Genomic DNA, 144,179 nt, shown 5'->3' on the forward strand with positions numbered 1-144,179 from the left:
CATTCCAGCGCATGACGCAGCTGAGTGCCCCAATCTGCTTGGACGCATTCCATAGGTTCTTGAGGCATTCCAAAGATAACTTCCTTAATTTCCTGTAGAGCTTCATCGATGCTTGCGAAGCCATCTTCAAATCTAAAGGTCAATAAGAACCCTTCCCTTAATATATCCCACTCTACAGTGCCATGGCGGAGCTCCATTTCTAGATACCAGTTCATGGGATTTGTATCCAATGTATGGAAAAATATGTGTACCAACTCTGGCTGCAGCTCTATTCCCCATGCTTTAGTCAATTTTTCTAAGTGATCTCATAGACAATCCTTCCCATTATATTTTTAAGCCAATTGAGTGTTAGGATGTCCAAACTGTAATCTCATCATTCTTTGGTAATCTCTCCATTCAACAAAACTGTCTTTCTGGGTCCCCCATCATCCTGCAAGTGTAGCACGTAGTGCCAAATATATTGCTTGGAAATGGTGATCCTCGGGGACTTCATGTTCAAATTCATCCAAAAAATTATCTACATCAGTTAAACCAACATAATAGGTTAGTTTTCTTACATCCGACAAGGCACAACGCAACGACTTTGTCATCATGTTGCACTGCAATGTGGATACTTCATGCAACTAATTTTGCCAATGTTCCAACTCTTTGTCTGAATCAGAGGTGCAGGAACTCTCCCAGTCCCATGCAATCTATCCATCTACCATCAGGGTGATCCAATCTTGGTCTCACACTATTATTTTGTAGATTTGATCCAGTTCATCCTCACTTTCTTCATAATCGCACACTAGTTCAGTATAGCGCGCCCCTTCTCTAGGGTCCAACGACACTACAACCTGAAGTGATTTCCTTTAAAATGACATTGTCCTCTTCTTCAGATTGATGACCTGATTCATATCAATGGCTTAGTCAATTCCCAGGGGCATGGGGTATGGATTACTCTCATCAATAATCTCTATAACTTCAAAGTCGGCCATCACACTTTCACCTTTTATATCAACTACAACTCCATATAATCATCTCATGGGGATGATATTCTGTTGGTTTTCCATTATGAGTTAAATCTGAGACCACTGGAGCATAGGTCTCCCCATCCTTTCCCATGTTTGTTTTGGCAAAATGATCGCATCAGATCCCAGATCCAAAATGACCTGATGCATGGTGAGCCTCATCTCGTGCCTTGTTCTCGCCTTATGTTTGACAATTGTTTTGACTACGTGGTGTCCATCATGGGCTTTCTCCTTGCTAGTGCATTTGTTTGGTAACTCCTGCATGTCTTCCATAGCTTTGCTGTCCTGCAAGAATATTATGCAGGTCTCCAAAAACGTAGTAAGCACAGAGGGATCAACCTCTGCAGGCGCACTGGTTTCTTGCACTTTGTTCTCGCTTCTTGAGGTGGAGGCCTTGGTGAAGGTTTTCTTGGCTTCCATAAAAGTTTCCTTAGCATGCTCTAGGTCAAAACCAACTTCCTTCTCTAGGGCCTTGCGGACCCATCCATCGTCTTCAAGATGTTTACCTTTATCATTGCCAGTTGTTATTCTACTTCTCAGCACTATATTCATGTTTTGATCCTCCTCACAGGGCTTAACTCTCATAATTTGTATGTTTTGCGTAGGTTTCACTTTCTTCTGTTTCATTTTAGCTATCAGCATCGAGCATTTTCTATAGTATGGTCAAACTGGCTGTATTATTGACATGACGGACATGTCTGATTCTGGCAGTCTCGTACATAGTGGCCTAACATTCCACAATTATAGCAGATGAGATGACTGCAGCCTCTACCAGGTCCTCCTCCTCCTCGGCCTCATCCTCATCCCTGATAACCTCCTCATGCTCCCCCTACACACTGATCTAGAGGCTGAGTTTCCGCTTTCATCCAATATGTAGGCATTTTTTGCATCATCAGCTCGTAGCTTTGATAATGGCGCAAACCATGGACCACATATTTGCAGAAGTTATAGAACAACTATTGAGGTGTCTGCACAAATTTTTGAAGCAGATGGAAATTATCCATTGTGTGTTGTCAAACAACCTGGAAAATAGCACACTATATCGCGGCTCCCATGCTTGGTCCTGTTGGAGCTTTCGATTTCATGGTTATTGGCCCCCCTCCGGTAATATAATTCATGAATACGAGACAGTGGTCTTTATTGTGCCCCTGGCTCTTACACTTTAGACACCATACTTCCACGCACACCTCTGGTTTAGTTTCCTTGTCTTTCTCCAAGCTCTGCAATTCTAAGCATAGGCTTTGTAATTGAGAGCGGATCTATTGTATCCCCAAGGTTGCATCCTGAATAGGCATTGCATGTAACCTCATCGTGATTTCTAAGGCTTCTTCCTAACTCCCTATCTTCTATTGCGATGGAGAAATTATTAGGTGGGGCAGAAGAAAAGCTATAAACCACTCGTGATGCTGACCATCTGTGAGTTGCATCTTAGCTTCTTGAATCTGATGCTTCAGCCTTTGATCTAATTCCCAAGGCATCTCATTGACCCTCATCATCATTTCCTTAAATCCAACTACTGACTACGAGTTAGACTTTGACGTACTAAACTCTTTATTTAAAGCATCCTTAGTCTCTGCCAGTGATGGGAGAGGATTATCAGAATAGTACTTAATATACCAAGCTAGCACACGATCCTGTATAGTGGTAACTAACTGTGCCTTCTTTATATTGTCATAAGTAATATGTTTTTACAATCCACATAGCATTCACAAAAAAGAAAATTTGCTCTGTATCTTTACTCCCTATGCCCTTGCAAATCAGTAGCTTCATGGTGTTCACAATGTTGAATGGTGGGGTTGGAGGTGGAGATGTGGGTGAAGGCACATACGGTGGAGGTGGAGGCGGAGGCGGAGAGGCTGGATGATTTATTCGAGGAAAGCCTTGGGTGATTAGCTGAATACTGCTTCACGGTGGAGTTCGTTCCACCCCTTCATCGTCACTTAAAGGAGCTCCAATCAATGGACTATATTACAGTCCTAATCCTTCACGATTTATAAAGTGGCATCAACTTTGCGTAGCTCCAAACATCAAGTTAAGGTCATCACCCATTTTTCACATAACAAAATTTTAATATAAGTATTCAAAGATCTTAAATACTTACCTCACGGTCCTTTGAAAAATCTTTGCTCCGCTTCGCTATAGCTAACTGAGGTATCAACTGCAAATTCTGTAACAAATCCTGCTATAATTCGATCAAGCCAATGATCGACAGCTTGTGTGATCTTGTTTTCAAAAGCTTCTAACCATCGCACTAATTCTGGAGTCCACACTATAGTATTATCGAGCTTCCACCTTCCTTGACTATTTGTCAATTTAGCTAACCACTCATATAGATCAATGGAGAAGGTGCAAAAGCAAATCTCATGTATCTCTGTATATAGATACCTATTCAACCACTGTTCCTTTGACATGCATGGATTCTTGTTTCTTGCGTCATGAACTAGTGAATTTTCTGATCCAACCACTTTTCAATTTCTTGCTTGGTCGAATTCCAATGATGTGACATCACACATATCTTTCAAGAAAATCTCAGTCCCGACAATGAAACCATTTGTTGGCTTAGGGAGTCCTGACCCATGTTCAAAGTTAGTTGTGTCAACCAACAAATCCCTACACTACTGGACCTTTCGGCAACAATCCACATAGCGCAGGCTGTAGTCTCACCCGAAGCAGTATGGGGGATGCAAGAACTAAGTTTCTGCATCTAGAGACTAGTGTGATGTCTTTTAGTGCCTCAGATCTAACTTCACACAGATCGATAAACTCTTAGGGCATGTTACTAAAACTTTGTAAAAATGGTCTTAATGCTCTGCGAAGGTCTATGATTGGTCTTTGCGGACCTTCAACAATCGATTTTTCCACTTACGCGTATCAGAGAACAACCCTAAATTAGTGTTCATGTAGATTTACTTAAGTTATTTAATAACATAACATAATTTGTCAGAGTCTTCATGAAAGTACTTAACATGCATTGCGTACATTTCTTAAGACCTATTCAAGGGAATCACACATCATTAGATCAATATTTCATAAACACATTATTCATCATCATCAAATAATATTAACAACAATAATAGATATTACAATAATTCTTCAGAAACCGTATTTATTTATCTTCAATTTAGGGTTATAGACTCAAAACTACCCTGCGCACTCAACTACGGACTCTACCTAGGCCTCTACGCACTTAGCTATAGAACCTTTCTTCTCCTATCTGGCCCACTTCTCTTTTCAATCACTTCTAAGATTCCATCCCTTATCATAAAATCCATGCCTTAGACTCTGTAAGACACACCTATTCATAGACTTTTGCATACAATCCCGTGGTCTACAAACCGTGGGCGGATCTCAAAACCGACTCAAACTTTACATAAACAAGGGGCTAAAATCGCTTTGACTCCTCATAATATGCACGCTCCGTATCCAAAAATCACTGAGACTTTACATTAATTACACAAATTTATCGAAACTTGGGTTAACTTAACCCAAAACTAACCCAGGGGACCCCATCCAAATAATTGCTGATTGTTGAGTGGCTGGGAATTTTTTTTACAAATTTCGTGTGTTTATCAAAGTGATCAAAACATAAAAACTTTCTCATACGAACTCAATTTTCAACGAAATAGGTTGCATTAGGATCTTTTTTCCGAGATAGACACAGTCATTCAGGTTTCGAGACATTCTAACAACCTTTATTTTTGAGCTAAATACTAAGAACCTGATCTATCACACATTCAAAAAATCAGTGGAGGAAGGACAAGCTAGTGCATCAAGCATCTAGAGTGCCACCGAGGAGTTTGAAACCCTACCTACATAATGCTACAAGATAAATCTACAAGCAAGCCTGCAGTTGCTATAAGAGGGATGAGAGGATCTACAGGAAGAATTACGAGGAGAAAAAGGAGTCACAGTGGCTCAATACTATCGAAAAATATTCATGCATACCCATAATTTCTCTGATGAGAAGTAAGTGATACCCTCCTTAGTTCTTTCTACAGCCAACTTCATGGATAGTCTGCTTGAAATTAAGAACATATAGTAGTCAATTGATCAGTAGGGGATCTTTTTGGAAGTTGTTGTGGTTAAGATAAAATAAAATAGCTTGGTGAATATAACTTTGAGCATTGTTCTTCCTTACTATAACCAAGCATTGTGCCATTATTTTACCATTTTTGTTATGCCATTATTTCACCACTGAGACTACTTGAATTTTTGAAATTGCACACCTACATAGCACTAAGGAGTAATAGAGAAGAGATGGGGGGTGATTTAAGAAAAGGGAACCCTCAAACATTGGGATAATTCACCAACACCCTCATGTAGTTGACGTCTTCCAAAACCTCCAGTGGTTGTGTTTCTTTGAGCTACTAAATAGGTATGATGAAGATCTTGGCCATGAATTTGCCCCAACATTTCAATCTCAAGGGAAAGGCAATGCCACAATTGTTTTCAGAGGGTTGGCCATTTCTCTCAGTCTAGAAACTATTAGCAGAGTGACCACCTTGCCTTTAGGAATGATATGGAGAAAATAAGACAATCAAGTAAGTGTCACAGCTATGAAAAACTTCTCCCTTTCAAAAGAGAAACCCGTAAAAGATAAGAATGGAGTGAGGAGAGAAATTTTTCCTCACCCTTGGGATGAGGTAGCCTATCATATCCTTAAATACATATCTTGTAAAGGGATATTAAGTGTATTTTATGCCTACCACTTCAGGCTGCTCCAAGAGCTAAGATTCAAGGCAGACTTACCCCTTTCTAAAAAACTTAGTGTACCTCATTTCCTTCTGTAGTCAATAATGGAGAGGAGTCATAAGATAATGGAAGGAAAATATCATAATTTAGCTCACCATGGCCTCATCGAATTGATAGTGGTATATGCTCTGAACCATTTGAGAATCCCTATCCTATGGAACAATTTTGTAGACATGGATAGTGGGAATTTCATAGAAACAAAATCCCTCATGCCAAGAGAAAATCCAAACTCTATTGTTGGAGGAAGAGAGGGAAAAATAGTGGAAGAAGAAGGAGAAAAGACAGAAGAGGAAGAGGCAACAAGATCAGAAGAGGAAGAAACAAATACAGAGGAGGAAGGGGAAACAATAATAGAAGAAGAGGAAATGAAGGTAGAAGATATAGAGGAAGTAGAGACAGAGGAAGGAGAAGCATAGATGAAAGGAGAATAGGAGGATAAGAAAGGAGAAGAAATAATAAGCCTTAGGAATACTTCTCCACCCAAAGGAACACAAGACACTAAATAGGGAGTAGTTGCAATGTTAGCTACATTGGACACTCCCGTTAGGCCCAAGAGGAAGAAATTAAGACCAAGTCAAATTTATTTCACAATCATGAAGAGAACTATAATTAGACAAGGAAAGCGACAAACTCCTACAAGGATTCCTATAGTTATTGATGAGTGACCAAGAAAAAAGGAAGAAATAGGACCTAGTGAGGGAAAATTGAGGAGGACACTCCTCCAAGAACCAAAGACAAGTCACCCCTAGAACATGTGAGTAGGCGTACCACTAGGTTTTTCACCTTCAAGAAGCCAAGGACACAATCTACCTTTGAGGAAGAGGAAAAAGATAAGCTACATGAGAGACAAGATTTGCTATAAGAGGGGCAGAATTTGCTATAGGTAGAACATGGGAAGCTATAGGAGCCCAAGAAAGATTCACAAGTGGTAGATACCACCTCAAAAATAATTGGAAAAGACCTACAAGAGATCCAAGAACCTATTCCACAACCCATATAGAGCTCCTACTACAAATTAATTAAAGGAGGGAGGATTATCCCTGAAAATTTTGCAGTCCCACTCCTTTATTGGCTAGAGTTAGAAAGAGTTAGAACCCACAAGTGGATGAAAATTGCTAAATATAAGACAATAGAGGATGTAGCCCTCATGGAATAAAAGGTCATTGAAATGAGCAAAGAATTAAGTGAGTTGAGAATGAGAGAGTCTATAATGAAGGAGCAGCTACAAGAAAAAAACATGAGGTTGAGAGAGAAGCTATAGGAGAGATAACCACAACTTGCTACCATGGAAAGTCTCTCGATGGAAGCATTGGAATTCAGACAACCATCAAAGTCTTATGCCTTATTTCTCAAAAAACAATGGTTTCAATTCCAAATCAAAACCTTGCCACATGGATCTATTCCCTTTTAGGATTACAAACAGTTTATGGAAATTTGCAGCCAAGCTAACATGGAAGACAAAGGAAAATTGGCTAAATTTTACATGAAAAACCTCACTTTGACAGATACAACTTTTTGAATCCCAATGCAAGATTGCGAGCTATTCAGGTGATGGCCTTAACATCTTGGATGACTCAAGAGGAGACAAGAGATGAAAAAGTTAAAAGGGTAATGACAAAGGAAGAGAATGAACCATTGTATGTCAGGGAAGAGCTATTGAGCCCAAGGGTTGTCACTAGAAATCATGGTCTCATTTCCATTGATTTTTCTTTAGCACCTAAATAAATTTCTACCTAGGCGAAATCAATTCTACACTTTGAGGACACATTTAGGTTGTTGGGAACAAAAATTCTTCAAGCTTTCCAGAGGAGATGGCATACCTTACCCCACAGTCTATAGATCAGAGAATATCACTCTCCTGAAAGGCTAAGGAATTCTTTGGAGAGAACACCATTATACAAAAGGATCATGCAGAGGATGAAAATCAAGTGGATAGGACTCAAGCTCAGTCCACCCTTACTGCTAGGCTTACAAGAAGGAAGAGATGAAGCATGAGAGTGGAAGGAATGGAAAAAAATAGAGAAGAATGTAGGTTTTTATCCCCAAGAGGGAAAACCATATGAGGAGCCTTGGGATGTCAGGGAGGCCACCAAGGCCATGAAAGAGCTGCATAAAGAAGAATGAGTTTCTCATAGGATGAGCAACACCTTCAGTAGGGTGGTGATGATGAGTCCCATCAATTGGTACATTTTGAAGATTAAAATACCATCCTCCAACCTTAAAACTATCCTTCTCTTGCATTAATTCAAGTTTTTTCATTATATTATGGTTAGTAATAGGAGTAAAAGGTGTTTTTAATAGTATGTGGTCTAATGCGGTTTAATTTCAGGAAAATGAAGCATTTTTTAGGTTATTACTATGCAGGGGCTTAAAGGAGAGAACTAGGAGAAAATCTAGGGGGTTTGTCCACCTCCTTAACTCCCTAAACTATACTTGGTATCACCATATCCTCTCTCACCACTTTGAGTTCATTGGTAGGTAAGTGACACCTTGTCCAACTAAAGATCAAGAAGGACAAGATCCACCATTTTCGATATCAAGGAGGCAACCATTCCTACTTTCAAGGGAGTTGCTTCAGCTGCCCTTTCTTATAAATAAATTAGAAGAACAACTCATTAGGATTCAAAGTGTTTGTTTAGTTAGGTGTATCTATTGAGGTCCAAGCTTGATATTGTTATTTTCAACTTTTACGTGATGTATTAGACCTGCACTTTTTGATAATGAGAAGTTAGATTTTAAGCTGCATCTGAGTTGGTATAAGAGGGTTGAGACGCTTGGGTTTGGGCCCAACTAGAAGCTTTAGCCCCTCTTCTTGTACTTATCTGTTGGGCATGAAATCCCCCCAGAGCATGTTTTGGGGCTCAAAGCCCAATTTTTGGTCAAAGGTTTTGTAAGACTCTGTGAATTGCGGGCGCGGAGCGCGAAGTAAAGGTCAAGTCATAGGGTTGTCCACCTAAAGTAATGTAATGTAATGTAAAGTCATGTCAGCCTACCCATGGTCCGCGGACCATGGGATTGTATAAATAGAGCGAGGCTCTAAGCTGTAAAGAGAGTTAAGAAGGAGGAAGAAATAAGAAAGAAGAGTGTGAATGGTTTGAGCTTAGAGTAGGATTCTAAGTGTATTGGGTCATAGTAGTAGGAAGAGGCTTTGCAGCTGAGTGTGCAGAGACCTAGTAGAGTCCGCAGCTGAGTGTGCGGACCCCTGCAGCTGAGTTTGCATGGCGTTGTTGAGTCTGTAATTGAGATTGAGGATTAACAAAAGAGAAGTTAATTATTATTTATGTGTATTTTCTATACATTTCCTTTGTTGTGTTGTGTTATATTCTTTCCATGACTAGCCCACGTAGTTAACCAGGGGGTTAGAAGGGGGGAAGAACCCCCCCTTCATTGCACCGATTGCGTAGCGGGGGGAGTCACAAGGGGTTTGAGGGGTGCAGGTAATCCCACTCTATGGGGTCCGGGGAAGCGCCCCAGAAAATTTTGGTTTTGGACCCAATCGTAGGTTAGGCAGACCCACCTATTATTTTGTGCATGATTTTTGCACATGGTTTTGGAGGCAATGGTTTTCGGTCCATAGTTTTGGATGCGATGGTTTTCGGCCCATGGTATTAGATGCTAAAGCATGTATAAATATGTATTGTAACATTGAAAGGAACATAATGAAAAATCAAGCTGGTAGAGTCGGTTTTGGGATCCAGGGGAAATCTCTGTGTATATGTGTTTTATGTGTTATGCTCTCACATTGTTTATTTTATGTGTTTTAGAATTCATATGCAGGTAATTTCTATGCGAGTTTAAAACCTACATTTGGTATCAGACTTGTTTTTACTTCAAGGGGATGCCTTTTCTGTTGAGGGGTTTCCCTGGGCTTGTGGAAGACCCTGTTCAATGGGAGATCTGCAAGATTGATTTTGGAGGTGAAAGAGGATGGTGAGAATTGGAAAGATAGAGATCGAGAAATTTAATGGTCACAGTTTTATGTTGTGGAAACTCAAGATGGAGGATCTATTGGTGGATAAAGATCAGTGGATCGTGGTAGATCCGGGTATTAAACCAACGGGAGTGTCTGATGAAGAATGGAATAATTTGGATCGAAAGGCATTAAGTAGAATATGATTGTGTGTCTCAGATTCAGTATTGCTGAATGTATTAGGGGAAGCTACAGTGAAGGCTTTGTGGGACAAGTTAGGGACCTTGTACCAATCTATGTCTCTCATGAATAAAAAGTTCTTGCGGAAAAGGCTGTATAACCTGAGGATGAAAGATGGAGACTTGGTGACAGAGCATCTAAACACATTTAATACTGTGGTAAGTCAGTTAGCATCTATTTATATTAAAATTTCATATGAAGATAAGTGCATCAGTTTGTTTTCTTCTCTATCAGATTCATGGGATAGTCTGGATATTGCAATAGGTAGCACTGCAACTGCCTTGCAGTTTGATGAAATAGTCTCATCCTTGCTGACGGAGGAGATGAGATGGAAAAATATGGAGAGCCAAAATGGTGATGCCTTGTCTGTACAAGGACGGTCCCAGAACAGGAACAAAAATAAGTCATCGAGTGGGACATCTAAATCTAGAGGGAGATCTAAATCTCTAGGAAAACCTGTAAAGGTGGTGTGCTGGAAATGTGGAAAGGAAGGTCACTACAAAAGGGATTGTAAATATAAAGCTCCTGATAAAGGAAATGGATCTGATGATGCTCCTTCTACAGAGGCAAAAACCACCTCAGATGAAGGTGCGGATGTGTACTTGGATTCTTCAAGTACACATGTAGATCATGAGGCATGGTTGATTAACTCAGGTGCATCCTTTAACTTCACTCCCCATAGAGAGTGGTTCTACGAGTATGAGAAATATAATGGTGGTGATGTCTTCTTAGGGGATGATAGGAAGGCTAGAATCATTGGTCACGGAAAATTAAAGTTGAAGTTGCAAGGTGGAAGGGTTAGAACACTTCTTGGTGTTCTACATATTCCTGCATTCGATAGAAATATGATTTCTATAAGCAAGTTGGATGATGCAGGTGTAAAAACAGTGTTCGAGAAGGATACCTGCAAGATGGTTCAGGGAGTGTTGGTATTGATGCAGGGAGTTTGGATTGGAAATCTATACAAGCTGCAAGGTAGCACGGTTGTTGATGGGTGCAACAATTCTGTGGTTCCTTAAAGTGGAGCAGAAGATATAGTGGTCTCTGGAGAGAAGACCATGTTGTAGCATCAAAGGCTTGGACATATTGGAGAGAAGGGCCTTCGAATACTTCATGGTAAAGATATGGTAGAAGGTATGAGTAATAGCTCTCTGGATTTTGATTTCTGTGAAAATTGTGTATATGGGAAGCAAAATTGGTTGAGTTTCCCCTCTAGTAGTGTCGTGCGGAAAAAGTCGTTTGTGCGGACACAACTGACCTCCCTAGGAGTCTAAACTCTCTAGCGACAAACAAGACAAAATGGAGTGATCTTTCTCTAAATATACCTTTTAAACATGAAAACTACAAGTGTTTAGGCTTACCTTATTCCAAAACGCTGTTGTTGTAGTCCGTCCTTGCCGATCCGGATGAGCTCCTCCTTCAAGTCAATTCCTGCAACCACAAACAATCAAACAATTACCAAGCACTTGCATTTCATATAATAAAACATATATTCAACATGCAGACCAAGGAACACATGAAATAACTCATTAACACAAGCTATTGAGAAAAATAAACCAGTTTGTATTAATAACGAAACAAAGAAACTCTTACAACCTGGCCTTGGTGTTGTGCAAGTTCCTCCCAGGGTCCATCAAGGGTTTTCCTCTACTTTGACAAAGCTCACCCACTTCCAAGTAGAATCAAGCAAAGACATTCTCTCCTCACAAGGTTCTAAATGGGAGTCCTAATTCCTGCAGCATTTACCCAAAGAAAATGTATAGCTCCAACCTCTCCTCCCTCTGGCTCAATGTCTTTATTTATAGTGCTGTAAAGAGGTTATTCAGGTCCACCATCAATGGGATAATCCCCCCCTTTGGGAGGGATAGCTCCCTTATTGATGGGATAAGTTCCTCCTTAATAGAGATACATGAACCAACTGGAGGCGCATCCAATTCATCAAACCGACCTCTAGAAAGTTCTAGAAGTAACCACAAGTAACTTTTTTAAGATGAAACTCGCGCATTTTGCCTTTTACAGAAGGACGCACCTGTCCCTTAACATACAGAGCGTCCAAGGACGCAACTTTTGTGAACATTGTAAGCGTCCCCGCAGGTAAGGCTAGAGAGAACCTGCGACCCCAGAGATAAACATATTTTTGACAAGACTTTCTCTCTTCTTTGAGTTTGAGATGGATAGCAGAGGCATAAGACTTGCCTAAGAGGGTAGCATGACTGTTGATTTGAGCCATACTAACTGTAAGTGGTCATGGTGACATTTTTTAGTGTAACAGATTGCCCCCTAAAGTGCGAAGCCTGGAATAGATTAGGGTTTTGTAATTCTAGGAAGGGTGAAGCGCTTTATCATTTCAAGGATTGTCTTGTGGATAACCTGGTTGGAACCTGCAATTTTCAACACAAAATACATGTATAAGATTATATCATCACTGAGGTAGGCATTCCCATACTCAGATTTAAAACTTTAACTAATGGACTAACTACTCTGATACAGGAATGATCTTGCAATACATCATTTTTATAGACTTTTGTAGACACAGTATGGACGCAGCCATCTGTTTATGATTAGTCTACATAGATAATGAATACAAAACTCCTCGCAGCCTGGATGGTAGAAACTAGATCCAGGGTCTTCACTTCTACTTCCCGAATTGGTACGATTCTAGCCATGTGATTAATGATTCGATGTCGAACATGTTAGAAACCAGTTGATTACCAGTCGATGATGTAAACTGTTAACAAGCGTGAGAGAGACCACCAGTAATGTCAATGGTTCTCAAAGTACCAAGCACAACCCGTGAAATGTGAATAGATGTTTTGATGTCGAACACTTCACGGAATCCTTTGATCGAAAGTCAATGATGTAAACTGACGTCAAAGGCGAGAAACCTGCCATTGATGCATGCAGACTTCAAGGTACTGTCGATTCCTAAGTCATCTTTCTAGATAATGTGTCGATGTCGATAGAAAGCGACCCGTTGCAGGCAAGCCCGCAACACGAAATCATTGTTCAAGTTGAAGAAATGTTGCTGTAAGGACTGACTCAGGGATGGTCAAATGGATGACAAGTATTTTGCAGATGAAAGTTTTGCTTGCAGACCTCTTGAACACATAACGACACGACAGATGGCTTGGTGACGAATAACTCAAAGTTAATCCCGAAACCCGGTTAAAGACTTTCAAAGTGGTTTGGTCAACTGTGAGGTAAAAGATTTCCCAACCCAGGTGAATGAAAAAGTGTCGTGTTCAAGAGTGGTAATAAAGTTTCTTTTGAGACAAAAGGTGACAAACAGGTTCATTCTTCTCTCTTTTCCCCCACCATTTCTGGCAAGTACCTCTTTATTTTTAACAAGCTTGAGGAGGATAACATATGCTTGATTATAAGCTCATCCTTCGGACGAGTCCAACCTAGTTTAAATTCGAACCCTAGGAAGGAGTGGTTCGTTCCTGTTTGTAATTGAACAGGTCCTTTACTGTAAAAGTTTAACGAGCCCAGTATAGGAGAAACTCGGCGTTTTTCATTTTTAGAGAGTCTGAAAAAACAAAAGGAGACTCCACGTTGAACTTTTTCGTATATTTGTGTCCCTCAAGCCCGAAAAAGTATAAAATAATACCTGGGGGAACCGCTTGATCTTGCGACCAAGGAGTACTTTCATAATAGTGTCGTTGACCTGAAAAGTAAAAAGCGATCAAGGACACGTCGTTTTATTTCCTTATCGAGTTCGAAACGACAAAAACCCGGCAATCTTTTCCTGATTTTGCGGTCAGAAAAGAGCTAAAAGGGGACCGTCTTTTAATTCCGTTTTAACGAGTGTAAAAGAAACGCTCGGCGATCTTTTCATGTTTTAGGAGTCAGAAAAGGGCTTAAAAGATGACTCTGATATTTTTGTTTGTGAAAAATTACAATTTCCCTCGAAATCCCTTTGTCCTGCACAAAAGCAACACATTACTCATACCTGTTTAAAATAGGCAAAAATACATCGAAAAACATCTTTTCATGGTAAAAAATGAACTAATTCATCCAAAAAACCTATAAAAAGACCTTTTACCATGTCATTTTTACCGTTTCACTGTTGAGGTTGAAAAAGGAGCTTTTGACAAGAAACTTCCCGTGGTTGCTGCGGAAAATCCGACCGTCGGAATCGAACGCCGTCTTATCCAGGTATTTTACACATCCTACTCTGCATTTCTATCCGTTTAGAATCAATTTTTAGGTCTTAGTTTCATTTTTTGGGGGGTTTTGGTTTTGGAATGCGCCTCTCGGCGGACGCGGGTGCCCTTCGGGTGACCCGCGTCCCCCGACTTTTTCTCATACGAGAAAATGGTCGGAAGACGCAGCCCGCCTTCAGGCCAGCCGCGTCCGGGCGCCCTGTGCTACAAAGCCGGGGTGTGTCTTCCGAGAAGTGCGCATTTCAAAACCCCAACTCCCTCAAAAAAACTACCAAAAATTCCCAAATCAATTTCTAATTGCTATTTTTGATGTGCAGGGTATTAATCATGTTAGATTGGAGAGAAAGAGAGCATGTAGAGGATGATGAAGCTGCAATAAATCATCAACCTTCCCTGGATGCCCTAAGAGCATGCGGATTATACAAATATTGGACCATACCGGGCATGAGGGGCCAGGTAAGATTCTTGGAATGGCTGGTTGAGCGATGGAACGTTCAAGAACAATGCTTTTACATAGGAGGGCACCAGCTCGAGATAGAGCCCTCGGATGTATACTTTCTCACTGGCTTGCCGAACAGAGGTGAGCAACTCAGTCTTGCGGGGACTAGGCCGGGTGGCCAATCCCTTGATAGTCTCCGCGACGAGTGGTGCACACCTGGGGCTCACCATTCAAAAGGCATAGAGATAAAACACATCACTCTGCCGGAACTCAAAGTCATAGCGTTCACGGTTACCAGAATTTGCGGCGCGGCCGCTTTACACATTGCTTCCGGATCCCAAATGCGGATGGCAATTGACTGTTACCAAGGCACCATTTTCAACTGGTGTGAAGCTGTGTCGGCTCATATGAAGAGCCAACTGACCAAGGCAAAGAACGGACGACTAAAGACTTTTGGATATGGGCCTCTAGTCGTGAGCTTTGCCTTGGAGAGAGTTCCAATGCTGATCCCTCAGCAACTCACTGTTGATATCTTGGGTCCTCGGGAGCCAAAGCTGATACGATGGGTTGCGGTGATGGCCCGGCATCCTGACGAGGGTGCGACAGTGGTTCGATTCTCAGATAGTTACTTTCACTGGTTAGAGGACCAGGTTTTTTCGATACAGGACTTTCCGTATGCCGGAGTGGATTTTAGAGGTGATCCGGACATGGTTCTTCCACAGGGAGAACAATGGGATGACAGAGGTACTTTTATTTTCACAAGTTCTCTAATTATGTATTTTTTTTATTTTTCATATATATCGTCTCAAAACTAACAGTAAAATTTTCAAAATGCAGATGTTGGTCCACAGCGTCCAGCCAACCTCCGGCCTTTTGATAGACTACATCCAGCTGCACCGGTACCGGCCCCACAGGACGCGGCTGCAGAAGTACTAGCTGAGTTGGAGCATGATCTAGAGCGTCTCACGGCAGATATACCTGAGACTACTATGGATGACATTCCTATCAGGCTTCAGCGCTTCGTAGTCGCGGTCCCTGGACCGTTTAGGAGATTTTTGCGTAAGGTAGCCCGCGCAGTGGTGTCATACAGAGAGCACCACCAGTGATTGACTAGTCACTTTTGTAGTCACATGTGACATTTTGACTTTTTGTACTATCATTTTGCCGATCATAAGGTGTTTTCAACCTATGATCGAAGACGATGTATATATTTTTTGACACACTTCTATCTATATATATCACTATTACCGGCTTATCTTGTTTAACATATGTGATGAAATGTTTTTAAATTTACTTGCATGATTATCGTAAATGTCTGTCCAACATTCGAGAAGCAATTGCATCTGCTAATGTATTCAAAGACCTTGGAATATGTTGATATTCAATGTAATCAAATTCACGTTCCAAGAGACGCACTCTCAAAAACAACCTTAATAACACAGGATTCCTAATGGCATAAACTCTATTAAGCTGTAATACAACAAGTTCAGAATCTAACCTCACTGTCAAACGTCGAATTCCAAATGAAATAGATTCGAATCTAACCTCACTGGAAGAGATGTTCCGTGTACTACGACAAGCACCATCATCAAATCCAATGTATGTTTGGAGAGGCGTCGACATCTGCAATATCAAGAGTAAAACCAAGATAAGCCAGAATAACGACGAAAAACCACACTCTCTAAGCTAAGCACACTGACTAAACTAACACACTTGCTAGCTAGAAAGAAAATCTAACCTATCTAAAAATTTCTCCATTCCCATCATTTAAGCATAATACCTCTTTAGGTAAAGTCCATTTCTGGGTTTACCCAAAGAGTCCCCATCAAAGTCAACTAGCTCATAAGCCCCTTTTGCTAGCTTTCGCTTTACAATGTAGGGCCCATGCCACATGGGAACGAATTTTCCGGCACCTAGCTTATCGTTAGCTTGATCATATAATAGTACTAGGTCTCCTTCCGAAAAACTTCGAGGGGTTACATTTCTATCATACTGAGCTTTCATTCGTTTCGCGTGAGTCTCGATTGCCAATGTAGCGTCACGTCGAGTCTCATCTAATTTAGCCAAGTACAATAAACGTTTCTCCTCTTCGGAAGTAGCTGGAAGTAATTCGACAGCCATTTGAAGTGATGGGATTTCGCATTCAATGGGTAACACAGCTTCTAAGCCATAAACTAGCTGGAAAGGAGTGAACCCTGTTGAATTTTTCACTGAGGTTCGGTATGCCCATAGCGCTGAAAATAACATGTTGTGCCAATTCGACCGATGAACACCAATGGTTCGTCGGATCATGATAACTAGAACTTTGTTGATAGACTCAACCAAACCGTTGGCTTGCGGATAATAAGGAGTAGAGCTATCGTGGCGCAAACCAAGCTGGCTTGTAAGCTCAGTCATCATGACGTTTCGAAAATGGCTCCCATGGTCAGTAATGATTGCTTGTGGGACACCAAACCTAGTTATGATATGATTGAATACGAAAACTGCAGCTGTTTTGCCGCTTGCGTCGAATGTAGGCATCGCCTCGGCCCACTTAGTAAAATAATCAACCGCAAGGATGATATACGCATGCCCCCCGGCCGAGTGAGGGTTACAAGTAATAAAGTCGATACCCCATTTGGCGAATGGACCAACGGCAATTATAGGGTGGAGAGGAGCAGGTGGAGCGCGCATCTTTCGATCAAACACTTGACAGTTGTGGCACTTCCTGACTGCAATGATACAATCTTTAAACATAGACGGCCAGAAATAGCCAGCGCGCAACACCTTCTGAGCTGTGGCATACCCAGACATATGACCGCCACATGCTCCAGAGTGACAATCATTCAAAACCCTCTCAGCCTCTTCGTGAGTTAAACAACGTCGAAAAACTAAGTCTGCCCCCCGGCGATAAAGTGTATCTCCAATAATTTTGTATGGCTGGGATTGAAACCGAATTTTTCGACGTTCCGCTTTGGAAGCTTCAGGCCGAAAGGTTTGGGTTTGGAGATAAATGATTATATCCCCGTACCACGGATCTACAGTACTGATAAGAAACAAAGATTCGTCCGCAATGGACTCCTCTGCCACAGTCTCTGTGTCAGCACTCGGGAAATCACACATCAATTCCGCAAAAACTAAGGATTTCTTAGACTTGGACTTCTCGAACTCCAAGTCGAACTCTTGCAGGATAACAATCCATTTAGAGTACTTGCCCCCTAGCAGTTGTTTTGTCAAAATATAAATCATAGGGTTGCAATCCGAAATAACTGTAGTTTTGCGGAGAAGAATGTAGTGACGGAAACGCTGGACAGCTTGAACGGCTGCCAGGGCCAATTTCTCCACATGCGAATATTTTAGCTCAGTTGGATTCAAGGTCCTACTAAGATAATATATCACATGCTCCGCTCCGAATTCATCTTCTTGAACTAACACCATTCCAATGGTGGAATGCGAAGCTGCGAGGTATAAGAAGTAGTCTTGGTTGTAGTTGGGAGGATGCAATAACGGTGCATGGGTCAACGCGTGTTTAAGTGCATCAAAAGATTGTTGGGCAATCTCGTCCCAAAAGAATTGTGCATTCTGTTTCAACAACCGTGTAAAACCTTTAGTGACCTCGGCGTAGTTTGGGATGAATCGGCGTAAAAAGTTCGCTTTCCCTTGCAAACTTTGGAGTTGGCGCAAACTCGAAGGAGGAGGCAATTTGATGATAGCCTCGACTTTCGAGGGATCGACGCGAATGCCGGCTTTTGAAACAACAAATCCCAGCAATCGACCTGTTTCTATACAGAAAACACACTTGTGGGGATTCAACCGAATTCGATAATGCCTACACCTCATAAAGATTGCTCGTAGGTGGACAAGGTGATCAGCTCGATGTAAAGAATGAGCAGGCAAATCATCGAGATAGGGTTGCACAATGTGCTTGATGTCATGAAATGCATAAGACATCGCCCGTTGAAAAGTGGCCCCGGCATTCTTAAGCCCAAAAGGTAACTTGCAATAAGCAAATGTCCCCCATGGACAAATGAATGCCGTTTTTGGTTGGTCGGCAGGTAGAATATTGATTTGATTATAGCCCGAAAAACCATCCATGAAGGAAAACATTTCACTTCCGGCACAATCATCAATAATTTGATCGATATAAGGCGTAGGATAGTTGTCTTTTGGACAAGCTCGATTTATATCCCTATAGTCGATACAGATTCTTATTGTTCCTTGTTTCTTGTTGACCGGAACAATATTCGATACCCAATCCGTTAACGGGATCGGATAAATGAAACCTGCTTTCAACAGCTTTTCGACTTCTGCTTTAATCGCAGCCGCTTTTCGAGGGTGAATTTGACGCAACCGTTGCCGGACGGGTTTAGCATCCGGGTAGGTCTTTATTTCATGAACAACAATGGCAGGATCAATTCCCGGCATTTCCTCGTAAGACCAGGCAAACACGTCGCGGAATTCTTGGAATAGGGCCTTGTAAGTTTGGATTTCTTCTTCAGTACATGCGGCACCTATATGAATGTTTTCCTCGATTCCGGGCTTCACTGAAATATCAATGGGAATAGTACGAGAAATATTCCCTAAATTCAACTCTGAATCAGAATGTTTCGTTGGATCCTGAGCGTCTTTGACATATTCAGCGGTAAAGATAGATGAAAAATCATTTTCAAATGCATCATCCTTAGGTAAAAACGAAGATCTGTGATGGAGATCTTCCCATGGTAGATCGTCTACACTTAGGATTTCGCGAAGTTGTTCGTCAGATGACACGACTTCGGGAAACGTTATCCGTTCTAAAGGTGAGGTGAAAAGTGACTCTTCACTGACCACATTCATTTGGTCGACTTCGGTTGAATGAAAGTCAGTAAAAGACATGAGAGCTTCATAAGCAATTTCATATGGACTCAAAGGCATAACATCACCGAGTGAGTCTATCTCAGAGTCAGATGGGACGAACCAAGGATCATCATAAATAATGTTTTCTGATGTAATCATATGAATGGTTGCAAACGAAGGATCTGCGCTGAGTGGAGGGAGAGGAAAAGTTCCCAGTAAACCGGAATCCTTAACTAAACCTACACCAACGTCCCTATAAGGGATTGTCGTTTTACCAACATGCTGGATACTCTCTGAAGAGGCTGGGTCGGATGAAAAGTATGTCAGCTGATCAATAGTCACGATCTTACCGTTATGTGGAAACTTAATTACTCTGAAGACCGATGAAACGACCGCTGTCATAGCATATGACCAACTTCGACCCAAAAGAAGGTTGTAGTCTAGAGGGGCATCAACCACTTCCACATCCAGACTAACGGTTTTACCTTCAACCCCTATAGGCAATTCTTGTAGAATACCAAACGGACGGAACCCACGGCCATCAAAGGCCTTAAGGATGGTGGGGGATTGGTTCAACGAAGGAGAACCAAGCGATCTCCAACATTGAATCGACATAATACACGTAGAAGCTCCCTCATCAATCACAGTCCGATGAATAGGCCTGTTTTTGACTATCACTGGAATTTGGAAAGCCATTTGATGGGGGAGACGTGGTGTACTATTTTCTAGATCAAAGATCATTAGGTTCGGGTCCTGAACATCGACAGCTCCGATAGCCGACAAAAGCAATTTCCGTTGTGCTGGGCATGATTGCAGCACTTCGAGTGCCGACATTGCTGAAGGTGAAACAGCTAAGTCCTCAACAATGTTGTAATTCTGGGCTGCTCTCGCATGTGGATTGAAAGCAGACCTTCGAAGTACACCCTTGGCGGGCGGCTTAATCACTAAGTCTGGGTTAGGTTTTTCGATCTGTAGTGGATCGGAACCAGGAGCTGAGGTTGATGGGTTAGAGTGAGAAGATTCTGCTTCCTTGCCATCAACAGGAGCCTTACTACCATAATCTTGCGATCGAGTCGCAATCCTCACATGAGACATCATCAAAATGGGTTCTTCACTGGCATTCGAAGAAGAACCTATCATCTTATTCTCCTGCTCTGGAAATGGATTCTTTAACACAGCAGGAGTGGGAGAACCTTTGACTATTTTTACAACCTCGGCCCGATGAGGGCAATCTCTCGTAAAATGATCCTCTTCACAAATAAGACAAGGATATCGAGGTTTGCGTTTTTCGTCATTGGTTTCCGACTTTTCAGTTTTCTCCTTTGGAGCCTTGTCTGCTTTAGCCTTCTTCTTTCCACCGTTTTTTGGTTTGGCCGTAGATGACTCTACAGCGTGAATGTCGGCGGTGAGTTCAGGAGAAGACTCTCCTGTCGGAGAATCAGGCAAAGTGATAATTGGAGTAGTTGAAGCCTTGGAAGACTTCTTCTTGCTCTTCGTAGTCACGATACCAATCATACCATCAGCGGCATGAGATCCCGAAGGAGCAGCAGCGATTTGATTCGACTTTGGAAGATCCGGAATCTTCTCGTGTAACGTACCCGACTGAGTGTAAACTAAGTCAAGGTATTGTGCCTGAGCAATGACTTGCTCCTCAGTAACTACTCCGGCCTTAGCTACATCTTCAGTAATCTTCGGTAATAATGATTTGACAAACCATTCAGCTAAGATTTGGTCCGGGATAAAAACTTTCACTAATCTCCTTCGACGTCTCCACTCATGAATGTGATCAGAAATATACGTGGACGTCGATTGTTTTAGTGAAGTTAATAACTCCGTGCCGTTATCGTATCTGACCGGCAACTGAAAGTGAGTTAAGAACGAGGTAGCTAACTGGCTAAAGTTGTAAAAAGAGGCCCGTGGTAACTCAATGTACCACTTGGCCGCGAGACCAATGAGTGTACGCTGGAAAAGACGTAAGCGGATGGAATCATCTGAGATAGAATTCGAAGCACACCAGAGGTGGTAAGTCATCACATGATTGGACGGATCCTCTCCAGACTTACCTTCGAACTTGGGTATATCGCTGGGCAACTTATTTGGCATTGGCGGCCAGAACTGAAGATATTGAATTGGATCGTTCGTTAGGCGCGTCAAGTCGGGTAAATCCAAAGTTGCAATAAACGGTAACTGCCGGTTAGGATCTCTAAAACTCTGGGTCACAATACCAGCCCCAGGAGGAGGATATCCAGGATAACTAGGAACAGGAGTCGCATTTGGGATATTATATCCTCCTGGAAAACCAGGATTAACCGGACCGTACTGGGGTTGTTGAGGTTGTTGATAAGTGTACCCAGGATACGGTTGATACTGGTAAACCGGTTGTTGGACAGCTTGCCCAGGTTGGTACTGTCCCTGGTACGGAGGTTGAACAAATTGAGGTTGAGTAGTCACAACCGTACTTATACCAGGCTGACCTACAGGCATCTGGACCGTGGTTTGAATCGTAGATCCAGACAACGGTAAAGATGTCTGAGGTGTGGTAACAGGGACAGTAGAAACTGGAGCCGTCGATACTCCAGAAGTAAGTATGGTAGATGTAGCGATAGTTGCAGCAGCCGTTTGAGATGGAGTACTAGGTGCAATTGACGGCTGAGTAACTACCGAAGCTACAGAAGTTTGAACATTTGGCTGGACAGGTTGCGGTTGCTGGGTTGGACCAGAAACTACGGGTTGTCCAGCTTGAGGAACCATCTGTACACTTGGCTGCAACACCTGTTGACCCTGTGATGGATCCCACACTAACATTCCAGGGTATTGACCCGTAACAGGTTGAGGGTACTGAGATCCATAACCAGATTGAGGGTAGGATTGATAATTGTAAGGTGCAGTTCCCATACTTGGAACATATGACTGACCTTGAGGCGGTTGATAACCTTGACTTGAGTATTGACCTTGAGGTTGATAACCTTGAGGTAAATACTGATACTGGGGTTGACCTTGACCTTGAGGTTGGTACCCTTGAGGTTGATAACCTTGGGGTTGATACCCTTGAGGTTGCCATCCTTGGGGTTGCCATCCTTGAGGTTGATATTGATACTGAGGTTGACCTTGGGGTACATATTGAGGCTGAGGTTGACCTTGAGGCAAGTATTGCACCATAGGTACATACTGACTTTGAGGTTGCCCCCCAGACACGATTTGTGTACCTTGAGGTTGCCCCCCAGGCGTTAACTGCGGTTGCCCCCCAGGCGGTAATTGGCCACCTTGAGGTTGGGAAACGGGAACTGAACCTGACATCATGTAAATGTCTCCTACACCCAATGGTATATTACCACTGTTTCCAGCAAATAACCCATGATCAATGGGTTGAGGAGATGCCCCCGCAAAGGTACCAGAAAGTGACTGATACCCAGTGGGAACAGAAGGACCGCCGTGTAAAAAAGATTCAGGACTTTGTGTAAACACGGACGACTGACCAGACATATTTACAGGAGTATGAATACCTCCAGGTGGAAAAGGAGTACGAGGTGTGGAAAAACCGACTGAGTTGTCTAAAAAATTGGTTAACGCAAGGTACCAAGAAGTACTTCTAGGAGGACTGTAAAAGATGGATTCACGCTCCCTTAGATCAATAGTAAGTTGACCTTCAAGGTGAGAGACACCTATATCTTCTTCTGGAGCAAGTTCTTCTATAGCAATCAAACCAGAAGGTAGATTTTCGGTGATAATTCTTTCTATTCTGGGTGAATCAAGGACACTAGAAGTTGGAGTAACAGGTTCGGAAATTTCAGGTTCTTCGCCTGTTTCACTGGCAGATGAAAAACTACCAGCAAGCTCGGAAACTGTAACAGTTTCGGGATTGTAACCTGTTTCTAAACTTTGGTAATCTGGATGGACTACCAAGGAAGATTCTCCTTCTTCAGGTGAACCTACTCTACTGTCACTAGGAGGAGTTACAAGGACCTTTAACCCTTCTAAATTACCTGGGTCGTCTCGAGGAGGGGATCCCCTAAGTCTACGGGATCTTCTCAACAATTCGGCCACAGAAACAACTTCAGGAGACTGGCCCCGAAGTCTACGGGACTGTCTCGGTAATTCCGCCACAATTAAAGATTTTTAACTACAACACACGAAAACAAAGTAAAAATTTCAAATCAAACCACCTAAAGTCTTCTAAAGAAGCAAACAAATTTGAAGCACACGCCTAAATAATCTAGAGCGTCAAACCACACACAAACAGTAGTCTTCCGGACCAAAAGCGCTAGTTGGTGATTAGGCCCAACCTCGCAGGATTCAGTACAGAAATGGCGGGTGGAACAGTTACCCCGGCAACCTGCTTAATGAATAGACCAGCACAAGTTCCTCCACTTTAACCGTCTCGAAGTGAAGTGAACCCCCCGGAAAATCCAAGTGAGTATAACCGACGTCTGCTCCAGGTACAGTGGGACCTTCCCTCCACCGTCACCTCGGTAGAACCCTAAAGATTATGGTCACTAAAGTTACCAATCACAACAATTACACCTGGGGGAACAGTCTAAACTCCGACAGCACGCAAGGGCAGAGTAACAAGCTCAATCCCCTTACCGGCTCCTTGACAATAATCCAAGGTTTACCGATAAGTGACCCCTGGCTCCTCGACAATGGTTAATCCGAGGTTTACCGTTTGTAATACGTACTGTCTGGCGTCGTTCCCAACGAGGGAGGAATGATCCCCTCACTGGTTCGGACACGAGCTCGTGCTTCTCCTTTAAGAGGAGCTTTCCCAGAGTATAACTGAAACAATTGGATTTAATCTACTCAAGATAAACTATCTGTTTGGTTTTGTAGTCTTGGAGAGTTAAGTACTCACCTACTCCAAGACCCTAGCCTAAGCTATGTTGGTGTTTCAGAGCCCTAGAAAAATAAAAATTACTAGATTGATTTTAATTTAAGCGTTACTTTTAAGGTTGTTTCTTAAGTCAAAAGGTGATGGAAGTGAAACCAGTGGTGTGTTGACTCGACTCGAAACCACTACAAAATGCACCTAGGATGATTTACCCACTACTTTACTTTTTCGATGAATTGCTTAACTAAAAAGTTGAGAGAATGCAATCTTTATAAAAGCAACTTCTTAATTGAAGACAATCAAAGAAACAATTCGTTTGTCTTTTCCAAGCATAAAAAACATGACCGCTCTTTACATGCACGAAAAAACTCTTTTTCTCTTTCAAAAACAAAAGCTACTTGAAACAAGACTTTTAAAGAAGATGTTTTTGTATTTTTCTTTTAATAAAGCAAATAAATCTAATATAACCAAAAATCAATCTTAACAACTATTAAAATCTATGAAAATTGACTCATAAGCAAACTAAAAGGTAAATTTACTCTAAGCAATCTTAACGAGGCCAAAACCAACAATGATTATTCTAAGGTGTTTTACTTGATCACAATCAAATCAAGGACTAGCTTATTGCAGAACCAAAAACTAGCCAAAACAAAACTCTAATCTTTTTGTTCTTTTGTAAAATGGAAATCAACACTTTATAAACAAGTAATTCGAAATTTGACCCAAAACAACTTAAATGGCAAGCTGCTCACACAAGGAGACTTTACGACAGGCCCGACTTCTAAGAAGGCTGACTAACCAGAGAGATCTAAGGCTGGACAACTTTCTACCGTCAAAGTCACTACAGGACCTATTGAAAAATCAAACCCTAGGCCTAAACTTCGTTGAAATCCACTAAAACACTCAAAGCTCACAAAACAAGTTCAGGTGAAAATTCTTGACAGGGTACTAAAGGATCTGGGTAGAAAACACTAAGAAAAATCAAAATCTAAAAGCAATTAAAGCAAAAAATGGAATTTTCCTAAATTTTACAGGAAGACGCAGGCAACCCGTTATAACAGGTGCGGGCCCGCTCTGTGCAAACGGCAACAGCGCGTCCAAAGACGCACTGTGCAGTACTCAGAGGGTGCGTCCTTCTGGAAAAGTTGAGAAAAACCAAATCTAACTAAATCTAAAGCTAAGCCACCCAAATACTAATTCTCACAGTCAAAAACCAGAAAATAAAAGTGATTTTCACAGAGCAAAGTTCACACAAAGGAAAAGACTCTCTCATTAATGGATTCCCCAGTGGAGTCGCCAATTTGTCGTGCGGAAAAAGTCGTTTGTGCGGACACAACTGACCTCCCTAGGAGTCTAAACTCTCTAGCGACAAACAAGACAAAATGGAGTGATCTTTCTCTAAATATACCTTTTAAACATGAAAACTACAAGTGTTTAGGCTTACCTTATTCCAAAACGCTGTTGTTGTAGTCCGTCCTTGCCGATCCAGATGAGCTCCTCCTTCAAGTCAATTCCTGCAACCACAAACAATCAAACAATTACCAAGCACTTGCATTTCATATAATAAAACATATATTCAACATGCAGACCAAGGAACACATGAAATAACTCATTAACACAAGCTATTGAGAAAAATAAACCAGTTTGTATTAATAACGAAACAAAGAAACTCTTACAACCTGGCCTTGGTGTTGTGCAAGTTCCTCCCAGGGTCCATCAAGGGTTTTCCTCTACTTTGACAAAGCTCACCCACTTCCAAGTAGAATCAAGCAAAGACAATCTCTCCTCACAAGGTTCTAAATGGGAGTCCTAATTCCTGCAGCATTTACCCAAAGAAAATGTATAGCTCCAACCTCTCCTCCCTCTGGCTCTATGTCTTTATTTATAGTGCTGTAAATAGGTTATTCAGGTCCACCATCAATGGGATAATCCCCCTCTTTGGGTGGGATAGCTCCCTTATTGATGGGATAAGTTCCTCCTTAATAGAGATACATGAACCAACTGGAGGCACATCCAATTCATCAAACCGACCTCTAGAAAGTTCTAGAAGTAACCACAAGTAACTTTTTTAAGATGAAACTCACGCATTTTGCCTTTTATAGAAGGACGCACCTGTCCCTTAACATACAGAGCGTCCAAGGACGCAACTTTTGTGAACATTGTAAGCGTCCCCGCAGGTAAGGCTAGAGAGAACCTGCAACCCCAGAGATAAACATATTTTTGACAAGACTTTCTCTCTTCTTTGAGTTTGAGATGGATAGCAGAGGCATAAGACTTGCCTAAGAGGGTAGCATGACTGTTGATTTGAGCCATACTAACTGTAAGTGGTCATGGTGACATTTTTTAGTGTAACAAGTAGTAAGAGGGAAAAATAGATATTAGAGCTTGTGCACAGTGATGTGTTTCGACCTGTGAAGGTTCCATCACTGGGTAAGTCTGTGTATTATGTATCATTTATAGATGACTTCTCGAGGAATACATGGATATATTTCCTTAAGAAGAAATCTAAAGTCTTTGATAGGTTTAAATAATTTAAGGCTCTGGTGGAATCCCAGACAGAGAAGAAGATAAAGGTGCTGAGGACAGATAACGGTGGAGAATTTTGCAAGAAGGAATTTTGAAGAATTCTGTAAGAAGTGTGGTATAGCACAATAGAAGACTACTCCATATACACCTTAGCAAAATGGAGTTGCAGAAAGAATGAAAAAGATGTTGAAGGAAAGGGCAAGAAGCATGCTTAGTGGTGTCAAGTTAGGATAGGAATTCTAGGTAGAAACGGTGGAGACAGCATGTTACATGGTCAACAGATCACCTTCATCAGTGTTTGAGGATAGGACTCCACAAGAGGTATGGACTGGTAAGAAACCCTCTCTTTCACATCTGACGGTATTCGGATGTTATGCATATGTACATGTTCTAATGGAAGAAAGAAAAAAGTTGGATAGCAAATCTAAAAAGTGCATCTTTATTGGGTATAAGGATGGTTTAAAGGGTTATAAGCTTTGGAACCTCGTAACAAGGAAGGTTGTGTACAACCAAGATGTGGTGTTCAGAGAGGTGAAAGATGTTATTAAACATGAAGTCCAACCAAAGGAACCTTAGAAGAAAGAGTTTGAGCTAAAGGAGGAAGAATCAGACTCTACATTAGAGGAGGAATCAGAAGATGAAGAGCCACAAACTCTGGGTGTGAGAAGATCAGTTCAAGAAAGAAGGTAGCCAAAAAGGTATAGTCCATCTGCTTTCTGTTAAAATTTGGCTTTATCTCTTACTGATGATGATCCCATAACTCTGAAGGAAGTAGTAGATTCAGAGGATGGAAAAATCTGGAAGGAGGCCATGGTTGATGAAATGGCATATTTGCACAAAAATGAGGCTTGGGATTTGGTGGAGTTTCCAGCGGTAAGGAAATCCATTGGCAACAAATGGGTGTTCAAGAAGAAGACAAATGTAGAAGGAAAGGTGGAGAAATACAAAGCTCGGTTGGTAGCAAAAGGTTATTCCCAGGTGCTGGGAATTGATTTTGGTGATATTTTTTTTCCTGTTTCCAAGGTAACTTCTATTAGATTACTGTTATCTGTTTCTACTGCTTTTGATTTTGAGGTAGAATAGATGGATGTGAAGACAACATTTCTCATAGGGATCTGGAAGAGGAGATCTACATGAAGCAACTTGAAGGTTATTTGGTGAAGGGTAAGAAAGAACTGGTATGCAACTTAAAGAAGTCTCTGTATGGGTTAAAACAATCACCAAGGATGTGGTATCAGAAATTTGATACATTTATATGGGGACTTGGCTTCACCAGAAGCAAAGAAGATCACTGTGTGTATTTTAAATTAATTGGTGACCGTGTTATTTATTTGGTCTTGCATGTGGATGATATGTTTCTAGTTGGAAATGACAAAGAAATTATCCATGATTTGAAGAGCCAATTGTCCTCCAAATTCGACATGAAAGATCTTAGTGCTGCAAACTATATTTTGGGCATGGAAATTAAAAGAGACTGAGAAAAGAGTAAACTTTGATTAAACCAGAGAAAGTATGTCGAGAAAATACTGCAGAGGTTTAATATGCAGGATAATAAACCGATGAAGGTTCCTATTCATGTAGGTGTAAATTTATCTGCTGAAAAGTGTCCCAAGACACAAGAAGAGGAAGAGGACATGTCTTGTGTTCCATATGCAAGTGTAGTCGGAAGCCTTATGTATGTGATGGTCTGTACTAGACCAGACATTGCACATGCAATGGGAGTATTGAGCATGTTTATGTCAAAACCAGGGAAGGAGCACTAGACAGCAGTGAAGTGGGTTTTCAGGTATTTGCATGGCACTAGTAATTATGGTTTGTGCTACCAAGGAAGACCACGATTGGACATAGTGTTGGATATTCGTGGCTTTGTTGATGCAGTCTGGGCTGGAGATCTGAATCAGAGAAGATCTACAAGTGGGTATGTGTTTAACCTATTTGGAGGTGCAGTTAGTTGGATGAGTAAGAAACAATGTGTAGTGGCACTATCAACTATAGATGTAGAATACATGGCAGCCACTCATGCAAGCAAGGAAGCAGTTTGGTTGTAGAGATTATGTTCAAGTATGGGGTTAGTACAGGGAGCTATAAGGATAGACGGTGATAGCCGAAGTGTAATTTTCTTGGCAAAGAACCCTACATATCATTCAAAGACAAAGCAAATTGATGTTCAGTATCACTTTGTGAGGGATATGATAGAAGAAAAAAAGGTGTTGTTGGTAAAGGTTGACACTTTGAAGAATACTGCAGATGCATTGAAAGAATTTGTGGTCTCTCAGAATTTCTCTTGGTGTAGAGAAACAATGGGTGTTGCCGAGCTAGATAAATGACTAAGCTCTCTTGTGGCCCCCTATGGAAAGAAAGAAATAAGTGGGAGAATGTTGGGTTGTGTTATATTCTTTCCATGACTAGCCCACATAGCTAACTAGGGGGTTAGAAGGGGGATGAAGCCACCCCTTCGTTGCACCGATTGCGTAGCGGGGGGAGTCACAAGGGGTTTGAGGGGTGTAGGTAACCCCACTCTATGTTAGGTTGGGTGGACCCACCTGTGGTTTTGTGCATGATTTTCGCACATGGTTTTGGACACGATGGTTTTCGATCCATGGTTTTGGATGGGATGGTTTTCAGTCCATGGTATTAGATGCTTCGACATGTATAAATATGTATTGTAACATTGAAAGGAACATAATGAAAAATCAAGCTAGTAGTCCCGATTTTGGGATCCAGGGGAAAATCTATGTGTATATGTGTTTTATGTGTTATGCTCTCACATTTTCTATTTTATGTGTTTTAGAATTCGTATGCAACTAATTTATGTACGGGGTTAAAACCTACAGCCTTCTTATTTTTATATTGGTTTATTTGTCACGCGCTCTGATATGATTGATGAGTATGTTGTAACAGTCATTAGTCTTACATAAACAAGTTAATTAATCAGATAATCACAGGTTAAATAGCAAGGAACTTGGGTATTATATGGGTTGCGTCCCAACGAGGGCTGCGCGGAAGCATCACCATAGGTCGCGAAGGGATAGCAAGTGCGCATAATGACAGGTCAGACCACGGACCTCTAGAAGCCCATTAGACATCCCCACGGTGTAGAAACCTAGTTCTAGCACCCTCCCATACTACCTCAAGTGAGACCTCAGTCTGTGCTCTGCGGACTGTTGCCGAAAGGGCCAGTAGTACCAGGATTTGCTTGGCTAAATCACCTATGAACCTGGGTTAGGCCCATACAAGCCAACAAATGGTTCCATTGACGGGACTGGGATCTGCATAAAGGATGTCTCATTTCGTACCACTGAAATCCTACGAAGAAAGAAATTGAAGAGTGGTTGGACAAGAAGATTCAGAAGTTCACAGTGCAGGAAAACAGGAATCCGTGAGTATCTAAGGAATAGTGGTTGGAGTGCTACTTGTATACGAAAATCCATGAAATTATCTTTTCATCCCTTTCTTCTGAACTTTATGAGGGATTGCGAAGTTAGCAGACAACCAGGGAAGGTGTAGGCTTGACAAGCCATTAGTGTGGACTCCGGAGTTAGTGTGAAAACTAGAAGCATTAGAAGATAAGATAGCGCGAGCTGTGGACCATTGGCTCGACTGAATAATAGGAGGATTTATCACTGAGTTCACGGTTGACACAACCGTCAACTACAGTGAGGCAGAACGACATTTTCTCAAAGGACCGCGAGGTAAGTATATTAAATCTTTGAACACTTGGATTAAGATACTATTGTGTGAAAAGCAGGTTATGTGACTAAATTAATGCTTGGAACTACACGAAGCGTGAAGATCTACAAAAGTGGAAGTAGTGAAGAGTTGTAAAACGATCCCTTATTTTCACCCTCACGGGAAAGTGAATAAGAGCTCGTGAAAGTTTCTCTGAGAAGCATGGTTAGTTTAATAAGGTAGCACATTCCGTTTTTACCACCTCCACCCACATCGCCACCAGCCTCAGCCCCCTCACCTCCATCTCCACCCACCCCACCTCTGCCACCACCACAGTTCAGTATGGTGAGTGCGATCAAACTACCGGTGTTTAGAGGAGTAGGAAATGAATATCCAGACCAATTCTGGTTCGTGGTAAGAGCATTATGGGAAGCACAATGCGTCGTGGATGACAATATTAAAAAGGCTATGCCAGTGAGCACGCTGTGGGATCACGCATTAATGTGGTATATCAAGCATTCTAATGACCACCCGAACGCAGGAATTGCAAAGATCCATGCCGCGCTGAACAGGGAATTTAGTAGGCCATAATCATAAACATAATCAATCATCAGGTTTAAAGAGATCGTGATTCTCTTGAGCGAGACCCCCTGGGATTTGGACCAAAGGCTAAAGAGTACGATCCGCGAAGCAAATATGACGTTAAGAGATGCATAGCATCATGCATGGTTTGTGGCCTCACTTATGCCACACTTAGGGATGGCACTATCACAACAAAAACTTTCCACCCAGGCCAAAGCATTGGAGGTGGTGATGAGATTACACGAGATCCCTATACAAGACCCTGTGTTGGGAGTCCAAAAAATCCATGTGCAACTACAGAATCTATGTCTAGAAATGCAAAGTTTGAAACAGGACAGGACACCTCGGCCGAAGGTGCACGAGGAAGTATGGTGCATAAAATGCAAAGGCCAAGGGCATGACAAGGATCACTGGCTAGTGTTCGTGAACTACTTGGCAGGAGGAGGGCCGATGCCAGTAAGACCTGAGGCACAGGTAGGGCCAAGCATAGGGTCTGCATTATGGTGCACGATCTGCCAGATAGTAGGAAAACACACCATGGATAATTGTAATCTATTGCAGAAGTATACGCAGGCATCCTAACAATACTTTTGTAATTTTTGCAGGTCAGTATGCCATGATGAATGCACCTACTGAAGCTACAAACCAACGATCGATTAGACTCCTTCCTATAGGGTGTAGGCAGAAATGCTAGCCCTCAACCCAAATACAGGGATGGCATAAGCTGGGTTTCATGAGCATGGTCGAGGTCGAGGCAGAATGGGGCTAGGAAGGCGTCGCGGAAAAATAATTTGTTACAATTGTGGATGGCCAAGGCATTATGCCCGCGACTGTACCAACCTGAAACGAATATCATGTGGGTACTGTACTCAGTTTGATCATGAGGCAGAAGAATGCCCTTTGCTGATAGCAAGGATGCACGAAAATGGGGTACTCTAGCCCCCTCTGACTCATAATTTGCAAATGATGAGGCCCAAGCCACGCGAAGAAGACCTAGATGTAAACATGATGCTTAGGAGCAGTATGACCATGGGAGATGATAAAGGGAAGCAGCTAGAAGAAAGCACGTGGGTTTGCAAGGCTCCTACAAAGGAACCCATGTTTGATCTAGAACGCGTGAAGGAGACATTCATGGAAGCTAAGAAGAGCTTCATGGAGGACTCCACTTCAGGTAGTAAGGATCAACTAGAACCAGGGATGGATCCTTCAATGCTCACTACCATTCTAGAGACATGCATGAAACTACTACGCGACAGCAAGGTAGTCAAAGGACTACAGGAACTCATCACTAGGTGCGCGGGCTTAGGAGAACAGCGCATGGTCTGGAAACTTGGGAAGCATGCATTGCACATAAGAAGGGAAATGAGGTTGACTGCGCAGATTGGTGAGATGAAATAGATTAGGTAATCCTGGATCTAGGTTTAGAGATGAATGCACTACCAAAGAAAACATTGGAATGCATGGGTAGACCCACGCTACAATGGTCCCCTACTTAGTTACGAATGGCGAACTAACAGAAGGTTTGCCCATGGGAAGGTTGCAAGGGGTAACAGTTGATATTGAAGGTGTGAGTGCACAAGTAGAGTTTGAAGTGATAGAGATTGTTGTTGATAGCAATCCCCATCCCGTGCTACTAGGAATAGACTGGGCCACCGATATGAATGGAGTCATAAATCTGAAGAAGAACAAAATGATCTTTGAAAAAAAGTCACTACACGTGGTAGTACCGCTAGATGCAACCGAGGGAGCATGATACACTGAACTGGTGTGCGACAATGATAGTGATGATGATCTCGACTGTATCTACAAGATAACTATGCAAGGAGAGGATTGGGTGAATCTGACTGTAGATGGAAGGATTTCATGGGAGCGTGAAAGCTCCTGCACTTCGGATTTAGACGAAGAGATAGAGCGATGACAGAATTGGTTGGACGAAGTAACAGCGCTGAACTGCAACATGATGATTAGATCATTGTGTTGCGTGACAATAGAGGCAAGGGAGCTACCGATATATGATGGATTAACAGCGGTGGATGAATTCCTGAGTAAATTTGAAAGCGCAATTCCAAAACAGCAGCGATTCGATGCACTAAAGTGGGCACTGCACGCAACACCCACATAATGGTGGGGTACGCATCAAGGAAATTTTGAGGACTAGCATGAATGCAGAAGGATGATGCACCTATATTTTGGAAAACCCTAGCTTCGAACGCAAGTCAGTCAACAAGGGCAGAACAACTTGCATGCCCACCTTTCCCGGTGGGTACAAACATATGCTATACAGTCTGCACAAGTGCACACCACCCCTTGAATAGAGAATCAGAACAAACCATATCAACATGAAAGCCGACGCATGCTACCAAGCCTCCATGACAAAGCCTTTGATAAGGTGTGCGGACTATTGAAAAAGCTTCACTAGGCAAGATGAAATGATTTGGACCTACGCGTACCGGCAGTTCGATGGGCCTACCAGACCATGTGCAAAACCCTGAATGCGAAGATGATTCCAAAGGTGCGGAATAGAGTGGAGACCATAATTACCGAAGAAAATAAAAAAAGGAATCCACACGTACTAGACCCTGTAATGGTGACAGTGCACGCCGACTAGGAGGAAGAAATCACACCTACGTGAGATCGAACATATAAGGATATAGGAAGCCATCCAGTGAGGGAACCTTAGACTTTACGAACTCAAAAATGACTGGGTATGATTGAGGAAGAAGAGCATTTTGATGGATGCTAAGATCAAGAGGCTAGAAAACGACATCACGTAGGCATGTCTCGTCAATAAACCAGGGATGAAAAGGAAAAATATAAATGATCGTCCCACTGCATTAAAAGAGTGTCACCGAGAATTTATGACTCTGCTGCCATGGCTACGATGACACCTCACTAAATGTAGTAACCAGGGGAGTGCACTACATACAGTAGAATGCACGGCACCGACGGTCGCGCAGACAATTGATGAGTTTCTGTGGACTATGCTGGAAGGTGAGTTGAAGTCTCGCATAGGTGGTGCGACCACCTGACTGGCTATAGGGAGCACAGTCTCAGTGCTCCAAACAGTTGAAAGAGAGTGTGGGACTCTAAAAGAGTTTGTTTGGGGGCTACGCGATGAGGGATGTGCGTGAAGAATCAGTAGGACACAAGGTTTGCGCTCGCGCACGGGGGGCTGCGCTGCTGCACGGGTAGGCTGGGAAGTAACCGTTGGTGTTACTGTTCATGATGAGATGTCCAATTTAAGGCAAAAAGCAGTGGGTGGCATGCATTTTAGACACAAATTAAGAGCTATATTTAGGGAAATCTGCCACCAAGAAAGCATTAATGGCTTAGAATTGGGGGGAACAGTCGGATTTGAATAAAAAAGGTGCGATAAAACATCATTGTTTTTTACTATTGAGTCATCTTGTATTAACATCATTGCACCCCTTAGGCATTTATTGTAGGAATTTAAAACCAACTAACAGAGGAGCTGCTTTGGCACTGTAATGAATCCCAAACTGTATTGTACCTCGAACATAATGAAGTATTCTTTTAGCTGCTTTCCAATGACTTTCACGGGGGTTTTGCATAAAACGAGCAACAAGGCCAACAACAAAGGAAAGATCAGGACGAGTATGGGTTAAATACAAGAGTTTTCTGACAAGTTGACGGTATAAGGTAGCATCAACTTCAGGAGAAGTACAAGAGACTGAAAGTTTGACTCCAGACTGAAAGGGAGAAGGGGCTGGCTTACAGTCTTCCATGTGAAAATGACGAAGAATATCACAAGCATACTTGGACTGGGAAAGGAAAATACCCTCCTGGGATTGCAAGACTTGAAGACCGAGAAAATAGTGTAAGTGTCCTAAGTCTGTCATTTCAAATTTCTTTTTAAGGCTGGACTTCACGTGGTTTATAAGGTTGGGATCACTACCAGTAAGAATAAGATCATCAACATAAAGAACAAGGATGATAAGAGAGTTACCCACTTTCTTGGTGTAGATAGTATTGTCAGAATGACACCTAGAAAAGCCAGATTCTAAAAGAAAGCTATCCATTTTGGCATACCAAGCCCGAGGAGCTTGCTTGAGGCCATAAAGGGATTTCTTAAGTCGACAAACAAGGCTGGAGTCTGTTTGTATGAAGCCAATGGGTTGTTCCATATAGATTTCTTCCTGCAAGTCCCCATGCAAGAAGGCAGATTTAACATCCATCTGATGGACTTCCCATTTTAAAGAGGCAGCAAGGGAAAGAACAAGGCGGATAGAGTTCATTTTGGCAACAGGGGAGAAGGTTTCAGTGTAGTCAATGCCTTCAACCTGTGAAAAGCCCTTAGCAACGAGACGAGCTTTATGTTTATCAACTTTCCCATCTGGTCCATACTTGGTTCTGTAAACCCATTTACATCTAGCAAGTTTGCGTCCCTTTGGTAGAGGAACAAGATCCCATGTATCATTTGTCATCAATGAATGATATTCTTCATTCATAGCTACTTCCCAATGTGGATGGCCTGAAGCTTCTGCAAAAGTGTCAGGATCATGATTTACTGGAGCTCGAGCCAGTAAAGAAGAGGCTCTTTCAAACTGAGAACGTGTATGTCGCTGATCGGTAGGATCACCGGCAAGATCACCTGCTGCATCCCGAGTAGCATGGACCCATCTTGGAAGTTGACGATCCTGAGAAGGTGGGGGAGGATTATCATCCTCGCTTTCATCATCTGAAGAAGAAATGTTTTCAAAGGTAGAAGAGATAGGAAGAGGTGGCACATCCGCCGGACTAGGCTCGCAGGCCGATTTATTTTCATCAAATTTTACATCTCTTCTAATGATAACATTTTTGGAATTAAATGGAATAAGTCGATAACCTTTTACATCTTCAGAATATCCAACAAAAGTACATTTCTCACTCTTAGGTTCTAAAGCTTTATGCTTTTCATCTGGAATATGGGCCCATGCTTCACTTCCAAACACACGAAAGTGACTTACATCTGGTTTAATGGAACTCCAAGCTTCTTCTGGAGTGATATTCTCTAGAACCTTAGTAGGAGTGCGATTGATTATATAATTTGCACAATTAATTGCTTCGGCCCAAAAACTAAGACTGAGTCCTTTAGATTGCAGCATACAATTAGCCATTTCCTTTAAGGTGCGATTTTTCCTTTCAGCGACACCATTTTGTTGTGGAGTGTATGGAACAGTATGTTGCATTTGAATTCCATTTTCGGTGCAAAAGTTGATGAATGTGTTTTTAACATATTCTCCACCATTATCAGTTCTTAGCTTAAGAATTTGATGTCCAGATTGTTTTTCAACAAAGGCTTTGAAGGCCAAAAAAGTGTTAAATACTTCGCTCTTGAGTTTTAAGAAGTATACCCAAGTGCGTCTGGAGAAATCATCAATGAAAGTTAAGAAGTACTTGTAGCCAGAGAATGAAGCAACAGGAAGAGGACCACATAAATCACTGTGCACAAGCTGTAAAGGGGCTGAGGCGTGCCAAGAGGCACGTTTGTCAAAACTGTCCCGATGATGTTTTCCGAGTACACATCCGGAACAAACTCCATCTCTGCAAGATACCATAGGAAGACCTGTCACCATATTTTCTTTACATAGATGCTGAAGGGAGCGATAGTTTAAGTGACCAAATCGCTCATGCCAAAGTTTGCTCACTTCATCATTATGAGCAACAAATACTAAGGGAAGATTTGATGACCCAAAGTTGTGAAACTTATACAACCTTTTGGAATCATCAGCAAGACCAGTAGCTAGAATCTGTTTGGGATCTTTTAGATCCTTGATTACAACATCATGAGGTGAAAATTCAACAATTTTACCTTCACCTGAATGAGTTATCTGATAGACAGATAGAAGGTTGCAGGATAAGGTTGGAACACATAATACATCATTAAACTGACCATTGTCTAGATGAACAGTTCCAGTCCCTACAACATTAAGAGATCTATCATCACCCATATATATATTTTTGGTGTTACAATCATTTAAAGAAGAAAACATGGCTTGGTTTTTGGCCATGTGACAAGAGGCTCCAGAATCAATGAGCCACTCATGAGAATGAGAAGAAGAAGAAGATACATTTAATGCATAACCAGACTGAGATGATTGATAATGACATGCAGAAAGTGCCATTCCGGAAGTTGAAGTTGAAGTAGGCTCCACATGGATGTTATGTTTCTTCATTGCGGCTTCCAAGGCTTCCATCTTCTTAAAGCATTTAGATTCTAAGTGGCCATCTCGATTACAAAAGTTACAATGTCTATCAGTCTTCTTCCATTTGTTTTTATTGGTCTTATCATTTTCCTGAAATGATCTTTCATTTTGAGGCTGAGATGGTTTAGGACCATTCTTTTGAGGATATGACTTCTTAGGATTCTTTGAATTTGGTTGCTGCTGGGCGGCTAACGCTTTCGTGGAAGAGTTTCCAAGATTAAGAAGACCAAGGTGTAAGAGTTTTTCTTGTTCTCTTATTAAGGAATCACAAAAGGAGTCAAAGGAAGGGGCCTTGTATTCTTGTCCTTGACAAATGAAAGCTTCCCTTGTAGAATGGAAAGTGGAAACAAATACAAAGTAGGCTGGTACCAACTTAGTAAGGATGGAATAAATAAGGTTACCATCTTCTTTCTTAACTTTAACACCTTCCAAGAGATATCTAAGGGTCTTGAATTTGGACAAGAAATCTTCAATGCAAGAAAAATTATTAGGATCCAAAGTAAGCAGCTCATTTTCAAGTTGATGGGCTCTAATTTCATTTTTAATCCCAAAAACTTTAGCAAGTTTTTCTAATGCTTCATGAGGAGTCTCAAGTTCTGCAATGTTGAATCTAAGATCAGGAGAAATAGACATCCCTATCAAACCACGTGCTTGATCTTGTCTATTTTCCCATTTTGCCACCTTGTCTTCATCTTTTGGTTTCTTCTCTTGGTCTGTGGCTATTCTGTAGAGACCTTTACTTCTAAGTAAATCTCCCATGTAGGCTACCCATTGGAAGTAGTTAGTGTTGTCAAGAATGACTTGGCATGGACTTTCCATTTTTTAAAAAAAACTGAAGCTGAAGATGCTGAAAGTAAGTGTTCCAATGGATAGATCTCGAAAAAATAGGCGGTTTTAAAAAAAACGGCTCTGAAAAAGGCTTCCGGATGAAGAAGTTATGGCTTTTTGAAAAAAAGTATGTTGACGTTGCCGGCAAAGTGCGCGAATGTGCGGGAATGAAAAAATCCGCCCCCACAAAATGGAGACTTGAACCCAAGACCTCTACTCTCTTAAAATAGCTTTGAACCAATTGATCTATACAAAAAATTTGAGAGAGAGAGAGAGAGAGAGAGAGAGGGGGGGGGGCCTTGGTTTGCGTGCTTGCCTTGAGAAAGCTCTTTTTCCCTACAAAACACAAAACACAAAACCCAACACGAATATGCAAAGAAAAACGAACCTTGCGGCTCGAAGTTAGCTTTAGCCAAAAAACTAGAAATTTAAAAAAAAAAATCTCAAGGTTAACTTTAGCCGAAAAACTAAATATTTTTCTCAATGTTTCTGATTTTCCGAGATCACACTAAGGTGCAAGGAAAAGAGCATACGCATGAGAAAAATCCTTCCTTTCTGTTTCTGATTTGCCCAGATCGCACAGAGTCGTAGGGCAAAGAGCATACGCAGAAATGAAAGGTATAGATCTGGTTAAAAAAAAGGCTAAATAAACTGAGACCGAAATAAGCAGAGAGAAAATAATAGTAAACTGCAAAAAAAAACACTGTATACCTCCCGATCTGAAAAATGACGCAGCTAGGGCTACCGGAAACCTTTTCGCGTGAAACGAAAGGGGTTCCTCACTGGAACAGATGCTTTGAACGCAACAGAGCAGTCCTCTCGGCCCGAAAGCAGTCAGAAACAGCAGATCTAGGAAACGACAGCCGCATGCAGTTCTACCGGCTTCAGATTTGGATCACCAACGGACGCGGCCCTCAAATAGCTCTGATACCATGTAGGAATTTACAGGGTAAGTTCCTCAGAAAGAATACCAAAAGGACACTGCTCACAACCAGATCTCAAATCAATACACCAGTATTTTTGACGTGGTTAAAACCCTCAAAGTGCAAGGAGGGAAACAGTCCATGGCCTGTCCCAACGTGGGTACTACAGGCAATTTATTAATCAAAGAATGAAAATTTACATAAGCTTCTCTCATGCATGGATTACCCGAACAATGACCCTCCATGCGCTTTAAATAGAACTCATGGACCAATCGGGTGTCAAGCCACGGATCAAGTGTCGGTAATACCGAGGTGAGAGTGAACCATCAGATCACTACATATCGTGACCGTTGGATTGTAAGTTACAAAATGTACAACGGTAAAGAAACACACTTTACCTAACTCTAACCTAACTCTATACTAGACCAAGTTGAACTTAACTATATCCTATGTGTCGGAATATCCTAACATTTATTGCAGAGAATCCATGGCGTTCGCCCCCAGTTACATTTAGGACATATTATTCCTCCCGATCAAATTAGAGTTATGTTGATTCTTCGAGTACTTCCTATGATTTTGCATCTTCCCAACCCGTACCATCACCATGTCAGGAACCAACGTGCATGTGGGAAACCAAGGTGGTAACCAAGGTAACCCCAGAAGAAGAACCTCTACCAGTATGGTCACTAAGCCCCCATTTCTCCTTTATATGGTTGATTTGAGCCTCCCATATTTCATCAAGCTCATCAACAATCCTCTTTTGCATGACCCCAGTTGGACTGTTATTCCTATCAAGCTTCTTTCCAATATCCCAAAGTTCGAAGGTAATCCTAGAGAATATCCCACAAATAAAGTTCTCTCTTTTCATATGCAGTGTTCATCTAATTCCATCATTGAAGACTCCATTTATCTTCATCTTTTATAACTCACCCTTACTGGAGTTGCTGCCCAATGGTATGTGGACCAACTGCATGCTTCCCATTCCACCTTCGCAACTCTTGACAAAGATTTTTTGTCATACCTACAATTGCCCCTCCGTTATGCCACTGGTACTGAACTCTTGACCTCTTTCCGTCAAACTTCTGCCACCCGCCTTCCTATCTAACCATAATATATTTCATTTTGTAAGTTGTAAATGGATACATTCATGTGATTGATTGCAGGGATAATTGATCTGTAGGGAAGGATACCTTCACTAGTTCCATCCAATCTCTTTCATCTTCTCCTTCCACCTTCACAATTTGTCCCAAAAACCCTATTTTATAAGCTACTTTGCCTAGGTAACCAATAACACTCATCCTAGTGCAAGTCAGGCCTCGAAGAGTTCTTGAGCATGGCTAAGGGCTCAAACCAACCTCCTTTCATTTTAGTAAACTAATATCATGCTCTCCATACCCTCAAGCCAACGTTTTCACCTTCAAAGAGCACTCAGATTCCCTCTTTTAGCATTACAGGCCTACCTGTAGCATTACCAACCTCATGTACTAATCTACTATGGAAAACCTGTAGCAACCTTTTCCTTCATCAGTTTCAACCCCCGCTAAACATTTGACTTAACATAGATGCATAATGACCCCCAGTTGTGATAACATGATCACGGGAAGCTTGTAGGCCACTCCAAACCTTCCTCTTCTTCATTGAAAAATTAGAGTAGAATTAGTTTCTTTATTATGCATGTAGGTGATTTATGAGAAATTATGGGCTAGGTAGATGGTATGCACAATTTTGATTCGTAGTTGGATGAATCATGCGAGATAAACTAGTTTCCTTTCTGCAAGGAAATGAGGCAATTTGATGAATCCTGCAAGATAACATAGCTTTATTTCTGTAAGTAGGTTAGCCTTTTTCCTTTCATGATTTGAGTAGTTAGGGTTTTACAGGTTGAGCCAATGGCATTTGTATTTTCATAGCAAGAAGGAATTTCCAATTTTCCTTTTATCAAGATTTCATTCTAATTCAGTAGGGGGAAGGTTCTTTGAGCACTTTTTGATCTAATGTCATAACTGAGTGTGACATGAGTGGAATCCTATCTTTTGTGCATATCACACTATCAACTCGAAGTTTGTACAGACATCGGGTTGATAATTTGAGTTAAGGAGCTCCTAGGAGTTGCAACATTCTTGGTGCAATACGAGGGCTCACCATATTTTACTGTACATTTTCAGCATCATTTATAGTTTTTCTCGGCACTTTATTTTCAATAGCATATGGCATCATAAAAATAGCTCAATTAAATCATCCAATTGATACATTATACCCTAGACACACCCTAAGAGAATATGAGATTGGTTAACATTGTCAAGCCAATATTTGAAACACAACACCTCAATAATTAAACACACATAGATTTAGCGCACTTGGACACTAGGGCCAAACAATTTGTGTAGTTAGGTGTAAGATCCATGGGATAGGCTTCCAATAAAACCCATCGATCACTTACATTGGGCCATAGAAGATGACATATTAGAGAGCTTGAAATCCTTCACCATCCAACGGTCCAAAACCGAAGTGCATCAAAAACCCAATTCAGAGGGGTTTAGGCTAGGTGCTCCCCATGGCTGCCCAACCCATGGCAGGGAATGTCGTTCATTGGATGAACACCAAGAAGCTCGACACTCAACCATCCCTGTGGGATGAAGGTAACCATAGTGACAATTCATAGGAAAACATCCTATAGGATTGGCTATGGGTAGTAGTTGGTTCTCTACCCCACCTTTGTCTCGGTAACTCTGCTTGTGGGGATCAAATTTTGTCATGTAATATGTCTTTTGGAAGGTCATCTGAAATAGTATTTTTAGGACATGTTTGAGGGTTTAGATCACCTATAGGCTAGAGGCCATATTTCTTTGATAGGATATGTTTGCTTGAATTAAAGTAGCATATTAACAATGATAGTTAGTTTACACTTTGCACCACTGCACTAGGTGTGTGCTTTATTTTCATTTTTATTTTTATCCTATCACCCTGTTTTGGTCTATTGAGTCATCTTTGTCTTAACATAATTGCACCCCCTAGGCATTTATTGTAGAGAATCTGTGGCGTTCACCCCCAATTTCACTTAGGACATATTACTCCTCCCGGTCGAGCTAGAGTTATGTTGATTATATATCTAGTTATGTTGATTCTTCCCGTTTTTCCTTTGATTCTGCATCTTCCCAACCCATATCGCCACCATGTCAAGAACCAATGTGCATGTGGGAAACCAAGGTGGTAACCAAGGTAACCCCAGAAGTAGAACCTCTACCAGTATAGTCACTAAGCCCCGATTTCTCCTCTATATGGTTGATTTGAGCCTCCCAGATTTCATCCAGCTCATCAACAATCCTCTTATGCATGACCCCAGTTGGATTGTTATTCCTATCAAGCTTCTTTCCGATATCCCAAAGTTTGAAGGTAATCCTAGAGAATATCCCACAAATCAAGTTCACTCTTTTCATATGTGGTGTTCATCTAATTCCATCACTGAAGACTCCATTTATCTTCTTCTTTTATAACTCACCCTTGTTGGAGTTGCTGCCCAGTGGTATGTGGACCAACTGCATGCATCCCATTCCACCTTCACAACTATGGACAAAGATTTTTGTCATACCTACAATTGCCCCTCCGATATGACACTGGTACTGAAATCTTGACCTCTTTCCGTCAAACTTCCGCCACTCACTGTCCTATCTAACCATGTTCAAGAATCGCATGGAAGGAGAAACATTTGTACAACTCTTGAATTTGAAGACAGTGTCTATATAGATTCGTTCCTTAGATCACTTTTGGCCCCTATTAGTGAAGATGTTGCCTCCCACTTCCCCTAGTGTGAAGAAGAAGTGCTCCAAGTAGCTTTGAAATATGACCAGATCTATGCACAATCAGGATATGTTTATATCGTCCTTCTCGCTCTGCCTTGTCCTGGTGATTCTAAGACACTGGGGGCATCACATGCCACTAACGGTATCATTGGATATATATAACACCCTACATCTCCACCATATCCTCAACCTCTTATGAGTTGTGGTCAACCCTGTGGGGGACCAGTTCCACTTACACCTATCCCCCTCCTGCTCCTTCCGATGGCAACACTTACCAAGGCTCAAGCATGTCATACACATATTCCCATCTGCATCGGTAGCTGCTAGAGCCAACTTTCACTTCACCTAGTTATCCTAATGTCACCCCCAATTCTTTCTATTCTTATGCACTTCTTCGCACTCCAGCCCCAACCTCCCATGCCTCCTCCACCTCTGTTGCAACAATAACCACCTCCTCAAGGTCAAGTGTATGCTCAACAGAGTGAAAAACAATATAAACTTTGAAATGGGAACTGATACGATTACTCGTTTCTTTGAGGTAGAAAAAAAGTCAATCGATTTTGAAAAGTGGTGATGCAGAATACAGTTTTTTTTCAAAGAATATTTTTGACGCTTAAAATTTTCTTATGAAACAAATATAAATATTTGTTTTTAAATGTTAGTGATTTTCATGCTAATTTTGAAACGTGTTGATGCAGCATCAACATTTTTTTTTAGAGGGCTTATTTTTGACACTTTAAATTTTTTGAAGTATTAATTGTCGATATTTTTTTTAGATGTTAAAATTTTTGACACTTTAAAATTTTTATGTCCAATGTTTTTTGAAATAATAATTACTTAACAAATTTTTAGTTGTTTTATTTTTTTTAATGTTTGTTCCTTAAAAAGATAAAAATAAAACTATATATAAAAAAGACAAAAAAAAACATAAAAAATGTATAAAAAAAAATATTTCTCTGGTAAACAATAAAAAAATTTGGACAAAAAAAAAAGAAAATTTAAAAAAACTATAAAATTAAGTAAAAATAGAAAATTGACAATAAAAACAAAAAAATAAATAAAACACTACTAAAATTAAGATTGAAAACATTTAAAAAAAAAACAAAAAAGAAACATAAATATACTCACATAAAAAAAACCAAAAAACAATTAAAATTTAAAAAAATATATACATTTTCGAATTAAAAAAAAGGGACTAAAAAACATTTAAAATTTTGATAAAAATATATATTTTTTATTTTAAAAAAGCATTTAAATTATTTTAAAAAATCTATATTTTCAATTAAAAAAACCATTCAAGGTTATATATATATATATATATATATATATATATATATATATATATATATATATATATATATATATATATATAATTGTACGCAGCCGCCCGTGGGTGTGAACATGAGCGACTCGCGGGGCTCACAATTTAATATATATATGTGTGTGTGTGTGTGTGTGTGTGTGTGTTTAGGTTTTTTTTTAAATGTTTTTAATCTTAATTTTACTAGTTTTTTAATTTTTTTGGTTTTTTTGTTAATGTTTTATTTATTTTTTCATCTAGTTTGTTTATATTTTTATTTTTAGTTTTTTGTTAATGCTTTTAAAATTTTTCTATTTTTACTTACTTAATTTTATAGTTTTTAATTTTTTTTTTGTTTTTTCCAAAATTTTTATAGTTTACTAGATAAAAAAAATTTACAATTTTTTTGAAAATATTTTTTTCTTATTATTTATTTCTTTATATTTTTTTAGTTTTTTTTTAGCTTTTTAATTCTTATCTTTTATAGGTTAATTTTGTTTTTTTTTTTTTTTTTACATTTTTATGTTTGATTTTTTTCTTGTTAATTTTTTATTTTCATTTTTTTAATATTTGATTTTTTATTTTTTTAGTTTTATGTTTTATTTTTAATATATATTTTTATTTACGTTTTGTTATTTTTTTTGTTTTTTTCATTGCTTTTATTTTGAATTTATTGTTTTCATTATTGTTTTGAAACTTTAATCTTTTTCGGAGTCATGATAAAATCTTTTACTCCATTATTTCAAAATGTTGAAGATTTACGCTAGAAAAAAAACTATTATTCCAACATCAACACTTTTTGTTTTGATGGTGTTTTCTACAGTATTTTTGCACAAAAAATTGGTTTTCCCTTCCATTTTAAAACGTGTTCAAAATTTACCCTAGAAAAAAAAGGTTTTATTCCAGCATCAACATTTTTCATTTTTAGTACTATTTTTCATGTTTTTTTTTGGGTTTTATGGCTATAGTTCTCGTTTTGAAGTTTGCATTGTTGCAACCAAACTCCCCAACCCTAAGGAAAGGAATAAGGGGAAGGGGAATTGGAACTAGCCATCTCAAAGCAACCAAGGCAACCAGGGTCCACTGCCTGGTGCCCCTCAGGCTGATCAGCCTACTCGCACAATCCAGCAACATGATGGAGAGTGCAAGCAAAACAAGGCTCTTTGTACGAATAAACCTTGTGCCTGTTGTGAAGTATTTGGCCATTCTACTCACAATTGTCCCCTTTTACCTCATATGCACTAAGCATGGGAAGCTCAAGCATCTACATCTAGAGGACCTCATCCCATTTCTCCAACTCCTCCCCCTCCTACTTTATCACAACCAGTTGTGCTTACAAATCCTTTTCCCCATCAAGGATATGTAGTTTCCCAACCCACACAAGGTAATGAAGCTCCTCCACCTTCACAATCTAGCTAGAACAATTACTAGATCCTCATGATGAATTATGACAAAGTTAACACCAAATGAGTCAACCTTCAGACTTAGTCGCACCAATATGAAAACCCCCCTGCAAAGTCCATGACTGATCTCCAACCCAATGTTTCCACTGAGCTTGTGTCATCACCAAATGGCACCTTATAGATCCCTCTTCCTAAAGTCGAGGTCCCCTCCAAGACCCCCAAAGGTACATTACGTCGAAATGTTGCTTCCTACAAAGCCACTCATACCTATAACATAGTATATGACTTGACATAGACTCTTGCTACCATATCAGCACTGGAAGTCCTACAGATGTACCCATCCCAACGAAAAGATATATTATATGATTTGGGCATTGTGGATCCCATAACATCCTCCCCTTCCTTCCATAGTTTCCTTTCAAAAACCAGTCTGCATAAAGAATGCCATGATCTAGTGGTGTATCATAGATGAAGACGCCTCCACCTATGTGATGGACACTAGTGTTTGGAAGCAACTTGGTTCCCCCGACCTATCCTCATCCACTACCACTCTTAATGCTTGTCACATTCATCCCTAACAACCCCTTGGTTTGTATTGCAATTGTCCTATCACCATTGTTGGCATGAATGTATTAAGTGATATGGAAGTCATTAATGCAGCATTAGATTATAAATTTCTATTAGGTCGTAGTTACACTTATTCCATGTCCATTGTCGCATCTGTTGTATTTCAAAATATATTCTTTCCTCACAATGAAAATATTGTTGCTATCGATCAATTGAATTACTATGAACCTTAGTCTCAGACATCTCCTCAGACCATTATCTCATTAATGACTAGCAATAAGACCATCAATTCCTTTATCGATGCTTCTCCTGGAGTCTATAATGGTTCCTCATTGATTAGGGCTTATTATGGCCCAATGTCTACCCCTTATGAGCTTATCTCATCCATTGTTTTCATGCTTCAAGCATCACGAGCTACCAATAAGTTCTCTAGTATGCCTTCATAGTAGCCAACCCATCGAGAACAACCTTCTCCCATCTCAACCCAGCCTTTAGGTACAATTCCTCGAGTTCTATTTCCTTTTACTAGTATCTCTCCTAGTCCTTTTCATCTTGGAACCATTCCCCCTGGTCTTTGCCATTTGGGAATGGTTCTCCCAGGTCATTACCATTTTGTTCAAATACCTTTTTATTCCTGCCATCTGGAATCGTTTCTAACCCTATTATGGCTATGTTGAGTCTATCTAATATTACCTTGGGGATCCTAGTATGGTACATTGATCCTCCCGCAAACACTACTCCTAATCAACTCAAACCTTACATAGCTTTGACCCCGTTTCAACCTGTTCTTCCTATCCCTTCCTTTGCTTCAGTTCCACAACAAACTAAACAGGAAACCTGCACTCCTATTGTGAAAGCATATGGTGAGGGAGGAAAATCCTAGGAAAAGGTACCCAAAGATAAGGCACCCCAAAGAACTCTAGCTCCTCCTAAACAACCAAAGCCTACTCCTCCACGCGCTTTGTGTGATGTTGTTGGGAATGCCACCAATAATTGTCCCGAGCTCTCTCATATCAAGAACGTGGTCTTTGATACCTTTCCTAACTCTAACACTCTTGAGATTCATGTCACCTTACTTGAGCTAGCTAAGAAGAACATATCCTTACACACGAATCACCCTTATTCCTTGTGTGATAATTATGGCCACTATTCCCATGATTGTCCCCATATCGAAGATTTTTGTGATACACTTCAAGTACTTCATGAGTTTGATGTCACTCATACTGATTCCACTTCTCCTCTACTTATGGGTTCTTGCCCCACTGCTTTGCTAGAATAAGAGGTCTCTGAACCCACCATTGTGATTCCCCCTCCTGATATCAAGATGATGCACTCATTCTCTACTTGTCATCATCCATGGGATCGATCTATTCAGACTCTTTAGGCATTTTGTATTGTGCTTATTTCAAACTTTCTTAAGAGGAAACTTTGGTTGCAACATCAGTGGATTCAACATCCACTTATCATTAGTCTATCACAATAGATGTTGCGCATGTGAACCATGTCTCCCATTATGATGATTGGTTCAACCACCACTTACCTTGAACCCATAAATTCAAACCACATCCACCTTTTGGCCATTACATTTCCACTCAATGTTTGGGTAAGTAGGCATCCACTTTTGAGGGCCTAGAAGAAGAAATATTTCCCAACCATCCTAGTGTATATGGTAGTGTCGACTCTAGTACCATTCATTAGAGGATTTTTGAGGTCTGAAATGGGCCTCCTAAGAAAAATGTACAACCAAAGTAAAATTTATAAGAACCAATAGGATTCAAGATTATGATGTCAACCATCGTGGATGATTCACCATTTTTGGAGTAAAAAAGTAAAAAGATTAAAAATAATAAAATAATAAAAATACTTTTTCAATTCATATTTTCAACTTAACTCCCTAAGGTTTTACTCAAATTTCAAGTGGGAGTATTCATTCAATGCATAATTTAATTCCTCATCCATGGAATACTCATGTTTGATACTTTTGATGGACCTTGCTACATGAAAAATGAGAAATAAATGAAAAAACGTGATTGCAATCACATTTTTCATGAATTTCTTATTTTTTATGTAGCAGGGTCCATCAAAAGTATGGAACATGGGTACTTCTTGGATGAGGAATCAAATTATGCGTCGAACGAGTATTTCCAAAGGAAATTTGAGAAAATCCATAGTGAGATAAGTCAAAAATACGAGTTGAAAAATAGTTTTTTTCTTTTTTCCCTCTAAAATTTGATGATGTAATCTAATCTTATTTTATTATTTCCATTATTGTTTTATAATTTCCTTAGGAGGTCCATTTTATACCTCAAAATTCCCCTAATTATTCATCCCCATTTAGAATAACCTATAAAGTCTCATATCACTTCATATCACTCTGGGGAAGATCCACTAAATCATTCCTCCATCTTTTAACAATAACCCAGTTCCTTAGATGTTGTTGTTATTAAACCACCATGGCATCTAGGTGAGCATTACTTCATTATATATAAAGCCACTATTTGGTATAGTGACACCAATTATGTGAACCTAGAAATTCAGTCCATTTCATTCATATATGCAATTCCAAGTGAGATTGGCCATCCGCCATTTCCTTTCTCAGAGTGCATGCATCATAAATTCTTCCCATAAGAAGACAACCATAAACAACAAATGGAAAACCACATCATCAAAATGTGTTTAGAGTCCACTATTCTAAATACACTTCTCATGTCCATAGTGTGCTATAACCATACATGCAAAACTAGGGGACACCTATGACCCTACATCTCCTCATCATCCTTTAGAGGATCTTGTGCTAGTAGGGAGGAGTGCTTGAATCCATTATTTGAGCACTTGGAACACAACAGCAATCCACAAAATCATCCAGCTAGGGGAAACATTCCTACCTTTGCATATCGAATGAGTCCCCTCCATCACATATGATGGGGGGAATTATCCCATGCTTGGGGGGCATGATGGCCCCCCTAGCCACCTTCTCACCAGATCAATACCAGTCTCAATCTAGACCCCAAAAATCTAGGTATGGTCGACTATATTATATTTCCTTGGATAGCTTTTCCTACCGACCACTCACGCAAGCCATATACATATCACATATCATAGATGATTCATACCATACATTGAAACATTCTACCCTATGTGATGCCACACTTAGCACTTAGTCCCCGTGTTTGACTTGGTTGGTAGGTTTGATCATATACCTTCTCTAGTACTTCATTCTTGTATTCCTATCATTTCTTAATTCTTCACCAGGAACCATCCTTCAAAGAAGCATTAAGGCCATTTTTAGACAAGTATGGTCACCTACCTGAAGGTTGCAGAACCGAATTTTGATAGTTAGTTTGTCCACTATGATCTCCTCAAGATTTAGGGCCTTCTAGTCCTCTCCAAATTCTCCAACATCTCACTATGAAAATGAAACTATATCATGGATTTCTATAATGGGCCTCTTTTTGTTTTTATTAATTTTACACTTCACGAGGAGGCCATTTTTTCTAGGAGGTCTCACTTTGCTGCTTATTGAAATGAAATTTCTTCATATGAGTCACATGTACTCTTGTGCCACTTTAGCTTTTCACTGTTTGACTCCCATGTGGATTTTCGTCATGAGTAACTATTTTTCACTCATTTTTTTTTGTGGTATATTTCTGCATCTCCCATGTGGTAGCATCATCGAATCTCCCTTGTCCAATCAGAGATAAGTCACCCTTACATATATGGAATCTATTCTGAGTTACCTTGAGTCCTATTACAATATATAATCCATATTTCTGTTGTATTCATCCCATTGTTCTTATATTTGACCTCCACCTATATCGCTCCATCTTTGAAAACCCTCCATCTGAGTAATTGACCATCCCCTCTCGAATTGAGTCAGTCACTGCTAGGTCAACCATGTATATCATGCTCTGACAAGGGAAGTCGTTAGTGTGCCTCTCATCTTGTATCCTTCGATCATCATCCCTAGTGTTAGTCCATCAGTCACATTACTATGATCCCTCATGCCTTTGTTGAGGATTCCTCATTGCCTCAACTTTAGTGGACCCTCTTCTATTGACTTCAACGCATCTATTCCAAGAGAGTGGTCTAGAGGGCAGTGTACCTTGTTTCCAAATTTCATCATTATTTGGTGCCTCAGATCAAGTAAAGGGAATCATCATTTTATTTTGACTTGGCTATTTCTCACGTGCTCAACTCCAACTCATTATTTTATGATCGATAATCGTACACTTGATGGTATGGTGATATAGCCGATAATACTAGTATTTCCCATGTGTGTGTGATATGTTTTAGACCTCATGTGGGGGTGGCCCTTCAGGTAGCCCCCCACATGCCAGGATGACCACATATTATGATCCTACTTGGGATGTAGTTCCATAGATTTGACTGGCTTGGTTTATGTTGTCTGCAGCACTCACAACATGCATGTCTCATTCATATGATCCAATCATATCTTTAGAGCCCTTTCCTATGTAGCACGACTTCTTTAGTTACGATTCCACCTCACCGTGTCATCTTGATGGGCATGCTATCTCATGTACTCATATGTCATTGTATTCAGTCATGGCCTCTGTTATCTAGGAACATTATGTATATGGGTCTTATTATATTATTGTATCACATTCTAGCCCATTGATGTCAGTGTATCATGTACTTCGTAGCACATCTCACATTTTTCGGCACACCATTATTATTTATACTTATTTATCTCGGCGAGTATGGGTATGCCTCCTCTTCCTCATTTGCGATCATGTGCTCCAAAATAAAATGAGACTTATATCAGATTAGTAGGTATCGCCCCTTCCATTTCTTTGTACTTCCTTGCCTTACTTCAGCTCTCTCTCTCTCTCTCTCTCTCTCTCTCTCTCTCTCTCTCTCTCTGTGTGTGTGTGTGTGTGTGTGACTCCCCTTTGGTGTCTTGTGGAAGTGTAGCCTACAATGTATTTTGGTCATACAATTTTATCCTCGTGCTCGTATGTTAAGGGGAATCTATTATCACCTAAAAAATGATTATCTAGCCATTCTAACTAGGTGGATCAAAATACACCATGTAGAGTTAATTTTACCATAGTAAAATTACTTTCACCATAGGAAATAATTTAGTAAACAATTTTTACTAAATTATTTTTGTTTAAATGAAAAAATCCCATGAGAATAATTGAATAAATCATTATTTATTTAATTTTCTCTAGAAATAATTATTAAAACATTTATTGATAATTATTTTAACACATCTCACTAAACCTCCTTGGAATAATTACATACATCATTATTTATTTATTATTCCTTAATTTTATTTTTGGAATAATTGTTAAATCACTATTTAATAATTATTTGAAATATACACCTTCCTTAATCCTCACAAAGTGATTAATAAATTATTTTATTTGTTAATTACTTCAACCATTTTCTAAATAAAGATATTTGACCATTATTAATATCTTTTCCCTCTCTAAAAAATATAATAAAGTATTCCTAACAGTTAGATTTTTATTGGGTCAATAGTTTTATTATTTTCTAATTCCTAATCTAGCTCAATACCTTTTTATAAATAAGAGGGTTTTCCATTCGTTCTTCACCATGATCATTTTCATTATTACCATTATCATCTTATGACATTTGAGCTCCCACTTGAGTTCCATCTTGTTTTGGGTTTTCTGCATATTGAGAGAGAGAAACAAATCATTGAAGCTCAGGTACATCAAAAGGACCCATCCCACAGAGGGGGATCTACAAACCCAAGTTGTAAATAGTCCTCACTAGGTGTTTTTTACATAAAATATTATTCATTTAGATTCCATCTATTTGGTTATTGCATTTTTCTTTACTGCTGCTATATGTTTTGGACTTGTATCAAATATTTTCTTACAGGGTTTATCCTATTTTATTACATATCTCAAGCACAGTCGCAAATTATTGTTAGGGTCACTTTTCACCAGTGACTTAAGTGACACATTTTTGGTACACTTTCTGAAATATTTGCACTAACAAGCGAAGGTTACCTTAGGTCATCCTCAAGCACGAGAAGAAGGAGAAAGTCAAGAAAAGGTCCGAAGAATTCCTAGAAGGTCAAAATAATATCACACATGTGGTAGTAGTTGTTGCTAGGAGGGAAGAAAAATTTCATACCTACAGTAGAGGTCAAAATTCTGAAGCACGGGGTCAAAAGTTGTCCTGCTATAAGAGAATTGAATGAGTTTGACTTAGATAAAGGAAGCGCATCATTTGGAAAGGTTGGACTTTGTCTTGGAGGGTATTGGTTGGTTAAGAGGTCTTGGAATTCATCAATTGAAGAATCTATAAGAAGAGAAAATATTTGCGGGTCTTCCTGTCAAGTGGAGAGGTTTTGTCCCTCGCTTGCTCCCTACATTCTTTATTCTTGTTCTTATTTTTTTGGTAGTTGTTTGATTATGTAGAAGCATAATAATAAGGAAAGAAGATAATAATTAAGAAACAAGAAACAAGAAATCACAAGTAGTTATCAAGGAAAAGAGAAATCACTCTAATCATTACCCTATAGATTCCTCAACACATGCACAAGGTCCCTCTACTGGCCTTCAGTTTCCAAATGGCCCATGGGACTTTCATCTAGTCTCCTTTCAGCATCAATATTCTCCATCCCTCCAAGTTTTAGTACTTGTTTTAGTTCACAAAGAACTTATTCTTCAACAATTTCCCTTTGTTGTAGCCCAACTCCTTTGAGATTTTCCTCCACCTGAGCTTTTATCTTTTTTTCAAGCCCTTTAACGTTCTCTTTCAGCTTCGAATTTGATCACTTCTCTAGTCTTACCTATAACCAATTCCAATTTTCTTTCTTCCAGAGAGTACATCTATAACTCTAATCTTCCACATCTTTCTCTAGCAATCCTCTCATTATCTCTAACTGTATTTTAATTTCAGCCACTTCTGTATCAAGCTTGTCCTAGCTTGACCTACTATGGCTTCTCTCTTAACCTTTAATATGACTATCAGTAGTCGAAAATATCCTTATTCTATGAACTTATCCATGCTCATTGTGAGCTACAAACAATCCACTGCAACACGTTGACTCCATCAACGTGTTTGTAAATAACACACTAAATTCTTCCATGCCTAGTCTTCTCCTAGTATTTCTACTAACTCCTTCCTTTGGAATCTTCATCTAGGCACTCTCTTCTCTTCTAGCTTCTACATTAAACTACTCACCATCCTCCTTTGATAACTCTGTTGGTCCTGCATCTCTGGTACAAGGTTACTTTCCATATTTATCAAGAACAATCTTTGTTCTTCACTACAGTCATCAACTCATCATACAAATCTCTATTTGAACATATATTTGTTAGAAAAATATTATATATGATAGAGAAATGCAAGACATATAATATGCAGAAAAAAACAAACAAATAAAACCAGAAAGACACAGATATACGTGGTTCACCCAGTTTGGGCTACGTCCGCCCCAAATAGCCAGTCCTTCATTTCTATTATCCAACAAAATGAAGAGACATAACCTACAGCAGATCTGCTGTAATATCCTATGTTTTCTCTCACAGTCTCACCTCTCTGTTTCTCGCTCTGAGAATACACATGTGTTCCACAGCCTCAATACAATACCCTCATGCAAAGAGAGGGGTTGCCTTCTAGGGCAAAAAACCCTAAACTAAACATAAATTCTACCATCAGATCATCCGCCTAATGAATGGTCCAGATTGACTAGAAATTACTATACTTTTACCAGGCAATTTTACATTTGTTTCTAGCTTCGGGAGTGCTGCCCCTGAAATGCCCGCCGGGGGACCATTGACCCCCGGAACCCCCAGCCGAGGGGGATGGCCCCTCCCAAACCCCTCCGGGGGGGACAAGTTCCCCCCACACCCCTCTGCATGGAGGGGTGTACAATCTTCCTGGGGTATACATCCGACTAAAACAAAGACCTCAAAAGAAGAGATGATAATCATGCTCCATACCCAAAAATATTATTATTGTTGTAGTCTTCTCTATTAGCTCTTCCTACAAGGTTACAATCTTCTAATTTCCTTCAACTCATAACTTTATGTTTGCATATCTATCTTCAAAACAAATCTAATCTACTTCCTCCCAAAGAAAGTTTTCTTTCATAAACTTTCACTATTTCCTTCAAAATTCAGAATTACAACCATCTACTTGTCATTTTCAAAATTCACCATAAATTGAAAAAAAAAAACTAGATTTATCTCAATCATGTTTCAAACTTGATTTTTCTCCATGCTTCTACTAAAAACTATGAACTTTACTAGCATCCTTTCTTTTAGATTTCCATTCTGTTTTTAGTGCAAAATCATCTTCATTAAAATATTTATATTCCTCCTTTGACAGTTGTCAAACCAAAGAGCTTCGTATGTATCATTTACTACTTGATGGCACCTAAGTCACTCGGACACCAATATCCCCAATCTATTCCATACACAACTCTAAATTTACATCCCACTCAACAGTATTTCATGTAACATTTAACATATACATTCAATATAGGAATATGAATAAGAATACAAATATTTTTGCAACAGGAAGGAAAAAGAGAGTTTTCAAACCAAAACTAAGCCATCCAAAATTAAAAGAAAAATCACAGTCGCTACAAAATTATTTGGTATCGCTTGTTCTCGAACTTATTGTTTCATTGCTACAAAATGATTTTGTAATGCTCATTAAAATTTAGTTTTATGCTTTTGGGAATGATGAGATGACTCGAATCTTTCCCAAATCAACTCCCAACACACCTAACTTGTTCCTTGACACAATATACAATTTACCTACCTTCCTTATCTCGAGTTGGAATGCTAAATTTACCAATGGAACAAACAATCAAAGAGGTTTCTTTTTTTTTCCCAAAACTCAGAATAGGGTACTTTATCTTTGCAACAACACTCAAACCATTGTAAATACCATGCAACCACTATTCTAGAATGTAGTTGACACGTTTTGTTGTGGGCTTTGGAGCCAATGCAACAATAATCAAAACACAAATAGATTATCACAATGATTGAAGCCACAGGGTTCAAATATTTAATGTAAATCAATTTAGCAAGCCACAGGTTCTCAACATGACTAACACACATAGGAATAAAATTGTGAACAATAATGGTTCCCAAGCAAAAATTTATTCAGTGTAACCACAGGGTTTCAATTCATTTAACAATCACACAACTTACAACCAAATTGGTGTTCATTACACCATTCACATAAAAATACCTGTTGGTTCACACGGATTCAAAGGTACATGTGTCTCCAAAAATTTAGAACTATAGTTACATAGGGTAACAATGAGTTCCTCTCTTCTCCTCTCTCTCCTCTCTTCTCCTTTGTAGCTTCACCTCCTCTCAAGAACTTACCAAAAAAACTATTCTTATTGTTTCCCGAAACAAATTGACCATGACAATGAAGAGTCACAAAAATGTTGATCGTTTCCCCTTCTCCACAAAATAAGGCAAATTGAAACCATATATTTACGTTAGAAATTAACATCTCCACTCATTTCTAAGAAAATAAAACTCACTCCTAAATTAAATATTCAAACTTTCTTAAGAAAACATTTAATCTTTTTTCGAGCATTACCACGTGACGATCCCTTCATGTTGGTAAGATCTTGTACAATCTTCATCAATTTTTTGTGCTTGGCCTATGCACCCACATCACCACCTCTTAGTATAATTGTTAACTAAAACATATCTTCTACAAGGAGAAGAACAATATTCATCTTACAAATGATGGGATTGAGTATATCATAAGAATGCATTGTGTGAAGACTAACTTATCTCTTCTTAACACAAAACGAATGAAAAGGCATAAAAATACAACCAAGTTTTTTGTACTCATGATTGTGAAAGAAAAGTGTGATGATAAATCCAAATCTTTTCAGGGCACGATCTTGAAAGTAAACATGATTTGGTGGAGGAATATTTCTTACTGTCATGATGAAGGGTTTCAAGAACCATAAGGATCACCACCAATGAAAGAGATACAACATGAAATCTAGTTCCAAAAATATGCATATATTCCTAACATTGGTATGTATATGTAATATTTACTTGAGAATGAAGAAATAGAGAAGTAGGTTCAGGTGTTTCTAAAGAAAAATGTCATCTGGCCTAGTACTCCTCCATGTGGATCACACATTGCTTTTTTACCAAAGAAAAATAGTACTTGGAGAATCTATGTAGATTTGAAAGCATTAAAAAAATATGTGGTGAAGAACTCTTTCCCTCTTCCTCTTATTGATAATTATTTCATCAATTCAAAACAACAATTTATTTCACTAAGTTAGACTTAAGAATTGGTAATCATCAAGTGATGATATTTAAAGGTGATATGTGGAAACTTAGGTTTAAACCCAAACAAGATTCCTTTGAAAGGTTGGTTATGCCTTCTTGACTTTGTAATGGTCATGCTACATTCATGTGGGGTATGAATGATATATTTAGATAATCATAGATGATTTTTCAATAGTATACTTACATGACTATATTGATTTTCAAGAAAAATTGGAAAGATCTTGTAAAGCATGTTAGGAAAGTCTTAGATATTTTGAAAAAGGTGAAATTGTGTGTAATGATCTCAAAATATGAATTTAGGAAAACACATTTAATTGATTTGGATTATATTGTGACAAGTAGATAATTAAAAATTAATACCTATAAAGTTAAATTCATTATGAAGTAGAAAAATCCTAATAACGTAATATAAGTTTGGAGCTTCCTAGGTTAGTTCAATGTTGGAGCAAATTCACAAGCTATTTTGTTTTATTGCATCTCATCTATATGCTTTGAGAAGTACTAATAATCTCTTTTAGTGGGGAAGTAAACAAGAAAATGTATTCAAGGTAAGTTTTTTTTTTTTTTTTTGCGATGGTAAGTTAATGTATAAACTAGACTCGTCAAATGTGACATTCCTTTTTACCACTTCATCTTTTAGGGTTAGCGGTTTAGATATTTAATGTTTTTTCATTTTACCATTTTGTACATAGCCTAATTTTTTCATCTTCTAATAGCTCAAACCTCTCTCCTTAGAGATAAGTTACCATCATTCTCTCTAGTTTGTATTGCATTGCATTCACAATCTCGTACCATTTGATTTATGAATAGAATTTGGTTCTCATAATATTAATATGATATGTGCAATATTCTGTGTGTTTCCATTCATATTTCTACCATCCATAAAATTCTTAATACCATTCACGTCATTTTTACACTTTAGAAAGGTTTATATTAACACTTTTAAAATCAAAATTCATATTTTTTTATTCTAGATTCTACATTATTAATCAAATTGAAGAAAATAAGTTTTATTGATTAATTTGATATGAAATTATTATTTAATTTATTAATATTTTCATAAAAATGACATGAAAACAATAAAGATAGATATTAGGTTGACTCTAGAGAGACCAATAAGGATTCTACAAAGATTCTAAGTAAATTATCCATGGCATTATGATAATACAAAATATACCATTAAAGGATGATAATAGAAAGTTAAGAGAAACTTTGAAAATCCGTTAAGCATGAAAATAAAAACCCTTGAGACAAATTAAATACAAGGTTGACATAATTAGAAATATAAATTGACATTGAATGGAGAAGCAAAAAATATGTCGATGATACCTTGGGGATGAAAAAAGGATTCCAAAAAAATGATGCATGACAAAAATGTCAAAATGATTATTTTCTATTATATGTGATTTTTTTTCCAAAATTCAACATTAAAAAAGCAAAAAATTAACCCAAAAGTAGGAAAGACGAGCATCTAAAAATAATATGCAAAATGTTCTTATTGCAGTAATAATCACTAGAGCTCAAAGGACTTTTTTCAATAAAGAAATTCACACACACAATTAAACTAATAAATCCGTGCATTGACTTAGCATGCATCCTTATAGTAATGAACATGTCATTACATGGAAGCCATGATGGGTCAAAGGTTTCCTTATATTCATGCGACAATGGACAACATCACTAAAATTCTTACGGAGAAGAAAATTAGAAAATAAAATCATCCTTTATAGAACTTAAAATATGTTATAAGTTCAAAGAGATCCAATTGATCACTCTCGTAAAAGCATCTACTTGATTTCGTGCTCTTATGGCAACTATTATGCAGGGAGACTTCTTGACCTATTTAGGTTCAAGAAAAAGGAAAAGGCCCTTATTTTGGATGTCAATCTTGATTAACCTATCATGTAGGTAGGTTTAGAAGATTTAAAAGATAGTGTAAAATTAATTAGTATTCAAAGAAAGATGTAGGAATGTAATACAAATTAAAAAGCATTCAGTAAATTTTTATTTAAAATTAAATTAAATATATAATAAAAATTATTATTTAAATAAAAAATAGATTATATATATATATAGATTTATAGTGTTAATTACTTGTATTTTACGTAATATTTTTCCATTCTCTACTCCCAAATCATAAATGACCTTTTCCCTTTCTTTATTATGTTTACATAGTATTGTTTTTTTTTTTTTTTCCTCATAGCTCTTTCCAATCTTGTTTTAGTTGTTCAATTTATTAACTTTTGTGTTTTTTGGGTTTTAAGTTTTAGTTTTTATATTTTTGAAGATTTCAATTTTGTGTTTTTGTTTTTTGTTTTTTCTATATAAAAAGTTGATGTTTTCTTAAGTTTTTTTTGTTTTTTTAAATAATCTTTGAATTTTTTAATTTAGTGTTTTTTCAGTTTTTTGTTTTTATATTTATGATATTTTCAACTTTTTGTTTTGTTATTTATTTAAAAATATAATATAATCACCTTAGCTTGGCCTTTTCATTTAGGTATTAAATGTATTCTAGTATTTCACAGTTACACTAAGGGAAGAGTAAAAATATAAAGCTAAATATATGGTGTTAATATCATATATAGAGTGGCTTTTCACTAAATGTAACATCTAACTTTAATAGATATAAAATGCAGGTTGATTATTCTTTGAAAAGATAATCTATAAAAAAAACAATTACTAAATGAGAATAAATTAATAAAATAAAATTTTAATTATATATATATATATTTTAATCAGTTAAATTTAAATAAATTTTTTTATGATATTTAATTTAATCTAAGTCAAATTTTCCTTTTAGTCTACCCTTAACATGGTTTTGGCGTTCCTTCTTTTTATTTCTTTTATATAATGATAAGTATTTGTATTTTAAATTTATAGAATTTAAATAACTGTTCTCTAGTTTAATTAATTAATTAAATTATTTTAATTAGATTTAATTATCTTTCGTATAAAAATGAGTCTCAAGAAGCAAACATTATAATCTCACTGAGAATAAAACCTAAATGAAGAAAATAATTACTCCTCCCTCCCACCTCTCTAACTACACCCGCGTGACACGTACTCTACTGTAGTTTAAAATAACTTTTCCTTTTTTATAATATTCAAGTTTCACATAAAATTCAATTGATTTATTAAATCTCTTAAAATTTAAAAATAATATTAATTAAATTTTAATTATTTTTAAGTATTTTTGTCAATTTATCTTAATTATTAATTTTTGTTTTCTTTAGCCAAAAAATTAATAATATTAAATGTGCGTGGAAAATGAAACCTTACTTACTGGTACAATGATTACGACGCTGATTCCCCCGTTATTATATTTGATGCCGACGTGATCTGCTTCTTCACTACAAGAAGCAATCATAAACATTGCGATACTCTGGAAGATCGATCAGCGCATAATGTGGTTTAAGTGTACAAAGCACTCTGCATGTCTGTACAAAAAGTAGAGTAGCCTTCTTTTGCCAATGGTGGAAATGGCCGGCAAATGGCCACCTTCCAGGCTGCAGGGAGGTGCGTCAGGGTTTCATCTGTACGCCTGAATTCTTAGTTCCCGTAACGCAAATTGTCAACTTCTTGTGGACTTGTACAATTTTTTAATGAACTATGTCTGACTTTTGGAGGATGATCATTGGCGAAGACGATGATAATGGATCAAACCGATCGTACACACTTGTCTATAACGAAAGTGTAGTTAACTCAGATAGGATACGCTCTCATTATTGTAAATTTACATGGCAGTTGCTCTTTTTTTTATTTATTATGTCTATATATATATATAAAATGTTGTAAGTAAGATATTAAAAGAGTTAAACACGTACTTTATATATTTTTCGCATATATTCTTCCGTGAAAGAGTTCTTAGACTCGGTGAAAGAGTTAAAAACATACTCTATATATTCTTCACATATATTTCTGAGGCTCGGTGAAAAAGTTAAACACGTAATTTATATATTCTTTGCATACATTCTTGGGTGAAAGAGTTCTGAGGCTCGGTGAAAGAGTTAAAAACGTACTCTATATATTCTTCGCATATATTCTTCGGTCTGCGGGCTGGGGTGGGCACGGAAGATGTGAGGTTTGCTAATATCAGGTGCACACATTCCTTATCTTTTTCTTTTTCTAATACATATTTGCTCATATAATTTCAAGTATGAATATTTCGCCACAGTTACCAAATATTACCAAGGGTAGACCTAGCACAGTTACTTTACAAGGCCTTTATGAGTATATAGAATCTTTAGAGAAACGTAGAGAAGAAAGAGAAGCCAAACTACAAAAAGAGTTAGAAGCCATGCTAGAAAATAAATTTTCATCTCTTGAAGACACGATCCAAAAACAAATAGAAAATAAAATAGAACTACTAGAGAATAAAATGGACGCAATGGAGACTAGATTGCAGGTTATAGGAAAACAAAACCAAGATACTAACCAACCATCCCAGCAAGGAGATGCTGATACTTTAGAAAGTCTCAAAATGAAAGACATGATTAAAGAACTAGAAGAAAAAGTTAATAGCCGCCTCACCCTAAATAATGCGGTAGATAAGTTAGATATCAAACCAATTAAAGATGAAATGAAAAAATTAATAGAATTAGACCACAACAAAAGGGCCTTGAACCTTATAATCTTCAGTTTAAAAAAGGAAGTAGATGAAGATACTTTAGCCTTAGCCTAGATAGAATTACATAATACATTACAAATTGAAATAGTGTGCAACAAGGTTGGGGAAATTAACCGAGAATAAAGGAAGACTAATCCGCATAAAGGAGAGCTCCACTGATCATAAGTACGACATACTTAGTAAAACCTCTAATCTAAAAGGAATGGTAATATTCATAAATGAAGATCTCATTCCAGAAGATCAAGCAGAATTAAGAAAGGAGGTTCAAAAGGTAAAAGAAGCTAGAAATGAAGGAAAATGGGCAATAATCAGAAATAGAAAAGCCTTTATTCGAGATAGAAACAAAAAAGATAGTAATCAATAGGAATTAAACATGCTCGGGATCCTTTCTTGGAACTGTCGGGGCTTCCCATGGAACAAAGGCCCCAAGCTAAGTTGGATTTCAAATGATGTTGATATTATTTTGCTTGTTGAAACTTGGGAGCACGAATAATCTAAGGTCCCTAACATAGATGGCTTTACGCTATGGTCTACCTGGAATAAGCGATCCTCTCGTAGAGGCATTGGGGGAATAACTTGTTACGTTGAGAAGAACATCTCTCCCCATGCTAGGATTTATAAAAATGACCCTCACAACCAATATAGTTGGATAGAGATCAGAGACATTAATAATAAAAAGTCCTACATAGCAATATGTTATTTCCCCCCCATCAATTCTAACTTCTATAGGAAGAAGAATCTAGATAAAACAAACCCTTACAATGGTTTAGAGAATGATATTTCTAGCCTAAGGAATGACGGTAATATCATTTTAATAGGTGACTTTAATGCTCAAACATCAAACAACCAAGCTATTATTCTAAGCAATCATTCCAACCCTAATCCTCTTTGGTTAGACGAAGACCCTACTCTGGCTAGTAGGTACAACAGGAGCTCTGAAGACTTTGGGGAAAATTTATTTGGGTCGGAGCTAGTCAAGCTTTGTAGTGCTCAGGATCTCATAATTTGCAACGGTCTAACGAAGTGGCCCAATTCTAGCAAGATGACCTGCATCCATGGACTTGGTAGCAGCATGGTAGACTATGTTATTTCCGATCTCCCATTATACAATGAAATAATAAATTTTGACATCTTAAACAACCACGAACCTGACTCTTATCATAGGCCTTTACTTATAACTCTCAATTTTGTCATGCATAGAGTTCCCACAGAAAATAATACTTACAACCAAAAGAACTTAATATTTCATAGAAATAAAAATGATCTCTTTCTAAATGAATTAAAAACTAATTTGCTTCCTTTATCTAGTATAGACAACATAGAAGACCTCTATCATAATTTTACTAAAACCCGCTCATATTCTATTAACAAGTTCTCAATTGAAGTTTCAAATAATAAAAGAAATAGCAAAACCAATCCATGGTATGATAAAGATTGTAAAAGTGCGAGGAGAGCAACTAAGGAAGTTGTTGATGAATCTCTTAAAATGGACAAGATAAAAATATATAAAGCCCTAACTAAAAGGAAAAAGAGGCATTACATTTGTCAAAGACAGGAGAATCTCTTACACCTCTCTAAGGTAGCTCCTAAGAAATTTTGGAGGCAAATTTTGACTAGGAAGACTAAAGATAATAATAAAATTGCTCTTCAAGATTGGAATTCCTATCTTAAAAAGCTTTATGAATCTCCAAATGTGATGGATAATTTGGAAACCCTGCTCACAACGAAAGACGTTTTCTCTTTAGAAGACATTAAGTTTGGGTTTAATTTCCTCGCTAATGGGAAAGCTAAGGACATTGAAGGTTACCAGGCTGAAATCTTAAAAATTGGAGGTCCTGTCCTCATCCCCCACATCCACAAGATTTTCAATCAAGCAGTCAAGCAAGGGTTCCCTAAACCTTGGACTGAGAGCCTCATTATCCCTATTTTTAAAAGTGGGGATACAAATAACCCCTCTAATTATCGAACAATTATGATCAACCCTCTCTTAGCCAAGTTATATGGTAGTATTTTGGAAAAGAAGTTAAGCATATGGCTTGAAAGTGAAGGTAAGCAGGCTAAAGGTCAAGCAGGTTTTAGAAGGCATCACTCAACAACAGATCACCTCGTTACGCTTAGGATCATTGCGGAGGAACGTCGTAATGATGAATCCAATTTATTTTGTTGCTTTGTGGACTTTAGAAAGGCTTTCGATATGGTTCCTAGATACAACCTTTGGAATAGATTAGAAGAGCTAAAGGTTCCTCTCGAGTTGAGAGTTGCCACTATAAGGTTATACGAGAATGTAATTGCCAAGCTAAAGAGTAGTGAGGGGTGGTTGAAAGATATTAATTGTAACATCAGAGTTAAACAAGGTTTCCCCCTCTCCCCTACCCTATTTGGCATTTACATCGATAAGCTCGAAGGATATTTAGAGGAAGCAGGATGTGAGGGCACGATCTTAGCTGGGATAGTCGTCATCCTTCTCCTCTACGCTGATGATATTGTTCTTTTAGCAAGGTGCCCATTTGATCTTGATAAGCAACTCAGGCTTCTTAAGGATTTCTGCTCTACCATGGGTATGACTGTTAACACTAACAAAACAAAAGTTATGATTATCAAATCCAAGAAGGACACTTACGCTAATTTTATCTATGACAATAGTAACTTGGAGGAAGTGTATTCTTACAATTACCTAGGAATTGATATTCATCACAAGCTCAACTGGAACCATAGCATTCAGAAAAGGATTAATGGGGGGTGGAAAGCTTATTTTGGTCTTGAAAATAATTGTAAAACAGCAAACCTTGTAATATGGGATAAAAAGAAGTTCCTCTTTGAAACTTTAGTCACTCCTGTTATCTTATATGGCTGTGAGGTTTGGGGTTGCAGCATCTCCAGAGAATCATGGAGAAAGATTGAGCAAATCCAAAAGTGTTTTATAACTTATAACCTAAAAATTAAAAGTAATACACCCTATCCTATTCTCCTTATAGAAGCAGGGATTTCCCCTATTGAGAGCCCAGCTATGATTAGGTTTCTGTTGTACAAGCACAAACTCAATAACATAGACGATCATAGACATCCTAAGCTAGCTTTAAATTCCAGCCAAAACCACCTAAGGCTCAATCGGGGGTGGCATAAAGACACAAGGGCCTGGTTAAACTATTGGGAGATCAATGAGAATGATGCATTGCAAAACATAAATAACATTAAAGATATTGTTACTTTTAAGTTCAAAGAAAAAATGTGGTGTAAGAAAGATTTAGCGGCTAAAAGAAAATTAATTTATTATAAGAAGGTCATCAACCCCACCCTAGAAGATCAAAAGTATCTCTCTATTTTAACTAGCTCAAAGAAGAAAATTAATATAGCAAAGATTAGAACAAATTCTCATGAGCTCCATAGTGAAACAGGTCGTTGGGCAGTTCCTAAAATGCCATGGATGGAAAGGATCTGCCATATATGTGAGAATAGGAACATCGACGATGAAAACCACTTCCTCTTAGAGTGCCCCACATACAACCACATTAGATCTCAGTTTCACAATCTTTGTTACAATACTGACCTTCCTAGCCTTTTATAGTGTCAAAATTATAGTGAGTTGGGGAGGCTTCTCTCCAAGCTTTTTGAGCATAGGAATAAAATCTTAAATCAAAATAAATAATTTGTTTCTTTAGGTCTGATAGACCAATGTTTGGTTTCAGCAGATGTTAACCATCATCATCAACAACGGTTATATAATAGTTATGGCTTAAATTTAAATTAATTAAATTAAAGTAAAAATATTAAATTTTAGTTATTTTTAAGGTTTAGTATTTAATTAATTTAGATTAGATTTATTGGTAAATTGAGGTATTTGGGTATTTGTAATTCACTATTGTTATGGTGAAGAATCCAATCTTACTCAAGAAAAACAATAATAATAACAATAATAATTATTTTATTGGTTAATTATAGGGGCATGTTAGAAAGTAAGATTTGCATATATAAACAAATTGATTACAAAATCACTAATATTTTTATAAAATGGTTATAGCAAATCTACGAAATTGCATACTATGTGTCTCCAATGTAATCTCCATAATTGCATTCAATGTATCTCGAGTATTAGAAAGAAAATGGAACTTGGACAACCATACATGGTATATGAGATAATTCATATATACTAATTTAAATAATCCATATATAGAGTCAAAAAAATTAGTTTGAATAACACAAATCAATATTTCACCAAAAAATTTTGACCAAGATTCAGGCAGCACAAACTCTAAAAAAACACACTAAACACAACTCCTATATTTAATATACAATTTTAATAATTAAATTAATTATAATTTTAAAAATAAATGATAATAATTATGATTATTGAAAAAAAATTAATATCTTTGTTAAAAATATTATCAATTCGAATAAAATACATTGTTTAGATATTTAAAAAAAAATAGTTCAAGAAAAAATACGAAAAAAAATTATTTATATAAAAATGAAGTAAAATAATGACTAAACTCTAAGACATGATATAAAAAGTACTAATAATAAGATTTTTAAAATTAATAAAAATAAATTAAATTCAAAAATCTAAAAGAATGAATGATAAGACATAATAAGATATATAAGACATAATAAGGTATATGTTTTATTATGATTGTCTCGATTGGGGGACGGAGGAAGGTTGGGAGAAGCAAGGGTTGGAGTTGAAGACAGGGTTTTGGATTCAGGGTACCATGGTGGGGAGTACAGGGGGGAGTGCTTCTCCCTCCTATAGCTAGGCAGTCACAGGAGGAAGACAGAATGCGGGAAAGAAACATTTCAAAAAACCACTGGACAAGATCTCAGAAACTAGAAGTCAGGGGACATCTGGAAGAAGCAGAGATCAGGATGAGGAAGGGGATCAACAGGAAACGAGAAAAGAAAAGGTGATTGGAGGTAGTAGTGAAAAAATGGCTTCTAGAAAGACTACAGGAGTCTGCAAGGCCAAGCTAGGCATTATTCCTCGGGTCGTATTAAGCGACCTGGTGATACAAGCTCATAGAGATCATATGACGGAGCATGCAATTATATGCATGTTCATGGGGCTATGGCTGATGGAAAGGGCTTTATATGTCTGGATAAGGAGCCATTGGAAGCCAAAGTGGGAAATACATTTACATCTAGGTTCTAAGGGTTTTTTCATAGTAGTGTTTGAAAGCCTAGAAGACAAAGACAGAGTGTTTGAAGGGGGACCCTATTTCTATGCTGCGACAGGACTCTACGTGCAGCCATGGATGATGAATTTTGTCCCGGAATGTGAAACATTCACTTCAGTAGCGGTTTGGACCAGACTATATTCCCTTCCTCTAGACTATTGGTTGCCAGAATCTTTGAAAACCATAGGCAACAATCTGGGACATTTTCTAAAAATATTAGAGGCTACTCTGAAAGGGAGATATACCTCATTTGCTTGAATATGTGTGGAAATGGATCTGTCTCAAGCTCTGCCAGAAGTGATCATTTTAGAAGTATATGATGAAGAATGGGTGCAGACAGTGCACTATGAGCACATTCCATTCAAATGCCGCAACTGCCATGAACATGGGCATCTATATAGAGACTGCCCTACAATCAATAGGGAAGGTAATCAAAAAACCATTGTCGAGAGAGACCATGAGGGTTTCACCAAAGTTGGGAGTAAAGGAAAAGGGGGAAAGTGTCCACACAATAAGGCGAATGAGGACAAACACACAAGACAAAACAACTTCAAGATCCTGGAGGAAGTAGAGGGGAACAAGGAGATAGTCGAGGACATGGAGAATGTAACAAAAGATCAGGATAGGGTAGCTAACATGGAGGATTTCACAATAGACAACCAGGAAAAGAATGATCTACTAAGCCTGATGGAGATCAGTAGGGACCAGGAGATGACTCCAAGTGAATCAGGAACAAAGGACCATGAATTACAGGAGATTCTGGATAGGGAAAATCTAGATCTAGAGAAAGTTCTAGAAGAAGGAAAGAAAATTGTTACCGGGAAAAGTGTCTATTTAGAACTGCTCTATCCCACTAAGGTGTGACAGCTGCCTTAGAAACAAACAGAGAAAAACTACTTTTGTATTTCCTTTATGAAATATAGATAGAGGGTGATAGAAAGAACCAACTTGTGTCTTGCGCTAATCCTTTGATCCGATCCCTCTCTTCTTTGACAGCTTCCAGCTACTTGCTCCCTTACTTGCCCAGCTTCACCAAGTACCTGTAAGATCAAAGAAGAAGAAAACTATACAAAGACATGGATCTATATTCATAAACAGCTTAGGATCAGATTTAAGCTAACCATACAAATGTAACAAGCATCAATGATACAAAAGCATGGAGGAAAACTCAAATAGTTTTTATTGATAAACAAGAAGATCCAGGAGGAGTTACAACTGATGATTCCTGACCCAGCATCAACCTCCAAGCAAAGAAGCCCCTCTTCACCTCCAACAAAGCATAAATCACCCAATACTCTCATATTTGTCTCAAAACCAACATCAATTCCTTACAATGTACAAAATTCCAGCCTCTGGATCTCTGGGATGAGGGATCCATATATAGATGTATGCAAGGAGGATGAGTCAGCTTGTGATTTGATTAATGTCTTCTCTCTGTCAGTTCTTGCTTCCACTTGGAGACTGAAGGCCTCTTACTCATCCTTTGTCGAACTCAGTGAGGCAAGTGTCATAGGAGAAGATTCTGGAAGCTTCCATTGTCTCTCCACCTCGCGGAATGACACTGCCATTTGTCATTTCTCGCCCAATGCACCCTCATAGTGCATTTAGGTGTGTTGCAACGCACCCAGCTAGTGTGTTTAGGTGCTATGCAACGCACCTAGCCAGTGGAGCAGCTGAAATGATCCTGTTTTGACTTATTCTGAGCAGTTTCTGGTGGAGAACTTCTGGGAGAAGCTGTAATTTGTTGACCTTGTTCCTTTAGGGGTTAGAACAACACTTTTAGGGACTTAGGAACCCTTGGTTTATGGACATTACATGCTTGGAGCTGCAAGGCAGAAAAATGTCTATAACAGTTGCCCCCTAAAGTATGAGGCCGTTAATCGGGTGAAATGCTTTATTATGAGGATCCGAAGTTCTTTCAATGCTGGGAGGAGACCTGTAATAAGATACAATACAATACATTATCTTCATACTGTTTTTCATGATCTAGCTGAGGCGGGCATTCCCATGCTCAGCTTGATAAATTCATTTTCATGTACATAGGACAGACAATCGTCTGATTGTAGACTGATGATTCTGATAGAGCCACCATCCTTTTGGTAGGATGATTATCTGTGCTGCAATGTTGTACATTTAATGTCTTTATTTTCCTGAATATATATCGCAGCTCGGATGGATGAAACTAGATCCGGGGTCTTCAATCTCGTCCGATCTTCACTGGAAGTACAAGTCGATCCATGTGAGAAATGTTCTGAAGTTGATCATGGAAAGACATCGCTTGATTACCAGTCAATGATGTAAACTATTAACAAGCACGAGAGGAATCATCGATAATGATAATGACCCTCAAGGTACTACAGTACAATTCACGTGGTGTGAATAAAGGACTTGGCGTCAAACACCATGCAAAATCTTTCGGTCGAAGGCCATTGATGTAAACCTGTCGCCGGAAGTGAGAAACTTGCCATTGAGGCATGCATGCTTCAAAGTATTGAATGGGGTGTTCCTAGACCAACTTCTTGGATAATGAGATGATGTCGACAAGAAGTGATGCGTCACAGGAGGGCCTTAATGAATCCCACATCAATGACACAGAACGGAGCAAATGATTTTGATGGAGGTGAAAACGATCTGATGATATACGGTTCAGGGTGGCGGTCATGAAAGAATGGAGTATAATCTATGGTAGTGGGTGGGACACAGGTGGCCTTTCTGGATGACTTCTCTTGAACATGTCGGCGACACTGATGTGAAGGATTGGTAGCATTAACCCCAAATGTGGATGGTATGGTGTGACCATGGCGATGTGACCGGTGAATGAAACAACCCAACCCGACTCAGACACGGAGTGGAAGTGTCATGTTCAAGAGCGACTTGCTACCAATAAAGATTCTTTGAGTTTTCTTCCCACTTTTTCCCCAGTCATTGCTGACCAGTACCTCTTTATTTTTGTCAAGCTTGAGGAGGATAACATATGCTTGTTCTATAATTTGCCCTTCGGGCAAACCCATCGCTATGTTTTAACGAGCCTAGCGATAGTGAAACTCGTTCTCGTCTAAAGAAAAGTTTGTCGCTATTAATCTTTTTAACGAGTTTAACGACAAAGATAACTCGGTCCTTTTCATTTTTAGAGAGTCTGAAAAGGTACATAAGGTAACTCCAAAATTCCTTTTTCGTCATCTAATCCCTTAAGTCTGAAAAAGTATAAAATAATACAGAAGGGATGAATTTTCGATAGTTTTAACGAGCCGAACAAAACAAGTGCTCGATCTTTTTGTGCAATAATCCCTCAGGTCCAAAAATATTAAAATCTAAAGGAGGGATAGCACTTCCTATCCCTTTAACGAGCTGGAAGGCCAAGGACTCGGCAATCTTTTCATATTTTATGAGTCAGTTGAAAAGAGCTTAAAGGAGACTCGTCTTTTGAGGAACGAGTGATAAAATGGGTAGCAGTTGATTCCAGGTAAGGTTTGGAATTTTCCAATCACGGCAGTGTCACAAGGATGGCTAGTGAAATCACTCTTCGCAGTTGTTCCTCAAAATGGGTAAACAATCAAATGGAGGTGAATGATCGGCCAATGTAAAAGTGGAGGACGGTGAAAACACGACCAAGGCTTTAATGGCTGAAGTACTACATTCACGGTGGTTATTTACCGGGGAATAGTTCATTTTTTAACGAGCTTAAACGTGGGTGGAAACATTTGCTTGGTGCGGGTTTATTTTTTAACGGGCATGAACCTTGCGGTAACACTGCTCGATTAATCCAGTCGTATGATAAGAATTTCTCATATAAAACGGCAATTTTTAGAGTTTTGCCCCACATCCTTTCTTTATGCAAGTTAGGAAATGACCAATCCTACGGGTTTAAAGGGTTAGAGGTCCTAAAAATTTAAAAAATAAATAGTCGCTCTTCGCTTGCATGCCCCCAGGTATAAACAGAGTTTCAAGGTCACCCTCTGTTCGAGCTGACAAAACATTTGTTTTATCAGGAAGGGTATACCTCTTACAGGTTACCCAAAGATTGTTCTGTTCACAGTGCAAACAAAAGACTTCTTTGGCAATGTCTACCGAAATAAACAAAGGTGAACGGATGATATAGTGAGACCATCCCTGACATAACTTTGACAAGAGAATCCTGTACTAGAATAACCCCCTCTTCCAATCACGGACGGGGGTACAGACTAGGCATATTCTCCCGCAGAAACCTACTCTATACCCGAAGTTTTCTTGCCGAAGCAGGCCAGGATGCATGCCCCCTGGGTTTCAATCATATCCCTCCGAATTACTCGTGCTCATCGGGAGGATGGACTGGAAATTGAGACATTTCTTGCGTGAAAAGACCATTTAGGGATGGTATATGACTATTTGCTATGCATGATCCGGGAAATGAAAGCTGGTCCACGAGCTTGACCATTCTTCCTTCGTGCAGAAAACACATCACTCTAAAGAGTGATGAGACAATGGCTCTCATGCAATAAATATAGTCTCGTCCAAGGAGTAGATTGTAATCTAGGGGTCCTTGAACTACCATTACGTTCATGTGAATGGTTTTCCCTCTCAATGTTATGGGCACATTAGGAAGGATCCCTAAAGGTCGACTGGTTCCTTTATCAAAGCCTGTCAGATTTCTCATCTGAGGCAAAAGCGATGGTGAACCAAGCGCTTTCCAAGCAGTTCAGGAAAGGATACTCACAGAAGCCCCCTCATCTATGATGGTACCAGCCATAACCATTCTATATATTTGAATGATAATTCGGAATGGTATGCTTGCTGGTAAACGGGGTTTGCCTAGTTGATTCCAGTCGAAGGATACAACTAGGTTGCTTGGAGGTGGGACTGAATAGACGGCCGGGTATGGCTCTGATGAACTTCCTTCCTGCGGTAAAGGAATGGGTAAATTGCCCCCATGTTCATTGGAGTCTGTGCTTATGAAAAGAATTTGGACAGTGTCATCCTTGTTCTCCTCAGTGACTGTATCATCTGAAGATGAAACCTCTGAAGGCAAGACCGGGTCAACTGCCGCCTCGACCTTTTGAATTTCGTCTGGTATGGATCCAAATGGTTTATCTTCAATGATAGGTGCTTCAGCCGACCACCTGAGCGGGCCAGCCAGATTTTCAACTAGTGACAGACTCAGCAAGAGTTTTTTATATCCAGGAGGAAGTCGTAACAGTGAAACCAGATGATCATCCAAAACTCTTTTAGCTTCGTCTAAGAAGGGAAAACGGTGGACGTCATGATCGCCTTCGCACAGTTTACAAGGAAATCTATATTTTCCTTTTTGTCCTGGGGTTTCACTTTCACTAGTCGACAGTGTGCTTTCAACATGATCATCAGAGGTTGACGACACTAGGTTGTGCAAACGAGGAGACCAGTCCCTTAATATCCAAGGGATGCAAGGACAATCTCTGTGAAAGTGGTCTCCTTTGCAAATGACACATGGTGATTTAGGCCTGGTCGATGCAGTGTGTGGATTTTCGTTAGACAACACTCGTTTTCCCCCATTTTCCTTTGGCTCCTTCTTCTTCTTCTCTTTCTTCTTCTTTTCCTTCTTCTCCTTAGGAACTTGACTTTTGGCTTTACTAGCCCCATCAAGCGAAGAGGAAGGAGGAGAGAAAGAATTAGAGGAAGTAGAAGGCTGGTGGGCAACTCCGGACTCGTCTAATTGCTAATTCGATTGTTCAGGAATAGTGGTGTTCTGAACGACAGAGGTTGAGAAGAGCCATACAGGCAAACCAATTGTTAGCCCTGGAAGCGACAATGTGGCCATATGGGGCACACCAACATCTCCCCAAGAGGAGAAGGGACTAGGATTTCCTCCAAGGGGAATTCCTTGGTTGGTAGACTCCATTTTGTCAACCCAAGATCAACGTAGGAAAGGGTAATGAATATTCCGTTTAAAATAAATTTTATTACGCTTTGACAGAACTTGTTTTTTCAGTTTTTAAGAGTCGAGAAAAAACAAAAGATGACTCTAGTCTCCTTCGATTTTTAATGAGCTTGAGGTGACAAGTGCTCAGATGGACCTTTTCCGTTAAGGAGTCTAAAAAGGAACGAAAGGGACTGCTCTGGAGATCTAGGTAGAGGGAGTACCAAACCAATCGCAAAACTGCAGAATACTTTTTACGGTACGGCAGTCAATCTTCCCGAATGCTGTGTTCAGTGCATTGCGATCGATAGGGCAGCAGACACAGCTTCCTATGGATAAAGGATTTAAGCCTATAGGGGTCTCCCAAAATATACTCGACGGTACGTGGGAGCACAAGTCCGTACTGGCACTTATCATCTCAAAGTGGAGGAATCACCCAACCATCAGTGAGGACAACAGTTACCAGGCTTTACGACGCCGGAATACGTCTCTAGCCTAGACCTCTAAATGTTGTGCATTAAGTTCCAAAGCGTTGTTAGATTCATTGAATTTATCTTAAGTTGATCTTTCTTATGAAGTTTTCCTTTTGGGTTCACCACGAGATGTAGATGTAATTCCTAAAATGCAATCTAAAGATGATAAACAAACTTTTATCTCTTTTGTGCAATGAAAATCCTAGCTACTAGAGGAAAAGAAAGACACAATCTTTTCACAAAGAGCAAAGAGCACACTGTAAATGCACTTTCCTAAATCAAGCCAAACAGACTGTCAATATGCAAATGCACATGCATGTATTTGTTTTCGACTTTCTTAGTATTGATGCTAAAAAGAAAGTTGATGTACAAGTCTGAATTTGCTTTCAAGCGACAAACACAAACAAGCTTCTTTTCGAAATCAAAAGATAAAGACGATTACGACACCTTGCAATTTTGAAATGAACACTCGTTTTTGACACTAGAAAATCACAAATTCAGACCAAAGGCAATAGTAAAAGTATAATCGACCACCAACAGTAATCAAACTTTCTCCTATGATCGAAATCGACACTTGCGACAGATCTAAATCAAAGGACGACAGTACGACTATTCTACTTTTGCAATGGAGAACTGTAAACGACGCAACAAACACACAAAAACATCTACAGTTCTTTTGTGTTGGAAATAATACTGAGGGGGGGGGGGGTGAATCAGTATTATCAAATTCTTTTTAGCAAATCTTCCTTATTTATACTTTGAATTATTTCAGCATATCAGTACCATAAAATAATGAGCATGAACAAGAAAAACACCAAAGAACACCAGATGTAAGGTGGAAACCCAATGTGGGTGAAAACCACCTGCTGCAATATGTCTCTATCTTCTTTCAAATTAGAAACTCCTTTTACAATGATTTTGTACTGGTGCAGTCCTTTACCAGTACACAGGCTGCAACCTGCAGAGAGCTACAACTCTCTCTCGTTTTCCAGTCTTTCCTGGAAGGGAGCTACAACCCCCTACTTCTTTTCATAAAGCATCAAATGATCATCAAGTACATATAAGTTACAGTCCACTACAGTTATCAGATCATCAATAACAGAACTAACCCAGAACACCTTATCAACAGAAAAATTCAATTAACAGAAGATCTTAAGACAGATAAGCAGTTTTCCCTTCTGTGGCCTGCGTCGCTATGCACTTCACCTTCTGCTTCCCTGCATATACCCGCAGAGATCCTTCTGCTGCACTGCGTGTCCACGCACTTTTCCTTCAACCGCACTCCGTACTGTTACTGTAGGTACGCACCCAGAGACACTATCGCATCGCGTACTGTTACTGCAGGTACGCACCTAGAGATATTATTGCGCCGCATACTTTTATTCTGCGTACGCACCTGAACCTTCTTCGCTCTGTGTACCCATGCAATTCTCCTTCTTCTGCTCTGCGTACCCACGCAGCTCTCCTATTTTTGCTCTGCGTACCCACGCAGATCTCCTGTTTCTGCTCTGCGTACCCACGCAGCTCTCCTGTTAAACACCTGCGTACTTCTGATTAGGGCCGAATAGACAGTCCACCAGAGTGGCACAGTTGTTCAGATCTGATCATGCGCTCGAGAGATAACCCTTCACAGATTCGCTTTCAACTTCCCTTACATATAGATCAAGCTTTTAAGACCATAACCCAATATTTCAGATCTTAAGATATTCAATTGCAAAAGATACTTATCCAAGTGATCTCCTTTGCTTTATATAGGCAAGCTCCTCCTAAAATCATGGAACAATACCACGAGCCAAAACCATAATAACACAAATACCGTCGGCTAAATACCAAAGGTTAAACACAAGAAACCCCACGTGTGCTTTTCTCTGCGTTGAAATGAGTGCACTGGGGGTACGCACCACCTGAATGGCTGACATGCGTATCGGGCCACGGTCCCTTCACGGTGTACCTGCGGGTACGCACTTTCTGAACTGATCTCCTGCGTACTTCTTAATTTTCAACATATTGAGAGCCTTGCCACGGGTGTTGCCATCAAGTACAACATCTGTAACATATAGCCATACCAGAAACATAATGCCAACATTTTGTACAAAGGAGGCAGAATAACAGCAAGGAAAAGGGGTTTTTAAACAGACATATACTGATCACAGGCTACAAAAATCAGAGACAAAGCTGGAAAGAATGAAGCACAAGAACCTCAGCTGCACAGGGCTAGTCTGATCAGCGCACCTGTAACACAGAGAAACTGGATTGCAGTGCAAGTTGCCCTTTCGGGAAGTGCACTGAAATGCAGGAACTCTTAACAGTACCTACGCTGGGCCAGAAACGAGAATCTGTCCAGGTTCTAGGTCACGGTTTGCAGTTTAGTCTTTGGTTTTTTGGCCGAGTAAAAGCAATCAGTAATGCACAATCAGGGGTAGATCTAAGGAGGGTCTAAGAGCTATCACAAGGGCAATCAGATCATTTTTGAATCAGCTGTTCAAATCATAAACAAATCCAGTGAATGGATTGAAGCAGCAGATGTCTACTTTGCATTTGTTATGGCAAATGCAGTTCGAATGCTACTTATAAGTTTATGAAACAAACAAAAAAGAGATACACAAACAAACTAATTAGACAAGCGTCCCCAGTGGAGTCGCCATTTTGTTACCGGGAAAAGTGTCTATTTAGAACTGCTCTATCCCACTAAGGTGTGACAGCTGCCTTAGAAACAAACAGAGAAAAACTACTTTTGTATTTCCTTTATGAAATATAGATAGAGGGGGATAGAAAGAACCGACCTGTGTCTTGCGCTAATCCTTTGATCCGATCCCTCTCTTCTTTGACAGCTTCCAGCTACTTGCTCCCTTACTTGCCTAGCTTCACCAAGTACCTGTAAGATCGAAGAAGAAGAAAACTATACAAAGACATGGATCTATATTCATAAACAAATTAGGATCAGATTTAAGCTAACCATACAAATGTAACAAGCATCAATGATACAAAAGCATGGAGGAAAACTCAAATAGTTTTTATTGATAAACAAGAAGATACAGGGGGAGTTACAACCGATGATTCCTGACCCAGCATCAACCTCCCAGCAAAGAAACCCCTCTTCACCTCCAACAAAGCATAAATCACCCAATACTCTGATATTTGTCTCAAAACCAACAACAATTCCTTACAATGTGCAAAATTCCAGCCTCTGGATCTCTAGGATGAGGGATCCATATATAGATGTATGCAAGGAGGATGAGTCAGCTTGTGATTTGATTAGTGTCTTCTCTCTGTCAGTTCTTGCTTCCACTTGGAGACTGAAGGCCTCTTACTCATCCTTTGTCGAACTCAGTGAGGAAAGTGTCATAGGAGAAGATTCTGGAAGCTTCCATTGTCTCTCCACCTCGCAGAATGACACTGCCATTTGTCATTTCTCGCCCAACGCACCCTCATAGTGCATTTAGGTGCGTTTCAATGCACCCAGCTAGTGTGTTTAGGTGCTATGCAACGCACCTAACCAGTGGAGCAGCTGAAATGATCCTGTTTTGACTTATTCTGAGCAGTTTCTGGTGGAGAACTTCTGGGAGAAGCTGTAATTTGTTGACCTTGTTCCTTTAGGGGTTAGAACAACACTTTTAGGGACTTAGGAGCCCTTGGTTTATGGACATTTCATGGTTGGAGTTGCAAGGCACAAAAATGTCTATAAGAAAAATGGGGGTGGACTCCTTGCCAAAAGATGGCTATAATAGAGTACAACAGTTCTTTCTCTGGAGGTCACAAGTGAAGGGAGTGGGAGTCAAAAGAAATCATGAAAGCTAGGAGCCAAGTGGGGTCAAGATGATGGAGAATCCTCAGGCACAATCTCTAAAGAACTCAGGCAGGAAAAGAGGAAGAAAGAGGTAGACTGAACTGCTAAATGAATGTGGAAAACTCTTGATCAACTCAGGTAAGATGAAAGATCTTACCAGATATTCCTTTACCAATCTTTCTTAATGAAGTTCACAACCTAGAACATTAGAGGAATAGGTAATATCTGGAAACAAAGAAATCTTAGTAACAGAATGAAAGAAAAAAACTAGACATGGTTTTTATTCAGGAGACAAAATATTTGATGGAAAAGATAAGAGATATTCATAATAAGTGGCTATTCAATTATGAGTATTTACAGGTCAAGGCAGATCATTCGGCGGGGGGATTCTCACTTTGTGGGACCCACAAAAATTGGGAATTCTAGATGCTGAAGCATCTAGGAACTACCTTTCCCTGATATGTCAACCTGTATGGGATAAGGAGATATACATGATTACGAATGTTTATGGACCTCAAAAGCTAGCAGATAACCTCAAGCTTCTCACTTCACTGGAGGATCTTAGAGAGAGACATCTCACTCTGCCCTAGATCATTGCAGGAGATTTCAATATGATAATATCTCTTTCGGAAAAAAAGGGAGGCACTAGACAGCTAGGCAGAGACTCCATGGCCTTCCAGAACTTCATTAGGAACATAAGGCTAGTGGATATTGAAACAGTAAATGGAACCTTCACTTGGAACAACAAAAGGGGAGGGGCCCATCAAGTTGCTTCCAAACTTGATAGATTCATGATTTCAGAGGACCTCTTTCTCTCAGGACCTGTCATGATAGCCTCCATTCTACCCTTTGGAGGATCAGATCATTGGCCTATACAGCTGGAAGCCACCTTTATGGGCACTCCTCGAAATAGACCTTTCGGGTTTGAAAATGCCTGGCTCTCACATCCTAATTTCACTAATAATGTTGAGACATGGCAGAGAGAGGAGTTGAATATTCAGGGTTCAAAAATGTATATGCTCCAGCAGACACCTAAACATATAAAATCCTGTATTAAAGTTTGGAACAAAAATGAATTTGGAGATATCTTCAAAGCCAAAAGAGAAACTGAACTGAAGCTCTAGGAGATCAATCAGATCATCATCACAGATGGCTTCACTGAGGAGAGGAAAAAATTAACTGACTCTCTGCAGGAAGAATGGGAGAATCGATGCTTACAAGAAGAAATTTTCAGGAGGCAGAAATCAAGAATACAATGGATGAAAGAGGGAGAAAGAAACACAAAATTCTTCCACAATACTACCATGGCTCACAGAGCACACAACATAATCACAAAGACCAAAGATTCTCAAGGCATTGAGCTAGTTTCTCACAATGGTATGGAATCAGTCCTTGTTCAACATTTTTGCAACATTGCAAAGGAGCCTCTGGAGAATAGGTCTATGTTCATTGAATATTTCACTCAATATATCCCTCAGCTGGTTACCAGAGAAGACAACCACAATCTCAATAGGATAGTTTTGGATGAGGAGGTCAGTGAAGTGGTTAATGAAATGCAGAGTGAAAAAGTACCAGGCCCGGATGGATTCAATGTAGACTTCTTCAAGGCCTATTGGGAAACTGTCAAACATGATATCCTCGAGGTGGTGGAAGACTCAAGAAGATCCAAAAAGGTACTAAAGGCTCTGAATGAATCCTTGTTACACTAAAAAATGTCACCATGGCTATTTACAGTTGGTATGGCCCTATCAACAGTCATACTACCCTCTTAAGCAAGTCTTATGCCTCTGCTATCCATGTCAAACTCCAAGAAAGAGAGAAAGTCTTTATAAATGTGTTTATCTCTGGGTACGCAGGTTCTCTCAAACCTTGCCTGCGGGTACGCACCTATTGTTCATGAGGTCTGCGTCCAAGGACGCTCTGTATCTAAAGGGGCAGGTGCGTCCCTCTGAAAAGGTTAAAATGCGCAAGTTTTATCTTCAAAAACTTACTTGTGGTCATTTCTAGAGCATTCTAGAAGGTTGTTTGACGTGTATTGAGCGCCTCCAGATGGTTCATGCACTCCTACCAAAGAGGAACTTATCCCATCAATAAGGGAGTGATCGCATCCAAAGAGGGGACTATCCCATTGATGGTGGACCTGATTAACTTCCTCTTGAGCATTATAAATACAGGCATTGGGCTAGAAGGAGGGAGGTTGAAAGCTATACATTTCTAAGGGTAAATGCTGCAGGAATTAGGACTCCCATTTAGAAGCTTGTGAGGAGAGATTGCCATCTTTGCTTGTTCTATTTGGAAGTGGGTGAGCTTTGTCAAAGTAGAGGAAGACTCTTGTGGACCCTGGAAGGAGCTTGCACAACACCAAGGCTCAGGTTGTAATGGTTCCTTTTGATTACCTTTAATGCAAATTGGTCCATTCTTCTCAATAACTTGTTGTTTATGGGTTATTTCATGTACTCCTTGGTCTATATGTTGAATATGCTTTGTTTTATGTTATAATCAGGTGCTATTTAATTGTTTGACTGTTGGTGATTGCAGGTTTTGGAGAAAAGGAGGAGCTCATCCAGATCAACAAAGCTTGGACTTCTACAACAGCGTTTGGACAAAGGTAAGAACGAAACACTTGATTTCTCATATCATAATGCATGTTTAGAGAAGGATAGCTCTAGTTTGTTTTGTTTGTCATTAGAATGTCTTAGACTTCTAGGAAGGTCGGTTGTGTCCGCACTTTTGACTGATTCCGTGTGACAAATTGGCGACTCCACTGGGGAATCCATTGATGAGAAAAGTCTTTTCCTTTGTGTGAACTTTGCTTTGAGAAAATTGGTTTATTTTTCTGGTTTTGGCTCTGTGATTCTGTCTCTGGGTGGGTTAGCTTAGGATTAGTTTTATTTTGGTTTTTCTTGAGTTTTTCAGTAGGACGCACCCTCTGAGTGCTGCACAGTGCGTCCCTGGACGCACTTTTGCTGTGTGCACAGAGCGGGCCCGCACCTGTGCTAACGGGTTGCCTGCGTCCCCTGCCAAAATTTGAGAAAATTCCATTTTTTGCATTTTTGCTCTTAGATTTTGTTTTTTCTTAGTTTTTTCTGCCCAGATTCATTAGTCCCTTGCCAAGAATCTTCACCTGAACTTGTTTCGATAGCATTAAGTGTTTTAGTGGATTTCATCGAAGTGTAAGCCCTAGGGTTTGATTTTGAGTAGGTCTTGTAGTGACTTTGGCGGTAGGAGTTGTCAAGCCTTAGATCTCTCTGGTTTTGTCAACATTCTAAGAAGTCAGACCTGTCATAAAGTCTACCTGTGAGAACAACTTACCATTGAGTTGTCTCTTGGGCCAATTTCGAAGTGCTTGTTGTTTAAGTCTTGAATTCCATTTTACAAAAAGAACAAAAAGATTTGAGTTTTGTTTTGACTAGTCTTTTGATTCTGCATTAGCTGGTCCTTGATTTGATTTTGATCAAGTAAAACAACCTAGAATCATCTTTGTGAGCTTTTGCCTTGTTAGGTTTGTTTAGAGTAATTTCTCTTTTGATTTGCTTGTGAGTCAAGTTTTCATAGTTTTTGTAGCTTTTGAGATTATTTTGTGTTAAGATAGGTTTATATGCTTTATTAAAAAGAGAAAATACAAAAACATCTCCTTTGAAAAGTTTTGTTTCAAGTAGCTTTGAAAGTTTTGAAAGAAAAAGAGTTTTTCGTGCAAGTAAAGAGTGGTCATGTTTGTGTGCTTGAAAAGAAAAAGAGAATTGTTTCTTTGATTGTCTTTTCTAAGGAAGTTGTTTTCTCTAAAATTTGCATTCTCTCAACTCTCTTAGTTAAGAATTTCATTGAAAAAGGAAAGTAGCGTAAATCATCTTAGGTGCATCTTTGTAGTGGTTGGAGTCGAGTCTACACACCATTGGTTTCACTTCCACTACCTTTTGACTTTAAAGAAAAACCATAAAAGTAACGCTTAAAGTAAAATTGAAATAGTAACTTTTATTTACTAGGGCTCTGAAACACCAATTTAGATCAGGCTAGTGTCTTGGAGTAGGTGAGTAATTAACTCTCCAAGACAACAAAACCAAACAAGTAGCTTATCTTGTGATAGAATAAATCCAATTGTCTCACTTGTACTCTGGGAAAGCTCCTCTTAAAGGAGAAGCACGAGCTCGTGTCCGAACCAGTGAGGGGATCATTCCCCCCTCGTTGGGAACGACGCCAGACACGCACGTATTACAAACGGTAAACCTCGGATTAACCATTGTCGAGGAGCCAGGGGTCACTTGTCGGTAAACCTTGGATTATTGTCAAGGAGCCGGCAAGGGGATTGAGCTTGCTACTCTGCCCTTGCGTGCTGTCGGAGTTTAGACTGTTCCCCCAGGTGCATTTGTTGCGGTTGGTAACCTTAGTGGCCATTATCTTTAGGATTCTACCAAGGTGACGGTGGAGGGAAGGTCCCACTGTACCTGGAGCAGACGTCGGTTATACTCACTTGGATTTTCTGGGGGGTTCACTTCACTCGAGACGGTTAAAGTGGAGGAACTTGGTCCAGTCTATTCATTAAGCAGGTTGCCGGGGTAACTGTTCCACCCGCCATTTCTGTACTGAATCCAGCGAGGTTGGGCTTCATCACCAACTAGCGCTTTTGGTCCGGAAGACTACTGTTTGTGTTTGGTTTGACGCCCTAGATTCTTTAGGCGTGTGATTCAAATTTGTTTGGTTCTTTAGAGACTTTAGGTGGTTTGATTTGAAATTTTATTTTGTTTTCGTGTGTAGTAGTTAAAAGTTTTTAGCTGTGGCGGAATTACCGAGACAGTCCCGTAGACTTCGGGGCCAGTCTCCTGAAGTTGTTTCTGTGGCCGAATTGTTGAGAAGATCCCGTAGACTTAGGGGTGAACCTCCTCAAGACGAGTCCAGTCATCTAGAAGGTTTAAAGGTCCTTGTAACTCCTCCTAGTGGCAGTAGAGTAGGTTCACCTGAAGAAGGAGAATCTTCCTTGGTGGTCCATCCAGATTACCAAAGTTTAGAGACAGGTTATAATCCCGAAGCTGTTACAGTTTCTGAGCTTGTTGGTAGTTTTTCGTCTGCTAGTGATACAGGCGAAGAACCAGAAATATCCGAACCTGTTACTCCGACTCCTAGTGTTCCTGATTCACCGAGAATAGAAAGAATTATCACCGAAAATCTTCCTGTTGGTTTGATTGCTATTGAAGAACTTGTTCCAGAGGAAGAAATAGGCGTCTCTGATCCTGAAGATCAAATTACCCTTGATCTAAGGGAGCGTGAATCTATCTTTTACAGTCCTCCTAGAAGTACTACTTGGTACCTTTCGTTAACCAATTATTTAGACAACTTTGGGCTAGGTTTTTCTACACCTCGTACTCCTTTTCCACCTGGAGGTATTCATACTCCTGTAAATATGTCTGGTCAGTCGTCCGTGTTTACACAAAGTCCTGAATCTTTTTTACATGGCGGTCCTTCTGTTCCTACTGGGTATCAATCTCTTTCTGGTACCTTTGCGGGAGCATCTCCTCAACCCGTTGATCATGGGTTATTAGTTGGAAACAGTGGTAATGTACCATTGGGTGTAGGAGACATTTACATGATGTCAGGTTCAGTTCCCGTTTCCCAACCTCAAGGTGGCCAATTACCGCCTGGGGGCAGCCTCCGTTAATGCCTGGGGGGCAACCTCAAGGTACTTCATTCGTGTCTGGGGGGCAACCTCAAGGTCAGTACGCTCCTATAGGGCAATACATACCTCAAGGTCAACCCCAGCCTCAATATGTACCCCAAGGTCAACCTCAGTATCAATATCAACCTCAAGGATGGCAACCTCAAGGATGGCAACCCCAAGGGTATCAACCTCAAGGATACCAACCTCAAGGTCAAGGTCAACCCCAGTACCCGTATTTACCTCAAGGTTATCAACCTCAAGGTCAATACTCAGGTCAAGGTTATCAACCACCTCAAGGTCAATCATATGGTCAAGGTATGGGAACTGCACCTTACAATTATCAATCCTATCCTCAATCCGGCTATGGATCTCAGTATCCTCAACCTGTTATGGGTCAATACCCTGGAATGTTAGTGTGGGATCCATCACAGGGTCAACAGGTGTTGCAGCCAAGTATACAGTCGGTACCTCAAGCTGGACAACCTGTAGTTTCTGGTCCACCCCAGCAACCGCAACCTGTCCAGTCAAGTGTTCAAACCTTTGTAACTTCGGTAGTTACTCAGCCGCCAATTGCACCTAGTACTCCATCTCAAACGGCTGCTGCAACTACCGCCACATCTACCATACTTACTTCTGGAGTATCGACGGCTCCGGTTTCTACTGTCTCTGTGACCAATCCTCAAACATTTGTACCATTGTCTGGATCTACGATTCAAACCACGGTCCAGATGCCTGTAGGCCAACCTGGTATAAGTACGGTTGTCACTACTCAACCTCAATTTGTTCAACCTCCGTACCAGGGACAGTATCAACCTGGGCAAGCTGTCCAACAACCGGTTTACCAGTATCAACCGTATCCTGGGTACACTTATCAACAACCTCAGCAACCCCAGTACGGTCCGGTTAATCCTGGTTTTCCAGGAGGATATAATATCCCAAATGCAACTCCTGTTCCTAGTTATCCTGGATATCCTCCTCCTGGGGCCGGTATTGTGACCCAGAGTTTTAGAGATCCTAACCGGCAGTTACCGTTTATCGCAACTTTGGATTTACCAGACTTGACGCGCCTAACGAACGATCCAATTCAATATCTTCCGTTCTGGCCGCCAATGCCAAATAAGTTGCCCAGCGATATACCCAAGTTCGAAGGTAAGTCTGGAGAGGATCCGTCCAATCACGTGATGACTTACCACCTCTGGTGTGCTTCAAATTCTATCTCGGATGATTCGATCCGCTTACGTCTTTTCCAGCGTACACTCATTGGTCTCGCGGCCAAGTGGTACATTGAGTTACCACGGGCCTCTTTTTACAATTTTAGCCAGTTAGCTACCTCGTTCTTAACTCACTTTCAGTTACCGGTCAGATACGATAACGGTACGGAGTTATTAACTTCACTAAAACAATCAACCTCCACGTATATTTCCGATCACATTCATGAGTGGAGACGTCGAAGAAGGCTAGTGAAAGTTTTTATCCCGGACCAAATCTTAGCTGAATGGTTTGTTAAATCATTATTACCAAGGATTACTGAAGATGTAGCTAAGGCCGGAGTAGTTACTGAGGAGCAAGTCATTGCTCAGGCGCAATACCTTGACTTAGTTTACACTCAGTCGGGTACATTACACGAGAAGATTCCGGATCTTCCAAAGTCGAATCAAATCGCTGCTGCTCCTTCGGGATCTCATGCCGCTGATGGTATGATTGGTATCGTGAATACAAAGAGCAAGAAGAAGTCTTCCAAGGCTTCAACTACTCCTATTATCACTTTGCCCGATTCCCCGACAGGAGAGTCTTCTCCTGAACTTACCGCCGATATTCACGCTGTAGAGTCATCTACGGCCAAATCAAAAAACGGTGGAAAGAAGAAAGGAAAGAAGAAGGCTAAAGCAGACAAGGCTCCGAAGGAGAAAACTGAAAAGTCGGAAACCAATGACGAAAAGCGCAAACCTCGATATCCTTGTCTTATTTGTGAAGAGGATCATTTTACGAGAGATTGCCCTCATCGGGCCGAGGTAGTGAAAATAGTCAAAGGTTCTCCCACTCCTGCTGTGTTAAAAAATCCATTTCCGGAGCAGGAGAATAAGATGATAGGTTCTTCCTCGAATGCCAGTGAAGAACCCATTTTGATGATGTCTCATGTGAGGATTGCGACTCGATCGCAAGATTATGGTAGTAAGAATCCTGTTGATGGTAAGGAAGCAGAATCTTCTCACTCTAACCCATCAACCTCAGCTCCTGGTTCCGATCCACTACAGATCGAGAAACCTAACCCAGACTTAGTAATTAAACCGCCCGCCAAGGGTGTACTTCGAAGGTCTGCTTTCAATCCACATGCGAGAGCGGCCCAGAATTACAACATTGTTGAGGACTTAGCTGTTTCACCCTCAGCAATGTCGGCGTTAGAAGTGCTGCAATCATGCCCAGCACAACGAAAATTGCTTTTGTCGGCTATAGGAGCTGTTGATGTTCAGGATCCGAATCTAATGATCTTCGATCTAGAAAATAGTACACCGCGTCTCCCCCATCAAATGGCTTTCCAAATTCCAGTGATAGTCAAAAACAGGCCTATTCATAGGACTGTGATTGATGAGGGAGCTTCTACGTGTATTATGTCGATTCAATGTTGGAGATCCCTTGGTTCTCCTTCGTTGAACCAATCCCCCACCATCCTTAAGGCCTTTGATGGCCGTGGGTTCCGTCCGTTTGGTATTCTACAGGAATTGCCTATAGGGGTAGAAGGTAAAACCGTTAGTCTGGATGTGGAAGTGGTTGATGCCCCTCTAGACTACAACCTTCTTTTGGGTCGAAGTTGGTCATATGCTATGACAGCGGTCGTTTCATCGGTCTTCAGAGTAATTAAGTTTCCACATAACGGTAAGATCGTGACTATTGATCAGCTGACATACTTTTCATCCGACCCAGCCTCTTCAGAGAGTATCCAGCATGTCGGTAAGACGACAATCCCTTATAGGGACGTTGGTGTAGGTTTAGTTAAGGATTCCGGTTTACTGGGAACTTTTCCTCTCCCTCCACTCAGCGTAGAACCTTCGTTTGCAACAATTCATATGATTACATCAGAAAACATTATTTATGATGATCCTTGGTTTGTCCCATCTGACTCTGAGATAGACTCATTCGGTAATGCTATGCCCTTGAGTCCATATGAAATTGCTTATGAAGCTCTCATGTCTTTTACCGACTTTCATTCAACCGAGGTCGACCAAATGAATGTGGTCAGTGAAGAATCACTTTTCACCTCAACCTTAGAACGGATAGCGTTTCCCGAAGTCGTGTCATCTGACGAACAACTTCGCGAAATCCTAAGTGTAGACGATCTACCATGGGAGGATCTCCATCACAGATCTTCGTTTTTACCTAAGGATGATGCATTTGAAAATGATTTTTCATCTATCTTTACCGCTGAATATGTCAAAGACGCTCAGGATCCAACGAAACATTCTGATTCAGAGTTGAATTTAGGGAATATTTCTCGTACTATTCCCATTGATATTTCAGTGAAGCCCGGAATTGAGGAGAACATTCATATAGGTGCCGCATGTACAGAAGAAGAAATCCAAACTTACAAGGCCCTATTCCAAGAATTCCGCGATGTGTTTGCCTGGTCTTACGAGGAAATGCCGGGAATCGATCCTGCCATTGTTGTTCATGAAATCAAGACCTACCCGGATGCTAAACCCATCCGGCAACGGTTGCGTCAGATTCACCCTCGAAAAGCGGCTGCGATTAAAGCAGAAGTCGAAAAGCTGTTGAAAGCAGGTTTCATTTATCCGATCCCGTTAACGGATTGGGTATCGAATATTGTTCCGGTCAACAAGAAACAAGGAACAATAAGAATCTGTATCGACTATAGGGATATCAATCGAGCTTGTCCAAAAGACAACTATCCTACGCCTTATATCGATCAAATTATTGATGATTGTGCCGGAAGTGAAATGTTTTCCTTCATGGATGGTTTTTCGGGCTATAATCAAATCAATATTCTACCTGCCGACCAACCAAAAACGGCATTCATTTGTCCATGGGGGACATTTGCTTATTGCAAATTACCTTTTGGGCTTAAGAATGCCGGGGCCACTTTTCAACGGGCGATGTCTTATGCATTTCACGACATCAAGCACATTGTGCAACCGTATCTCGATGATTTGCCTGCTCATTCTTTACGTCGAGCTGATCACCTTGTCCACCTACGAGCAATCTTTATGAGGTGTAGGCATTATCGAATTCGGTTGAATCCCCACAAGTGTGTTTTCTGTATAGAAACAGGTCGATTGCTGGGATTTGTTGTTTCAAAAGCCGGCATTCGCGTCGATCCCTCGAAAGTCGAGGCTATCATCAAATTGCCTCCTCCTTCGAGTTTGCGCCAACTCCAAAGTTTGCAAGGGAAAGCGAACTTTTTACGCCGATTCATCCCAAACTACGCCGAGGTCACTAAAGGTTTTACACGGTTGTTGAAACAGAACGTTCAATTCTTTTGGGACGAGATTGCCCAACAATCTTTTGATGCACTTAAACACGCGTTGACCCATGCACCGTTGTTGCATCCTCCCAACTACAACCAGGACTACTTCTTATACCTCGCAGCTTCGCATTCCACCATTGGAATGGTGTTAGTTCAAGAAGATGAATTCGGAGCGGAGCATGTGATATATTATCTCAGTAGGACCTTAAATCCCACTGAGCTAAAATATTCGCATGTGGAGAAATTGGCCCTGGCAGCCGTTCAAGCTGTCCAGCGTTTTCGTCACTACATTCTTCTCCGTAAAACTACAGTTATTTCGGATTGCAACCCTATGATTTATATTTTGACAAAACAACTGCTAGGGGGCAAGTACTCTAAATGGATCGTTATCCTGCAAGAGTTCGACTTGGAGTTCGAGAAGTCCAAGTCTAAGAAATCCTTAGTTTTTGCGGAATTGATGTGTGATTTCCCGCGTACTGACACAGAGACTGTGGCAGAGGAGTCCATTGCGGACGAATCTTTGTTTCTTATCAGTACTTTAGATCCGTGGTACGGGGATATAATCATCTATCTCCAAACCCAAACCTTTCGGCCTGAAGCTTCAAAGGCGGAACGTCGAAAAATTCGGTTTCAATCCCAGCAATACAAAATTATTGGAGATACACTTTATCGCCGGGGGGCAGACTTAGTTTTTCGACGTTGTTTAACTCACGAAGAGGCTGAGAGAGTTTTGAATGATTGTCACTCTGGAGCATGTGGCGGTCATATGTCTGGGTATGCCACAGCTCAGAAGGTGTTGCGCGCTGGTTACTTCTGGCCATCTATGTTTAAAGATTGTATCATTGCAGTCCGGAAGTGCCACAACTGCCAAGTGTTTGATCGAAAGATGCGCGCACCACCTGCTCCTCTCCACCCTATAATTGCCGTTGGTCCATTCGCCAAATGGGGTATCGACTTTATTACTTGTAACCCTCACTCGGCCGGGGGGCATGCGTATATCATCCTCGCGGTTGATTATTTCACTAAATGGGCCGAGGCGATGCCTACATTCGACGCAAGCGGCAAAACAGCTGCAGTTTTCATATTCAATCATATAATAACTAGGTTTGGTGTCCCACAAGCAATCATTACTGACCATGGGAGCCATTTTCGAAACACCATGATGACTGAACTTACAAGCCAGCTTGGTTTGCGCCACGACAGCTCTACTCCTTATTATCCGCAAGCCAACGGTTTGGTTGAGTCTATCAACAAAGTTCTGGTTATCATGATCCGACGAACCATTGGTATTCATCGGTCGAATTGGCACAACATGTTATTTTCGGCGCTATGGGCATACCGAACCTCAGTGAAAACCTCAACAGGGTTCACTCCTTTCCAGCTAGTTTATGGCTTGGAAGCTGTGTTACCCATTGAATGTGAAATCCCATCACTTCAAATGGCTGTCGAATTACTCCCAGCTACTTCCGAAGAGGAGAAACGTTTATTGTACTTAGCTAAATTAGATGAGACTCGACGTGACGCTGCATTGGCAATCGAGACTCACGCGAAGCGAATGAAAGCTCAGTATGATAGAAATGTGACCCCTCGAAGTTTTTCGGAGGGAGACCTAGTGCTTTTATATGATCAAGCTAACGATAAGCTAGGTGCTGGAAAATTCGTTCCTATGTGGCATGGACCCTATATTGTAAAGCGAAAGCTAGCAAAAGGGGCTTATGAGCTGGTAGATTTTGATGGGGACTCTTTGGGTAAACCCAGAAATGGACTTTACCTAAAGAGGTATTATGCTTAAATGGTGGGTATGGAGAATTTTTAGTTAGGTTAGGTTTTCTTTCTAGCTAGTATGATTGTTAGTTAGTCAGTGTGCTTAGCTTAGCGAGTGTGTTTTTCGTCGTTATTCTGGCTTATCTTGGTTTTGCTCTTGATATTGTAGATGTCGACGCCCCTCCAAACATACATTGGATTTGCTGATGGTGCTTGTCGTAGTACACGGAATATCTCTTCCGCAGCTTGGGTTATCTATTCACCCTCTGACGAGTTAGTTTCTATGCATGGGGTAAGCCTCGGTCAAACAACGAACAACATTGCAGAATACAGTGCAGTGGTTGAATTATTATCCGAATCTATTTCATTTGGAATTCGACGTTTGATAGTGAGGTTAGATTCTGAACTTGTTGTATTACAGCTTAATAGAGTTTATGCCATTAGAAATCCTGTGTTATTAAGGTTGTTTTTGAGAGTGCGTCTCTTGGAACGTGAATTTGATTACATTGAATATCAGCATATTCCAAGGTCCTTAAATACATTAGCAGATGCAATTGCTTCTCGAGTGTTGGACAGACATTTACGATAATCATGCAAGTAAATTTAAAAACATTTCATCATACATGTTAAACAAGATGAGCCGGTAATAGTGATATATATATAGATAGGAGTGTGTCAAAAAATATACATCGTCTTCGATCATAGGTTGAAAAACACCTTATGATCGGCAAAAATGATAGAGTACAAAAAGTCAAAAATGTCACATGTGTCTACAAAGTGACTAGCCAATCACTGGTGGTGCTCCCTGTACGACACCACTGCACGGGCTACCTTGCGCAAAAATCTCCTAAACGGTCCAGGGACCGCGACTACATAGCGCTGAAGTCTGATAGGAATATCATCCATAGTAGTCTCAGGTATATCCGCCGTCAGACGCTGTAGATCATGCTCCAACTCAGCTAGTACCTCTGCGGCCGCCGTGTCCTGTGGGGCCGGTACCGGTGCAACTGGATGTCTCCTCTCAAAAGGCCGGAGGTTGGCTGGACGCTGTGGACCAACATCTGCATTTTGAAAATTTTACTGTCAGTTTTGAGACGATATATATAAAAAACAAAAAAAAAAAAATACATAATTTGAAAACTCGTGAAAAATAAAGTACCTCTGTCATCCCATTGTTCTCCCTGTGGAAGAACCATGTCCGGATCACCTCGAAAATCTACTCCGGCATACGGAAAGTCCTGAATCGCAAACACCTGGTCCTCTAACCAGTGAAAATAACTGTCAGTGAATCGAACAACTGCCGCACCCTCGTCCGGATGCCGGGCCATCACCGCAACCCATCGTACCAGCTTTGGCTCCTGAGGACCCAAAATATCAACAGTGAGATGCTGAGGGATCAGCATCGGAATTCTCTCTAAGGCAAAGCTCACGACTATAGGCCCATATCCAAAGGTCTTTAGTCTCCCGGTCTTTGCCCTGGTCAGTTGAGCTTTCAAGTTAGCCGACACCACATCACACCAGTTGAAGATGGTGCCTTGGAGACAGTCAATTGCCATCCGCATTTGGGACCCAGTGGCAATATGTAAAGTGGCTGAGCCACAAATCCTGGTCACAGTGAAAGCTAAGACCATGAGTTCACGCCGAGAGATGTATTTGATCTCTATGCCTTTCGCATGGTGTTGATCAGGTAGGCACCAATCTGCTCGGAGACTATCAAGGGATTGGCCACCCGGCCTAGTCCCAGCCAGATTGAGTTGCTCTCCTCTATTCGGCAAGCCAGTGAGAAAGTAAATATCAGAGGGCTCTATCTCGAGTTGTTGCCCCCCAATATAAAAGCATTGCTCTTGAACGTTCCATCTCTCGACCAGCCACTCCAAGAATCTTACCTGAGCCCTCATGTCAGGTATGGCCCAGTATTTGTATAATCCACATCTTCTTAGGGCATCAAGGGAAGGTTGATGATTGATTGCAGCTTCATCAACCTCCTCATGCTCTCTTTCTCTCCAATCCAGCATGATAAGTGCCCTACACATGAACAAACAGGCATTAAAATAAATTTTGGGTAAATTCAATGGTTAATTTGGGAGCTTGGGGTTTCAAAATCCGCGTTTTGCGGAGGACGCACCTCGCGTTTGGCGCACAGTGCGCCGGGACGCAGGTGGCCTGAAGGTAGCCTGCGTCCCCCGACCTTTTCCCTGTGTAGGAAAAAGTCGAGGGACGCAAGCCAGCCTTTAGGGAACCTGCGTCCCCCGCAGAGCGGTTTTCAAAACCCAAAACCCCCCAAAAATAAAAAATGAAACCTAAAATAAATTTCTAAATGGATGAAATTGACAAGGAGGATGTTGTGAAATACCTGGAAGAGACGGCGTTCGATTCTAACGGTCGGATTTTCCGCAGCGACCACGGGAAGTTTCTTGTCAAAAGCTCCTTTTTCAACCTCAACAGTCAAACGGTAAAAATGACATGGTAAAAAGTCTTTTTATAGGTTTTTTGGATGAATTTGTTCATTTTTCACCATGGAAAGATGTTTTTCGATGTATTTTTGCCTATCTTAAACAGGTATGAGTAATGTGTCGCTTTTGTGCAGGACAAAGGGACTTAGAGGGAAAATTGTCATTTTTTCACGAACAAAATATCAGAGTCATCTTTTAAGCCCTTTTCTGACTCCTAAAACATGAAAAGATTGCCGAGCGTTTCTTTTACACTCGTTAAAACGGAATTAAAAGACGGTCCCCTTATAGCTCTTTTCTGACCGTAAAATCAGGAAAAGATTGCCGGGTTTTTGTCGTTTCAAACTCGATACGGAAATAAAACGACGTGTCCTTGATCGCTTTTTACTTTTCAGGTCAATGGCACTAATTATGAAAGTACTCCTTGGTCGCAAGATCAAGCGGTTCCCCCAGGTATTATTTTATACTTTTTCGGGCTTGAGGGACACAAATTTACGAAAAAGTTCAACTTGGAGTCTTCTTAAGTTTTTCAGACTCTCTAAAATTGAAAAACGCCGAGTTTCTCCTATACTGGGCTCGTTAAACATTTCACAGTAAAGGACCTGTTCAATTACAAACAGGAACGAACCACTCCTTCCTAGGGTTCGAATCAAAACTGGGTTGGACTCATCCGAAGGATGAGCTTATAATCAAGCATATGTTATCCTCCTCAAGCTTGTTAAAAATAAAGAGGTACTTGCCAGAAATGGTGGGGGAAAAGAGAGAAGAATGAGCCTATTTGTTACCTTTTGTCTCAGAAGAAACTTTATTACCACTCTTGGACACGACACTTTTCATTCACCTGGGTTGGAAAATCTTTTACCTCACAGTTGATCAAACCACTTTTGAAAGTCTTCAACCGAGTTCCGGGGATTAACTTTGAGTTATTTAGCACCAAATCATCTGTCGTGTCGTTATGTGTTCAAGAGGTCTGCAAACAAAACTTTCATCTGCAAAATACTTGTCATCCATTTGACCATCTCTGAGTCAGTCCTTACAGCAACATTTCTTCAACTTATGATTTCGTGTTGTGGGCTTGCCTACAACGAGTCACTTTCTATCGACATCAGCACATTATCTAGAGAGATGACTTAGAAATCGTCAGTGCCTTGAAGTCTGCATGCATCAATGGCAGGTTTCTCGCCTTTGACGTCAGTTTACATCATTGAATTTCGATCGAAGGATTCCGTGAAATGTTCGACATCAACTCATTCATTCACATCTCATGGATTGTACTGGGTACTTTGAGAACCATTGACATTACTGGTGGTCTCTCTCACGCTTGTTAACAGTTTACATCATCGACTGGTAATCAAGTGGTTTCTACCATGTTCGACATCGACTCATTTATTCGCATGGCTAGAATCGTACCAATTCGAGAAGTTGGAATGAAGACCCTGGATCGAATCTTTACCATCCAGGCTGCGAGGAGTTTTGTATTCATTATCTAAGTAGACTAACCATAAACAGATGGCTGCGCCCATACTGTGTCTACAAAAGTCTATGATTATGATGTACTGCAAAATCATTCCTGTATCAGAGTAGTTAGTCTGTTAGTTAAAGTTTTAATCTGAGTATGGGAATGCCTACCTCAGTGATGATATAATCTTATGCATGTATTTTGTGTTGAAAATTGCAAGTTCTGACCAGGTTCTCCACGAGATAATCCTCGAAATGATAATGCGCTTCACCCTTCCTAGATAATACAAAACCCTAATCTATTCCAGGCTTCGCACTTTAGGGGGAAATCTGTTACACTAAAAAATGTCACCATGGCTATTTACAGTTGGTATGGCCCTATCAACAGTCATACTACCCTCTTAAGCAAGTCTTATGCCTCTGCTATCCATGTCAAACTCCAAGAAAGAGAGAAAGTCTTTATAAATGTGTTTATCTCTAGGTACGCAGGTTCTCTCAAACCTTGCCTGCGGGTACGCACCTATTGTTCATGAGGTCTACGTCCAAGGACGCTCTGTATCTAAAGGGGCAGGTGCGTCCCTCTGAAAAGGTTAAAATGCGCAAGTTTTATCTTCAAAAACTTACTTGTGGTCATTTCTAGAGCATTCTAGAAGGTTGTTTGACGTGTATTGAGCGCCTCCAGATGGTTCATGCACTCCTACCAAAGAGGAACTTATCCCATCAATAAGGGAGTGATCCCATCCAAAGAGGGGACTATCCCATTGATGGTGGACCTGATTAACTTCCTCTTGAGCATTATAAATACAGGCATTGGGCCAGAAGGAGGGAGGTTGAAAGCTATACATTTCTAAGGGTAAATGCTGCAGGAATTAGGACTCCCATTTAGAAGCTTGTGAGGAGAGATTGCCATCTTTGCTTGTTCTATTTGGAAGTGGGTGAGCTTTGTCAAAGTAGAGGAAGACTCTTGTGGACCCTGGAAGGAGCTTGCACAACACCAAGGCTCAGGTTGTAATGGTTCCTTTTGATTACCTTTAATGCAAATTGGTCCATTCTTCTCAATAACTTGTTGTTTATGGGTTATTTCATGTACTCCTTGGTCTATATGTTGAATATGCTTTGTTTTATGTTATAATCAGGTGCTATTTAATTGTTTGACTGTTGGTGATTGCAGGTTTTGGAGAAAAGGAGGAGCTCATCCAGATCAACAAAGCTTGGACTTCTACAACAGCGTTTGGACAAAGGTAAGAACGAAACACTTGATTTCTCATATCATAATGCATGTTTAGAGAAGGATAGCTCTAGTTTGTTTTGTTTGTCATTAGAATGTCTTAGACTTCTAGGAAGGTCGGTTGTGTCCGCACTTTTGACTGATTCCATGTGACAATCCTTCATAGCTCTGATCCCAAAGCAGGAAAATTCCATGACTCCGGATGGTTTTCGGCCCATAGTCTTATGTAATGTGGTGTACAAAATTATCTCCAAAGTAATATCTAATTGACTCAAACCACTTCTACCCTCTCTCATTTCGAAGGAACAAACATGCTATGTGGAGGGAAGACAAATCCTCAACGATATCATTCAATCTCATGAGGTGGTACACTCTCTCAAAAGCAACAAACACATGATCATTCAGTTGGACCTTGCGAAAGCATATGACAAATTGAGCTAGGCTTACATCAGAGCAATTCTAAAAGCTTATGGTTTTGATCAGAACTGGATAAGATGGGTCATGGCATTAGTTACCTCAACCAGATTTTCCATACTACTTAATGGAGCTCCTTCAAGGACCTTCACTCCCTCCAGAGGGCTCAGACAGGGAGATCTGCTTTCACCGTTCCTCTTCATCCTCATGATGGAAGGGCTAGGTAGAGCGATTAAGATGGAAAATGCTGAAGGAAGAATTCAGGGTATCAAAATTACCGCAAATGGAGAGGCAAACACTCATCCAATTTGTAGATGATACTATGTTGCAGGGCATACCTACAGTCAGGGATGCCAGAGCAATCAAAAATATCTTAAATGAATTTGTTATGGAAGGAGGCACTGAGGTAAGCCTTAATAAGTACAAATTTTTTTTCTTTAATACTAATATTGTTATTCGGAGAAATATTACCAGAATTCTTGGATTTCAAAGAGAAAAACTACCTTCCAAATATCTTGGCATTCCTCTTACTGACAAACCGTTAAGCAAGAAAGTGTGGGAACCCATTTTAAATCAACTTCAGGACAAGATCAAAAAATGGACTTGCAGATCACTAAATCTGGTAGAACGCCTTGTGCTCACATAGGTGGTCCTGCATGCCATTCCCATTTTTATGTTTTTAGCTCTTCTTGCTCCTTAAGGTATTAAGCAGCTAATAAGAAGCATTCAAAGGGACTTTCTGTGGGGCAGAGGGGAAGAGAAAAAGAATTGGGCTTTAGTAGCCTGGGACAAACTTTGTAAGCTCAAGAACTATGGTGGTTTGGGGCTTCATGATCCTGAGACCCTCAGCAAAGTCTCGGGAGCCAAGCTTTGGTGGATATGGATTAAGGAACTGAATGCCCCCTGGGTTAATCTTTGGAAACAAAATTATGCCAAGCACTAGCAGGAAAAGGATCACATTAGAATATCAAGGCAAATCAGGGGCTCCCATATTTGGAACCTTGCCTGGGATAATAAAAACATTGTTCAGCACCATTGTTTCTAGGAAATTCGGGCAGGAGATCTTGCTCAATTTTGGGAGGACAACTGGCAACAGGAACCCAACCTTTATAGGGAGGAATTTGCAGATCTCAAAAATGACACAGACAACAAAGGTATGGTTCTCGTAAAACAATTCTGGGATCAGGGAAGGAACAATGGAAAATGGAGGGAGTGGAAGGATCTAGGATACAATGATGAAAACCAGCTGAAGACCAGGGCAGAAGCCCTCACGCAGGAGCTCAAGCATAGAAGGGTTCTTGTCTCTTCCTCAGCGGATCAATTAAGATGGGGAAAGAACATTGAAGGCAAATTTAACCTCAAAGAGGCCAAACAGGAAGTCACTGGATTTAACTTTATGAATCTTGATCATATTTGGAAGAAACTTTGGCAAAGTCCACATTGGATGAAAATAAAGCTTTTCATCTGGCTAGTGCATCAAAGGAAGATCTTAACTTGGGAGAATCCCCTCAAGAAAGGCTTCATTGGTCCTTCCAAGTGTTACCTTTGTGGCAAGCATGAGGAGATGATTTAACACGTTCTCAACCTCTGTCCTTTCACTTCAAAGGTGTGGGACTGGGTGGCTGCTATCTTTAGAAAAATTGATAGGCACAGAATCAACATATCCAACACTCTAAAGAACTGGAGGAAGAACTTCTGAGGGAAGGAGATAGTTAATAAAGCTTGGATTATGGTTCTAGGTTTTGTCATCTGGCATGTGTGGAAAGAATGCAACAGTTGAATCTTAAAAAACAAAACTCACAGGCCACAACACATAATTGAACAAATTCTTGGGCAACTCAAAGACACAGTGAGAAGCTTGCTGAGGACCCTTCCTAAAGATCCTCCCCTGCCCCATGAGGAGAGAATTTTACTTCACTTGGGGCTCCAGTCTATTAATCCTTTGGGAATAATGAAGACAGTGAACCTTCTAAACACGTGTGCTACCATCTAGAAACCTCCTCCTTCTGGTTTCTTAAAAGTTGATATTGATGGTGCAGCTAAGGGCAACCCGGGATTAGTAGGCTTTGGGGGTTCCATAAGGGACGATTAGGGACAAATACAGATGATCTACCATGGCCACTTGGGGAAGGCTAAAAACAATATGGCTAAGCTCATGGCATTAGAGCAATTCTTGGAAATCCTGGTGAATTCAGGGTCACACAATGTTATAATTGAAGCAGATTCGGAAATAATTATTAGAGCGGCTAAGAAGATTAGTAATGGTTCCTCTCCAGATAAAGTTTCAAAGCATTAGAAGCTCTTGCAGGTTTTTTACCGCATCTATTCTCACCTGTGAACCCTCAAAACTATCAGATTTTCTCATGTGAAAAGGAAGGCTAATATGTTAGCGGATCAGTTGGCGAATGAAGGAGTCACAAATAGGGATAGGGATTCTAGGTATTCTTGGGCTTCGCTTCCCCCAGGTGGGACGACTATCTATGTAACGCTACCCAGGATATGGAACTATGGACTAACAGGGAGGATCAAAGGAACCCTAAAGACCAGTGGGAGGTTGGAGGACTCCATACAGTCCAACCCGCCATGGTTCGGTGATTTTCTAAGGTCAAGATTCCCATTGATTAAGTGAAGAATGGTTTGACTCAAACTGTTCGACAGGGTGAGGTAGCCCTCGTCGTTTGGCTTAGGTGGTGGTTGACAGAGAATCCAGGTGAATGGGATTGGCTCAAGTGCTGCCCGCTAGAAGGAAATAAGGGACAACACATGGTGAAAGGTCGGGTTCGTTTTTACACTAGTCAACCGGTCAAATACTACAAGCGGTATATTGGGCGGGGTCTGAACGGTTTCAAGTTTTTCTGTGTTTGGCTTCGATTGCACACTCCTTGAGTGACACATTGCAGAATGAGGAGAGAGAAAACTGCCCGATGATCTCATGTTTCTTTTCCTTCTGATATCCATGATGACCATTGGATCTTAATTAGTGGATCAACGTGGTGATTCTGTGTGCGCGTTGGTCGGACCCGAAAAATATTTAAAGTGTTTTGCTTTAACTTCCTTCAGGTCCGGTTGTCTGTTTGTCAGTTTGTTAGTTTGTCAGTTCAGTTTGACTTATGGTGGAACCTCTTGTGCTTCCACGGCAGGTTTTGGACTTGCCCTCCAAGGTTTACTATGCTCCTTGAGCTTTGTTTGGCAGCTCTCTATTGTGGGGAAAAATGCCTATGCAGGACGATCCTATCCACCTAAGGTGTGACAGTGCCTTAGCAACAAACAAAAATAGCTATTCTAGTATTCTTCCTTTATGAATTAAGAATGAAGAGAGATAGATGGACTAACCGGTGTCTTCCGTTTGTCCCTCGATCCGGTTTCTCTTCTCCTTGAGGGTTCCCAGCTATTTGCCTTCTCGCTCGCCCAGCTTCAACAGGTTTCTGCAAGATCACAAGAAGAGAACACTACACAAAGACATAGATTCATATTCATAACTAGTTCAGGATTAGAAATAAACTATACATACCAATGCAATCATATATCAAGGATACATCAGTATATAGGAGAAACCAAGATAGCTTTATTGATGAATAACAAGGTTCAGGAAGAGATACAACCAAGAAGGCTCCAATCCAACATCTCCTTCCCAGCAAATGAAATTCCTATCTTCACCTCCCTTCAAAGCATTAAGCACCCAATGATTCCAATCTCAAACCAACAGCAATTCTTTGCAATAACAAAATTCCAGCCTCTCTAGATCTCATGGAGGAGAGATCCATATATAGATGTTTGGAGAGAGGATGAGTCAGCTTGAGATCTGACTAGTGTCCTCTCCCTCTATCAGTTCTTGCTTCCACTTGGAGACTAAGAGCCTCTTACTCATCACTAGTCGAATTCCTTGAGGCAAGTGTCATTGGAGAAGATTCTGGAAGCTTCCAGGGTCTTTCCACCTCATTGAATGAACTTGCCATTTGTCACTTCCCGCTTAGCACACCCTGGTAGTGCTTCTACCTGCGTTGCAGTGCACCTAGCCAGTGCAATCTCTGCATTTCAGCGCAGACAACTAGTGGAGCCCCTGAATTGATCCTGAATTGACTTGTTCTTGAGCAGTTTCTGGTGGAGAACTTCTGTGAATTGTTGTGGTTTGTTAGCCTTGTTCCTCTAGGGGTAGTGTTGTGGGGAAAAATGCCTATGCAGGACGATCCTATCCACCTAAGGTGTGACAGTGCCTTAGCAACAAACAAGGACAACTATTCTGATTTCTTCCTTTATGAAATGTGAAAGAAGAGAGATAAATAGACTTACTGGTGTCTTCCATTTGTCCCTCGATCCGGTCTCTCTTCTCTTTGGGAGTTCACAGCTACTTGCCTTCTCGCTCGCCCAGCTTCAACAGGTTCATGCAAGATCACAAGAGAACAACTACTTGCCTTCTTGCTTGTCTAGCTTCAACGGGTTCCTGCAAGATCACAAGAGAACAGCTACTTGCGACAAGAGAAGAACACTACACAAAGACAGATATTCACATTCATAACTAGTTTAGGATTAGAAATAAACCAAATACACTAATGCAATCATACATCAAAGACACATCAGTATATAGGAGAAACCAAGATAACTTTATTGATGAATAACAAGGTTCAGGAAGAGATACAAGCCACAGGGCTCCAATCCAGCATCTCCTTCCCAGCAAATGGAAATCCTATCTTCAACCCCTTCAAAGCATTAAGCACCCAATGATTCCAATATCAAACCAACAACAATTCTTTGCAATAACAAAATTCCAGCCTCCAACCTCCTGATCTCATGGAGGAGAGATCCATATATAGATGTTTGGAGAGAGGATGAGTCAGGTTGAGACTTGACTAGCGTCCTCTCCCTCTGTCAATTCTTGCTACCACTTGGAGGTTCTTGCTTCCACTTGGAGATTGAGAACCTCTTACTCATCACTAGTCGAATTCACTGAGGCAAGTGTCATTGAGGAAGATTCTGGAAGCTTCCAGGGTCTTGACACCTTGTTGAATGAACTTTCCATTTGTCAATTCCCGCTCAGCGCACCCTGGTAGTGCTTCTACCTGCATTGCAGTGCAGGTAGCAGTGCAGACTTTGCATTTTAGCGCAGACAACTAGTGGAGCCTCTGAATTGATCCTGAATTGACTTGTTTTTGAGCAGTTTCTGGTGGAGAACTTCTGTGAATTGCTGTGGTTTGTTAGCCTTGTTCTTCTAGGGGTAGGAACAACATGTTTAGTGACTTTGGATCCCTTAGATTATGGACATTTCATGCTCAATGCTGTAAGGCACAAAAATGTCTATAACAGGTAAGAACAACATGTTTAGGGACTTTGGATCCCTTGGATTATGGAGATTTCATGCTCAATGCTGTAAGGCACAAAAATGTCTATAACAGTTGCCCCCTAAAGTATGAGGCCGTTTATCGGGTGAAATGCTTTATTAGGAGGATCTGAAGTTCATTCAATGCTGGGAGGAGACATGTAATAAGATACAATACAATACATTATTTTTCATACTGCTTTCATGATCTAGCTGGGGCGGGCATTCCCATGCTCAGCTTTATAAATTCATTTTTCTGTACATAGAACAGACAATCGTCTGATAGTAGACTGATAATTTTGATGAAATTATCACCCCTTATGTAGGATGATTATCTGTTGCAATGATGTACATGTCAATATCTTTATCTTTCCTGAATATATATCGCAGCCCGGATGGATGAAACTAGATCCGGGGTCTTCAAACTTGTTCGATCTTCGCTCTAAGTACAAGTCGATCCATGTGAGAAATGTTCTGAAGTCGAACATGGAAAGACATCGCTTGATTACCGGTCAATGAGGTAAATCGTTAACAAGCGCGAGAGGAATCACCGATAATGATAATGACCCTCAAGGTACTGCAGTACAATTCACGTGGTGTGAATAAAGGACTTGGCGTCGAACACCATGCAAAATCTTTCGGTCGAAGGTCATTGATGTATACCTGTCACCAGAAGTGAGAAACTTGCCATTGAGGCATGCAAGCTTCAAAGTACTGAAGGGGGTGTTCCTAGATCAACTTCTTGGATAATGAGCTGATGTCGACAAGGAGCGATCCGTCAAAGGAGGGCCTTAATGTATCCCACATCAGTGACACAGAACGGAGCAAATGATTTTGATGGAGGTGAAAAACTATCTGATGACATATGATTCAGGGTGGCGGTCATGAAAGGATGAAGGATAATGTACGGCAGTGGATGGGACACGGTTGACTTCTCTGAATGACTTCTCTTGAACATATGGCGACACTTATGCGATGGATCGGTAGCATTACCCCAAATATAGATGGCATGGCGAGACCATGGTGATGTGACCGGTGACTAAAACAACCCAACCCGACTGTGGCACGGAGGAAAAGTGTCATGTTCAAGAGCGACTTGCTACCATCAAAGTTTTCTTGAGTTTCTCCCAATTTTTCCCCAGTCATTGCTGACCAGTACCTCTTTATTTTTGTCAAGCTTGAGGAGGATAACATATGCTTGTTCTATAACTTGCCCTTCGGGCAAGCCCATCGCTATGTTTTAACGAGCCTAGCGATAGTGAAACTCGTTCTCGTCTAAAGACAAGTTTGTCGCTATTTAATGCTTTTAACGAGTCTAACGACAACGATAACTCGGTCCTTTTCATTTTTAGCTGAAAATGTACGTAAAGTCAACTCCAAAAGTCCTTTTTCGTCATCTAATCCCTTAAGTCCGAAAAAGTATAAAACAATACAGAAGGGATGAGTTTTCGATAGTTTTAACGAGCCGAACAAGACAAGCGCTCGATCGTTTTGTGCAATAATCCCTCAGGTCCAAAAATATTAAAATCTAGAGGAGGGATAGCACTTTCGGTCGCTTTAACAAGCTGGAAGGCCAAAACTTGGCCATCTTTTCATGTTTTACGAGTCAGATGAAAAGAGCTTAAAGAAGACTCGTCTTTTGAGGAACGAGTGATAAAACGGGTTAGCAGCTGATTCCAGGTAAGGGTTGGAATTTTCCAATCACGGCAGTGTCACAAGGATGGCTAGTGAAATCACTCTTCGCAGCTGTTCCTCAAAATGGGTAAACAATCATATGAAGGTGAACGATCGGCGAATGAAAAGTGGAGGTGACGGTGCAAACATGATCAAGGCTTTAATGGCTGATAATGTTACATTCACGGTGGTTATTTACCGGAATAGTTCATTTTTTAACGAGCTTAAACGCGGGTGGAAACATTTTCTTGGTCTTATGTTTATTTTTTAACGAGCATGAACTATGTGCTAAAACTGCTCGGATCTTGCGTTTATTTTTTAACGAGCATGAACTGTGTGCTAAAACTGCTCGATAAGTTTGCATGCCCCCAGCATAACCCAAATCGAGGTGCATGCCCCCCAAGTTTCATTGCATTCAACTCGGTGGTTGGAATGAAGGTTTACCTTTTGAGATTTGGAAAGGGGATTGTTTCATTTTTAATGAGGTTGACACAGTAAAAGAACTGTCCTCATGACTCCTTGTTTCATTTTTTAACGAGGTTGACACGAGATAAGAACCGTCCTCGGAGCCCACTGTATTTACAGTATTTGATAGAAAATCGAAAACTGAAGGATGATAAAGGTCATCTTGAGTATCTTCTCCACAATCCGGGATAAGGGAACGATGGTGGGAATCATTCCATGGTGCCCCGTCAATTACTATTGATTGGAAAATTCCTTCGTCGGTGACATGCACTTGCGACCAAGGATCTGAAGGGGTACCATATTCTTTAGATCTATCTATCCAAACGCTTGATGAGCGTTGATTTGGGGTTGCCCCCCAGGCCAAGAAAATTGATTGCTACAATATTTCTAAAATGGTGATGATCCATGCTGACAAAATGTTCAGGAATCTTTGGAATCCATTAGATATAGAAGACTTCATATTGTAGGTCTCCACTATGGCCACTTCCACCAGATTACTCGGAGGCGGTACCCATTAAGGCAGGGTCTTTTAGGAGACCTACTCCAATATTTTGAAGCGAATGATTTCTTCCATGGATCATTGGAATGCTTCCCGTAACTTGTGAATTGTCGGGGAGGAAAGTTTGTTGGTCGACGACTGTAATTTCTCCTTGAAAGGGAAATGCAATCTTCCTGAAGTAGGTCAACACAACTGCGGCCATGGCATATATCCAGGGCCTTCCTAGTAGGATGTTGTAATCGAGGTTTCCATCAATTACTTCAACATCAATTCCTACTGTTTTTCCCCCTAGTTCAACTTGCAAGTTACTTAAAATCCCGTATGGAGTGTATGATCATCCATCAAATGCTTTTAATGTCGTTGACGATCTCGACAAGGGTGGTGAGCCTAAATTTTTCCAGCAACTCATCGACATAATACACGTAGATGCCCCCTCATCAATAATTGTTCGATGAACAGTTTTGTTGAGGGCTTTCACTTGAATAAGGAAAGCTAGTTGAGCTGGTAATTGAGGGTCATATCCTTTATGATCAAAGGCCACAAGATTGGAATCCATTGGGCCAATCCCACTTATTGCTGATAATAAATCTTGCTCTTGGGAGGGGCAATTTTGCGGTACCTCAAGTGTCGACATAGCGGATGACGATTGAGCCAGGTCCTCTATTATATTATAATTCTGTGCTATTTTTGCACGAGGATTAAATGTCGATTTGTGTACTACTCCCTTTGGTGACTTTATCATTTGTTCAGGAATGATGGGTGGCACAACTTTGGTCAAAGTTGTCGTCGAACTACTAGGTTGTTCATTAGCCTTTTTATTCGACAGCTGTGGGTTCTTGTAATCTTTATTCCTTGTCAAAGCATCATTTTGCTGCTTTGAGATAGACAACATAAGCACTTGAGATCGGGAAGCATTTTGACTAGCAACCAGTTTGGTTCCCGGGTTTGGAAACGGATCAGTCAATACTGCTGAGGTTTTTGAACTCTTAAAGAGTTTCTTAACTTCAGGTATATGTGGAAAATCTCTCATCCAATGATCCTCATCGCATATATGACACCCCGCAGGGGGTTTCCTTTTTCTCCCTTTCTTTTTATTCTTGCCCCCTGGTTGCTTCAGTTGTTTGCCCTTGTCGATCGACACGGCATTTACTTCCGAGGCAAGAAGTTCCTCATTTGCATTTTGACTAGAAATCTTACGGGCCTTTTTAGATGTAGCCTTTGTCGATTTCGTCTCTGTTGTGCCAATCACGCCATTGCCGGCATGAGAGTCATTGCTTGATTTAGGAGGAGGAGGAATTGAGAATTCTGGTCTAGGGGCGTCAGGTATTTTGTCGTAGAGTGTGCCAGATTAAGTATAGACCAAGTCCAGATATTGCGCATGAGCGATAACTTACCCTTTCGTTACGACTCCCCCCTTTGCCACATCTTCCGCGATGGTAGGAAGTAATGACTTGATAAACGATTCAGCTAATAGTTGATCGGGAACGTACGTTTTTACCATCCTACGATGACGTCGCCACTCATGTATATGATCAGATATGTGAGTGGCCGTTGTCTGTTTGAAATTGGTTAGGAGCTACGTTCCCGTTTCATACCTTATCGGTAATTGAAAATGGGTTAAGAAAGTCATGGCTAAGGTACTGAAATTGTCGAACAAAGCTCTAGGAAATTCAATATACCATTTTGTCGCTGGACCCGTTAACATCCTCTGAAAAAGGCGAAGTCTTATCGAATCATCATTCAGGGTGTTTGATGAACACCACAGATGAAATGTCATCACATGATTCGACGGATCTTCACCCGGATTTCCATTAAATTTAGGAATATCTAACGGAAGTTTATGCGGAATCGCTGGCCACCAAGGGGCATAATCAATTGGATCATTCGTCAGTCGGTTTAGATCTGGTAATTCTAGAGTTGCTACAAACGGCAACTGTTGATTCAGGTTAGGCGAAGCATACCCAGGATAAGATGGAATCGCCTGAGCAGTGGGTCTTTGCATACCAGCATAATGTATTTGATGCTGGCAACTTTGACAAGGTTGATGGGCATAACCATTATAGTATGGTTGTTGATAACCGCTTTGGAAATGCAGTTGCCCATTACTTACAAAGACTTGTTGCTCAGGTCCTCGATATGATTGCTGGAATTGCGGTTGTTGAGATTGAACCAGCCCTGGTTGTTGGACCATTTGCTGTTGTCCAATACTGGATGATTGACCAAGATGAGGAGTCATAGTACTTGTCTGAGCCTGAGTCGCTCCAGATAAGGAGGCACTAACCTTACGTTGTGATTGAGTTGTCGAGACAAGAGGTTGTTGTATTGCAACCTGAGAAACTTGGGGTTGACATACAACAGGTAGCGCTTGTACTTGCGACGCAATCACCATACCAGGTATAGTGGGAATATTCGACACAGGGTGGACTGATTTCATTGAATATGCAACCCTTGGTTGCTGAGGCAGTATTGGTACCCAACCGCTGGATGTAATTCCAGTTTGACCTGAACTTTGTTGTAAACTCCCATATGGTTGTTCTCTGGGAGGGAACAATGAAAAGGCATACTGCCCTCCATATGGTGGCAATCCAGTACTTAAAGGGAAGATTGGCCTTTGAAGACACATTGGATCACTTTGTTGAGTTTCAACATAAGAAATACCAGATGATAATCCGGATGAAGAAATAGGAGCTAACCATGTCGTCGAAGCAGTCCCTGATGGGACTCCGGCTTGTTGTTGATAACTGGCTGGGACAAATGGTATACCATCGAACATTGTTGGGGTAGCAGCAGGAGGCTCTGCCGCTGCTGTGTCGGATGACACAGTCCTGGATGTCAACGGTTGTTCAGACATATCTAGTCTATCCAAAAGATTTTCTAGCGATTCTACAAGAACTTACGATGAAAAGAGACTAACTTCGAAGATCAACGAGGGAATGGTGATGATTATTCCGTTTAAAATAAATTTTAACGATGCTTAGACACAACCTGCTTTTTCAATTTTAAAGAGTCGAGAAAAAGCAAAAGATGACTCTAGCCTCCTTCGATGTTTTAACGAGCCCGAAGTGACAAATGCTCGAATGGACGTTTTCCATTATAGAGTCTGAAAAAGGCCAAAAGGAACTACTCTGGAGTTCTAGGTAGAGGGTTTGCCAAACTTTTCGCAAAACCGCAGAATACTTTTTAAGGTACGGGCGGTCAATCTTACTGAATGCTGTGTTCAGTGCATTGTGATCAGTAGGGTGGCCGACACGGCTTCCTAAGGATAAAGGTTTTATGCCTATAGGTGTCTCCCAATATATACTCGACGGTACGTGGGAGCACAGTCCGTACTGGCGCTATCGTCCCTCAGGAGGAATCACCCACCATCAGCGAGATCGACAGTCACCAGGCTTTACGACGTCGGAACACGTCTCTAGCCTAGACCTCTATGTTGTGCGTTAAGTTACAAAGCGTTGTTAAGTTCATTCAATTTATTTTAGGTTGATCTTTTTAGAATTTTGCCTTTTGAGGTTCACCACGAGATGTATGATACAATTCCTAAATGCAGTCTAAAGATGATAAGCAAGCTTTTATATCTTTTCAACAATGAAAATCCTAGCTACAAAGGGAAAAGAAAGACACCATCTTTTCTCAAAGAGCAATCAGCACACTCTAATGCACTTTTCCTAAATCAAGCATGCAAACTATCAAGATGCAAATGCACAATGCAGGTGTTTGTTTTCTGCTCTCTTAATATTGATGCCTAAAAAGAAAGCTTTTTGTACAACTTTGAATTTGATTTTAAATGACAAATACAAACAAGTTTACTTTTTCGAAATCAGAAAGGGTAGAAGAGAGTACAACACTTTACGACTTTCGAAATGAATACTTGTTTTGACACTTAAAAGAGACAAACTAAAACCAAAAGCAAAAGCAAATGTATAATCAACTGTAAACAGCCAATGAACTCTCTCCTAAGATCACAATCAACAGATCTGAATCAGGGGCTACAGGATGACTATTTCACTCTTGCAAAGGAAAACTGAAAATGACGCCACAAACACATAAAAACACTCACAGTCTTTTTGTACAAAAGGAGGCGGAATTTAAGCAGAGAAAAGGAGTTATCAGACAGGTACCTATGCTGGTTACAGGCTGCAAAAATCAGAGATCAAAACAAGGAAAAACAGAGCAGAGAACCCCAGCTGCACAAGGCTTAACTGGATCAACGCACCCCTAACACAGAGGTTTTGACATTCAGCGCAGGTAGCCTTCACGGGACCTGTGTTGAAATGCAGAACCTCTTCACAGAGTCTGCGCTGAAGGAGAAACGAGAGTTCCTCACTGGGTCCTGGGTTACAGTTTGCTGATTAATCTACGGTTTCAGGCCAAATAAAAGCAACAAGCAAGGTACAATCAAAGGGATGCTTTGAGGGAGGACTAAGATCTATCACGAAGGATCATCAAATCATTTGTTAGTCCATTGTTCAGATCATAGACAAATCCAGTGATTGGATCAAAGCAGCAACTGTCTACTTTGCATCTGAGAATAGCAGATGCAGTTCGATTGTTGCTGTTGAGTCTATGAAACAAACAATGATAGAGACACAAATAAAATGACTAAACATATCTCCCCAGCGGAGTCGCCAATTTGTTGTGGGGAAAAATGCCTATGTAGGACGATCCTATCCACCTAAGGTGTGACAGTGCCTTAGCAACAAATAGAAACAACTATTCTAGTATTCTTCCTTTATGAATTAAGAATGAAGAGAGATAGATGGACTAACCGGTGTCTTTCGTTTGTCCCTCGATCCGGTTTCTCTTCTCCTTGAGGGTTCCCAGCTACTTGCCTTCTCTCTCGCCCAGCTTCAACAGGTTTCTGCAAGATCACAAGAAGAGAACACTACACAAAGACATAGATTCATATTCAACTAGTTCAGGATTAGAAATAAACTAAACATACCAATGCAATCGTACATCAAGGATACATCAGTATATAGGAGAAACCAAGATAGCTTTATTGATGAATAACAAGGTTCAGGAAGAGATACAACCAAGAAGGCTCCAATCCAGCATCTCCTTCCCAGCAAATGAAATTCCTATCTTCACCTCCCTTCAAAGCATTAAGCACCCAATGATTCCAATCTCAAACCAACAGCAATTCTTTGCAATAACAAAATTCCAGCCTCTCTAGATCTCATGGAGGAGAGATCCATATATAGATGTTTGGAGAGAGGATGAGTCAGCTTGAGATCTGACTAGTGTCCTCTCCCTCTGTCAGTTCTTGCTTCCACTTGGAGACTAAGAGCCTCTTACTCATCACTAGTCGAATTCCTTGAGGCAAGTGTCATTGGAGAAGATTCTGGAAGCTTCCAGGGTCTTTCCACCTCGTTGAATGAACTTGCCATTTGTCACTTCCCGCTCAGCGCACCCTGGTAGTGCTTCTACCTACGTTGTAGTGCACCTAGCCAGTGCAATCTCTGCATTTCAGCGCAGACAGCTAGTGGAGCCCCTGAATTGATCCTGAATTGACTTGTTTTTTAGCAGTTTCTGGTGGAGAACTTCTGTGAATTGCTGTGGTTTGTTAGCCTTGTTCCTCTAGGGGTAGGAACAACATGTTTAGGGACTTTGGATCCCTTGGATTATGGACATTTCATGCTCAATGCTGTAAGGCACAAAAATGTCTATAACACTCTCCCTAATTTTCCAGTTTAGGTTCTCTTAGTTTTGGGAGATTGGTGTGGCTCCTTGTAAATGATGTATATTTGACTAAGTTTAATAGAAAGTCCTACTCTTACTTGATAAAAAAAAAAGATATATGTTTTATTATGGTAAAACTATTGTTTATTATATTATATTTAATATCAAACATGTGTAGTAAAATAAATAGAGTGAAAAAATATTAGTTGAAGAGAAAATATAAAAAGGAACATTGATAGAAGACTAATGGTATAAAAATGAAAGAAAGTAATCAATAAAAGATAGGACATGATGTCAAAAAGTAGTAATAATAATTTTTTTTTAAATTAATAACCAAAAAATAACTTTAAAATTTGAAAACGAGGAAGGATAAGACATAATAAGGTATATGTTTTATTATGGGAATTTTTTTTTATTATTATATTATATTAAATTTCATAGTTTTGTAGTAAAATATATAAAATAAATAAAGGAAAATATTAAAAATAAAATGCAAAATGGTTTTATAAGTTAGTTTTTTTTAAGGATTAATATTTATAGGAAATATGAATTACAATAAGTATTTTAACAATGTATTTATTCACCATTAATTTTTAGAAAACTAGAGAGTAAATATATATATATTTTTTTTCTGTTTGAGGTTTCTGTGAGTCTCATGTTTGTGTAGATTTTCTTCCGAATCCATCGCATTCAATTTCTTTTTAGATCGACGTTTCGAACTAGCAACGGTGGTTCATCTTCAGGATGTGAGAGAATTAATTGAAAGACTGATCTTATTTGTCAAATATATATAGGGATGCAAGAGATGCCTTAGCCGACAGATCTTTAAATTATTTTTCATTGTTCTGTTTAATTGTATTATTGTTAATTTTATTAGTATTAATTATTTCATGTTTTAATTCTATCTAATTTAATTAAATTTGCTTTACTTTTTTTTTTTTTTTCAATGTGGTTCACGGGCACTGAGTGGCCGCTACGTCCATGTAGAGAAGCGGGGCAGTTCCACCCGAAGGGATCTGCCGGTCGGCCATATCAGGCCTAACCCCAAGGGCGTCGAGGAGATTTGATCCCGTGACCTCCCAACCGGGAAGGTGCTTAGCAACGGGAACTCGACCATTTGAGCTATCCCTCGGGGCAAAATTTGCTTTACTTAATTTAATTATTTTTGTTTTTTAATTACTTAATTCTTTTAATTATTCTAATTTTAGTTAATTTATTAATTAAAAATTAGAATACTTATTCATGTTTATTTATTAATTAGTTAACATTTAATATGTATAAGTACTTTAATTAATTTGTTAATTAAAATTAAATATGTATATGTATTTAAATTAATTTGTTAATTAAAATACATGTGTATGGGTTATGCTTATATTCCTTTCATTATATTTATTTAATTTATTATTTTACTTAATTATTAATTTTAATTATTTATTCGTTTTAATTGTTATGATCCTCATTAATTTTTTTATTTTTTTAATATGTCTCTTGTCCTATTCTAATGAATTATTATTTTAATTATTTTAATTTCAATTAATTTATACATTAAAATTATCCCTTATTCTAGTTAACTAATTCTTTAGTTAATTCAAATTATTTTAATTATTTTAATTTCAATTAATTTATAAATTAAAACTATCCCTTATTCTAGTTAACTAATTCTTTAGTTAATTCAAATTATTTTAATTTTAATTAATTTATTAATTATAATAAAGTACCTGTCCATGTTTATTTATTAATTTACCCTTTAGTTATTATGTTTAATGAATTATTATTTAATTATTTAATCTTAATTAATTTATTGATTAAAATCATTATAATTCTAATTAATTTATTAATTAAATTAAAATACATATATATGTTAGTTTAATAATTAAAATTAAATATGTATATGTACATATACATATTTATTTATTAATTAAAATTAAATATGTATATGTATTTTGGTTAATCTATTAATTATAATTAAGATGCATATGTGATATTTATCCAATTTTATTTATTTATTAAATTATTTTAATTGTTTATTAATTTTAATTGTTATGATAGTTATTATTGTAATTGTTTTTCCTATGTTATATGTTAATTTTTTTATTTATTTTTTTTTTAATTGAAAATTAAGGCTACACATATAATGTTCTAGGTTGCGGATTTATTAAGGTTAAGATATTTCCAATTGATGTTTATTGTAAAAATATATTTTAATAAGGTCATAGTGTGTTAATTTAGTTAGAATGGATTATATTTTTAGGTTAATTGGAGGGGGATTATTGTTGGGTAGGGGTAGCTTTGGATGCTAGGGTTGGAATCTAGTTTTTGCTTATGGTCCATCCATCGTCTCTATTGAGGTTATTAGGGTGTTTGCTAATTTCTATGGCTTCTCTGAATTTCCTTATGAAGTAGTGATCACTCCTAGCTAAGATTCGGGTATCTTCTATGCATATTTGGTGCTTAGTTTTTTCAGAATGTTCAGCAAGAGCTGAGGATTTGGATCGATTGTGTTTGATGTCAGCTGAGTGTTCTTGGATTCTTGTGTTAAAGGATCTCCCAGTCTCACCTACATAAGATTTTCCGCATGAACAAGGAATTAAGTAGACACCTTTATGGTATTTAGGATCAATTCTATCTTTGACCGGATTAAGGCATTTGCGGATAGTGTTTAGGGGTTTGAAGGTGGTCAGGATTCCATTATTTTTTAGGATGGGGGAAATTTTGTCTGTAGTTCCTAATATGTAAGGGAGGTTGACTTTTCCATTTATATTATCAAAGTTTTTATTTCTGTTTGGACAAGTGTTAGCCTTCTTTATGGCTTTGATCACTTGATGATTCTTGTATCCGTTTTTTAGGAAAACTTCAGTGAGGTGTTCTATTTCTTTTTCTAGGTGTGCCTTGTCAGAGATTCTGAGGGCTCTGGTTGCTAATGTGTTAAGGACTCATAATTTTTGGGTATGGTGATGATGTGAGGAGGCATGTAAATATTTTTCGGTGTGAGTCTTTTTTCTATATACCTGGTGGGATATAGAGCCATTATGATTCCTAGTGATGAGGATATCAAGGAAGGGGAGGCTTTTGTTGATCTCAACTTCCATAGTGAATTTTATGGAAGGGGATAAACTATTTAGGTGTAGGGTTTCCCTTCCATTTGGACATATGATGAATGTGTCATCCACATATATTTTCCATAGTTTAGGTTTTAGGGCTGCAGTCATAAGGGCCTTGTTTTCAAAGTCCTCCATAAATAAATTGGCTTTTTTATATATACCTGGTGGGATATAGAGCCATCATCATTCCTAGTGATGAGGATATCAAGGAAGGGGAGGCTTTTGTTGATTTGAAATCCATAGTGAATATTATGGAAGGGGATAAACTATTTAGGTGTAGGGTTTCCCTTCCATGTGGCCATATGATGAATGTGTCATCCACATATCTTTTCCATAGTTTAGGCTTTAGGGGTCTAGTCATAAGGGCCTTGTTTTCAAAGTCCTCCATAAATAAATTGGCTTTTTCTATATACCTGGTGGGATATAGAGCCATCATCATTCCTAGTGATGAGGATATCAAGGAAGGGGAGGCTTTTGTTGATATCAACTTCCATAGTGAATTTTATGGAAGGGGATAAACTATTTAGGTGTAGGGTTTCCCTTCCATGTGGCCATATGATGAATGTTTCATCAACAAATCTTCTCCACAGTTTAGGTTTTAGGGGGGCAGTCATAAGGGCCTTGTTTTGAAAGTCCTCTATAAATAAATTGGCTTTTTTCTATATACCTGGTGGGATATAAAGCCATCATCATTCCCAGTGATGAGGATATGAGTAAATATACTTACACACTAAATATAAATCTCACTAATTTATTCATGAAACAATGGTTAGATATATGGGAATAGATCACTCACTATATCCAATAAAAACTAGATTTAATTTACTAAAAATAAGTGACATAGAAACTTACAATAATTAACAACTTGTAATACACATGTAACATACATGGAAACATTACTTCCAAGTCCTTCCCTTAATGCTTACATGACAAATATTAAAATCACAAATTACGACAACAATACTAATATTTGTCTCGATGGTCTTCATTAGCACTTACACCCACTTTGGAATCTCATAAACAACACTCTTTCTTTTCCGTCAACTTCCAGCTACCAATTGATCGATTCAAGACAAGTGCTTCTAACCATTGTTGACATATTTGTAGGATCAACAATTCTTAACTACCCAAAAAATAGTCTCAATACTGAATCACTCTATGGATTTCCATCTATCAAAATACAATGAACTACAATTTTTGCAATTATATACGTAACTAGTTTAAGTATTGAGTGTATTCAGAAGTCAATCATACAATGTGACCTTTTTCCACATACATAAAATTACATACATGCAAGGATAACATATAACTCATGTTTTTGAAGCATCGAAGAACAACAAGTACCACCACCATGTGAAAAACTATAGACATAACCAAGTCAATGATGTGTTCTCGGTTGGCATTGTAATGTTGACTTTGATGACAACCAATGGTTAGTAGTGTTTAGCCTTGTAATCATGATTTCCACAGTTTGTACTCATCTAATGGATGGTATTTTCTATTGGTTGTAGTGTCCCAAAGTTGCATGTCCATACCATGAAGCTCACCTGCAAACTCAAGAAAGAAGGCCTAAAAATTGAGGTGAATGAGTAATGTAGGTTACAAATGCACACACAGAATTGTAACAATGGATATTAGTGTTTTAGGGTGTGTTATAATGCACATTCTGAATTGAGCACCAATGTTACATCTTATAGGTGGGTTTTTCCTAGATTCCATGTGGTTTCCAATCAATTCCATGCATATCTACTATGGTATTTTGTCATGGTAAATGGTATAATAGTCCAAGAAGGTTACCTCCTCATCTAGAAGGTGATCAAAGTTGAAAAGTTATGAAGAAACATTATATATTGAAGAATACCTTAAGGAGTAGTGGTTGGATGGATTGTGATAGAAACCCACTGATAGGGCATTGAGAGATTAGCAACGTGGCTATAGGTGCATATCGAATATTAGAAGTAATTCAGAGATTATTGTGCAGGTACCTATTAGTGTTCTATGTAGGTAGCACTCATCAAAGTAGAGGAGAACTTGTAGAGGATTGTGTGATCGAGAGAGAGGACTTTTTATGTATATTTGTTGTTATTGATTTAGCGAGGTTGTGGTACACAAAGAGCTACTATGATGATGCAGTCTAGTTTGAAATATCTTAAAAATATGCCCTACAGAGTTTGAGGAGGTTGTGCCCTTCGACAAGTGGTGGTTTGCAGGGAGACGACTAGTAGCTCCATGTTGATGGTGGCCAACTAAATTGCTATAGTGGTAGTGGCTCCTTGGTCGTGGTGACCAACTAAATTTGTATATGGGTGGTGGCTCCTTGCTTGTAGTGGTAAACTAAACTTTGTATGAGTGATTTATCATTAATAGAAGAATCAAAGAAACGCAATAGGGTCAATGCATGGAGGTGGGTTACACTTTTTAGCAAAGAAAGGGCTCATTTTGGTGAAAAAAGAAAGCTTGATTGAGCCATTTAAAGCACTCAATCGAGTTTCTTAAAGGCATAAACATAACTAGATCACACATTTACACAAACCCTTGATATAACCCTTGTGAAACTTAAGTTAAGACCTCAATCGAGAGTTAACGGTCTATCAAGACTTATTGCTCGATCGAGCCCTTATTTCTTAATAAAAAATGGGTCATGGTCTCTGCAAGTCATTTTGCGTAGACCATGATGAAGAAGGATTTTGATGGATATTTTCTAAGGTCCACCAAGATGGAGGAAATCAACCTAGTTACCCAACAACCCCGCCAATGACCAAGAGGCTCAAGACAAGCTAGGTTCCTATATTTTTTGTCTCTTTTATGTAATTCTTCTTGCAAAATAAATGAATTAATTTGAAAAAAAAAACTACCATACAAAAACAACCAAGAAATCCCTTGAAAACCAACAAGATAAACCTAGAAAACCACCAAGAAAACCCTTCAAAACGACCCAAAAAGACTATAGTTTATGTTTTATTTTTTATTTATTTATTTCAATGAATACTCTTTTTGCAATGGTAACATCTTTATTATGAATTTGTTTATGGTGAAAATTTTAATTTTAATTTTTTTAGGTTTTAAAGTTTTTTATTAGGAATATAGTGAAATAAATAAATAAAAATGAATTTTTGTTATTTAAAATGCATTTTAAATTTAAAAAAATTGACAAAATACATGCCCAAAAAACTCCAAAACAAAAAATAACCAGCCTATAACTAAGAAATAAATAAATTAGAAGATTGAGATTGATATGATGAATATGGTTGTTCATGTTGAACCTCTATTTATCAAATAAAAAATATTATATAATTTTTATTTTAAATATATATATACATATATATATATATATATATATATATATATATATATATATATATATATATATATATTAATAATAAATATAGTTATTTGTTTAAAAAAAATAATTGTACTTAAAAAAAATATTAATTACATTAAAAATATAAAATGAGAAACCAATGTTTGTTATATATATATATATAACTACAATTCATAATGTAATTATATAATTATATAACTCTATATAACATCATATAATATTTTTTTTAATGTGATGTTATCTAGAGTTTTATAATTATATAGTTATATTATGAATTGTAGTTACAATTATGTTATACCTTATAACTTTATGATATATATATATATATATATATATATATATAATATATATATATATATATATATATATATATATATATATAATATATATATCGATTAATATAGTTTTATAATTATTTAACGTAAAGTGCTCTTCATAATCACATAAGATGGGTGATTCTCAACAACTTCTTAGGAGTAAAGTTTATCTAAAACCAATAATTTTCCTTAAAATTTCCATTACTCATATTGTATAATTATTTTAATTTAATAATATGACAACTAGATATATCTCTTAGTTCTCACCCTTATTAAATTTTATTAGTTGAGTAATGATTTGCAACTTAGACTTCCTATATTAAAAATAGATTTTATTTATTTAATTATTTAACTATATAACATAACATAGCATATATATATATATATATATATATATATATATATATATTCAAGTTTCAACGATGCGTCATTCATGCATATATTAAATCAATGATGAAAAGTGTATTTAAATTGAATAAAACTATTTTGACATTTTTCTAATTTGTACCATACTCATTCATTATGTAGTGTTTTGTACGAGAAATATTGTCTTCATGTGTTTGCACATAGTACATGTCATGTGTGAAAGTCAAATATTATAAGAACTTGTCCTATGGGGTATTTGTTTGGCATGAATTTTTATTAGTTTTGCAAATAATTATATAACATAACATAGCATATATATATGTTCAAGTTTCAAAGATGCATCATTGATACATATATTAAATCCATGATGAAAAGTGCATTTAAATTGAATAAAAGTATTTTGACATTTTTCTAATTTGTACCATACTCATTCATTATGTAGTGTTTTGTACAAGAAAGATTGTCTTCAAGTGTTTGCACATAGTACATGTCATGTGTAAAAGTCAAATATTATAAGAACTTGTCTTATGGGGTATTTGTTTGGCATGGATTTTTATTAGTTTTGAAATAGGTTTATTTCAATTTTTTACATATATTTACATATTTATACTTTATGAATAAAATGCATTATTTAGAAATGGAAAAAAGTGTAATTTATATTTTATCACTTCTTTCGATTGAGTTTACATGGAACTCAATACTTTGGTTGATAATTTATCAAAAAAGAGAATAAAGTTTAGGGTTTTAGGCTAGATTATTCTACTTGAGTTTATAAATTGTTTTCTTGTCAACATTCTTTCTATGTAAACATTTTATTATTTTATTAGTTTATATGTATTATATGCCATATGCAGAGCCATATCCCATATGCCCCCCAACTATAGGTTGTCGAAGTGTTGGGTGATCTGATATACATGGCCGGGCTAGTGATACATCATGTAGCCCAACTAGAGTGCATGTTCCACTCATATATCCTCCCTCTGACACCAGCCGAAGTTTCAGAGGTAGTGTTTCTATATCTATTGATGATCTTGCTACTAATAGTAGGCCTTATTCGCCTATTGCGTGTACACCTCCTACATTTTTAAATCATCTTTCAACTTTATTTTCTTATGTCTCAAAACATTTCTTTAATTTTTAAACCATCTTGAATTGATGTGTTTAAATTTAATGTATATGTTAATATTCTTATAGTTTGTTATATATGTTAAATTATGTTTATGGTCTGTGGACCCTTAACTGGGTGAAGCTGAGGATCCCAATGGAACGTTGATCCATCTGTGGAACAACATTATAGCCAATATGACACTTGAGAATGTTAGGGAGCAACATACATGTATCACATCAGAGCGAGATAAAATTTATGCAAGTTCACCTACTAGGCTTAGTTTGTATTTGGTTCTCAATAACATAAAATGGTTGATCGAGACATATCGAAGAGTGGGCCCACAGAGCAAACTCCTATATTACATACATAGGATTAAGAGGTTGGAGGTTAGAGGCCCACATACTTGGGAGGTGTTGAAAGACGCCACCAAGAAAATTGATATTCATGGGCATTTGTTTGACATCCATTCACACCATCATGTTAGACATTCTTTCCCAATTCTACTCAAATATTTTAAGAATGTTGATGCAACCCCTTTTGTTTATGAATGCTTCACTTGAGCTTGGGCCTAGTTCCCCCACCATGACTTGCTCCCATTTACTTTCTAAAGCATATATATGTAGAGTTTGTTCTACATTTAAGGCCAAAGTACACCAAAACCACATATGAGTTTTATGAACCCAAATTGGGACATACCTATGATTATACTAAGGCTCGTCGGGACCCTGAACATGTAACACCACCTTTGAGATTATTTTGAGGACCATCGTAGAGTGTGGTATTTATGATGGAGCTAGAGCAGTTGTCACAACTCGATGCTAAGACCAGGCATACCACTGTAGATAACATGTAGAGGACATTCGCCATTACGCATGTCAGATTGCATGGAGAGATGAGTAGACCACCTATGTTACCTCTTGAGCCACCAATTCCGTTACTTGATGATTGATATCTCGAGAGTCTAGGGCATGACCAACATTTTTCATATGCACGTACATGTCATGATACAATCTGTGACACTTGGAGGGTGCATGGCCCACATGAGATAAACCATGTACATATATACAAAAATTTGAACTCTTATTGTCAAATTATGCATTATTTATATTAATTAGTTCATACCATATTACATTTGTATTTACAAGTTTATGATAACATGCAACACAACCCAACTACATGGATGACGTTTTGAGGTCATCGAAGGGGGTAGTTGATCAACCAGAGCAACCTCCTCTAGGGCATGTTTTGATGGATTAGTCTCCTACACCCCACCTTCACGTCATAACACTCATGTGGAGGAGAGTCACTAGGTACAATTGATGGAGCAACAATTTAGGTGAAATTTTTTATTCCTAATATTTCAAAATTTTCTTTTTTTAAGTTGCATGTATGCATGATAATTAGTTCATAGAGTAATTATAATTTTTTTTTGCCATTGTGTACAGAGTCCCAAAAGGAGAGTGTTTTCGATGTCACAGTTATGTGGACACATGAGGGGGATGTTGGGTATGGAGGCATTAGCCATAGTCATGGGAGCACCAAACCATAATTGATTAGACCCCCATCCCATATGACTTATGTTTACAGTCGACTGAGCGATAGGTAGGGGACTAATTAAATGCACATGTCAAAATCATTTATTTCCATATTTTCTATTTTGTACAAACAATGTTTTAATTAATTTGAATTTGAATCAGTTATATTGTAGTACCATATTATGGACACTTATTTTGTGTAAAAAAACTCACATAGGAGTTCCAGAAGTGCTAGTTTCTAGGTTGGATCATAGATAGTTTGCATTATTTCAGGCATGTTTCATAGGACGCATTCACATGTGACACAAACTTTGTATATTTTCATACACGAAAAATTTATGGATCCATGAACATTATTTTAGTTTATGGATGCTTATTATTTCAGTTTATGGATGTTCATGTGATGTAGTTTGTATATATTTTTGTATGGATAGTTTATTGATACATTCATTATTTCAGTTTATGGATGTTTATTAATCTTGTTTATAAATGTACATTAAATTTTAGTTTATGCATTTTTAATCATTACATTAGTTTAAAATATGTTCTATAGTATTTAACTTTTCTTAAAAGAAGATAACAATTTTGATCTCTCGCTTCATAGACTATGAAAATAAGTACAATCTTAGACTATGATGCAACTGACTTTGATACTTAAAATGAACTAAACTATATTACAGTTTAATTAAAAAACACAAATAGGATTGAAATAAGTTTTAAATTTACTTTTAAAAGTTATCTTCAACTAGTAAACAACAGATAAGTTTTACTCAATTTTATTTCTTTTGAAGTCATCTATAGGAGTTTAGTCATAACATGATATAATTCATATCTATTGGAATTTAATATATCAAAAAACAATTAATGATATGTTTCTACATAATTTTATATAATTTTATTAACTTTCTTAAATTTACTTGGCTATCAAAATATTTCAATCAATTCCTTATCTTAAGACCTTCAATTAAGAACATTCAAGAAGTAAATATTTACAAAATAAAAATTTTGATTTCTAGTCTCATAGTCTAAGGAAATAAGAACAATCTTACTATGATGCAAGTCACTTTAATTCTTAAAATGAACTAAATTTATATCATGTACATCAATTTAATTTTAAACTTGTAGAAAGTGTTTTTTAGTGCAATTAATGTATGTTAATTTAAACAATTAATGATATGGTTCTATAATTTTATGAACTTTCCTAAATTTACTTAGCTTTCCAAGTATTTCAGTCAATTTCTTATCTTAATACCATCAATTAAGAAAATTCAAGAAATATTTTTTAACAAAATAAAAATTTAATTTCAAGTTTCATAGACTAATAAAATAAATACAATCTTACTATGATGAAAGTCACTTTGATACTTAAAATGAACTGAAATATATCATGTAAACCAATTTAATATTGAACTTGTAGAAAATGTATTTTAGTGCAATCAATGTATGTTAATTTAAGAAAATAATGATATGTTTCTATAATTTTATGAACTCTCCTAAATTTACTTTCCTATCCATGTATTTCAATAAATTCCTCATCTTAAGAGCTTCAATTAAGAATATTCAATAGGTAAAATTTTACAAAATAACAATTTTGAATTTCTAGTTTCATAGACTAAGGAAATATGTACAATATTACTATGTTGTAAGTCACTTTGAGGCTTAAAATGAGCTAAAGTATATCATGTACATCAGTTTAATATTGAGCATGGAATTACTTTTCCCTTTAATTCTAGTGTGTGAAACAATAAACGAAAAATGTTTTGTGAGGTTTTCAATATGAGAAGTGGTCCATAAATGAAAAAAAAATAATAATAAGATGCTTTTTACTTTTCTTCCTACGATTTTCCCTGGCGCAGCTGGGCTATCCTGGACTTGAACCAGAGACCTTGCCCGTGAAGTAAATCCTCACACCTGCGATACTATCCAATCAACTAATTGGAAGAGAATCAATAGATTCTTTTTCAAGAGCGATTCATCCTTCCTGAATGCAGCATACAACTTCCTCTCCGTTGTACTGCAGATACTTCCAACAAGAAATATTTCGACGGGTTCGTGTCGGTCTGGCCAAAAATTTAAGCCTATCAGAAGCTTGTCGCTAACATCCTTTTGCTCAAGTAGTAACTAGGCCTTGTAAAGAATTTAGAAAAGGGTACTGAGACCATGTTATCAATGTCACTGGCGATGCTTCTAGTAGTGAAAAAACCAACCAAGATATGGAGAGGGTTACAATGGCTCGACGTACTAGGGCTACGTCCTGAAAGAGCTAGCGATTCTTCTAGTAGTCTAGCCAAGATGATCTCAGTTCTAAGTGCTCATGCACCTCAGCCTATAGGTAATTATGCCCTAATATTTGGCCACTAAGTTACTTGCATCCAATGGGAATAGATGAATATCAAATTCTAGTTGTCCGTTTTGGGCCCAAAACCCCTACCAAATGTCGAGAGACAACATGAAGGTTCATAATAATCTACCACTTAAGCCTTATTCCCTTCATGGGTTTATTTCCATGTGCTAGATTGTCACTAATTGATGCAGGATTTTAAGCTACCTAAAAGATGACATTTTATGTTTCAATGTGTAAAACAACTACAATGACTTATCTGTTGCCTACCTCTATGGTGCTAACCTAAACAATAAATGATATTGTGGCCCTTGTGGATAATTTAGTGTGTTCAAGTTAAGGTCGTTTTTAGAAAGGATTTAATTCATTTAGGGTGTGCAACAAAGTATAATCAAAGAAACTAAGTATAAAGACTCTTAAAATAGGATAGCCTTTATACAAAGTTTAAGTGAGCTTACTGTGTGGGATGAATGTGTGTGAAAGTCAATTGTGAGCATAAAAAGTGTGAATTCACATGGATATGTGGTGATCCTTTAAAATCCTGCTAATTACACTATGTTATTCTTGTTCCTTGTAAGAAAAGAAATAATGTGTGGATTATGGGCCACTGACTTCTTTCCTAATTATATTATGTGAGAATATAGGGAGATGGAAGCTTTAGTGCATTGATAAACGGTTTAGATTCCACCACAAGTTCTTCACAAGGATGTAAGGGAGGTGGTGCCTACTTTATTTATTTACTAACATCAAGTCCTAGTCCTAAAAATAAATGAATGAAATAAAATTTTTGGTTAGAAAAATAAGTAAAAAGGATTTGTGGATTTATGTTCACTTACTTTCCTCCTTGTTAAGCTATGTGTGGTGTGAATTGGAATGAGAAAAACAAGTAAAAAATATATGTGGATTAGGGCCACTTACTTAAATCCTCCTAGTTTTAAGCTAAGTTTATGTGAAAATTTTCAAAGTAAAATATAGGCAATTACTCTACTTCTAATGGTTAGTATAATAGTATTGATGATGTGTGCAAGGTGAATAGAGGACATAAAAAACGTTTGAAATACAAGTATGTGAATATGTGGTTCGTGACCCTTTAATGTAATTCCCCTAATTACACTATGTGATGTTTGTTCCTTCCAAAAGAAAATGTGTGTGGATAATGGGCCACTTTTCCAAATTATGCTATATATGTGAGCATATAGGGAGATAAAAAATTAATGTTTTGGGAACATTATGTTTCCATTACCAACTAAATTGAATTCCATAACTTGATTTACTGAAATCTTCCCAAATAACCATTCCAATATATGTATACTTACCAAAATTAATTTTCATTTTCTTAATATTTACTCAACTTACACATGTATGTTTATGTCTGAACAAATCAAAGTAACATGAAACAACTATAGATTAAGCATATGTACAAATAAATTTCATCAAACCAAGCCATTGAAATAGCTAAAATTTGGTCTTTATGCATAAACCATGATTTAACTTCAGGGGATGAAACAATTGTGAACACCCAATAGAGGAAACCCCATGTAATGGATAAGAAATTTGCAAACTAGTTGAAGGTATGAAATTTGTAAAATATTTGCACTTAAATTTATATGTTACATTTTAAATATGGTCCTATGTTAAGAATGATAAAATAATTCATTTATATATTAATTTTAATGATATATTATAATTTAAGTGTTTAAAATTTTCCATTTGAAATATGTATTATATAGTTATAATGTGTGGTTATATATTTCTATAAAAGGTTAATAAAATACAATATTGATTTTTTAAAATAATTTTTTATTTTATTTTATTTTTTAATTTTTCCAATATCATAACTCAACAATGTTAATATATTTTAATATTATTTATATAAAGTTATGTTATTTAATCAATTGTTTCAAGAAAATGTACCGTACTACTAAAAAAACTCGAATTTCTTTATTCATTTAATAGTGTCATATATATATATATATATATATATATATATATATATATATATATATATATATATATATATATATATATATATATATATATATATATATATATATATATATATATAAACTCCACTTCCCCATTTACTAAGTGAATCATTTCACCTTTTTCAAAATTAATTCTTATTAGAAATAATTTTTCATTTCTTGAAGAGAATATATAAATACTAAACTAAAAGTGATCTATACAACAATGGCGATACTATATTTTTGTCCATATATCTCATTCACCAAATATTTGAATTAAAATCAAATACCAACAAAAGGGGTTGTGAGAAGAAAGGAAAGAGAAAAATTATTTAAAAAGAATAGGTGTTAAGAATAAAATTAAAACAATGGAGAGTAAATTTTCAAGATAGCTATTTCCAAAGTGATCTAGTCCCACAAGCAATAATCTCTCTTCTCTCTCCCCCCAACATATGTTTAAGAAATGGAAAAACTTATCCATTTGGGCATAGGATTGAAGGGTGTGTGATGAAGGTGATCTATTGTTAGATATAACCCCAAACTTTTACTAGTGAATGTATATTCGAAGCTTTGTTTTATTTCATAACAAGTCACATTTATAAAGTGGAGGATTGAAAATTTTCAAAATTATTTCTTCTTAGAGACAATATTTTATTTATTTAAAAGACTATATAAATACCAAAATAAAAGCGATCCTTATTGTAACAAAGATGGTATTATTGGTCATATATATCATTTACTAAACATTTTAGTTAAAATCCAATGCCAAGTAAAAGGGATTATGAAAAGAGAATGAAATAGGTTTAAGTGATTAAAAAAAAAAGGTGTTAGAAATAAAATTAGAACATTTGTAGAGCTCACTAATGAATCCAAAGTGAGTAGCTCAAAAATTAGAAGAGGATGTAGATCTAGCAAAATTGATGAAGAAGATATTGCATAAAAATTTGCAAGGTTGTTGAACTGAAGACTATTAGAAATTAAAGTTTAAATTCTTATATAGAAAGTCCAAATACATATTCCAGAGGTAAGTATTATGAACTTAATGATATGGTGAATCTTTTTAATTTGAGAGAGTGGGAGATTCTCAAAAAATCAAGATTGAAGGGTCAAGTTTATTTCATGAGAGAAAAAAATCTATATCTATAAATTATCCAAATTTAATTTTATAAGATAATTTGCGACCAAAAGCCCATACAATACATAAAAGCACACTGTATGATACAAGAAGGGACCTTTTCAACTAATTTTTAAGTATGTTTTGTCAATTTTATAGCTCGATTGAGCTCCTGTTCCATACAATTTAACATCAATTCCATTAATAAAACTTGGTGTGTAGTTGGTGCTTGATTACTTCTTAAATGGCTCGATTGATCTATAAACTCAATTGAGACATTAGTTAACCAAATTCATCACTGGATCGAGGGTTTCTTTAACCCTCATTTCATATATTTTATGTCAAAAATCAATAACTCGATTAAGCTACTCAGGTCCTAAAATTCACAGCTTTAACACCCCTTCTATAGATTTATCTGCAACACCATTTTATACCCTAGCGTGTTTTGGGCATCATTTGTCCTAAATTGATATATTTTATCATGTTGGATTCATGACAGAACCCCCTATCCAATGGCATATGATTTTGTTACTTTCAAATTAATATGATATTTTTCATCTAATTTCTTTTAAACATAATGCTTGAATCTTTTTGGACAATTTCAGAGGGGCTGAATAAGAAAACAATAACATAAAATATACACAATGAACATATATACAAAAATACCACTACACTTGTTTATGAATCCTATTTAAAAAGCTACTTTTGTTTTTTCAATTTATTTAAACAGTTAAAAAAAATCTTACATGAATAGATGTGTATGAAAATGAAACTGAAATATTACTTCGCCAAATTCAAAAACTAATAAAAAAAAAAAATTGCATTAAAAAAATATGAAAAGATTAGACATATTTGTTTATATCATGCTCATATATATATTTTTAAAAAATTACACATTTTAGACTAAGTCATGCTACATGGAAACACACATACCTCTTAAGATGCGTACAAATTTACAAAGGCAAGGATTTCATTTAATAGAAAATTGATAGATTATACGACACTAAAAATTTTTGCAAAAAATATCATTAGGACAACAACATATTTCTCAACAATTTATCCTTTTACTCTGAATCAAAATTCACAATTCGTATATGAATTTTGAGGGCTTCAAATCGATAAACGAGAAAATTTTGAAATTTCATTGCCATATTGGGCCCAAACGTTTGACTCGTCTTCATGCATTCACCCAACAACAATAGGGTAGTGTTTCTTCCCTTGAGAGTTTCGACAGGAAATACTTTTCTCTCTTTGATCATGCATGTATTCATGTTTATCATGGCTTTTATCTGTTGATTTTATTTTTTTTCTATTCTAATCTACTAATGTTTTTGATGTGCATTTTTATTCAGTAAAAATACGAAAGTTAAAATTATATAAGAATTATAACTACTCATTCACACCCCCCAGTAGTGATCAACATTTCCAACAAGTGGCATGAGAGTTGGTTCTCTCTAGTAGAGCTTGATTGCTCGAGAGCAGATCATGGAACTTTGGAAAAAACAAGAAGTAGTCTCATAGAAGGAACGAAAAAAAATAGACCATAAATACTTTAGATCTAGAAGAATCCCTCTTTTTTTAGTTGAGGATGTAGATAACAATCATGAAGGTATAACAGGTAATGCATTTTTACTTAAATGTAGACATTATGGTCATTATACATCTCGATGTCCATTTCATCGTGCTAACAGAGATGATGGCATACTTGATAATATTGAGATAGAAGACGATAATCTGTCATTTAAAATTGATTCTCCAAGTGAAAAGGAAACAAGTCATGAAATGGAGAAATCATGATCAACAATTTGTTAGGATGAAAAGCAAAGAGAAATAGTGGGACTAGAAGGTGAGTTTAAAACACTCACAACTTAAAACAAAAATCAACAAAAATTACTACAATTTTTTTATGAGAAGGAATATGCCTTCAAGGAAGAAATCATTAGACTATAAATTAGGTAGAAGAACGAAGAAATTAGAGGATATTTCAGCCTAAAAGTGACCTCCTAGCGAAAAATAATAAAATAAGAGTTATGAATGTTGGAGGGAAAAAAAAAATTTGTATTGTATTTCTTATCTCCTTATAGGTTTACTCAAATGTTAAGTGTAGACACCCATTGAATGTAGAATTAAATTTCACATCCAATGAGTAGCGATTATGCATATTTTAGGAATACTCACAATGAAAAAAATTGTATATACATTAAAAAGGCGTGTTGAACACATATTTTTAATGTATATTCAATTTTTTTGAATGTGGATTTTGACAAAAGTATGCATAATGGTTACGCATTGGATGTGGAATTTAATTTAGCATCCAATGAGTGTCTACATTTGAAATTTGAGTAAGCCTATCAAAAGATAAGCCTAACATACACCTACAACAAATTGTTTTTCTTATTTTCCCTCCAAAATGTTTATGTGTACCTCTTTTTATTAAAGGATTTTCATTGATTTCCATATTATGACATGGGAATTACATGATAAATTCATGGGCACTTTTAGCTAAGCTTTCCTCTAATTCAAGTTGAAGAGGGAATGGGGAAGTCATACAAAGGAAGTGTGAGATATTAGAAGCTGAATTGATTTCATTAAGGAGTGACTAAAAAAAGAAAACCACTCAATTAAAGAGCAACCAAAATTCTATCCCTCATAAATCAAATCACAACTTGCACAAAGGATAAACGAGCTTAGTTGCAACTACAAGAAAATAGATGATAGTAGTAGTAAAAGATGTAAGAAAGAGAGTCATCAACATAACAAGTATTCAAAGAAGGATCTCAAGGAAGTCAAGCCAGACGTCATGGCAAGGAAAGTACCTAGAATATCATTCTCACCCTTGGGAGATGTGAAATGCTTCAAGTGTCAAAAGCTTGGACATATTGCAGTAAATTATAGAAGCATTCAACACAAGAAGCAGTTGGATATGAGTTACAAAGTGGAATTTTACATGGTTTGGGTCGAGGGAGCTAGGGTTTGGTCGAGCTAGGGTTTAGGGTTTGGTCGAGGGAGATAGGGTTTGGCAAAGGATGGCAGGGCCGAGGGCCTAGGGCTCTGCAGGTGGAGGGATAGGAGACTGTGACACTGACAGGCAAGCATACAGGAGGCAGACAGCAATGAGAGAAGGCACATAGGTGGTAAGAAGCGGCAACAGACGGGGACAGCTAGAAGGTTCGTAGGCAGGGTACCTGGGAACGTGGGCCGATGATAATCCCCCACTGAAAATGGCTACTGAAAGTCTATCGAGGGTTTGTTTCACGGTAACCTCCTTGCTATCACTGTCCCCGAATTGCTCGCAACTGCACCTTGACAATGAAGGGGGGAAAATGGACTGTTTGTGGATAGGCTTTTTGCGTTTACCTGCTGTTATTTGTTTAATCATGGTCAAACCTAGAGAAGTCGTCGATCTCGATCCCCATATGGAAGACATTCTATCGGTATGGGGGGTGGATATTACTGCACAGAACCTTGAACGATACATCGGGCCAGCTGGATGCCCTGGGAACTCTAAATCAGGTTCGGAGGTGACCTGGAATCATAGGAAAACGATAGGTCTTCTGGAGGAAAGTTTGGGACTGGATTTTCTGAGCAACTAGGGAGTAACAACATTTTCTTCACCACAGGAAACCAAAACCCAGGCAGTAGATTTCAAACAAGTGGAATCTCAGCAGATTCAACAAGTAAGTACAGAGAAATCTATCCCGCTTGAACATTTTCTCTCTGGAGGTCTTGAGGACATTGTTTATAGTTGTGGTCTGCGGAAATTGTTGGGGAATAGCCCAGGTTGTGGTTTTAAAGTAGATCTAGGGTCTACAGAGGCGGAGCAGTCGTCGGCTGCTAGAAAAATCCTTTTAGGCCGGGACCTGTCAAAACCTAGATTGCATTATGGGAAGGTGGATTTAGGGCCTGGTTGGGGTTCAGCCCTTAGGAAGGAGGCCCCTGAAAATGAAGGTGGAGTGGGTTTTCCTGAAAATTTAGGGGTCTTGGGGAGTTCAGAAGGGATAGTGGGAGGTTCGGGAAGCGGGATAATAGCAGAAAGAGAAGAACGAGAAACCCTTACCTCTGGCACAGAGAAGATTTCTGTTTCGTAGTAGGAAGGACTAGCAAATGGTGCAGCAGATGCCCAGATCAGGGAGGAGGGGTCAGGCAAGAGGCAGACAGGGGAAAAAAGGAAAAAGCAGAAGTTCATAAAGAAGAAAGAACCCACAGCAAACCTAGTCTTAGGTATGGATGTTCAGATAGAAGAAGCCATGGAAGTGGCTGAGCTTACCCTGGTGGGTAGAGCAAGGGGAAAGAAACATTCCGCTCAATTTATCCAAAATTGGGCCTTGCAGCAATGGCATTCGGCTCTAGACAATGGTTTCTAGGTAACATCCTTGGCAAAAGGATGGTTCATGGTAAAATTTGAAAGGAAAGAGGCAACGGATTGGGTTATGGGGAAGAACTAGGCTTTCAACAGCCACCAGGTTATGTTCAAGTGTTGGACTCCTCTGTTCAATGCTCAGTGACAGAAGGTGGAGGACATTCTTGTTTGGTTGCATGTGCTTGGGCTACCACCTTTCCTGTGGGTGGAATCAGTCTTCAAATCCATCGGGAATCATCTCGGCACCTACTTGGAAACAGACATGTCCTTCATTCAAACGAGGGACAAGGCAATGGCTCGGATACTGGTGAGATTAAATCCTAGGGAAGGACTTATGGAAAATATAAAAATTCAATACAAAGACTTCATTTATGATCAGCCTTTGGACTATGAACATCTGCCTTTTAGATGCCACAAATGTCATGCTTATGGTCATTTGGCAAGAGACTGCCCTCTGGGATACCGACACAGGCAGAAGCAGAGGAAGGCCGAGGTGGATCCCTTGGAAGCAGAGAAGGAAAGGACCTCACAGTTAGAGAAGGAACAGGAGCTAGATTCCATGGAACTGGACAGGCGTCAGGAGGAGAAGATAGAGGATCCAGTTCAGCAGGAGATCCCAGTTCTGGAGGCCGCTCCTGCACAGTCGCAAGAGCCCGAGAAGTATGTTCAGGATACCCTAGAAGCACCTGCAACACCCCTCTATGAAGACACAAAGGGTATGCGACTGGACTCAAGTATTCCATCCATTTCTCCATCTATATCAATAAAAGATGCTAGTTTTCTTTCTTGTGCTCAAATTAGTAATTGTCCTATATCTTCTGAATTTTCACATGTTGATAGCATCATAACATCCATCCCCAAGTTAGATCTGAACTATGAGGGGGTTCCGGTTATGGGGGAGGGAGAAAGGAGAGGTCCCTTTCCGGGTTCAAAACATTATAACCTCTATTCTCATGATAAAAAATCACCTCCTTCGGAGCTAGTAGGGGGTTTAGGAATGGATTTGTCCTTGAGTAACAAGCGGAAAACAAGAGGTAGGAAATCTGATCTGTCAAAAGCTCAGGTGAAAGCTAAGATGGATGTGGCTGACGGGAAACAAATGTCTATTTCTGGGGTTCTTAGAGCAGTGAAACCCTGTGTGGAGGTTGTAAAATGATATTTCTCTCCTGGAACTGTAGGGGTTTAGCCAGTAAACCTAAAAAACTGGCTCTTAAAGAAATCGCCCATCGATACAACCCTGATGTCCTTATGTTGCAAGAAACTTTAGGCAGGGGTGAAGAAGTATCGAAATTATTAAACTCTCTTCTCCCAGGGTGGAATTTTCAGGCATTGGATTCCATAGGACACTCGGGAGGCATAGCCATGGGCATCAGGGAAGGAAGTTTGAAATTGAGGAATATTTGGGGGATGGAGCATGCTTTGGGTATGGAAGTCCTATCCTCCGAACTAGGTGTACCCCTGGTGATAGTCAATATTTATGGTCCATGTCAAGGGAGAGCTTCTTTCTGGAATTCTTTATTCTCTAAATCAGTGATGAGGAATCCAAACCTGGTGGTAGGTGGTGACCTCAATTTCTCTATTGGAACTGCTGAAACTTGGGGTCCATCAGCCAGAGAAGACTCACTTTCAGATTTTTCCTAAATCTGCTTAACACTCATAATTTGATGGATATCAACCTATTGAAACTAAGGCCCACATGGAGGAATCGACGAACCGGGGAAGCCAGAATTGCAAAAAGATTGGATCGGTTCCTCCTTTGTGAAGATGTAGCATCAAGGATCCCTGCCTTCTGTCAATGGGTAGGAGAGGGAGGAAATTTGGATCATCTTCCAATTCTTCTCGAGCTTTCCAAGCCTCCAAAAAAGCCAGCAGCCCCTTTTAAATTCAACTCCTCATGGCTGCAGGAGGACTCTTTCAATAAGCTTTTCAGAGAAACCTAGAGATCCCCAAGCATAAACTCCACTGAAGAAAAGGGTTTTCTGTTCATGGAAAATCTTAAGAGACTGAAGAAGGCAACAATGGAGTGGTCGAAGGCTAGGAAACAAAAGCAGAATGAAGATCTACATAAAATTGGTCTTGAACTCCAAGAACTGGAAAGTCCTGAATCAGATGGCTATGAAACCCAGGAGAAAAAGGATAGAATCTTATTGTTGGAAGGTCAACGAAGTAAAATACTGCTAGCAAGAGAGGAGGAATGGAGGTTGAAAAGTAGAGTTGTTTGGATGAAGGCAGGAGATGAAAATACAAAATTTTTCCATAATTATGCCAGAGGAAGGAAGAACTCGAACACCATCTGGAAGCTAAAGGATGAAGAAGGTAGAGAAGAAAACTCATTTGAAACTCTATCTCACATGGGGAGAAGCCACTTTCAAAAGTTGTTCACAGATCAAGGTGAAGTCATGCTGGTAGAGGTTATCAGAACAACCCAATGTTTTCCTCGCTATGTGGAGGAGGAAGAAGCGGAGGAGCTGATGGGAGAAGTCACTAAGGAGGAGGTCGAGAGTATCATTAAATCAATGGCAAAGGACAAGAGTCCAGGCCCGAATGGGTGGACAATTGAACTATTCCAACACTTTTTCAACCAAATTGGACAGGAATTGACAGAGGTAGTCGAAGAATCCAGGAGGAAAGGTGCTATTTACCCCCCTTTCAACTCAACTTTTATAGCACTAATCCCAAAAAAAGAAGATCCGAGTTCCTTTGAAGATTTCAGACCAATCTCACTTTGTAATTGCATTTACAAAATCATTGCAAAAGTGATAGCGGTCCGAGTGAAGCCCATTTTGTCGAGATGTATATCAAATGAATAGTTTGGGTTTTTGGATGGCAGATAGATCCATGAGGCCATCAGGGTTGCACAAGAAACAATCCATAGCGTCAAACAGATGAAAAGGAAAGGGGCGGTCGTTAAAATAGATCTATCAAAAGCTTATGATAGAATAAGTTGGACCTACATCCGGATGTTATTAACACATCTGGGTTTCAAAGTCGGATTTATTAACTGGATTATGGGATGCATCACAAGTGTTAGCTTTGCGGTATTGATTAATGGAGCAGCCTCCTCTTTTTTCACAGGGCAAAGAGGCTTGAGACAGGGATGCCCTCTTTCGCCCCTGCTCTTTCTTCTGGTCGCTGAAGGTCTGAGCCAATTAGTACAGAAGGCAAAAAGGGATGGAGCTATAAGAGGGCTAGAAGTGGCGATCAATATGTTTATTTCTCATCTACTTTTTGTAGATGACATTTTACTCTTCAGCAATGGGAACATAAATGAAATAAAGGAACTCAAGAGGATTTTAGATCTTTTCATGAAAGCCACAGGAATGCAAGTGAACCAAAGGAAATCACAGCTAATCTTGGAAGGTTTTAATAGGTAGGAGACAACCCAAATTTCAAAAATTTTACCCTTCGATGTTCATAAACTCGATGGTCCATTCAAATATCTGGGGTTCTAGTTGAAACCAAATGCTTATCAGAAACAAGAATGGAACTGGCTAATAGCAAAAATAAAAGCTATAGTTACTCATTGGAGTTTCGAGTGGCTTTCAAGGGTCGGAAGGTTGACCCTTATCAAATCTATCCTCCTAGCAATATCAGTCTATTGGGCAGCCTTAACATGGGTTCCTAAAGGCGTTTTGGAGAAGATAAGAAGGATTTGTAGCAGATTTCTCTGGACAGGATCAAAGGAGGAATCAGTCCTACCTTGGGTAGCATGGGAGAAGGTGGCAAGGCCAAAGGAATGGGGAGGATGGGGTTTAAAAGATCTCACAGCTTTTGGACCTTCATTAGTAGCTAAATTAGGTTGGAGAATAATTAAGATGGGGAACCTATGGACGAAGGTGGTGAAAAGGAAATACATTGACCCTGTCCCTTTAGAAGACTGGATAAGAAGCCCAATTAAGAAAAAAGGGAATGTCTCTGTTGTATGGAAGGCTACATTAGATGCTTTCAAGATCATTGAGCAAGGATTGTCTTGGTAGGTTGGAAACAGGGAGAACCTTCGAATAGGGAAAGACCCATGGGTAGGCTGTAATGAAAATTTTGCATTATCCCCAGACCTCATCAGGCATCTCGACTCTAAAGGAGTTTATTACCTCAATCAGATCGAGAAACAAGGTCACTCAACTATTTGGGGACAAGCATGGCTATCAGGGGAGGAATTGGATCTGTTGCCCCAATGGTGGGATGACTGGAAGACTTTTACCCAAGATCTCTCCAGGTCTAATGTGAGATTGAAAGACAGACTAGATCAGCTGGTGTGGGCCCATGCTGAATCCGGGTCCTACTCCCCAAAATTTGGATATAAATTCCTTATGTCAAAGAAAGGATGGGGGAATTTGGAATGGTGGGCCAAACACCTGTGGAAGCTTAAATGCCCTGCTAAAGCAAGAATTTTCTTTTGGTGCATTATTAATCGAAAGATTCCAACATGGGATATCATTCAAGCTAGATTTAAGTCAGGACCAAGGAGATGCTTGCTATGCAAAAATGATTCCGAAACAATAAGGCATCTATTTATAGACTGCTCGATTGTTAAAAGAGTGTGGTTGGATTTTGGGAAGCTCATCCAAAAGAATGTAGTCTGGGAAGGGGAATCTTTTTCAGAAGTTTGGCAAAAATGGTGGCACCTTTATTCGAAAGGGAACATGTGGAATTTACCCCTCATCATAGCATGGGTAATTTGGATAGCTAGAAATAGGAGATTTTTTTTGGATAACGACACACCTGTTGAGGCTATTGCAATTCAATGTACTTCGATATATACAAATATCCCTGAGCCTAATATAGAGAATGTGCCCAGAAAATTTATTAATGAACAAATTAAGGAAGGCATTCCATGGGTATATTTCGATGGGGTAGCCCAAAACAACAATGTAGGAGTACGGCTGGTAATTCACTTAAATCAAAATTGGTTTGATATAGATAAAGGAAGCACATCATTTGGAAAGGTTGGACTTTGTCTTGGAGGGTATTAGTTGGTCAAGAGGTCTTGGAATTCATCAATTGAAGAATCTATCAGAAGAGAAAATATTTGGGGTTTTCCTGTCAAGTGGAGAGATTTTGTCCCCACTTGCTGCCTACATTCCTTGTTATTGTTCTTATTTTTTTGGTAGTTGTTTGATTATGTACAAGCATAATAATAAGTAAAGAATATTATTATTAAGAAAAAGTAAAAAGAGATCACAAGTAGTTATCAAGGAAAAGAGAAATCACTGTAATCATTACTCTATAGATTCCTCAACACGTGCACGAGGTCCCTCAGCTGATCTTCAGTTTCCAAATGGCCCATCGTACTTTCATCTAGTCTCCTTTCAACATTATTATTCTCCCTCCCTCCAAGTTTTAGTACTTTTTTTAGTTCACAAAGAACTTATTCTTCAACAATTTCCCTTTTTTGTAGCTCAACTCCTTTGAGATTTTCCTCCATCTGAGCTTTTATCCTTTTTTCAAGCCCTTTAACGTTCTCTTTGAACTGAGAATTTGATCACCTCTCCAGTCTTACCTACAACCAATTCCAATCTTCTTTCTTCTAGAGAGTACATCTATAACCCTAATCTTCCTCATCTTTCTCTAGAAATCCTCTCATTATCTCTAGCTGTATTTTAATTTCAGCTACTTCTCTATCAAACTTGTCCTAGCTTGACCTACTATGGATTCTCTCTTAACCTTTAATATGAATCTCAGTAGTCGAAAATATCCTTCTTCTATGAACTTATCCATGCTCACTGTGAGCTACAAACAATCCACTGCAACACATTGACTCCATCAACTTGTTTGTAAATACCATACTAAATTCTTCCATGCCTAGTCTTCTCCTAGTATTTTTGCTAACTCCTTCCTTTGGAATCTTCATCTAGGCATTTTATTCTCTTCTATCTTCTACATTAAACTACTCATCATCCTCCTTTGATAACTCTATTGGTCCTACATCTTTGGTACAAGGTTCTTCTCCATATTTATCAAGAACTCTCTTTGTTCTTCACTACAGTCATCAACTCATCATCCAAATCTCCATTTGAACATATATTATTATTGTTGTAGTCTTCTCTATTAGCTCTTCCTACAAGGTTACAATCTTCTAATTTCCTTCAGCTCAGAACTTTATGTTTTCATATCTATCTTCAAAACAAATCTGATCTACTTCCTCCCAAGGCAAGTTTTCTTTCATAAACATTCACTATTTCCTTCAAAATTCATAATTACAACCATGTACTTGTCATTTTCAAAATTAACCATAAATTGAAAAAATCAAATTTATCTCAATCATATTTCAAACTATGATTTTTCTCCATGCTTCTGCTAAAAACTCTGAACTTTACTAGCTTCCTTTCTTTTAGATTTCCATTATGTTTTTAGTGCAAAATCATCTTCATTAAAATATTTATATTCCTCCTTTGACATTTGTCAAACCAAAGAGCTTCCTATATATCCTATACCACTCGATGGCACCTAAGTCACCCAGACACCAATATCACCAATCTATTCCACACACAGCTCTAAATTTACATCCCACTCAACAATATTTCATGTAACATTTAACATATGCATTCAATATAGGAATATGAATAAGAATACAAATATTTTTGCAACGAGAAGGAAAAGGGGAGCTTTTAAACCAAAACTGAGCTGTCCAAAATTAAAAGAAAAATCACAGTTGCTACAAAATTATTTGGTATCGCTTGTTCTCGAACTTACTGTTTCATTGCTACAAAATGATTTTGTAATGCCCGTTAAAATTTAGTATTATGCTTTTGGAAACGATGAGATGACTTGACTCTTTCCCAAATCAACTCCCAACACCCCTAATTTGTTCCTTGACACAATATACAATTTAAAAACCTTCCTTCACTCGAGTTGGAAATGCTAAATTTACCAATCGAACAAATAGTCAAAGAGGTTTTTTTTTTCTTTCCCAGAACTCACAACAAGGTACTTTATTTTCGCAACAACACTCAAACCATTGTAAGTACCATGCAACCACTATTCTAGAATGTAGTTGACACGTTTTGTTGTGGGTTTTTGAGCCAATGCAATAGTAATCAAAACACAAATATATTATCACAATGATTGAAGCTACAACGTTCAAATATTTAATGTAAATCAATATAGCAAGCCATGGGTTCTCAACATGACTAACACACATAGGAATAAAATTGTGAACAATAACGATTCCCAAGCAAAAGTTTATTCAGTGTAACCACAAGGTTTCAATTCATTTAACAATCACACAACTTACAACCAAATTGGTGTTCATTACGCCATTCACACAAAAATACCTTTTGGTTCACACAGATTCAAAGGTACATGTGTCTACAAAAATTTAGAACTATAGTCACATAGGGTAACAATGAGTTCCTCTCTTCTCCTCTCTCTCCTCTCTTCTCCTTTGTAACTTCTCCTCCTCTCAAGAACTTCCCAAAAAATCTATTCTTATTGTTTCCCAAAACGAATTGACCATGACAATGAGGAGTCACAAAAATGTTAATCGTTTCCCCTTCTCCACAAAATAAGGCAAACTGAAATCATATATTTACGTTAGAAATTAACATCTACACTCATTTCTAATAAAATAAAAACTCACTCCTAAATTAAATATTCAAACTTTCTTAAGAAAACGTTTAATCTTTTTCCAAGCACTACCACATGGCGATCCCTTCACGTTGGTAAGATCTTGTAAAATCTTCATCAATTTTTTGTGCTTGGCCTATGCACCCAGATAACCACCTCTTAGTATAATTGTTAACTAAAACATATATGTTATGAAACCAGCGCACAAAAAGATAGAAAAGATAGATCAACACCTTAGAGGTAAGCCTCTTCGAGGGGGCAACCTCCTTTACATTACACAAATGAGCAATTCTTAGATGATTCAAATGACAAAACCTCCTTTCTATATATAGGAGTCTACGGGGTCACAATATAACCAAGCCAACCTAGCAATAATAATATAAAGGCACAAAAATAACAATAGAGGGATTCTATGGGGCACAATAATAACAATATGGGGACAATAGGGGCACAATAATAACAATAAAGGATACAACGACAATAGTAATGGGGGAATCACTAATATTATAGGGACCTAACATGCCCCTCTCGTTCAAAAAAGTGTTTTCCTCAATGCTTGAGTAGTTTTGGATGCTTCTGTATAAAATTCTCATCCTCCCATGTGGAATCTTCAACGAGTAAGTTCTTCCACTTCATGAGATACTCTCAAATTGATCTATTTCATAGCTGTCGAGTTCTTCTTTCTTTGACTGCTTCAGGTTCCAATATGATTTTTCCTTCCTCATCAAGTTCTGGAAATATTGTTTGAACTAGAAGCTTGTCACCTATAACCTTCTTTAAGCATGAAACATGGAAAACTGGGTGCACTCGAGAAGCTGCATGAAGCTCCAATTTGTATGCCATAGTATTTATCTTTTGCAACACCTTGTATTTGCCATAATACTTTGGGGATAATTTGTTATCCTTCTTAGCTTGCTTGAGGGACATTTGTTTATATGGCTGTAGCCATAGGAATACCTGATCACCTACATCAAAACTTCTTTCACTCCGATGTTGATCTGCCTATTATTTCATTCTATTATGTACTAATGTGAGGATATCCTTTAAGAGATTGAGAACTTGTTGCTGATGTTCGATGTGATCTGCCACTACTTGAACCTTAGAATTTTCTATTAAATATGATGTGATGGATGGTGGATGATATCCATAAAGTGCCATAAATGGGGTCATTTTTGTTGCCGTATGGAAGGAAGTGTTATACCACTACTCAACCAGAGGCAACCATTTGACCCATTGTGTTTGTTTATCAGATACAAAGCAACGAAGATATCCTTCCAAACATTTGTTTACTCTCTCAGTTTTCCCATCAGATTGAGGATGATAAGATGAGCTATGAGGTAACTGAGTACCAAGACAAGAAAATAATTCTATCCAAAAATTTACAGTGAAAATGGGATCTTTATCACTTACAATAATCTTTGGGTTTCCATGTAGCTTTTGAATTGTTTCCATAAATGTAGTAGAAATTGTACTTGCTTTAAATGGATGAGATGATGCAGAAAAGTGTGCATACTTGGTAAGCTTTTCCACTACCACCATGATAACACTCTTTCCTTTGGACTTGGGTAAACCTTTTATAAAATCCATTGAAACCTCCTCCCAAAGTTGGCTTGGAATGGATAAAGGCTGTAATAATCCTGGAGTCTTGATTCTTTCAACTTTATTTTGTTAGCAAACCAAACATTCTGCCACAAACTTTTGAATATCCAATTTAAGGCCATCCCAAAAAAAATCCTTCTTAACCCTATTGTAGGTTTTTAGAAATCTTGAGTGCCCTCCTAAGGGAGAGGTGTGCAATTCCCTAAGAATCTTTTGTTTGAGTTGGGAATTCTTACATAGGTATACCCAATCCTTGTAGCATAACGAATCATTTTTCCAGATAAATGTATCAGGTGTACTGGGATCTTGTTGTATCTTTTGAATGAGAGCCCACACTTCCTCATCATTCTTCCATTCATTGCTTGCTTTGTTTATCCAATTTGGTTGGATAACAGAAATAGCGCAAAGAAATGCTTCCACATCCTCATCCTTTCTTGAGAGTGCATCTACCACAACATTTTGCTTCCCTTTTTTGTATATGATTTCAAAGTCTTAGCCCAACATCTTTGTGACCCATTTTTGTTGCTCTTCTGAAGATAATCTTTGTTCTAAAAATTATTTAAGACTATCATGATCTGTTTTTACCTTGAAATGTCTTCCCATTAGGTAGGGTCGCCATTTCTTAAGTGCATGTAGTATTGCCAACATTTCCCTCTCATAAATAGCTTTGTGTAAATACATTCCTTTGATTGGACAACTGTTGAGTTCAGAGATTACAATATTTTTACTGATAATCTCCTACCCTATTTCCCCATTTTGACACGTTTTTTCCATCTTATTATAACTAGCCCTCCATATTTTCCGTTTTTTGGATAAACAGGGTATCAACGCTTAAAGGTATGACGAAAAATCTTTAAATGTCATTTTTACCTACATTTGAGTCTCCTCCTAACTATTTGTGCTTTTATCTTTTTTTTTTCTTTTTGTTCTAGCATGACTCGAAATTTCTTCTAGATTTCAATAGCCGCAAATCCTGCAGATAGCGTCTACCTCCGAGAATCCTGCAGGAATTCCGGGATCCAGCAGATACTCTAATTCCCATAGATCCTACACTAATTTTGGACTACAACTACAACCATCTAACCAAATAGTCTAAATTCATTCTTGCAATCATGAATTAGACTAAATAAAGAACATTCTATTATGATGATGGCTGTATGCCTAAAAAGTACTATTTTGTTTTTCTGTAGATTCGATCTTACGGATTAATCAGTTAGAGGCTGACATTACATTTGTTATTTCCAGCCTAATCTGGCTGCAGTAAATTGTATAAACACGGTCTCCTTTTCTTTTGAAAAGTTAGACAGTATTAGATGCTATCAGGAGATGAAGTGCGACTGTCCCAACACTCAATGTCTTTAAGTATCGAATTTTGTTTCATAAGAAAGTATATCGCTGATGTTCAACATTTTGCTATAAGAAACGCTTTCGTGTTTGAAGGGGTTGTGAGAGAAGGAGGGTCTCCTTCACTCACAGCTCTGGTGTATATTAGATGTATGTATAATTTTTGTCCTATTTATTAATGCATTTACTTTTCTTTGTAATAATAGTGTGTGAATGATATGATTTCCTTTTCGTTTATGTAACAAACCATTTCCTATAATATAGTTATAATGATTTTTTATTTCAATGTGCAGTAGATTTCCTGCAACAGCTAATGTAACCTTTCTGTATTCCCTACAACCATTACTCTGTGTTGGATTGTGATAGTGTAGATTGATGATTTCATTTGTTGGCCAACACTGTTATGATTTCATGATTACTGTATGATTGTTTTTATTTATCTCTTTCTTGCATGATTGTCAACAAAATAAGTTGTCAAGGGTTGTTATATACCCTTCATGACTATTGTTGTAACAACACTTTTGCAAGAACAGAAGCATGCATGATTAGTTGTTGAGTGATCCTTCACCTTCTTTCTGATCAATAATCAGCAAGTCAACAGTGCTATAAAGAGGAGTGTTATATACTGCTCAATGGCTTTGCTGCAACATTGTTGATTCAGAAAGGGACATTAGTTGTTTTCCTGTAATGATACTACACTCAAGGTAGTCAGCCTGCATATACTTTGCATGGCACCTCACCAGTTTACCTCCCTGGGTTGACAATTCATATTGACAAATTATACAAGTATAATTTGACTCAACATTTTGGCACCGTTGCTGGGGAGGTGCTAAGGGATGATACTGAAAGTGCTTTAAGTCATTTTTTTTGACAGTTTGGTTTTTTAGGACTGGGGGAGTCGAAGTGCAAAGACGCAAGGCAAAGCCTACACACCCAAGAGGTCAGCCACTCACCAAAGTCGTGTCCTGATTGTTGGTAAGATTTTTTTTGTTTTGTTTTGTTTGAATAATAGATGAATAGGGCCCAACATATTTCATATTTTTTCATGGTGGTGTGAGCACCACTCCACTTACTAATACATTGGCAAGGAAAAAGAAGTTTGCAAGAAACAAGGTAGTAAAGGAGGAAGAATCTGAACCAGAGGTTTGTAGTCCTGAGCAAGCTAATACATCTACAGCAGAACCTTTGGTTGGAGAATATTTTGTTGCTACCCATCTAGACTTTCCCCTTTCAAGGAAAACGACATCTTTGCTCAGCAGTCAGCCAGAAGAGGAATTCCTTAAAAACCCTGTCAAAGAACTAGAACTCCATAACCTCGACTCTGCAGGATCTATAATATTCAATAGTCCCACCCTTTCTTGGACTAAGATTGCTCATGAAGAAAGAACCAGTAATACCAATGGAGCCTTTTATGAGAAGGAGGAGAAGCTTGTCACATTTGAGTTCCCCATCATAGAAACAGGTGGAGTAACCCAGATGAAAAACATCCCTGCTTCAGCCTTGTCATGAGCCCCATTAATGGGTAATTATATGGGCTCATTTTTCCTCCTAACTTATATTAATCCACCATTATCATTCTTTTATTGCATGATTTTGATTATATTTATGCTAATGGAGTGATTTGGGTTGGTCATTATGCCTTGAAGTCTAATGTGTGCTTAATGCAAATTTTTGGTCAATTTTGGAGACAAAGTCAAAGATTTAATGAACATTTGGCAACAAATATTTGAATAAGACAAGGGGGAGGATTTATAGGAGGGTGTGCCCCTCATTTATGACTCCCTAATTTTAATTCTCCTTTAGAAAGCTCAGAGCACAAGCAGCCACATCAATGCACCAAAGAGGCAGCTGAGCATGTGGAGGATAACTGTTGTCTATCTCAAGTTTTGGGAGCCAAGCCTCCATGATTTTAAGGGAGATATTGGGAGCTCTAGTTGTATAAGTAGAGAGGCCTAGGGCCTCATTAGTTTGTTGGATGTTAGTCAAATTTTTTCACCTTTGTTGTAGCTTTTCTCTTCTCAACTTCGAGCTTACTTTTGTTGACAGTTTCATGTAATCCTATTATTATTTTGATAATGGAGATGATATCTTGTTCAAGCTAGCACTGAGTTACCTCAGAGTGCTAAATCTCTTGGGTTAGGACCCAATCCAAGTAGCCAAGCACCTCTTGTTTTGTATTTATATGTTTTGTTTCAGTTTATGAATTCAGTGTTGTTAGATAGATTGCTTTCTTAGTTAAGAATAGGTTGCTTTTGGTGATTTGAAAGGTTGTTTACAATTTAGTTTGGTGTAGCAGGTTGAACAATGATAGGGAAAAGATATAAAAAGGTCATCAACAAAGCCTTGGCCTCCTTTCTCCCCTTTGGGACCATGAACTGAGGCCAAGACCCTCTTGCTGCCATAAAAAAACACGGATTTGCCTTTGCCATAGGATTTCTAGTGTTGCAGCCTGTTAGAAGGTTCATGTTTTGCTGTAGATCTATTTCACCATGTTCATTTCTGTCTTTATAATAAATTTCCTTCCATGTTTTCTTTCCACATAGCATTGTTCAACATTTACTTTCCTAGATCAGAATTTAGACTACATTGATGAATAGTTCTATTTTTTAGTGTTGCTATTTTCTTTTCTTGCTTAGTCTCAGTGTTTGATTTTCAGTTCTCTTACAGTACATCTCTGCTCACAATAATTCAAGCAATCATCCATCACCCTCTCTCTTTGATCCATGTTCCACTGGTCATCCAAAGTCCCTCACAAATCTTCCTTAATTTTCTGCACTTTTCTCATGAACTTTCCTCTCTATCCTTGAACAAGTCCAACCATTTTTCTCTTCCCTAATCCTCCTTGATGAACCTTAGACACCTTAACACATCATCCTAGCCATCAGCTACCTTTTCCACCCATTTTCCAACCTTCAAAACCCCTAAAACAGCTCTCGACATCCTCCTGTAGACCTCCGATAGATCCCCTGCAGCCTCCTGTATATTTTCCTGTAGGTGTCTTTTTGAAGTCCGACTATAGGGAAAGCCTCCAGAAGGCCACCTGAGACCTCCTAGGACCCCTCCAGACCTTTCGATACCTCTAAAAACTCCAATGTCACCCTCCATCGCCACCTAATCGCTACCACATTCACAAACAAATAAACTACATGCATGATGATTTCACCTAAAAATACATAAAAATCCAAAAATATGTTTTTTTCTCATTTCCTTGTAGAAATAGCTTAAGTAGATAATGTTTATTCCCTAAGTAGGTAATGGAATTCATTTCATGGGTTTTCATCTCTCTTTCTGCAAAATTAGGATTAGCTGGTTAATTAGGGTTTGCTAGGTTTACTTCACATTTCAGTCTTCTTTCTCTTTCTGCAAGTAGAGTAGCCTCTGTAGGGTTTGATTTCCTTTCTTTCATCACATATAAACCTTCTTCTAGAATTCATAGAAGTTGACTTGAGCTCCTAGTGATCTTGCGCCAGTTGACCAAGTGACAACTTGTAGTAAGACCTAGTACTTGTGCATACAACACCGTCGCTTCCAAGTTTGTTACGAACTACCGGGTTGATAAAAGTAAAGTAAGAAGCCTAGGAGTTGCAACATTATTGCTGCAATACTGGTTCTCATCACTTTTTGGCACCGTTTCTGGGAAAGCGTCAGAGTATTTTGTGGTTACTGCTTTTCTTCTACTTCCTACTGCAACATTCTTTTAAGTAGTTTATTTCAGCAGAAGTAGAGTAGTTGTTTCTTTCAATTTCTGCGTTTCCTTGCTTTCATTTCAATTCTGCAATTTCCATTCCAGCAAAAGTAGATTAGGAATTTCCTTGCTTTCATTTCAATTCTGCAATTTCCATTCCAGCAAAAGTAGATTAGACATTTCCTTGCTTTCATTTCAATTCTGCAATTTGCGTTCCAGCAAAAGTAGATTAACCATTTCCTTGTTTTCATTTCAATTCTACAATTTCCATTCCAGCAAAAGTAGATTAGTCATTTCATTGCTTCATTTCATTTGCTTTCCTTTCTTTGTTCTGCAATTTCGTTTCAGCAAGTTCTTTTCAGTTAGTTGCAATTTGTTTGTTCAATCAATTTGGCTTTGCAGGTACAAGCAGAAAAAATCAAAAATCACCCAAATAAATAAATAAATAAATAAATAAATAAAAATAAATAAAAAAAATAAAAAAATTCTTTCATGCCTCATAGGAAAAGAGATAATTCAGGAAAATTATTACCCAACACCCCCACCACATCACATAGCCACCCTTCTCTGTTCTTCGGTTGTAGCGATCAAGAAGAACCTTTAGGTGAACAACCAAAGATATTTGAAGAACCTCTAGAGGAAGAAGAAGAAAAATATATCCCTCTTGAGACAATGGCTGAAAACAAAAATGCTAGGGGGAATGGAGAAAGAGTAGAGGGTACCTTTCCCATCTGAGAGACCAATGGGGACACTAAAATGAAAAACATAAGCCCTTCGGCCCTACCTCACCTCCATGGATTGACTAATGAAGATCCTGACACATTTTTGTTTGAGTTTGCTATTATCTGTCCGACCTATGACTATGCAGAAGATGAGAAAAAGTTGAAACTATTTCCTTCTAACCTCAAGGATGCAACATTGTGTTGGTTCATGGGGTTACCTGGCAATAGCATCACAACTTGGGCTCAGATGTCGCAAGCCTTCAATAACGAATATCAAGACTACTGTATGTCAAAAGACACCAAGGAAGAAATCTTCCAAATGACCATTGGAAGTGATGAATCATTGGAAGATTATGAAGAGAGGTTCCAGCTTAGTTATTAAAGGGCTAGGTGCACACTTGACCCTGAATCGCTGAAGTTGGTCCTCCTCAGGGGAATTCTCGAAGACCTTCTAAACACCCTCCATCTGCTGGCTAGGGGAGACATCTACCAACTGCCTTATGAAGACATAAATATTTTTTTTAGAAACCATTCTAGGGCAGCCAGAAAGAGAGGTAGGGGGAGTCAACCCATAGCCAGTACCTCCTCATCCAGTTCATCCATAAAAGGTGAACTTGGACACATGCTGTAAGACTTCAAGACTGAGATGTTGTAGACTCTTGAAATGCAATTCAATACCTTGCATATCAAAAGGAAACAAGAGGAAGCAGAGAGGGTTTTGGCCATTTTTTGTCCTAGGTGCACCAAAAGGCATCCTAGGAACGAATGTCCATTGAACTTTATAAAGGTTTATTCAGTCTGTGAAGAAGATCATTATACAGATAAGTGCCCTTCTTTGTTCGAACTTAAAACCGTATACGAAAGGGCCGAAGGAGCCACTGAACCACTCTATTTCATGAACCAAAGGAGACCGCATGGACCTAGACCATACCAGTGGGGAATGCAAGCGAGATCTTAGGTATACTACAACCCCAATCAAGCCACTTCCATACCTTCTTGGGGCCCCCCTGCTCATCCTTCCCGGTCCACACCTCCTCCTTGGTCACATTCATCTCAATATCATGCCCAACAAACCGCTCATTCATTTCACTCCTATGCTTAACCACAACCTCAGTGGAATGAATCTCATCAGGGGTGGAGTCCCTAGTACAACTCTCCTCCCACTCTTTTTCCTCCACCACCTGCTCAACCATAACCATTGCCTCCTGCTCCACTAAGGCAACCCCAAATGCCTACTCAACCAAACCCAAACTCGAACAACAGATAGGCTCAACAAGTATATAGTGGGGAACCATCATGCCCAACCTGTGCTGTGGAGACTCAGGAGATTAACCTACAATATGGGAAGGTTCTCCTAGATAGCCAGCCCCCCCCTTAGGAGGTTGAGGAGGATAAAGAGGAAAGTGAACCAAAAGCAATTCCACCCTTCCTTGAGAGACTATCCAAGACAACACAGCCCACCCCAGAAGAAACTAAACTTCTGGGAGAATTGAAACAGTTATGTGTAAATATACCACTTCTCCAAGCCATAAAAGATGTGCTTATATATAATAAGATGATCAAAGAGAAGTACTTCAAGCATCCAGGTAGGTGCAAACCAGATGCCCCAACCATCAATGTCATAGGACAATTGTCTGACCTAATGGTGGGGCATGTAATCTGTCTGAAATATCTAGATCTTGGAAGCCTAGTAGTTGATGTCCACATCAATGGCACCATGATCCCACATACCTTGATTGATCTGGGAGCTGCCATTAATGTGATGACAAAGGACACCATGCTCAAGATCAAACTCAAGGCTCCTTGAGAAAGACCACGACAGTATTACAGCTAGCAGACCGCTCCACCGTCACCCCTAAAGGGATTATGGAGGATGTGATGGTCTCCATTGATTCTTGGGAGTACCTTGCTGATTTCTTGGTTCTCCAGCCAAAGGTAAAGCTCACTAGGTATCTTCTCATCCTGGGATGACCCTAGTTGGCCACTGCCAATGCTTACGTTAGTTGTCGGGCTGGGAAGATGACCATCAAGAATGAGCATACATCCGCAACTAATCATATACCCTCCTGCCCAACCCCTTCTAGAACATTATCTACCTCTATGGCTGGAGGAGGAGGATGAGGATGAAGTCTATTCTGCACCACTGTGTGCAGTAGAAACTATCATCGGGGGGGAAACCGGGAAATGAAGATGATATCATTGGAAATTTAATTAAAAATCCACCCCCCAATATTTTTCCATTAGAAGATCTAGTGAAAGAAACCTAAGGCAATCCCCTAACTGGTCTCTGTGTGGCCGACCTGACCTCTCTCCATGTTAAGAATATAGAGTTCGGCCCAGAAAGAACCTTGAAAATCAAGTCATCCTTATCCACCTCCCAGGAGAAGGAACTGTGCAGCTTATTAAGAAAACATTTAGATGCCTTTGCTTGGAGTTATAAGGAGATGAAGGGAGTGCACCCTTCAATATGTACTCGTCATATATACATT

The sequence above is a fragment of the Pinus tabuliformis genome, chromosome 6, assembly GCF_031772625.1.
Source record: "Pinus tabuliformis cultivar Carrire ecotype Pingquan chromosome 6, CPIR1, whole genome shotgun sequence".
NCBI lineage: Eukaryota > Viridiplantae > Streptophyta > Pinopsida > Pinales > Pinaceae > Pinus > Pinus tabuliformis.